The sequence below is a fragment of the Ammospiza nelsoni genome, chromosome 3, assembly GCF_027579445.1.
Source record: "Ammospiza nelsoni isolate bAmmNel1 chromosome 3, bAmmNel1.pri, whole genome shotgun sequence".
Taxonomy (NCBI): Eukaryota; Metazoa; Chordata; class Aves; order Passeriformes; family Passerellidae; genus Ammospiza; species Ammospiza nelsoni.
Window position 1 is genome coordinate 92,265,217 of NC_080635.1, and position 144,179 is coordinate 92,409,395.

The 144,179-nt window shown below is 39.4% G+C and overlaps 1 protein-coding gene across 2 annotated transcripts; it reads left to right on the plus strand.

Moving 5' to 3' along the window:
• The first annotated feature begins 205 nt into the window (after positions 1-205).
• On the plus strand, positions 206-76,603 carry UBE3D (ubiquitin protein ligase E3D). Of its 2 annotated transcripts, XM_059467797.1 has the most exons (10): positions 206-267; positions 594-796; positions 2,853-2,943; positions 7,191-7,422; positions 11,517-11,586; positions 14,010-14,079; positions 14,928-15,036; positions 20,099-20,268; positions 44,248-44,386; positions 75,678-76,603. In XM_059467797.1, the coding sequence occupies exons 1-10, from the start codon at positions 206-208 to the stop codon at positions 75,696-75,698; spliced, it is 1,167 nt and encodes a 388-aa protein (XP_059323780.1). In that variant the 3' UTR covers positions 75,699-76,603. The 2 variants fall into 2 exon arrangements, with proteins under 2 accessions (XP_059323780.1, XP_059323779.1); XM_059467796.1 differs by lacking the exons at positions 206-267; positions 594-796 and adding an exon at positions 1,000-1,060.
• Positions 76,604-144,179: the final 67,576 nt, after the last annotated feature.

The window sequence follows — 144,179 nt, forward strand, 5'->3', positions numbered from 1 at the left end:
CGAGGGCTGTCAAGGGCTGGAATGGATTTTCCAGCGCCGTGGTGGGGTCACCATCCCTGGAAGTGTTCAGGAGGCACCCGAATGCAGCGCTGGGTGATGTGGTTTAGGGGGGCTCGGCGATCCCACGCAGGCGGCGCTGTGACGGGCGGGCTGCGGTAGCGCGCCTGCGCCGGCGGGAGAGCGGCCGCTTCCTGCGCGAGCCGGCATGGCGGCAGCGTTCCTCATGGAGATCAGGCGGGCGACACAGAGCGCGCTGCTGGTTGTCCGGTAGTGCGGGGCGCTGCCGCCCGCCGCCGCTCGGGCCGTGCGGGGCAGCCGAGGGGCGCGGCGGGTCTGGCTTTCGGCGTCCTTAGCCTTCAGCGCGGGGACCGGCTTGCCTGCGGGCGCCTCCCCCTGCTTGTTCGGCTCGGCACTACTGTGCAAATAAATTTTTCCTGAGAACGGTGCATTGTTTCTCTCGGCTGCTCCTCGTTCACCACGTGGATCTCGGGGCGCGACTTGGGCTGCGGGGGAGCTGCGGGCTGGCCTGTGTAAAGCAGCAGCGCACCCCGACAGCTCCTTCCCGAGGCATACCCGTTGCTTTTCCTCCGCAGCGCGGCGGCGGAGATCCCCAGCGCGCCGGTGGAGGTGTCGGTGTGCGCGGATTCCCTGGAAGTGAGGAGCGGCGGGAGCTGCGATGCGGCGGCGCTGCCGGCAGGGGTCAGCCTGGCGCCGTCCTCGTGCCGCGGGCTCCGGCGCCTGCGCGGGGACGGGCTGCACCTGCGCGTGCGCCTGCGCGGCCCGCCGCCCGCCGCCGGTGAGGGCGGGCAGGGGCAGGGGCGGGGGCAGGGCCGGGACGGGGCGGGGGCAGGGCCGGGACGGGGCGGGGGCAGGGCCGGGACGGGGCGGGGGCAGGGCCGGGACGGGGCGGGCGATGCGAAACGGAGGGAGGGCGACCTGGGACATGGGAGGTTTAACTGAGAGAGGCTGGGAAGTGTGGATTCTGTAGGGCAAACACCTTCTGGAATTGTCAGCTTTAGAAATTGAAAGTGCAGAAATGACGCAATGAAAGGGAACCGCGGTGTGTTTGGGATCTGCTCACAGTTCTCCCCTCCTGTGCTTCCCCATAGTACTTCAAAGTGATTTTCTTTCTCTCCTATTCCGCATTTGGTAGCGGAAAATCGTAGAATCATAAAATGCTAAGGGGTTGGAACGGCATTTAAAAATCATCTAGTCGTAAGTCCCCGCTGCCATTGGCAGGGATACATTCCACTAGATCAGACTGCTCAAGGACTTTCCCAAGCAGGCTTTGAACACTGCCAGGGTTGGGGCATCCTCAGCCTCCCTGGGCAGCATGTGCCAGTGTCTCATCACTCTCACTGTAAAGAATTTCTTCCTAATATCTAACCTAAATTCTCTTTCTTTAAATTTGTACCCATTCCTCCCCATCCTGTCGGTAATGGAGTAATCTGATTCATCCAGGAAACCACTATGCTTGTCCATCGTTAACCACTTAATCATAAAGGGTTTGTGTTGGGACTCATTATTCTCACAGCTGGGGTTTCAGAGGTTAATGTCACAGGTAACATCTGCAAAGTTACCTTTACTTCCATGATGCTAATTCAGGTCTAGGATGTGTTTGCAATAAATAGAAGGCATGGTAGTACAGCTGTTGCTTTCTTTCATCCTGGCATCCAAGCTCAATATGTTTAGATTCATTTCATACGATGTGACACAGAAACATATATTAAATAACACAAAATTGCCATTCTGAGCTTTTAAAGTAGAAAAGGATGATAAAATACGTAATATACAGTAATGCAGCACCAGAAACACATTGGAATACTCTGTGAGTATGCTGAGATGGCATCTGTACATTTATCTGTAATGCCTGTGCTTTGACAACTCAGTTATACTAAAATCACTTAATGTGTCCTATTAACGCATGTTAATGTGTTAATGTTTCAAAAGACCAACGATGCACTTTTAAAAATCAATCTTGGAAAGTCATGATAGTGAAAAATAAATATGTGAACGAGGTGGTAATCAACATGTATATTGGATAGTCTTAGTTACCCTTTGATGTTTTATATTATTATGCAAAATAGTTGAAATTCTGGAACATTTTAAAGTACTTCTCTCTTTGATTGTATCCTAAATTTCAAGTACTGAATGTCAGTGCTGAGAGTAAACTTTGATTCTTAATTTTGAGAAAGTGGCTGATGCAAAGCATATTCATACCTAGAGCTGGGCTTAAAGTTTTACTTTTCTTCCACTTAATGTTGCCAGATAATTTAGGGAGACTTTTATAACTTCTTTTTTTTACTTTGGAGAAGTTGTTTGAGCTGCCTTTTGTGAGATTCTTTTTGCTTTCCTGGCCTGCAGAGGCCGTTGCTCACTATCTTTTCCTGGAGTGGCTCCACAGTGGTTGGTTTCTTACCTGCCTGCAAATGTAAAACTAGTGTCTGACCCTGCTCCCCATCCTGACTATTTGTGTAACATATCCCCTCATATTGCAGATACACTGATTGTCAGAAATATCCTTACAAAAGAGTGGCATTGAATTTTGATTTTTATAATCTCTGCAATTATATCAATATTTCAGTTTCCCTTCTAAAGAAGATTTGCACCTTGAAAATAATTATTCACATATACAGTTCCTACTTAGTAATATGGGGCATGAGGTGGAGATGACAAGTTTTTCCTAAATCTACATACTTGCTTTTAAAAAACTTAGGGTTGTGTTTAAAATGTCAGCCTTTGTCTGTTAGATTTATCCTTTTTTGTTTGAGGTATTTGGCAAGATTTTTTTGTACGAGTGACTGAAAATTTTACATTATTTTGAAGATTAATATATTTCCTTCCATCTATAGATGTGGTTTTTACTTTGAGGGAAAGCCTGAAACCCAACAAGAATTACATCTTTTACTGTCAGTCCTGTGGTGACATCGTAGTGAGCGACCGGTGAGTACTGCAGTGTCTTGTATTTATAGCAATAAATGCCACTGTGATTGGTATTCATGTTATTTTGTGTACTTTGAGACAGCTAAAAGTTATTTATTTTGAAACTGGTAGACAAGAACACATTTGAAGCACTGCAGATGACAAAAAGCAAAATTACCTGAAGCAGTTTTTAGCTGTTTATTCATTTGCTCCTTGATTTTTTTCTTTCTCTGTATTTCAGGTATCCTTTTCAGTTCTTTTCAGTCTCTTATGCATTTCCTTCAGTCATCATGCTGTAATTATAAAGTGGTTGCTCAGAATGGGGATATTGACCACAGCTTCCTATTATCTTTTAAGCAAAGCCTGCTTCCACATAGTTCAGGGATGCTAAATTTGGGAAACAGGAGCTGTGTCTTAGCTCTGTGACTCATCCTTATCTCTGTTCCTTAAAAAGTCTGCAGAGTGAATGAGAATTTTAATAAAAAGGTGCTGCATTGTCTAGCTCTTCTGATGAACAATTTTGAGGGCTTCAGCTGAATATATGAGAATTGTTAGAGGTGTATTTACAGCCTTTTATGATCTGTGTGGCTCCTAATACTCAAAACAGTAATACAAATATGTCCCATTCTCTAAATTGGTTACTTTCTTGTCATAGGTATAGATTTATGGCTAGCTGAATGTAACTGAATGATGATTTCTTAACTTTCTCTTCTGAAATGTCTCGTCAGAAAGTCTAGTAATAACTCTTATTTGGATACATTTGTAAAGTAGTGAAACTTCTAATTTGTATTCAGTAACATTTGCTTTCAAAACATGTTGCCCGTTTATATTTGCATCTCTGAGTGGGAATTTTCCTGAATTTCAGCACATCAAATTCATATCCATGTAGTTTAAGTCTTTTGGTTCTGCATCCTGTAATGTGACACAAGCAGAATTTTTGAGAAAGGAAGAAGAATGCATGTTCATGCCTTCTTACTTGGCGTTTCTCCTTAGAGGAAGCCTCTGAATCCCTTGAATGTTGCTACTAAAAAACCTAAGACACGAGTAGGAAAGTGGAGCTGCCAGTGTATCCAACACATTCTGTTCCAGCATTTCCAAAAGGAAGAGAGTAGCATAGTCAGAACTTCTAGCTGCAGAATTCATGTGTTCCTCTCTCCAGGAAGAATTAAGTGTGACAGTGGCCACAAAGGTGGAAGGATTGAAGGGAAATTGCAGAACTGTGTGAAAGAGAGCATATTAAAGTCTGAATTACTAGGCAGGGGTCTGTAATAAGAAACACGTGACATCTAGAAAATCATACCTTTAAGAAGAAATAAATGGGGTAGTGTAGATAAGGCTGTGGAGAAGACATAAGATTGTTCCAATATCTAGAAAGTTGCTGCAAAGAGGGTGGCGGTAATCTTCAGTTGAAGCACGAGGAATCTAGGTTAAAATGAAAGGAAAAAAAACAAACCAACAAACCACCCCAAACCTATTCTAAAGCTTTTTTTTTTTTTTGCTGTTAGAGACTGCATAGGAAGTCTTCCTTTTAAAGGTTAAATTAAGAAATGTACTAGGAATGGGTTAAATGTAAGTAATCCTTTCTTGGTGCACAAAAATTTACTCTGTGTATTTTCTGAAAACCTCTGCCTCAGTCTGTTTCCTTCCATAAATCTGATAGCTCTTCAGAGGGTTATGCTCTTTCATTCTTTTCCATTGCCCTCACATTACACACATTAGAGAAAATTATTAGATTTTTTTTCTTCCATCATGCAAGAGCCGCAAAGATTTAGGGATACTTTCTTTTTTCTTTCTCTCCTTCTAGTTGGGCTAAGTGTACCTCATATATAAAATAAGTCTTTAAGATTTTATTTCTGTCATGAAGAAATTCTAAAGGCTTGTGGTGTGTGGATGCCAGGTGCCCACCAAAGCTGCTCTATCCCTTCCCTCATCAGCTGGACAGGAGAGACTGAATGTAACAAATAATAATTGGTACTGCACAAATATTCCATGGAAAAACTCATGGCAGGGGGAATCTAATTTCACTTTTCCTACATAAATAGTGTTAAGCCTGACAGTTAACTGACAAGTTGGGCTGTCCCAAGATTTTTTAGTAGGTAAATAATGGAAACTGCAGTTGAAGAAATACAGTTGTTTTTCTTTTTCTCTGATAAAACTGAACAGTTATTATATGTTTAAAAGTCTAAAGTCCATTTTACTTCCAGTTTTCACTATTTTCAGTAGACAGAATGGTATTACTGGGTATTAGTTAATAATGGCATTTGGGTTTACTTTTCTTCATCCAGTCTTACAGGGGTCTCTATGGTCAAATACTTACCTTAGACTGGAAGATCATCTAAGAGTTATTTATGGCAGGGCTCTTATAGACTGGTTCTCAACTTCAAACTTTTTAAAAATAAGTTAATTAACTACTTTTCTCGTTGGAATCTGGGAACTGTCTACAGCAGGAGATTCAGCCTGGCTAGATTAGACACTTTCAGGAGAAAGCTACTCCTAAAGGTACCAATCTAAGAATTGTTTGTTACTCTCTGACTGTGAATGCAGCCTAGGTGGGTATTTTCAAGTACAAACTCAGGTGTTATTAGGAGCAAGTTTGGAGAGATAAGTCACCCTGTTTTCTAGGATTTATCATGTTTGTTAGTAGCCTCAAGTTGTTTTGTTTGTTTTTTTTTAGGAAGGCTCTGTTTTTATGAGTTTTACATTTTTCCAGTTCTGGTAACCCAGGATATGGCTTCCCACCCATGAGTGGCAAAAGCCTAAAATACAATGCAAATGGTTTATTTTCTGTGTAGCTCAGAGTTAGGAGGAGTTTGTTTAGGAAATTCCTACTGGTTGGAAAAACTGCTTTTGTTGGAAAAGAAGTGAAAATCTTTATGCTGTAGACTGTGAGAGTAAAGAAACATTGATTTAATGAAAGAGGAGAGCATGAGCCTGCAGCTTAAGGTAATGTCTTTTTTTTTCCCCTGTAAGAACATCACTGAGCTTTTTGTTACTTTTGTATAAAAAGCAATACAAAGACTTTTTTTTGCAGTGTGAGTCCAGGCACCGGAACTAATTGTAAAGGCTGATGAAGAATCAATTAGACCAACATCAGAACTAAACTGTCACTTTGGCAGGACTGAGTAGTCTCTCAAACAATATATAAGACCACAGAAAATGAAGACAAACATGGGCAGTGCTGAGAGGTGATCTTACTTAGTTTTGGTAAAGCTGCATCAGAGGATCAGTTATTCCAACTTTCATCTGCAGGTGGAGCAAGCAGAGTTTAAAATTTGTTGTGTATCTAGATAAAAAGGATTTTTTAAAATAAAACATTTTTCTTTCACCCACAGAACAATTTAAAAGGGCCAAGAAGCTACATTGGGAAGAAATGACATCTTCAGAAAATGTTAGTCTGGGAACTGCAGGAAAGGGAGGATGTCTAACTTTTGGCTTAGCAGCTGTGTTTTTATTTGAAAATTAGCACCATAAGCAAAGTTGTATTTGCAAGTTTTAAGTAAGGAGTAGAATCAAGAAACTCTGGTGAAGATTTTGAGCGACAGCTTAAGAAATAGGGTAACCATTCAAGGAGAGCAGAAAATGCAAATCCAATACAACTGATAATGAAATCAAAGTATTTTTCCAGAGACAGTATCCTTGGTCCTTACAGCTACCCAGTAGAAAGGGATTTGCCTTTTTTGTATATGACTTCTGAAAGTCAGATCTGACTATCTGAATCTAAATTAAGATTGAATTATCCTTTGTTTGTTGTTTGGTTTGTTTGGGTTTTTTTATTGAAGATGCACTGTGGTATTTTTTTCAGGTTTTAGCTTTTTCAAGTCTGGTATATGAGACAATATGCTGAATCTTGCTGTGACATGAGCCTTTTTCTATTGGTTTTATAGCAACATTTGATGCAAGGGAACTGTACAAGAAGTAATAATAAATCTAGTTGCAAATGCTCATTGTCATATTTTTCATGACTGGGTAGAACTGTTTTATTTTTGCATGTGATTCATTTCAAGAGAGGACTGTGTCAAATTCTGCCTTTAAATCATTGAAGATTCACCCTTGGGAAATGCTTCATCACAGATTTGGCAGGAAAATCAGCCTTTGCTTTCTCAGAATTCACCCAGAGAAAGTGCCTTTGTCTGGAAGGAGAGCCAAGCACTTCCTTTTGAGAAAATGCCATACTTCCCCCACTGTTTGTAGGAAGCCTAAACTCTCTTTAAGTGTCTTAGAAGTGAAATATAATATAACTGAAATATTTGTCTTCTCTTCCCTCTAAGGAAATTTCTCAGAGTTCTTCCTCTACCAAGTGAAAACTGGAGTGATTTAGTTGAAGATTGGTGTTGTCACCCTGACCCCTTTGCCAAAAGAACTTTGCACCCTCAACATGGTGACTGTTTTCTTGGAGACACTTTTCTTCTGTTGGATTCAAGAAATGAATCACATGTGCCTGAATCTCCCGTGTGCTGCTCAGATGCTGCACACTGTGTTTCACAGAGTGACTCCAACTTGGTAATGTGTTTTCTTCAAATAGTTCTTAGGTGAAGTTATTTGGACTTTTTCATTGTAAAGTACTTTTTTAAACTAGTTTATTTAATTTGTATGTATTACAGAACTGTTCTGAAGGTCATAGGGAGTTGTTGACATTCAACTCTACAGAAGCCAGAAAATGTTCCAGGCTATGTTTTACATTTTCTAAAGCTCACACCACAGTCTTGATACTGACCTCAGTATGCAAGTAGAACGTAGTACTAGTAACAGAAGCTACTTAATTATGTAGTTCTAAACCCAAATATTTTCCCCCAAAATTATCATCAGAATTCAGTAAATTAATAACTGTCATGGGTTAGGTGTTTGTTAAAGGGTAGTGGAGCAAAGAATGAGGTGGAAATTGAATTGGAATTGTTTTGTTTTTTTCTTACACTGTGAGTTGAGGCATAATCCTGACTATGATTAAAGAGAAGTGGTATTTTTTTTCTCTCTTTTTTTTTTAGTTTTAGAAAGAGTTGGAAATATCAGAATGTGTGCTTTGCATTTAGATGTGGCTGACTTAGGTTCTTAAAGGACAGTAAGGAAATTGAGTTTGTTTGCTCTGTCTAGTGAAAGGAACCTGCCATCCTATATTATAGCTCTTCATGTTGATGTTTCTGAGGTGTTCCAGGGTAAGATAGATTCATCAACCAAGTCTGTAGGAAGAAGGCTGTCATTTGGCTTAGAAACATCAAAATTTGATGTTGCCCATCACCATTTGTTGGTGTTTATGTTTCAGTGGTGGGATTAAACCCATGAAGAAAGACAGTTCAGTGCTTTACTTTTGGACATCTAGCACCTGTATGAAAGTTCAAGCAATGATCTTTTTTCTTCTGCCAGAAGAATGTCCAGAAACTCAGGTTCACCAAAACCTACATTTCCATAAAGCCTTTTCTGTTAATCTACTGCTTTTCTGCATTTGTCCTGACAAAGGTTGGGCCTACACATGCTGTATTTTCTCACAATTTGAAGTATTAAACTGTCTACACTGCTGCCTTGGCTATTTGTGTCTGTAAAAATTGATGGCTTATTCTGTAGAGATTTCCAGCATGAAACATTTAATCTCTTAAGAACCAGACTCCCTGATTTCTGCCTGCTGCTTATAGTGATATGTATTATCCCCAGAAAGAGTCACCAGGATTCTTGCAGTTCAGTGGCTGCTGTTGGGGTGCTCCAAGCAACCCCTCTACATGGGGAGCAGTTCTGTCCTGTGGTCCTATCTGCAAGGCTTGCAGCTTGCTCCCTTTGGTTTCTTGTTCCATTGTTCTTTGAAGAACAGAATATGCAGAGAGGAAAATAAGGACTGATATGCTGGAAAGGTATCAGCATGGCAGATGCAGATTCATTTGGCTCAACTCTGTGACAATGGAGTTATTTCTTCTAAGTTTCCTTAAGAAGGAGGTGGAGTAGATGATACCAAATTTCCAAGAGGACAACGCTTTCTGCCAGTGCTTGCCAAAATGAATTCTCACATTTCAGTAGTCTTAAAAGAAATCTTAGAACACCAGGAATAAATATGGGAAGAGGCAGTGCTCATGGAGTTCATATTGCATGCTTCTTGATCAAAGAGAATGTTTGTGAGTAAAGGATTGATTTGGAAGCAGAAACATAATAAAAGGATGTGGAACAAAGATTTTATTGAGATGTTGGTTGAACCAGGATAACAGCAGAACTTTTGAGTGAGGGAGGAGGCTGTTTTATGTCAGGGGCATACAGTAGCGGTTTAGTGTGATGAATTTTCATGTTTGCTTCCTTATACTTGCATCGAAGTTGAGAATTTGTTCCTTGTTTGTATCCAATCCCTTTTTCTACATCTTTCACACTTGCAATGAATTCTCATTTCTGTGTTTGCTTATTTCCAGCATCACTCAGTTGCCAAGCAAATGAGCACAACTGTTAGATCCAGCAGAAGCTAGACTAATAAGGAAAAAAACCCTCATACTGGAGCAGAAAATTCTTCCATATGAGTAATAGAAAGTTACAGGCAAGACAGATTGCTATTGGCATAAATGTTCTCATTTTAGAGAATATTGTTGCAGTCTGCTCCAGTATGAAAGTTCCTTTTTAATTGCATTGCAGTTCTTTGGAAAGTGTTTGCCTATGACCAAAATAGTAGCAGGAATGTACCAGAGATGCTTAAACAATCTTTTCCAGACTCCAGTGGGACCAAGACAGCATCCATCCATTGCAAACATATTTTTCACATCTATTAGTCTTCCAGTGTAACATAGTTCTTAAATGTCACATGGTTTTGCAGCATCTTAATAGTATCTCTGGGGGAAAATATCTTTCCTGACACCATATCAGGGATCCTTAGGAATAGGAACAGAAAATATTAGGCTTGTGATCCACCTGCATCTGCAGATTGCCAGCAGCTGCAAGTTGTCAAACAGATAAATTGTTTTAATTAGTTGAGCTAAAACTATCCCTTTTTCCATTGAAGCATGATACACGGAGTTAGTGATGTTTTTAGGCACAGTTCTCAGTCAGCACCTGTAACTACAGTCAGAAAAAAAATACTCAAATTGTAGCTTTCAAGGAAGTAGTGTGTATTCTGTGCTTGTACTGTGCAGTATTTGTACCAGTCTGAAACACTGGCTTACACAAAACCATGTCTGTTTGTCCTTGCTTTTCACACTGAGCAAATGATTTCACTGCATATGTTTGAGAGGACTAGCAAGGTAGGAATTGGGAAAGGGAATAACTGCATATATATGAGTCAGATTCTTTTCCTGATCTCCATAACAAGGAGACTGCACTTCCAACATAGTCAGCTCTCAGGTTGTTAGTTTGATTCTCTGTTTTTGACCATCATTAAGGTTATATATATGTGTACTGCTTTCAGATCAGAGCTCTAGTTGCTACACCCAGGTTAATAAGCCCACACAGAACCAGTTCTGAAGTTTAGACTTTGGATTAAAATAAGAATTGTGCTTGCTGGTTTGATGTATTGAATTTCAATATTAACACTGTAATTAGTAGGAGTCTAATAGGGTAGATTTCATCTGGAGATGAGATCTTCTCCACAGGGCAGTAATAGATGCATAAAGCTAAGGCAAATATTCAGTGATGTTCTGGAGAGTGTAGAGACTCCTAGATATTTTTATCCACATTTTTTGTTTTTATTAGACCCTTGATGACATTGCTTGCTCTGAATTTTGAAGACCTTTTGAACTTGTTTATACTTTTAATATGAAAAATGCTTTCCTATAGTGAGTACTAAACTGTATTATGCATCGTGTGACAAATGCCTTCCTGTTTTTTTGATACAAACAGGGTTGGAATTTCATAGCATGAGCTATGAGGGAATATATTTCATTTTTTTTCTGTTTAGCTTTTCCTAAACATTTTTGATTTTAGCTATCTCAATGGTACCCCTCAGTTTTCTGTCTTCCATATGTTTTCCTGCTACATGTATTTTCATGTTACATATGGAAACTGTTTTGCACTTCTGACAGTTATTCTTTGTCAATACCTTTTCTGTATTAGTTTGAATAGAGGGAGAAGGGTTGTTCAAGAACAGAATCCACTGCACCTTTCTGGCATATCCTGCTGTCTTGTGTATTTCTCCTGTTTCCTAGTAACTCAAAATAATCTGCAGACATTTTCTGCTCTCTGCTGAACATTGAACTGGTATTCAACTCCTATAAAACTGTCCACAGTGAACTGTTACTAGAACTTGTTACTGAGTAATGGTAGTCACATTGCAGCATACTATTTCATGTATATATTAGGGAGTACTTAATTTCTGGTGCATTATTTTACCCTTAGCACAATCAAATGTAGTTTATCGTTTTATCATCCAGTCACTCAATATTACAAGATTCTCCTGTTAGCCATTACAGATTGTGCTGTGTGGATATATTGCTAGATTTTAAAATTAGTATGAAACATGCAAGCAAGTCCAAGTGTAGAAAGCTGAAGTTGTTAAGGCAAATATGTGTGCATGTAAACATAAAGAGGACAGAAACGAGTAAAAAGTTTCCTGTCTGCTCTGTAAATTATGCTAAGCTACGCATTCCGTTTTCAGAATATCTGAGTGACATTTAAATGATTTTTTTTTTTTTGTCCTACAGAAGTCAAAAGAAGATACCAGAGTAATTTGTAAGCGCTGCAAGACAATGCTGGGAGAAACAGTTTCATCAGGTATGAGATATCCAAACAGAACTAGACTTGACTGCATCAACCATTGAGCACTGGAGGTTAAAAACACTGAAGGAAAATAGTTTATCAATAAGGTGCTGTGTTATTCCTGTGTGTTTGTCTCATTCCTTTCTGGAACAGATGAAGTTGTTGCTTCCAGTGTTAGACCTTGAACATTACTTTCAGCAGGAATTTTGGTTGTCTTTGTTTCTGTGGAATATTTGGCTAATTCCAAATCTTTGGAAGACTCAATGCATGATTCCAGTTTACTAGAAATCCCAGTAAAAGTGGAGATTTGAGAAACTACAGGTTGCTTGTTTTCCTGTCAGTTCTACAGAATGAGTGAAAGGTAATTCAGAACTTGATCAGCACAACTAGAAGCTGAAGATTGCTAACAGTCAGCCTGGTTTTGTGGGGAGGAAGCCTATTCAAAGAAACAGGTTATGCCTCATCCTTATCCGATGATGAGCTGATGAGATTATTGGTTTAAAAGATGTAATTATATTGGATCAGCAGGATTTACTTGAAGTGGTGTAAAGAAGAGGGTCTGGCTGTTTTTAAAATTCAGCTATTCTTGGCAGAGAAGCAATGATCAGACTGTTATTAGCAGGATTCATTCTTTCATCCTCCCTCTCTTCCACTGCATCAGTCAGTGTGAGCCTGCCTCAGTTCAGAGATCTGGTGGATATAAAAAAGTCTCAGAAAATGCAAAGCCTGTTTAAGAAATGCCATAAGGTGAGACAGGACAGAAGGTATTCTGTGTCTTCTGTTATAGAATGTTCTGATTGTCCTGTACAGGGATCTGAACAATACAGGCTTTAATGAAACCAAATTTAAGGTACAATGTTTGAAAGCCCTCAAAGCAAGATGTGACTTTGGGAAAGGAGTGCCGGGAAAAGAGCATGAATAACAAGGTCATGAGTAATAGATCAGTGGGAGTAGGGAAAGGCAAACATTATCAATGTGCAGGGATTTGGTATGCACTCTGCACATGGCTGAAGTTAGATAGGATTTCCATTGTTTTGGCCATGTTTCTTCAGTAGTACAGGAGATTTTGGTAGAGTTCAGAGCACAAAAGAGATGGATAATGTAAGTCTAGGCAGAACCATCTCTGCGAAAGGAGACTAGAGAGCAAACTTAGACTGGCATGCTTTGGTGCTTCCTCATGAGCAGGTATCAGTGTTTTGAAGATAAAGCAGGATTAGAGTGCTGTAGCTGTGGAGACCAGGTTCAGCCTTGAGATTCCCTCATGGGCTATTCCTTCCCCCAACTCTCCACATTTACTTGTATGATTTTTTCTTGGGAAATCACAGCTTCTATCCCTCTGCAAGCAAACATCTGAATTCCCAATCCCCTTGTAGCAGTAGCACCAATTCCTTACTCAGGGTAATGGCTGAGGAACTAGAGAGACTGAACTGTCTTTTCTTCCTGTCTCCAAGAACTCACACAGCATGGAGCAGACTTAATTGAATTTAGAGGTAAAATATAACTTCCTAACGCTGAAAATAATATAGAAAGTGTAGTATTTACCTGGAGAAGGGGTTACCAAGCCTTTGGAGGGTTTAAAACAGATGAAAGTGTCCTTCTGAAATATTTGCTTTCATCAAGTTTTAATGATATGTGTGGACAGAGATCAGATCCTTCCATCCTTAAAACTTGTGGACCAAATTAATCTTCCAGTTGTTCACATCTTGAGACTTAGTAGAATGAATTTATGACTCTTAACCTGTTTTGCTGGCCCTCTGGTTAGGCTGTATTTGCAGCACAGACCCAGATCTTCGATGTGATCGTCTTTGACCTGCCTTCATGGATGGAGGTTAAATTATCTCCTCAAACACTTCCATTTAGTGTGAAAAGCTGTCTTAGTGGAGCTTTTGGTGGACAGTTACATTGAAATTCAGAATGTATGCAGTGTTAACATTGAGTGAATGTGATTTTCGGAAAGAAGTTCCATTCTGCTCTTTGAGCAAAGAAGGAAATTATTCCCCTGTGTGAGCTGTTATTAAAACTGTCTCTAGTGATTCACTGCAGCATTACTAAGCAGCAGAGGGTACTAAAATACTTATGTAAGCTATGCTGATCTCAGTGCTTTAGGAAAGTTCTTTCAATTCATCTTTTGGGTTTGGCTTGAGCTCTTGCTTGCTTGGTTTCACGATGATTGTTCCCAGCATTAAACAAAGATCAATATGAATGAGAAATTGCTGATCTTGTAATTAGCTTGGAGCAGTTTTCTTCAGGCAATGTAGGTTTTTTTGTTATGGTTGCTTACATACTCCTACAAACTCAAGCAAAATATAATTGTCTGCTGCACCTCTTAATTGACTACTAAACAAATACTTGACTAGTGTAGTGATATGGTGACTTACAGTCTAATCTTACTAAGTTGGTTATTCTGTTATAGTTGAAAAATACTTTTTTCATTTTAGGTACCATTAAATATTATGTCACTGAGGTGGTTATTCAATCAGCTGAGGGAGGTTTCAGTCCAACACCAAGGTAACAAAATAATCACATAATTTGCTCAAGTATATGTTTTAAAAGGATTCCAGAAATGCTCTTATGTTGTTGTTTTTTGAATAATTGCATATAATAACAGAGTGCAATTTTATATAATCATCACAGAATTAAGTATTGTAAAGGCAAAGTAGCCTGGATTCACTCATGTGCAGTTTTGCTTGCTCATCTTCGAGTGTGATGCAGGAGATTGTGTGTAATTTGTCACAGTGTCTCACTATTGAGGTGATATGCCAAAATAAAATACTTTTTTATTTTGAACTCTTTAAGTTTGCACAATGTCTGGTGACTTATTATGGAAACAGAAGTCTATTTCATGTAAAGGTAAATTAAGTAAAGTTTGAAATGTTTTATTTGAAGTAAGACTTCTGAATTTTCAAGTAATTCAGTTTGAATTTAAGACTAAGATGAAACAGAACTTGATCTAGCTACCTGGTATCATGTACAATGGTTTAATCACAGTTCTTTCTTTTTGGGAATTTTATTTGAAACATATGCATAATTCTGAATTTGTGTTCATATGTGTAAAATGTAATGGGGAAAATCTTCAAATCTTCTATTCAACCTTTGACAGTTGGTGTCAGCCAAAATAAAGGGTGTAAAGCAATTTAGAATCCTGATCTATTAAAAAAATTTCCTGTTGTAGGAAATAAAAAGTTCTCTGGTTTTGAGTGAGAGGAAGATAAAAAAGCCCCATCTTTCAGTAAAATGTGATTGTAGGATGTAGTGGGATTGAAGTATGAGTTACTACTCATTTACCTGGAGTGCATAGGTATGAATGACTGTGGTTGCTATGAAAACATATAATAATGTGGTTAATTCTTAAACAGGTCTCAGTTTGTACAGAGCATTGTTGCTCAGTGTCTTTTGGAATTATCCTCTGCAAAAAGCACATTTAGATTCACCATAAAAGGAGATAATGGAAAAACCTATATTCTGGTAAGTTTTTAAATCTTCATCTTGGTAAAGAAGATTAACCTATGTATCCCAGTTCCTAAAATGTATTATTTATGGTGTTCATTATTGTATGTTTAAAAAATTACTAAATTCCAGTTCTTGAAGTGGTTCTGAGGTACATCTGTTCAAGTAAGAATATCCACAAGTTTTTTCTCTAATTAGATGTGCACATATAAATTTTATTGATACAGTAATGAAAGTACTACAGATGCACCATAAGTAACACAGAAATAATACTATTTTGTATCCAGAAAATATGGAAAGCTTGAGTTTTAATTTTTTAATCTATATTTCACCTTCTTGCTCCAGCACTTCTCTTTAATCACCAGAAGAGAATCAAATTGTATAGCATCTTTCACAAGCTTTGTCTCAAGTCAGCAGGGACCATTAGTGTAGTAGTACATTGCATTGCAAAGTGAAGTGAAGATAAAAATAAAATTGCCTATTATGCTTAATGTTCTAATGCTGTTAAACTTGGTTAAGCTTGATATTTAGATAGTGACAGCTAGATTCCTCAAACTTTTAAGATGGATAAGAGTTAACTTAATACTGTATACTTGTTATAACCAGAGATGTTTCCTTTTATGTCCAAACTAAATATGGGTATAGAATTTGTATTTTTGCAGTTTATAGAAATAATTCATAGACACAAAGAAATACATGATTAGAGATTCCTGCCCTGGATAAACTTAGAAATGCACTTTCTTGAGGCAATGTAATTATATAAACTGTTGTATATATGCATTGTCCAAGTTCTATGATTTTGGATCATCCAGATGCTGAGGCAAGTGTATATCTGTTGCCTTTAAATAAATTTTAATGCCAAGACAACATTTGTACAACCACTGAGAAATACCTGTTCTGTGATGATAAAATGAAGGTTTCATAAGCATACCTATAATTATATATATTCTAATTGAGGAGTCATCAAAAATCATTGGGATTTTTCCCTTGTAGCTTATCTATTGCCAAGTTGTGTAAAATTCTGGTGCTTAAGTCTAGTAGTTTATATACAGCAGACTGATTATTTTTTTACAGAAAAATCACTTTATTTAGTAGATTGCCATTACTTTTAGCTCTGAGCTGCATTTTTGCCAATGTATTGATTAGAGGAGTAGGCTGAATTAGATAGGGACTGGCTTCTGATTGGCATATTTTCCTTTATATTGGTGAGTTGTTAGTTTTTTGCAGGTGTTTTTAGTATTTAACATCAGAAAGTCCTTACTCCTGTCCACGGTGAGGTTCTCACTACTGTATACACACCAACAGCTGTTCTGGAGTCATGGGTTAAGTCTTAGGACTCAGAGGCCTTGTGGACACAAGTATAATGTAAGCTCTGTTTATATTAATGATTATCAATAGCTCAACAGTGAAACCTGGGTGCTTGGGGCTGTGAGCACACAGCCAAGTTACACAAGTAGTCTCATCACTGATGCATCATGAACCAGCTGTCCCACTTGTTTGTTTTGAGAATGAGCCAAAGATTCTAGTTCACAGTGTTTGTGCTTGCCTACATGAATACACACAGCTGAAACTGTGTATGTGGTAATTATGGTTAAGGTTTCTCACAAGTATTTTTAATTTTTTTAAACCACAAATAGTATGTATACTTATTTTCCTCATTTCCTCTGGATGTATCACTTAACACTACCAATTATGTTATTCACACATACCATAATATGGGTTTCCATTTTTTAAGTTAAACATATTCTGTTGTTTAAGCTATACACTACTTAGGATGTTGGGTTTTCTTTTTTTCATTTTTAAAGGATGTCAATTAAAGTTTCTTTGTTTCAGGGAAAAAAAGTGGTACATACAGGTATCCTTATTTGTCCTGTATCACTGCTCTCTTCACATTTGTGAATCACTTGTCTCCTCTTTTTGCTCTCCTGTTGAAGGGTTCCCTGCCTTGTAGTTGCATGATTTAGAAGCTGAGAATAAGAGGAAGACAGCAAGCAGATAGTGAGATAGGAGGACACAAGAAAAATGGGACATTATTGGTCAGCATAGCAGCATCTCAATAGATACCTATTTTTTCTCTATTGCAAAAAGTGTAGCTTTGAAAGCAGTAAATAACTAGTTTTATGGATAGATACAGGGAATTCATCTCATGGATGGGATCAACCTCATAAGACCGAAAAAGATTACATCTGGAAAAATCAAAAAGTGTGCAATGGTTTGGACTCTTTGAACACTAAGTCTAGTCTTTCAGGATGGAAGGAAAGGTGTTTTTTGGAGTGGGATTAGGCTATAAAGTCTTTTGAAAATAAGGCAGCTTGTATTTCAGGAGTGAGCTGAGAGGAATGGGAAGAAATCCCAAGAAAATTAGTATGTAACAAAATGGGAGAGACCTGTCAGTCTGATTATTGTCCCTGTCTTGAGGGGCATGAGCAGAACCAGTTTGCATTTGTTAAGACTGGAGGTGGGGTGAACATTGCAGTGGTCAAGGAGTGAGGTAATGAGAACCTTGCTGAGACTTGGCTGCCCAGCTCTCTCAGGGAGCTTTATTTTTGTGAAATACAAGGAAATGGCATCTTTACCTGAGCACTCTGAGTGTGACAATGAAATAGCTGTAATGAAAGATGTTTGCATTAGTGACCTGTGTGATGATGAAAGTCATGGTAATGTCTGCAATAACTAGGAAAGAACTAGCAAGGAAAAATAAAAGATTTAGCCATTTTTTTACCCATGTTAAATTCAAATTGATGCCTAATTGTCCACAATTTGATGCTGGAAACTCAGAATGAGATATAGGGAAAGTGATCACAGAGTCTAAATCATGGTATTTCAGCTGTTTGGTTCAAGTCCCATGAAGTATAACTGCGGTAGCTTTGTTGCCACTTGTCCCCAAAGAACATCTTTTTAAGTCTCTTGACAAAGTGATTTGAAACCAAAAGAAAACAATGAGAGGAAGATCAACAACAACCCCCCTCCCCCTACTTTTTTCTGATTCTGTCATTTCAGAAAAGGTACTCAATGGCATTGTGAATGAATTCTACACTTTATGTATATATATTTTCTGCAAAGTTTCTTTTCTTACTGGAGTTAATATGGAAGGAATTTTCTTGTGCCAGCTCTGCTGTACAAAGAAGTAGAAAGAAAGGAGAGATTGCACATTGTGAATAACATAGTTGAAAGCACAGCTCAAAATATGAAACTGTTAGCCAGAAATACATGTATAAAATTCTTAGAGTCAACACACTGAGTCTGGGTGAGCAATTGTTCACTCAGATCGAAAGCAAGATAAAAAAATAATTCATACATAAGGAAAAGAATGAAAATGCTGCCTAAAGAAGTAAGTGTAGTTCAGAAGTTGATTTTGCTCATGGCTGGGAATCCTTCCACCCCCAGAGATTCATTTACTTTCTCTATATTGTGTGCTAAGTTATTAATGCAGATCTGTTGTGTTGCTGGTGAAACAAAGACATACATACAAGTTCTAGAACATGATTGTGAGATGTGATACTTGTGTGGAAAGAGGTCCATTTCCAATGGACTGTGTTGCAAATGAAATGCTTTGGTTGCTTTCTCTGCAGCAGATTGCAGAAGGATTCTGAAAGGAGCAGACAGCTATTGCTACATTGTTCCCTTGTCTTGTTTGAAGGATATTCCCCTGCTGAAAAACATCCCAGGAAGCTCCTTCCACACAGATTTGTTAGAAATTTCAAAAGGAAGAAACTCTGTTCAGTTTGTGTTGGCAGTGGCTTGTGTTTCTCTGTTTCATTTTCTTCCAACACCTCTCCAGCACTTGGCTTTAAGCACCTTGTGTAATGGTCCTAGCTAATGAGGTATATTTTGCAGTTTAGGCTGTAAATGTGTACAGTGAGTTACTAGAGCAAAACTGATGAACAGCGTCTTCCAAAGCCAAATGTGCTTGCTTGTCATCATTCATGTGCATATGCTGAAGTGATTCTCCTCCTCCTATTCTCTCCCAAGGTATCTTTATCAATATATCTCCTTCCTTCTTTATGAAGCTTCCACTGTAATGTCCTGAGCCCTGGGCTCTGATAAATTGTGACTGTCGCATTCAATTGCAACATATACTATGTGTCCTGTTAATGACTGCTTTCTCCCTCCACAGGGGATATCATGTGTCTGCTACATAACATCATGTAACTTGTTTTACTTGAAGCTGATTAGATCATGAGAAGCAGAAGATTGCTCTCTAGTGAGCAACACTGTATAAATCCCATTTTCTATGATAAATATTTCATATATAAACATTTCATACAGGTGCCACATTTGTAAAAATTGATTTCCATTGTTAACTTGGATCACTTCACTACTGCAAGCTGTGAATTAAGGAAAAGCCTGACTTATTTGTATGGTGTTTAGCAGGAAAGCCCTGGATCCAAGTCAGAACACTGATACCAAATCAAACAAAGATTAAATAAGATCCATAATGGGATGCAAAAAGTTCAAATTTCTCAAAACTCTCCCCAGTAAATATCTTTTGAATTGCTGTGAGCAAATAGGGCTGAAGAGTGCTAGTCCCATTGTGAAACTTGATATTTATTTTCCAAGTGAAGGTCTGCTCCAGCTGTTTGTAAATTTCAACATGCCTTTTAGACCGTATTCATTGTTGTCTTTTTTCTTTCATGTATTAGGTCCATAGAGTCATAACCATCATGCATCTTCTAAAAATCCTCAGTTTTTGGCACTTCAGTGGGCAGTCTTTCAGTTTCCTGTCTTTAGCCCTCAATTGCTCAACACCCTATGCTTGACTAATGCCTAAAAATTATGAAATTGGAGAAATAATACATCTGGTACTAAAAGAGATGACTTGGGACTATTGCTTTTGTTCCTACCAAAGGGAATGTGCTAGAGCCACAAAAAGAGGCAGCTTCAATACTGATAAATCAGTATTGTATTACCCTTTTTTCTCCACTAGAAGCTGTGCAGACTCTCTAAATAATAAAATATCAATTTATGTCTGTTAATACTTTGTTGGAAACTTTGTAAAAATGTGGCTTTAGGGTCACAGTAAAGTAACAAATTGAAGTGTATCTAATGTACAGTAAACAAAATTATTTTTCATTTATAGATCTGGCTTTTAAATTCTGACACATTGCTGGTAGAGTCTTTAGGAAGTTCCTCCTCCCACAGTGATTTTACACTGTTTGGAGATATCCTTACACCTAGCTCTGGACCAGTGGGATCCTGGAATGCTCTCAAAGTCCTTTACCAGCCATGCATTCAATGCAGAAATAAGGAGTAAGTACAACCTTTTTTAAACTCAGATTCTGGTATTCATTTGCTTTGGGTTAGTATTTCTTTCACGTTTTTTGGACAGTCTGTTAATCTCAGATATAAACCTCTTTGAATTTGCATATTTCTTAAAATGTTTTTTTAAGCAAAATGCCAGGGGAGTAGTATTTGGTTTCTATTACAGAGAACAACCAGATTGTTGTTAGATTTTTGCTTTTTAATATTAAAATATAGACCAAAGAGTTTTGTTGTTTCTAAGGGCACATGTTGATATTTTTGCTTATGCTGTGTTTACATTCCTGTTCCATATAGAAAGATTTCAGTCTGATTGCACAGATTCAGGTGGTACTTGAGGCCAGCTGATAAATGAGTTAGTGGAAACAGGTTGAAGTGCTTTGGTTGACTTATTTAATGTGATGCATTTGCATTTAGAATCAAGTGTCATGTTGTCATACAAACATGATTTCTTGATTAGTGCAAGTTCCAAAATTTTCAGATGCCCACATTCTGATAAAAATTATAGCACCTAACCTTGCTGTCTTCTGCACATACACCTGCCTTTGGAGTAAAGGAAAGGTTTCAGAGCCCAGGACCTGCTTCCCATGAGAGAGGAATAAGCAAGAACACCTCCAGAATAGAAAGGGATGAACAGGAGGTCTGCATGTGACCTAGACCCCAGCAGACCCCAGTAGCTGCAAGGGATAAGTGTGCACTCTGGCATCCTGTTTTAGGTCAGAGGGCCTCTTCAGTTGCTGTGAGTCCCTGGGTACACTTGGGTTCTGTCCAGTTCTGGCAGGGCCAGAATCTGAGCTGTGTGATGGGAGGGGAAGCTCCTTTCTTACTTGTGGACACTGCAGAGTCTGTGCTGGCTTGCTGTACCATAGGTTAAAACAGATTAAGGTTAACTAGAAGTATTGTTTTTAATATCTAAATGTAGTAGCACAATCACATATTTGTAAAACATGGCTAAAGAAACAAAACAAAATCTGTACTTAGTTTATGTACACAAGCATAAATCTACTTATTGTGAGATAAATACACGGTTCCATTGTAGCAATTGACATCTTGGGCTTTATGAAATTCTTCCTTGGCAAATGCTGCTGCTAAAGAGAGTCTGACTGATATTGCCTAATAATTCACATTCAGGCACCCTTTCATTGGGATGCACTTGAATATTTTTCTTGAGGGGAATGTTGAGACTTTTGAATGTGATCTTTGTTTCAAGACTTCCAGGGTGTCAGAAGAAATGCATTGTCTCGCTCGAAAACTCATTTTATCCCTCCTTTATTCAGAGCTCGGTTTTGCAATTCTTTGTAATTAACTTAATGCTTAATGCTCTTCCTTGGATACAGAAGTGGTTTTCCCCTTAAATTAGGAATTATGTCCTGTGAACAACACTACAACAGAACTCTCTTTCCTCCGGTAAATCACTGGCATATCTATCACTGTACCTTACATTCACTATTGCTCTAAATGTTAAGAATGCAAAGGAAACAAACATTCAAGTAGGATAAATGTCTGTGGTTCATTACTGGCTGCTGACTGGTAATTACCCATTTGGAGTTGTTGCTGTTTAGGGTGGCTGATCCTGAAGCCTTTTCTAACAATGCTGTGGTCTGAGTTAGGCTGAACATTGCTGTGAAGTTAATTACCTGTTGTGTGGCATCAACAATACTCTGATTTCATGTCAAATTTGTTGATCTATGTTGACCATCAGCTCATTTCCAGGTGGATTGCAGTCTAATGAGCAGCATTCCTGGTTTTTTTTGTGCAGGTTTGTGCCTTTATCAAATGGCATCCTAATTTTGTTCAGAATTTTTTTCCTCCTTGGTCATGGCCATTTTTGTTCCCATCATGTGTCCTGCTGATGGCTCTTCCCAGCTCCGTGTTGTCTGTGGAAGGAAGAAGCATCTGTCTTCTTCCAGTCTCAGGGAGAGCAACTGATATATGGGATAGGAACAAACTGTGAACATGTCACATGGAGCCTCTCTCCATATACCTTTATTTTGGCAAGGAATCTTAACAGCTGTGCTCTGGATATTCTCTGTATATTAGGCTGCTTTGCTTGAGGACATTCAGTAACTTTCAAGACATTGTGAAGTTAAAATAGGGTTAAGTGTATGCACACATGCTACTTATAGTAGTTCTTGTCATTTCTCCTTAGAGCTGTATTCCTCTATCTTCCTGAGGGTAGCCTTTAAGTGTTGTAGTGAGTTGTATCTTACTCCTTCAGCAGTGAAGCAGGGCTAGAAACACTTAGGTGTGTGTTATGTGTGATAACACAAGTTCTGACTAAGTCTGTCTGTAGTTAGGCTTTTAGCCCCTGGGGGAGCTTTATGAAAATTCTTCTACAGCAAATTAATTGAAACAGCATGAAAAAAGTATCTTATAAATGTGTTTGAGTTCCATTAGAGAAGGACACCTCATGTATTTTCTGCTCTGTCCTTTATGGATCATGTGCATGTGATTATGTTGGTTCCCTCTGCTTTTCTCTCAACAAGGCTACTTTTCTCCACCTACAAATCTGCTGTGCAGACAGAAGAGGTCTTCCTTTCAAGTAGCAGGTTCTTGGCAAATAACACCTTATGTAAACAGCCTTAGCTGCTGGGAGTGATAATAGTAAATACTGTTGAAGTGAGAATGTTGTAAAAATGTATGAAGAAAATTGAAAATGTGGTTCCATGGCAATTTGACCATAACTTGATCTCACAAAATATATGTGAAGGTACAGTGAGAGGAGAATTGCACTTTTCCCTTTAGAGTAGACTGCTAGGCAAAGCTTTGTCAAAAGGTTGTTGATAGATTTTTGTATCCCATGTGCATCTCTGAATGGTTTACAGCTTTTGCAGAAACCTTTTCCTATATAAAAATTTGCTGCTTATAATTTGGGGGTTGAAAAATTACTTCCAGAAATTGTGCATTTTATTAGCTTTAGAGGGACAAGAATAAGCTGGAAAATTGAGTTTGTGGCTGAAAACCTGGAGGGTTTGAGTCCTAGTTTTTTATTAGTCCTAGCTTTTATTACAGTCCATATATAGTTAGCTGTTTATGAAGCTGTTATTGATGTATTCCAGAATGTTGTTTATTGCTCCCAAGAATGGCTTTCATTCTATATATGACCCTAGAGTAATTCACTTCTCATAAAAACATCAAACTGTGTCCTTTTTCACTGATTTTTGAATGTCTGAGATTTTCAGTTTTTCAGTGACTCTTGCCTGTAGAAAACACATGGGACCACATAGATCAATATTTGATTGACTGAGGAGTGACCAGTGTTTCTCTGGTTTGTGCTATCTGTAAGCTGATTTCTCTATCTGGAATGATTAAAAGAGTAGATGTGATTGTAAACAGAACATGAAAGGTCTGGTTTGTTTCAGATTTATTTTTTTTTCTGTTCCCTTCTTGAATTATTTCATGGTATCAAGTTAAGAGAACTGACACCGTGGGTGGAGTGAGTTACCTTAGAAGAGATGTCTGAACAGTCAGGCAGAAATTTTTAAAAGACAGAGTCTGATGCCAGTCAGGGTTTTGGGACAGGAAGGAAAAGAATACCTCTCAGAGTTTGATAGACATGTGGAAGCTATAAGCCTCATGAAATTTGAGACAGCAGACTGCTCTTCAGTAGCATCCTTCCTCACCTCTGAGAAAAAGTGTACACAACTTTTAAGTATAACTTTTGGTAGAAATATCCTGACTTTCCTGTTTATTGAAACTACACCTGCCAGGTGCAGCATCCCTTTGTGGTAGTTACTTAGGAACTTAGTTCTTGCTCTTAAACACAGACCTGATATATCTTTCTGCTCTTTGGAGCTGTTGTATTTTTGGTATCTAATCTTTGCTATTTAAAATTAGAAGTACTAATTGAAGTAGATAAAACTGTTGGAATAAACTTTTTGTCTACTGAACAAATTCTCCTATTTTTTCTCAAAAATTTGACTCATTTTATCATTCCTGCTGAGCTTTTTACTTAGGTTGGTTTTTTTTGTTCATCTTTTGAAATTTCACATTGAAGTCAGAGGATGAAGGATTCTTACTGCTTTTTAAAATGGGATTTGTAATCCCAAATTGCTTATCCATTTGTTGATTATCTGACTGGTAGCCTGCCTGTCTTCTTGTGTATTGTGAAAAATGCTGTTGTATTAGTAGTTGTCTAGCAGGGTACTGCTTTTGTTCTCTGCATTAAAAGTGTTAAATGCTATCTACAGAATAATTGGCAATATAAAAATATGAAATTGACTAAGGGCTATTGCTTAACTACTTCTTATGGTCTAATTTTTTTAAAGAAAAGACAGATAAATATTTCTTTATGATCTCTGATCACAAATATGCTTTTGAATCAGGATTTGTGATTCAGTAATGTGGTAAAACAAAAAATAAATTTTAGGCTTTTACCTTTTTCCCATATTCTTCATATTTATTTGTGAAATACTGCAATTCAGGTAAGCACAATTTTGGTACTTTTCGTGTGTCTTTGACTTATCTTGCTGTAGTTCAGCTCTTTGAGGAATATTAGGATTGGTAATAAGAGAAATGTCAAGTTGGGTGGCAAAAAATTGTAAATTAAAAGCAGCAAGACTACCTGAAACCAATTTAAAATGTGTGTCAGAAACAACTGCCTTGCCAGGTAGTTAACACCTATAGGATGATAGGAATGTAAGAAATACCATGCTGGGTCAGAACACTTTAGCATGTTCTGCTTAGTTCTGTATCATCCCTCCAACATCCAGAAATGTTCTTCAGAGTAGTGTGTGAGCACTTTCCTGTAGTGCTCAGCTCTGTGCTTGTGTTAAAGATGTCAGAGGATACAGCCCTGCCTATTTCCTTTATTGTCTGTTCATTCACCTTTTGGTCATGTGTTTGTATAAATACTTTTTCGCCTTCTGGTGCTGTCTGCCCCCACAATCAAGTGACAAGTTCCAGAAGTTCACTGCTGATGTGTAGTACTCTTTTAACCTCCCATGAAATTACATCCTGCTAGATTTTGGGTGGGGATTAGCAAACAATTCAGAATTCCCACCTGCTAAATGGACATGGGGATCCTAAACTACAGCATGTAGTGTTCTTGCTGATTACAATTAGGGGCTAGACTTATGTGCTGGAAGGAAATCAATGTCACATCTACTCAAATCTTACTATATATATGTATAGCTCTCATTTTGCTTTCCTTGTAACACTGCTTTTTTTAAAACCGGGTAGCCTAAATATGATAGTGCTGATCCGGTGAGGGTAATTTTATACCCATACATCAAACATAGCAGATTTCCACTTGAATGCTTGCAGTTTGTTTCTCATAGACTTATAAAGACTGTTGGGTTTGCTTGGGAGCTGTAAGTACTCAACTCCTGTAATGCCTTTAAAATGACGGGATCTATTTGAGCAGGCAGGAATCAAATAATGAGCCAAGAGTGAAAAAGCAAATCTTATAAAAGCTTATTGGACAGATGGTTGACATTAACTACTTAAACTTCAAACCTTGATTTATTTATTGGATTTTAGTATCTTGGCCTATTTTAAATTAATTAGCATTTGTTGTTTCTATTGTATTTCTCCATGACAGGCTGTGTAAACTAACAATACTTTACGATTTAAGCTGCCACTTTTACTTGAAATATTTTTGAATTGGTAAGGCTAAAGCAAATTGGGAGTGTATGACTTGAGACCATAGAAAAAAGGCTTATTTATAAAATTGGTCAGGATACTTCCATCTTTGTGTGTACAGCAGCAATAGGATATTACTGCTGGTTGCCTGTTTTGAATACTGTGGCATCAAAACATTGCAAGTAATTCTTTTGATGGCTCCTCTGCATACTGGCCTTAAGCTATAAATTAAATTATTTGTATAATTAATAAGCATAATAAGTGATACCTATCACAAAATCACAGAGTGGGTAAGGTTGGAAGTCACCGCTGTGGGGCCATCTGGTCCAACCACCCTGCTCTAGCAGGGTCATCCTAGAGCATATGGCATAGAATTGAATCCAGATGGTTCTTTAATATATCCAGTGAGGGAAACTCCACAACCTCTCTGGGCAATGTGTTCCAATACTCAGTCACCTGCACAGTAAAAAAAATTCTTCCTCATATGTGGGTGGAACTTCCTGTGCATCAGTTTCTACCCATTGCTTCTTGCCCTATTGCTCAGCACCACTGAGAAGGGCCTGGTTCCAACCTCTGACATCTCCCTTTCGATACTGATAGACATTCATGAGGTCGCCTCTCAGCTGTCTCTTCTCCAGACTGAACAGACCCAGCTCCCTCTGCCTTTCCTCATAAGAGACATGCTCCAGTCACCTCGTCAACTTTGCTGTCCTCCACTGGACCTGCTCCAGGAGCTCCGTGTCTCCTTGTAATAAGCCCAGAACTGGACTCCAGATGTGGCCTCACTAAAGCTGAGTAGAGGGGCGGGATCACCTCCCTTCACGTGCTGGCAATGCGCTTCCTAATGCACCCCAGGATACTATTGGCCTTCTTGGCCCCGTGCTGGCTCATGGACAGCTTGTTCCACTAGGACCCCCAGGTCCATCTCCCAGTAAGTCAGTCTCCAGCCTGTAGTAGAGCCAGGGCACTCTTCCCCAGGTGCAGGAAGAGTAACCCTTGGCAAGTACCCGAGGTACTTGCCTTTGTTGAATTTCAGAAAGTTCCTCTCTGCCCCTCTCTCCACTCTGTCGAGGCCCTTCTGAAGGGCTGCAGAGCCCTCTGGGGTAGCAGCCACTCCTCCAGCTTTGTGTCATCAGTGAACTTGCTGAGGAGGCCTCTGCCCCTCCATCTAAGACATGGAGGAATAGGTTAAGCAACACTGGGCCCACTACTGAACCTTGGGGGACATCACTCGTCCAGGCCTTCAACTAGACCCTGTGCCACAGATCAGGGCCTTCTGGGATCTGTCCTTCATTCAGTTCTCAATCCACTTCACCATCTGTGGGCATGAATGTTTGAGGAGAATGTGGAGGAGATCTGACTGGAAAGCTGGGAAGGATTGTTTCAGGGAATAAAATTGTGTGGAATTTTAGAGCTTCAGCCTAGTGATTTCCAAAAGACTGGACTATGAGATCTACTCAGAAGTGAGATGTTGGATTGACCGTGCCTGTTTTCCACTGTCTATGGCCATGAGAGTAACAGCTCAGTAGCTGTTCTTGCAGGGAGGTATTTTAGCTTTATATGTCTAGTTTAGTTTCTACCTCTGCCAAAAGACTTTCAAATGCACCTTCAACCTGATTCTTTTGCTCTCTGGAAGCAATTTGGGGTGACATCTGTAAGACCCCAAAAACATGCTTGAAAAGAGTCTTAAAAGGGCTTATGGTTTTTTATGTACTCTGCCTTAGATGCATGGGAAGAATACTAGTAAGATATTCTGAAGAGGTCAAGACAATAAAAAAAATTTACTGGCCACTTTGGAAAATCAGAGAATTTTGACGTAAGTTTAGAGCACCATTCAATCAACATAAAAGCATCTTCTCAAAGCATTGACTTAGCAAGCTCCAATCCCATCCATTTTTAAAGTACTCAAAACTGTAAGAAGAAGGAATGAGTAGAAGAAAGAGAAAGACAGGAGGGTACCGGAAAGAACAAGTTTAGCTACCACTCCTGGTTCCAGCACACTTCAGCTGATAGAAGTTCCAAGAAGAGATGGGGTCAAGATGTGCTCACTGCATGTCCTGGCTTAGATACCCTTTGGCTTTCCTGGGCCCCTCCCCTCATGGGACTTCTGGTCATCTGGTCACTCTGGGGCTAGAGTGGGGCTCCAGAGGTGGGTGTGGAGCATTGCCTGTGCTGTGCCAGGGATTGGCAGCCTCTGCAGGGCTGGGATACAGGCCTGGGGGTGTGTGGGGTGTGTGGGGCACATCGTTGCCTCATGGAAGCCAAGGCCCAACCTGCCCCTTCCCACATGCACCTGAAATGTTTTGAGCCAAAAATCCTTTTAGTCTGTGAACATCTTTGCATAGAGAGCCACACTGGTACTGTCTTGATTGGACTGTTATTCAACCATTTGTTAATTATCAAGTGTGGTTTTATTTCTTTACCTATGGTGTGTTCTCCTACATCTGAACTCCATTCTAATTAACTTAATATACATAAGGTTTGTAGCTGTCCTGTTTTCAGCTGTTGCATCTCCTGTTTGAACAAGGTCATATACTGAAAGACTTCTTATTGAGCTGGTATCTGTGACACAGTTTTTCCATGCCTACTTCACTTTCTTTTATCAAAAATCTGTTTTAGTCTGTCTGTAACATCAATTCTTGCATCAGCATTGGTTTAAACATAGATTTAAGTCTTCCATCTAAATCCCCTTTCTGTTCCTTTTTTCTTCTTTTGCTCTTGCTCATGTCCAGAACTCGGCAGCCAGGCTGCATGCCTCCTTTATCCTGATTCTTGTGTTTCTAAGCTGAGACTAACTTTCCCTTTTTCTTGACCCATAAAATTTTAAGAAAGCTCATAAAACTAAAGAGCCCAAATAATTTGCCTTCACTAATCTGACTGTGTCAAGGTGTATGTGTGGGCTGCAGCTCCCAGTGCTCTCACAAGATTGGTGTGTGGCTCTGTGTGATCCTTCCTGCTGTGCCTCGTGTCTGCAGCCAGACAGCAGGACTGGACAGCTCTGCCTGAGAGCTGCCAAGGGCTCCATCAGCATCAGCCAGGATTAAACAGGCACTGGTAAATCTCTGCTGTAGCAGAAAAGGGGAAGCTTCAGAATAGTTGAAAGGGAAAACTTGGGAAATAGCTCTGAGGAGAGGAAGTGTTAAAACTAGGGACAGTTTTGGGAAGGGTGGAGGGGTTATTTATGGAAGAGTATTTCCCTGCACAGAGGAAAACTGACAGACATGTGAGGACACATACTGGCAGAGGACATGGAAAAGGGGCAAGTGGAAAGTTGAGTCTTTCCAGATATGCAGTTAGTCTGCTGTGAATTTCCAAAGTGAGCTGTGGGATGTAGTAATAGATGTAAAAAAATCTATACTGGTTTAGCATTTTGACTTGAAGTTTACGTTTAGGAGAAGAAGCAGTGCTCTTGACTGCTGGTTTTATTTATTTAGGATTTAATTGCTTGTTAAATTTGACTTCTAGCAACATCTGATACTTCAGTTTTGTTCTACCTGCACAGAGTGAGCTTCTGTACAATTTTTGTAAGAGGTATAATTTTTTGTGGAGTGGGAAAATGATGATAAAAATAAACTCATCTATTAAAATTGTGGTTTCAGTGTGAAAGGGAAAATATGGCATATATGAAATTCTAACTTCAGTCATTAGGCTTTTGTTTGGCAATGGTTTAGATTGAATGACTAGAAAGAATAAATCTTGCTGTCAGCAAATTTGGGATCTACCACTTCTATTATTTGTGGTGTTTCTTTCTTTGCTGCAGGTAATTGCATCTTAAAATACTGAATTTCCTTCTCTTCTGAAGTCAGTACATCAGGAAAAAACTTCAAAGCATCAAGCTGAGAGATTTTTGTGAACAGTGATTACAGCATTTTTTCTGTACAGCAGGATAACTTCTCCCTTTGGATTCAGACATAATGTTCTGGAGTGCCTGGTATTTGTGAATATAACTATATGGAATATCAACAGTGCCGTGGAAGAGATTTAATTTTACCCAAAGGTTTAAAAATCAGAGGCCAGAAAACATTTTTGTCTTTATATTGTTCTGAAAATCCATTTCAACTTCAGAAATGGCCCCCTGCTTGGTATAATAGGACTTTAAAAGGGAATTAAAGTTTATGGAGCGTGTATAAATCTTCATGTGGCACAGCTGGTAGGAATAACCTCTGTAAGAACACCCAGCCAAGTGCTTTGTACTGTGGCTAGGCAACTTAGAGCTTTATGTAGAGGGTAACAGCAGTGCCATCTCATCATACAGACCTTTGGTTCATTCAACTTTGATTTAATTTGATTTTTTTCTTCATAGATAATTCTTCCCTGCTGCTTGCTTGGTTTGCTTTGCTGAGAAAACCAATGTTACTATTTGTGGCTATTCCACAGCCCTGAATGCACACCTGTTTCAATACTGTTAGGGCAGGGTGTCACAGACACCATCCCTCTGGTACCAGTGACAGTGTTGAGACTGCTGCCTGGTGTGACAGTGGCAGTGAGCTCATATTAGGGCGGTTTTCTACATAGTGCTTAATTCCCATGGTTTGTGGTTAGAGCCTTTCCTGGGGACAGTGGTGGGACCATTAGAAACAAGGCAAGGGGATAGATACACATTGCTAACTGGGTTTGCTGGTGCCTCTCTGCCACTCTCCCTGCACAGCCTAGATGGGAAACTCAGATTGTCTTGCAGAAGCCAACCCTGCTTTTCAGTCATGGTCTTAGGTGAGGTTACTGCACCTTGCCTTGCTTTTGCAGCACAGACATCGGAGCCACTTGACAGTCAAGTCCTCAAGTGCTGCAGTGTAGAGCATGTGGGTGAAAGTAAATTGTTGCCAATTTTGGATTGCTTAAAAACACTGCACATTGAACCATGGAAGTTTAGGAAATGAGTGATGAGCAGTTCAGGTGTCCAGGCAGGGTCAGCTGTTGAAACCAGTAGCTTCATCAGCCCTGCTCATCCATCAGGTCACTGAGTACCAAGACTGAGTGATGCAAATACCTCCCAGTGTGCTCACAGTGCACAGAAATTGCAGGTTACACCAGCTTTACAGCATTTATGCATTGGGTCTGAATGTCTTCTTTTTTTCACCTGTAACTACTAATTAAAAAAAAAATCTTACTTAATAAACCTATGCTTATTTATCATAATTGCATCTATCAATCCATTTCTAGTGGCTAGATGCAAGAATTTCAACAGTCCCTTCCCTAAGGCCATATTAGTCAGTATAAGCTCTGAATGAGACGTAGAACAATTTTTTTTTCCAAACTCATAAGGATGTGTAAAAATTTTATGATGTTGCTTTAACAAGGCCCACTGAGATTTGGGATTAGATATCTAAGGCCTTATTGAAGACAAAACCTTTCCTATGTTCAGCCATGCAGAGCAAAGCTACTCTTCAGACAGCACTTTAAAAATGAAGATAATTTGATAAACATAGAATTGAAATATTAGAGAAAGGTATGAGGGATCTTTTCTCTGAATTCCTTTACTGAAAAAGCCTCAGTTACTATTAACAAATATAAAATGTAAGCTGGAGTGGCAGCATTGAACTTTAAGGCTATTTCACTATACTAGGAACCAGCAGTGAAAATCTTTAGCATTGATAGAAGAAAAATACTTGCAATACTGAAGAAAAGCAAAGGCTGGAAGATAGACTTCATTCCCTAGCAGGAGATTTCATTCTCCTATACAGTTAATCAGATTTCTTAGTCTCACTCTTCAGCACCCAAATCTCTGTTCGTTCTCTAAGAGGTAATTTTTACTCAGGTATGCCACTGTTGGGGCCTCAGTTTAGCATCCCTCTACTTCCTACTCCTGGGAAACTCTAGAAGGAAAATTAAGTGGAATGTATTTCATGAGATATTTCATGTTCAACTCCCTCTTGTTTTCTTTGAGGAATTAAGAAATGAAACTGTTTCCACAGGCTTGGAAATTAAAAATCCAATTTAACATTAGGCCATTTAACTAAATTATAAAAATTGAACCTAATATTTTTAGGAAGGGTATTTTGCAGGAGGCCACAGTGTGGTTGCCAGAAAGTTTTAAGTTCCACATTTTCAAAGCACCAGACTTGCTTTATACATTTTCACTCCTTTGCTTAAACCTGAGCAATCTGTCTATCCAGAAACTTAAGTGCATTCTTTGTCTCTCTCAAGAAACCAGGTGTTCTCCTTTTGTGAGGGTTATAGATTGATAAATACGTACACTATTCCATTCAGCTTCCTTTGGGGAAATTTCTACTGTTTTAATTTTCAATGTTTGCTGTGAGAGTATTTAGATTCACTGAGAGTTCATACAGGGCAGTCTACAGGTAACTGAGCTGCATAGTCCCAGAAAACCTTGAAGAAAAAATGGAAGCCTGAATGTGGCTGGGGATGGTATTGCTGTGTTTTCAAGCAGTGACACTGACTCTTGAATGACTTAATGCAGACACATAGGTGTTCTAGATTAGTGATTAAGCTACAGGTACTGGTCTTTAAGCAGCATCTGCATGAATTTTTACACTGTGAATATCCAACAGGAATATGTAATCCCTCCTATGCCCCAATGATGTTTTGTTTTCATAAGTGATGGGAGCATTGTCTTGGAATGTCCTTTTTACCTACCTTGCTTAATGTAGAATGATTTAGTCTGGATACAAAGTTCTGCTTTTAAGGATGAAGAGTTAGTAAATCGTTAAATCTGATGAAACACCAAACAATTATTGTTCATCTCTGGAATTGTTTTGCTATTGTGGGGCCTTCTTTTGTTTTTTCTGCAGCATCTCTGAGATTTTAGATTTTGTTAATAATGATTATTGCAGTTGGGCACGCATGACATAGTTGCTGCTGCTCTGTAGATATTTCAATCAGAGTTACCAATTTGGAAATCAGCTGGTAGCTGTTTTGGGCAAGCAAACCAGGTATTTTTGGACTGACTTCAGTAATGTCTCACTGAATCAAGGAGGACTTCAAACAAATTAAACTGGAAAACAAATCAGTCACGGATGAAACTAGGAGCTTAATAACTCAAAATAATTCTTGACATTGCATTTGTGATGCTTAGAATTATTATAAGAGATCAAGAATAGTAGGTATTTTTTAAAAAAATCTTGCACATTTTATACTACTTTATTTTGAAATAGATATATCGGTAAAAGACCTTGCTATGGTACTGCAGCTTGGTTCACTGCCCTGTTTTCATTATGAGAACTTCTACTTCTCTTTGAAAACTAAATTATCTTTACAGCCTCCAGCTTTTTTTTTTATCCCCTTGCTCTTAGAATAATTTGCTCACCTGAGAAGTGATTGGGTGAACTGAAGTGAATTAAATGCCATTTCAAATTACATAGGTCTTCTCTTTCTTAAGCATCTGACCCTCAGTGGATCTGGACATACTGCTTATAAGGTTTTTGGAACCTTTTGTACTGAATTAGTACAAAAGAATAGAAAACTAGAATTCTTGTATTTGATCTGCCTTGCCACTGTTTAGAATGATGGTTTTGGATTTTTTGATTGCCTCTTTATCAACCTTTCACATTTTACATGGTGAAAAATAATTCTCAGACACTGGATGTAGCATTTGTACAGAGGAAAACTTTCTCTGAAGGGCCCTTGTATTGATAATAGGATACCTGACACCATATTTTTTATGTTCACTACTATAACACCTCATTTTGATGATTTTTAAATAAAGATTATAGTTTCATGGAGAGATGTAAAGGCACCTTCAGGAGAGTAGTGTTATTGATAACATCTGGGCATTCAAAAATTTAGACATGCCAATATTTTTGGAAATGACATTTATGTCTTCCTCCTGAGTCTCCTATTTTATGATTGGAGTTTCCAGCCTTGAGAGGGGAAAGCATGAGGAAAGAGCCTGTAAAATTATTCTTGTGTGAGAGTTTGGTGGAAGTGGAGCCCAGGAGACAGCAGAGATATTTTGAGTTTTTTCTGGTCCTTCTACCTAGTGTCAGCCCCTGGAGGGGCTGAGAGACAGCCTGTTGTCTCAGCCTTCAGGTGGGAAGCTCAGCTACATGCAGGAGATGCTGCCAACGTGCAGACAGTGAGGAGAAGGTGCTCCACATGTATGACCCATCTCTAGACTTCCTTGATAAGATTCTGTAAGTTCTTGAGTTTGGTTTACAGAAAAAATACACCAAGGCAAATAGCTTTTTTTTTTTTTTTTTTTCCTGGGATAATGGAGTGTTGGTGGCAGTACTTGGACTTGATAGTGTTAGGGTAACAGCTGTACTGTATGATCTTACAGGTCTATCCCAATCAAAGTGATTCTGTGATTTTATATTTTCTGTCTGTCTTGCCAGTTACCTCCATATTCCTTCTCCTGCCCTGACTTTTAAGCACATTTGCTTTATTTGCACAATTTTGGAGATAAACCTTTTGTGTTATACTTTTCCCACAATATCTGTAAAGCAAGTGTTCATCTAGAGGAATACATTGTTAATGATGAAAAAAAACCTATGGGTTGACAACAACAGTTGCAAGAAGAGTCTGCTGAGGAAAGCAGCCAGTCCAGCAGACATCACTAGTCCCACAAGCAGGCTTCCCTAAAATTAAATGAACCTTTTAAGGGTGAGCTGTCTGGAATTGCTTTACATTTACTAGAGTAACTATATTGATGTCAGCAGGTGCCCTGAAGGAGCTTTTACACAGTACTTTGTTTTTCTACAGCTCTACTATGCACTTGCACCCTTCAGGAAATAAGTGCTATTAGAAGAGGCATATTCACATTTGCTGGGGCAAGTGGCCTTTATATACCCTTAAATACATATCCAAAGTCTTAAGAGTTTAGAAAAAATCAAATAAAGAGATGTAACCTGAGAATTCAAGTATTTGGTTCAGACATACTGGGAAGAGAGGCTTTTTAGTTTGATGGTGTCGCTGCTCACATTGGGTATTCCTTGCAAGTAAGATGGCACCAGTCAGGCTGCTAGCACAAGTCAGTAGCCCACTGCTGTGTCCTCTGAATCCAGCCCAAGCACAGTAGTCTACAGTTATTGTCATACATTAGGGATATAATGAGCAATCTGTTCTAATTTAGAGCAAGATGTATCCAGGAAGGAATCAAGAGGTGCTTAAGGTGAAGAAAAGTATTTTAGAAAGCATTCAAATCTATCTGATCATTCTGAGTTGCACAGCTATATTCAAGAAAACTGCATTGTAGAGTCATAGTACTACTTTTGCTATTGCCATCCTCCACTATGGTGAATTCTCAGCAGTGATCTGGCTGCAGGAATCTGATCTTTATTGTTTTCAGAAAAGTTACTTTAATTCTTTCTACCTGGGATGCAGTAAGACATGAAAAAAAAAATGCAGCTTAAAGCCTTAACACAACCATGAAGGAGAAGAAGCTTATTCTAAAGCTTTGGCCATGCAGTTTTTATGAGAGTAATTTGCCTCTCCTTTTAGTGGGACCTCATTGCTTTGCTGCTGAGAAGTCAGCAATTGCATTGTACTTTGGAGCTGCACCAGCAATTCTGCATAGTGTGGATGTTAAAGAGCAGTCACAGCAGACTTTAGGCAGTGCTCAGCAAGAGCTAAACTCCAGTGCTTTTCTTGGTTTTGTAGGAAAATTAAATGAATGTGATTCTACTCTTGCACCCAGGTAGGCAAAAATTATGTAGGATTTTTTTAAAAGTAGTTTAAAAAATATATATTGTGACAGAATTCACTGTCTGCCATGTTTTCTTCCTGTTATATCTAGATGTTTGACATCACAAGCCCAGCAGGAGCTTTTTCTCTGTGAGCTTCTATTCCTCAGTTAGTTGCTCTAAAAAGACCTTCACTGTAACTGATGAACATTTGCAGCAGTTTTCTGCTTTTACAGGTTTAGTTTTTGCAACAGTAAGCTGTTGATCTTGTAGATGAATGAAGAAAGACTGTCTCTATCCATAGACAGTTGTTGCCATGGGTTGACTCTGTGGCTAGATCTGCTGCTGCTATGCCTTTATGAACTGTGGTTTTTCTGGTAGAGCATATTCTGGTAGAGCATATTCAGGTTTGGGATTTTTATATCCAAGACCAGTTCCCATGAAATTAAAATAACTTTTTTACTTCATTCTTTGATGAGCCTATTTCTGCTTACCTGGTGCTGAAACTAAACAAAGACTAAATATGTCTTGGTTGTACTCACAGACCATCTGTACAGTTTGAGTACAGTTGAGAATTTTAAATTTAGTACATTTGTGAGTGTTTGTGGTCCCACATATCTAGGTGTCCCATTGAACATGTCTGTTTTAGACATTGTTGCTTGATTTAGGTTTTCGTACATCCATTTTATATCCTATGAATCTTCAACCTACAGATTTCAGAATAGATGAACACCTGCTAATCCTTCTGTGATATTTAAGCTTTATTTCAGTGATTCTTGCAGCTGAAATTGTGTTTTGTCTTCCACAGAGACTGTACAGTTGGTGCTGTTTTGCAATGGAATGAAAATATTTTATGGGTGATAAGAGTTTGCAGCTTAAAATTAATGCTTTTGAAATTGCATAGCAGCCAGATGGAGGAGAGAAGGCAATGTAGAAAAGAAGTTGGTGAACACCCAAGAATATTTAGTCTGGAGAAGTATGCTGAGCATTACTTTGAAATTACATACTCCAAGGCAAAGTTACTCCTGGACAGAATTAAAATGTCAAGATTTATTGCCATGCAAGAAGTTGCAGTATGTTGAGATAGCTTTCTGTGCTTCAGAGGAATAATCTGATTGTAAACAACCTTGTCTGTCTTGGACCAGTATATTAACACAATTGTTTGGTTTTCTGCTTTTGACCTTTACCCTTTGAGAAAAAAAGAATTTAATTCTGTGGACTATGCAGAGGCTTTGTTCTGCAAATAGCATTTCCTAATAAATATCCCAAAACCAATGTAGTTACATTTAAGTTAATATAGGGCAGTTGAGTCTACTAAAAATGTTGGTTGGTGTGAAGTGATTTGGGCTTTGCTTTACAGTTTGAAATAGGCAGCTTTACTTCTCTTTCTGACTTCCCTTAAATAGCTTGCAATGATCAAAAAATGTCAAGAAGTTATAAAATAATTTCAAGTGCATTAATAAAATTAATGCCATTGAGATTAATATGTAGTTGTTTAATGCAAACAAAATTATTTAATCCACTGGCTTTTAATGTACCTTTTAGCATGAGTTATTTAATCTATGCTATATACTGGAGTTAGAAATGAGAAAACTGCATGTGGAGTATGTATTTTAAATCATAAAAGCATTCATCAGAGCAAATAGCATGATTTTAATTAAAAGGTGCTTTGAAATACTACAAGACCAGTTGATACCTCTTATGTCAGCCCATCTGAAAAATATTATGACACTAGTACTCTGGTGAGATTAAATCTGAATTTTCATTATAAGGCTTTCTTATTAGTATTAAATAACTCGCCCTTTTCAAATGGTGACACATTGAAAGTTCAAGAAGGGCTTACATTTTGCAGGACAGGGTATTTTAAACCTAGTGAATTGTTTTTGCAGTGGATTTCTAGCTAACTTCTTTTTTCCTAGACTCCAGATTTGCATATTTTGTCCAATCAAAGTATTCATTACTCAGGGAAAAAAAGCTAGAAGACTGTTAATAGTGAGCATGTCCTTCTGTAAGCACCTCTTATAGTAATTTATAGAAATATGTATCATGATATTTTAATAGGATTGTTGTATATATAACTAATATAATTAAATGTACTACATTAACGTATATGTACAATATGCTATATATATGATGCACTTTAGTGTAAGGATTATATATCAGTAATTTTATAATTAGATTGCTTTGCAACTGATAATATTTAAGGCCATGTGAAAATACAGAAATTCAGTTAAATGAAGTCTTGTCTCTGTAGTGCTACACTGAAAAAGAAAATTTTAAAACTTCAAGATGGAGCTTCTGTATTGACCACTGTAGTCCATTCCAAAAAATACAAAGGAATGCTCACTGCCTTCTTACTTCCCTAAATATTTTGCTCTTCTCTTGCTCATTTCCTTGCAGGGACACCAGTGGGTAAAATTTCTGTTCTTATGTTTTTGTTTCTTATGAGAGATTTAATACCTATTGGTTTGGGATACCATGCAACTGGTAAAGATCCCAGGGAAAATTTGCTCCAGACCCACACTTGACACTCCCAGCTGCTCAGGATAAATAATGAATGGTAGAACATGAGCACAGATGTTAGTTTCAGGACAGAAGCAGTGGTTCTACAAAGCAAGTTTTTTTTCCAAAGGAAAAAGTACTTTCACTGTAGGCTGTGAAATACTGCACTTCTGAGTCGTCCATATTATTTAAATTTTGGTAAGAGTTCAGTAGCTAATGAGCAGGCATTGATTTTTATGTTGTTTTTAGATCGCTGGAGGGATAATTAAAAGTATAAATAACTTAGCCTCCTGGTACATTAAGTATATAGACACATCATCAACCATAATTAAGAATTGTTTTTAGATTAAATCACTTTTACAAATAGTTATTTAATTTAACAGGTTTGTTCTTTGGTTCAGTAAAGTCATCTGTCATTTATCTCAGAGCTATAGCTTGTGGAAAGGGCAGCTTTAACAACATTCAGTGAGCTCTGAGATTCAGGGCTGAGCTTCTGTCAGCTTTTATATTGGATTCTTCAGCACAGGCTTGATTCATCAAAGCACTGAAGCTACAGTTAACATCTCCTTCAAGAGTCTCACAGCATTTGGAGCCCTAAATGCAGAGCACATTTACCTAGATCATAATTAATAAAATCTAGTTGCTACATTGCCTCAGCAACACTGAGTGAGAGCTTTTGCATTTTCCAGTTTTGACCTGTGTAGACTATCCTCAGTTAGTGTATTTATAGAAGTAGCTTGCTAAATTAGAGGTGATGATGGGGATGTTCTGGAAAGGAAAAAAGGGCTTATCTGTTCCTCTTCAAAGCCTTACTTTGTCTGTTGCTGAGACAGCTCAGTTGCATTTAAAAGTGAATCTCATGTACAATGAAGGATTATTATTGATAAATGACTTTAGCACTGATGGAAGAGGCTTCTTTTCAAATAAATGCAGTCTGGTCAGAAGCCTGGTCCCGTTTTAAAAAGTCTTGTGAGACTCTTCTTCAGTTTTTCTCAAGTTTGAGATACAAAGTTTTCTTTTGCTTCCCTGATTTGCCATGTATATTGCATTTTTCCATGAAGACTTAGGATGTTGTGGGTGGGTTCCATGACCTGATGGATAACTGTGTTAGCTTACTACTTATATCAAGAAATTATGAAATGAATGCAAGTCGTTATTTTGGTGTTTTAAAACTTGCTTTTAAGAACACAGTTTTGAAATGTTATTCTAACACATATAGACAATTCATTGGGATGAATTCCACAGGGAGCAGTAGACAAATATCATTCCCTGATGCATGGTGATTCAAATGTAAAACATTTTCTAAAACCATTGTGATCAATTGTTTCTGTTAGAGAAGTGACTGTCTTTCATATTATGTGAGTAATTTTCAAGTTTTACTCCTCTCTGCTTTCAGAATTAATTGCTTGAATTTCAGAGAGCATTTCTTGATTTCTTTTTATTTTTTAAAGAAATCAAAATTTTCCTGGATTTCACATTATTATCAACTAAACAACTTTGAAAATACCACTTCATTTTAAAAAACATTTTATACATATGACTATGGGAACTTTGCTTTTCTAGCTGTATTTCTTTGACTGGTTATGGGAATGTGAGAATCATATAAAAAGTTATAAATTTCTCCTTTAAATGACCAGTTCCTTAGAGAAAGTATTGAAAAGGACAAGGGGGAAGATAGTTTGTCAGCTTTATCTCTTACTTGTTTGGAGTGCTCTGTTCTGACAGTTTAGCACAAAGCACATTGTTGTTTCACATCAGCATCTAGCCAAGTATCGCCCTCCTTGAGCAGAGTTTTACTTCTTCATTTCTGTACTACTTCAGTTCAGTTCTGAATTGTGTGCCAGAAATATATGGAAGTTTTATTAGCATTCATTGTATGTGGTTCTGTTCTTTTCAGAATGAAAGTTACGTGAAGGTTCTAGTTGTATCTTTCAATCTAATGTCTGTTAATTGTGTTTTCATGGGTGAGACTAATAGATATCTCTTAAATTGAACAGAAGAAGTTCTGAGTTTGAGGTTTCACTATGATCTGCAGAGCTTGTACCTCAAGTTTGATTAACACTGGGGAAGCCTCTGACTGTTGTTCTTACTAGGGATCAATTCAATTATCACCAACTCTTCTTCCTGCCTCAAAATTTAAGATTTTTTTTTACAGTTCTCCTGAACCCACAACATAGAGTGCACTTAAGTAAAAGCACCAAGTCTCTCAGTTTGTTTCACTCATTAGGGAGTGTGGTGGGCTCTGAAGAACATGTTTACTTTGTTTATAATAGTTGATTTTGCTAGATAGAAATACCATATTAATAAATTCATGCTCATATTCTCCCTAGCAAACACCACTTGATTAGCTGGTATATATGTTGGTGTGTTCCATTAGCAGCTTTTCTCAGTGGAGCAACTGATGTGCATTTGTTCTCTGTACTCTCCTGAAAATCAGGAAAACGTGAAACTTCCCCAAATCTAATTTTTTTGAGATCTTTCTTAAGAAAATTTGGTTGAAATAAGCTAAAAGGATTAATACAACTTTTGGGGAAGAGTGGGATAAGGAAAAGAGAGAAAATGGAAAGAATGGAGTCACAGAAAAAAATGCTTAGAATTATTTGTGTTTTCCTGTTGGTGAGATCACTGACAGACAAAACTGCATGATAATGGTGATTTGCAGAGGTGGATTTAACATCCTGTGAAAAAAAATCACTCTGGCATGCTCTTTTCTTGATTCAGAGCATGGTCAGAGTTAGTAAAATTTTCCTGAGTATGTTTTCCTACATCTTAATATTTTAAAGCCTGGTATCTAAAACATTTCCCTCAAATACTGGCAAGGCCAATAGGTAGTGGTAAGATTTTACTTGTCACAAAATTGATTCAAAATAGGTGCAGTCTTGCACCCCTCAATGACTTAGGGAATTTGTTTAGAATTTATAAATTTTGTTTGATACTGAGAATCATATTTTCTTATGTCAGATTATGAAGTCCAGAATCTCAAGATTTCTTTGTGGTGTAGAAAAGTTGAATATTTGCTGAAGAAGTACAGCATAATTTCTATTGTCAGCCTCACTTTCTTCAAGCTTATGTCTTATCTCCCCCTTATTCCTTTCAGCCAGCGTAGAAGCTGTGCTGTGATGTCTGGGAGTGATCAGCTGAGCTGTCCTCTGTGGATGCTCACTCTCCTGAGGAGCATTATCTGCCCATCTACCTCTTCCAGTAAAAAGCAAAGTCTTCTGTACTGGAAGTGAGACAATTCCCTTTATATAGAGAGACTAAGGTGAAAAACAGTGGATTCTTTGTGGTTTGTGTTGCTTTTGTTTTAGGCATAGGTGCTTATCTTTCCTCTACAATAGAGATTATGCAAAAGTGCTTCTGACAGCAACAGGGATAAAGAAGAACAAAGAGAAATGATCTAATAAAGCAGTGACTTTTCCACAACCATTTGTGTTAAATGCTGTGAAAGGGCAAGTCAGAAGGACTAATTCCTAACATGTATGTTCCTGGAGCAGTAAATGCTGGGATATGTTTTGTTTGTAATAAGGGAATGCACTGGAATAATTTCAGGAAATATTAATAATTGAGCAATTAATAAACAAGAACTCCAATATAATTAGGCTAAATGTCTTTATGCAAATCTTCTTTCTCTCAGATAAACCAACAGCCACAAAAGAAAAATCCCCAGTTTGGTGTCAGGGCTGTAGTAGTTGGACTTTAAAATGAGGAGGCATCTCCAAAAAATCCTTGTATCAAAACACAAGAACAGAATCAGGGTACTGATGTAAGTTGTGATGTTTTGAATATTGCTTGGAGTTCTGAAAAGTTTCTTTGAAGAAAGGGTGTTGATCTGTGGAAACACCTTCCCAAGACCCAGAACCTTAGTATACCACCTCCAGTCTCCAAACTCTCTAGATGTGTTTGTAGGTGCCTGAACAGTGCTTTGTTTAGACTTGCTGATTTCTGAAAAAGAGAGCCCCTATTTTGCTAATTTCACCTAAATTTTCCTGCATCACCAGATTGTAGAACATGTAGAGAAAAGAATGAGTAAGGAGCATATAAAGGTAAATTTCTAATTACGTGGGGAAGTGAAATTACCAAGGGATAAGGAAATGTAAAACTCCATTCTGGATTACAGTTAACAAGACTCCTTGGTTACTGAGTACTTAGGGCTCATCATCTAGCTTTGTCTTTCTCCTGGAACATTTATAGAATCACAGAATGGTTTAGGTTGGAAGGGACCTTAAGGATCTTCTAGTTGTTATCCTCCTGCTGTGGGGAGGGATGCCTTCCAGTAGACCAGGTTGCTCAGAGAGAGCCCCATCCAGCCTGGAACTCTGAACTAGTCAGGGCTGCCTTTTCTGGGCTTGGCCACTTGTGTAGTCTGTAGTCTTATAAAAGAATCCGGTTTCCATTCAACACTGACCTAGTATTTGTGACTTAACTGGAGGTTTGTACCTTCCAATAATGAGAATACTCCAGAGTCTCTTCTAAACATCTTACCTTCCTGTCCTAGTGGTCAGTTGGGGTTTTTTGTAGTAGCTTTAACAACTTTTCCAGATCCATGTGTCACAATATAAATGTCCAATGAGATAGTACATATTATAAAACGTGTTAATGTGTGGGAGGTTTTGGCCTCTGCCCTTTGGTATGGTCTCAGATAAGTTGGAAATCTTAAATGATGCGCTGCCATTAGAAGAGCCAGGGGGTGCCTTCCTCTGTCTCCTTACCATGTAAAACTTAGATCTTCTTTTGTCAAGATGACTCATTCTGGTGAGGTTTGAGAAAAGAAATTATATATCTGGTAATCTAGATATGATATGATTCTCTTTGTCTTTTATTGTGGGGACAAAAAAAAAAAGAGAGAAAACACTTCTTTTAGGGAGATGAAAGCCCCTCTGGCATTCTTTGCATTATAGGTCTTGCTTCTGTGTATCAAAGCAGAGTTGGATTCTTATGTATGCATAGATAAATTAGGAAAGAGAATTAGGAAAGATGTAAATATTAGAAAAAAAAGCAAAGAGGTGAAATTTAAGTGGCCGATTTCAGACAAATGGAGGTAAGAAAGTGAAAGTACACCCACTCCGAAGAAAGATGTGTAAATTATGCTAAGTAGGACATCTTCTAGAAGAACTAAGAAGGTGCTGTGTATAAAAAGTGTATATGCAAGCCTATGTGTAAGAAGCAAGACTTTACAGTGAGTCATTTGGTTTGGGAGGCCTGGGAGAGTGAGAACCATCCAGGGTGACACAGATATTGTGAAGAGAGTATTTGCTCAGTTTTCACCATGCTGAATGCTGGGGCCCTAAGTGTCTAAAAAATGCAGCTATTTCTAGAAAGTACATTTAAATAAGCTGTTATGTTCACAGGCAGTGGTTCAGTCAGAAGAGCTGGAGGAATTCAAAAGTGAAAGCTGATGCTAAGATTGTTTAGTGAAATCTTGAAGTCTTGGACAGGGAATGGTAGCAAGCATTGTCTTCTGAAGCAGTGCACTCAGATGTGCTGAGAATAAATGGCATTCATCTTACTCAGGAGTATCTGATATTACCTACCCAAAGTTATTAAAGTAGCTGGATCACTGATCAGTCTGTCAGTTTGTGTATTATGGAAGAAATAATCCTGAACTATAGGAAGCAGAATGATCTTGTATTTTGAGTAAATCTTGTTGAACTAATCGTGTTCTTCAGCATGTGATAGTGGGAACAGTTTATAGGAATATGCTTCTGAAATGTTGTTTTTATGAGTGACTCTAGAAATAACTTTTACTACATCCAAATAAAAAATCTGTAGAAGATGAACTGGGATTGATTTTTGCTTTGTGTAGGCTGTTAGTAAGTTCCCAGTGAGCATAATGAACATCAGTTTTGAAAATCATGTCTGACCTCCTGTCTTCAAAATTGAAGGGAATCTTTCTAGAAACAAAATAAAAAGTGGAGGCATTATATAATTATATATTAATATATATATTAAAGTACTGCAAAGAATACGCTATGTGTAAAATCATTGTATAATGGGAAATTACAAGTGACAGATGAAATTTTGTTCACAAGTAATGAAACTGAATTAGAAACACGAGTGAATTTTTCTAAAATAGGGTAAGTTTTCCTTTCACATTATGTATATTTTTGAAAGATATTGGTGGTATGGGTAAGGCACTTTATCTAAATGCACAGTGTTTTTCTGGTAAAACACACTGATCTTTGACTTTTACAGGGAAAACATGAAGGGAATTTTTTATCACAGTAATATGACACATTTTAATACTTAATTGAAACTTATGGTTTAGATTTATTTTAAGAAAATGAAGAAGCTTTTTTTAACTCTATAGGCTTGCTGATGCATGGGAAGATGATATGGGAGTTCATCCTTTAAAGTTTCCATCAGAAACATGTTTGGAATTATTGTTGATACTGGGTCTGAGTACCACATCTCTGCCTCCTTCACTTCGATGCATGAACTCTTTTCAGGTAAGGAACAGCTTCTGTTTCATTAGAAACGTGTTACTTTTGGAAAAAGAGAGATACCTGGGGGCCATAAACCCTTTCAGAGGTCTTGTCTTCTGTAGTTGTATGACTGTCTGTTATACTAAAATGTAGACCAAGGTGGAAAATGCCATTGGATTTTTAATCAGTTCGTTAAAGTGAAATTTAAAGAAATTTCATCAAATTTAGGCTACAGTAGCTAGAATAATTACAAAAAGTCTTTCAGGCTTAAAAAAAATCCTCAGCAACAACATAAAGATTTCCAGTGGTGAAAACATTCTTCTGTATGTTACTTTGGAAGTTCTCAGCAATCCTAGAAATTTTCCAAAGCAAACATTGTTGCAGGCATGGTAAATTGTGATTTTTATTTCTTTTGTAATGTGGTTGGAGGGTATGATTTTTACAAATGCAACAGAGACAACTGAATTCATGATGATATGACATAACAGCTCAGCCTTTTTATGATGCTTCTGTCTTCTCCCCTGTAGTTACATAGTCTGTAGGTTGAGTATTGATGCAAATCCTAAATAACCAGCTGTTGAGGAGGAAGTGTGCTGAGTCTGTGTTTGTTCTGGCAGCTATGAAAGAATCATCATCTTAGTGGGACTGAATGTTCTTAACAGTTTGTAACATGAAACCAGGTAGCCTCTATTCGTCTGTATTTCCTGTTTGTACTTAAGGCACCTCTAATTAGTGTTCCTGAGCTATGTTTACTGAAAAGTAGTCTTTTGGTAGATTTTGAAGCAAAAAAGTGGTTGTAAAACAAAATCAAGTCATTGACTTTAAGAGAGTTACACTGATGTACAGCTGCTGAAAACTCCTGTTTTAGGAAATAGGTGCCTGCATTGTTTCTCACTTTGCATCTTGTGTGCTTGGAAATAGGGAATCTGTACATGGTGGTCACTTGGGTACAGCAGCAGCCACTGATTGCTTCAATGTTATTTTAATAGACAAAGTCAGAATTGTTACTGGGTTGTACATTCAGAGGCCATAAAATGGAAGAATCTCCTGGATGCCAATAAATTGCAATAATTATAAATTTCAAGGATTGGCCAGCAGTAGTAATCCATGCAGCTGAGTAGTTCATGTTTCCTATTAAGAAGTGAACATTTTTGTTGTCTAATCCAAGAGGATGTATTCCTTGTCTCTTACATTACCAGTAATCTGTGGTAAAGTCTTCCCTGCTTTACCCATGACAGGTTAAGTGGGAGTCTCTTCCTGTGTGCCAAGGCTGTGTGTCCTGTATTGTTTCTGTGCATGCTCAGTCCCATGTTGTGTATTTGGGATTCCCTTTGATTTGTGCATGGGGTAGAGCTAGGAAGTGATAGATGTCTGTCAGCTGGTGTTTTTACCTCAGAGTACACAAAACATCAGACTTTTCTTTTTTTCCTTGGCTGACTCTGGATGATTGTGCTCAGTTGCTCCTGGGTAATTTTAGCTTTGTGAGGCTACGTCTGTAAAGAAACCATTGCCCTTGAGGTGCACGGTACAGGTCCTGGAAGCATAGGGTTATGTCAGCCATGGGGTGGGACATCATCATCCCCTGGAGACCCTCTGACCATGGCCTTTCAACCCCAGATTTCTGTGCAACAGATGAAAGCAAACAGTACTGGGCTAAGCTCATTTACTGAGCACTGGCCTGCACAGATTGTGGTTTTCCTGCCTGTGTGCCAAAGTTGGCAATGTGACCATGTCCTGTCTTTCACAGCAACACACTTTGCAGTTTTTGAAAAGCCCAAGTTAGAAACCTGCTCTGCTAAGATAATGTTCTATTTTGCCAAGTGGGAGGAAAGGAAAATGGCTTTTTTGATAAAATTCTGTGACTCCAACTGTCACTCTCCTTGGCAGACAGTCAATATCACCAAGTGTTTGCCCTAGAGGCCAAACACTGTCCAGTAAAATATTGTTTTATTTATTTTTATCTTTATAAACCTTGTTTGGATCTCAGTTAGTGAATCCATGAAGCAGAAACAAAGCTTGCCCAGGCTTTTCCCTGATGCTTTATAATGGTTTGCCAGCCTTATAATTTTGGGGATTTTTTTCTGGCTTGCTTCTTCATGTTCAGCGAATACTAGAATTACAGATCCTAGTTTTTTGTATTTTTCTTGGAAAAAGCTGGCAAGATCTGAAGAGAGCTTGAATAATGATACTAAATTGTGCTGTTGCCTGGGCATAAGATCATGTTGCATCCAAAATAGTGAAGATTGTGAGCCAAAAAGGGAATAATAAAAGGACACTAATTGAAAACTGATATTTCATGTATCTTAATGGAGTAATGGCAAAATGAAAAAGCTAGCTGTGCTTTATTTTGTGGTAGACCTTAATCTGGCAGTTGTCTAGAAAAATTTAAAACATTTTAATTCCATATTACAATGAAACTTGTATTTTAACTGAAAATAATTGCAGAGTTCCCTGTTATCTACACAGTGGAACAGTGGCTGTCTTGTTCAACAGGGGCCAGGTTCCTGCAACTGAATGCTGGAGGAATTAGAAGGGAAAAGCAACCCCAGAAAGTGCCAGAGTTTTCTCCTTTCATTTATATGTGTTTCCACAGTTGGACACATGGTGAGGAGTTAAATGGACCACTGCTTTCCACTGGTGCTTTTCTTGATGTTTTCATACAGTATTTGGAAATGTATCTAACAGACAGCTCTAATGTAATGATCTAAAAGTTACAGTTTAACTCCCAATACCCTGTCACAGGAGCTTTTAAAAATCCAGGTTTTTTTATTAGGTAACCAAAAATGATCTAATTGACACCCATGCTTTTTGAGAATGTATTTACCCTCTCTCCCAATTATATTACAGTATTGCAGTGTTGACAAGCCAAAATTTTAGTTGGTATGCATCTGCATTGGGTGATGCTTAGGCTGTAAAAAGCACACAAAGGAAATCTGCTTAGTTGCTAATAATCTGTAATAAACTCTGTTCTGCCTTGTGCTCTGGAAGTACTCTCTGGGACTAGCTTAACAGACTCTGTATCAGTGCTGAGACATAAATTACATTTTATTTTCCATTGGTGTGCTACTGCTTAGTAACATAATATTTGAAATCACTTTTCAATTTGGTTTTGACCCCGTAAAGATCTTTCAGTGTGATTTATGTTGCTAGAGGAGCCTGGGAGAGAAGAGCAGCAGCAGACTGTGCTACATAGCTCTGCTGAGTTTGAGGTGCTCACTACAGCCAGCTCATAAGTTTCCCAGGGTGTTGAGCCTAGATACTAGGTTGTCTTTGGCTCATCTCTCATTTCACCTCAACAATTGCAGTGACATTTTTTTGGTGGGCTATAGAAAGTTAAATCTTAGGAAGCCTGAGCCTGTAAACTCTGAAGGACTCTGTTTCTTGCTGGTTGATGGCAGCTCCTGGGTTTACTGGAGAACACGGTTTTTCAGCCCTGACTTGTACCTTCCCAGGCCTTGTAATCCCTCACGCATACTAAGGATGTCTCAGCTCAAGGTAATAGGATTGACTGAGGCACTTGATACCCTGGAGCAATGAGAAAAGCAGTAAGAAGGGAGAGAGGAGTTTGCTACTAGAAAAGATTAATTTTTTTCGTTTGCTTTTGCTCTGAGCGCTGTTTTGCCGCTTTCTCTTCAGCTCCATGACTCTGCGCAGAAAGCTGAGTTACCTTGTTACACACTCAATCTATATGGCTGTCCACCCACCTGAGCTGTCAGCCCTTTGCTTTAGGAATGGCTGGGCTTTACTTTGTGTATTATTCTTAATACTTGCAAACACTTGTAGCTAGCACCCACTTGAGTTATCATGTACTTTATCACAGTGCTGCTTCTGAGCACAGTCTCAGAGGCTGTGTTGGTGTTTCAGAGCCTACAGCACAGAACAGTTAACACAGGCAGATGCTTTAAAGTGACAAGTAATCTCTGCTGTGTTTTTCTAACCTTATCTCGTCTTTCTCTGAATTCAAGCACAGTGAACAGAAAATGTCCTGGATATTGAATTCTTATGATGATATATGGAGCTGTTGAGCACATTTTCTCTCACTGCTGTTGTTGTGAGAAACCAGACATTTTACTTGCCCTATCAAGGCACTATTCATAAGGCCACAGACTGTAAACAACAGTTTTCAGAGTTAAACAGATCATGGTTTTGTTTTTACTTTTACAGTTGTGTGAAATTGAAGGAAGATTGTGATTAAGAACTGCTGAGCTGCTTCAAAATTTTGTTTCAAATAGCTCTTGATAGTTTTTGGAGGTGCATCCAGTGCCCCTGATAGCTTTCAGCACAGTGTCTGCTTTGGTTAAGAGAAGTGAAGCCACTGTTTAAGAAAAAACAAAAAACTGTTTATTCTACCATTGCAGTAAGAATCCCTGGTGGCATCTCTGAAGGAAAAACTCATTTGCAGTTACTTTGCTTTCAAAAAAGAAGGAAAACCCAGGGTTTCTCATAGAACAGCCTGTCAATTCTCTGTCATTTAGTCTCTTAATACAGTGCAGAAAACTTACTAAAGACAAGATGGTTTAGAAATACAGAATATCAGTTGCTCAGAAAATATAAGAATGAATAAATACAGTATTCATTATCGTTTAGTAGCTGTAGTGTATGAGTATCAAAAGGGTCATGGAAAACAAAATATAAAATTACTGCTGTCTCTCAGGTCTATGCTTGGTCCAAACTAAAGTGTCCCTTGATATTTGGTGGTTTTTAATATCAATACTTTTATGTTTTGTGTGTCACTATATATATGAAAAGCAATTTCAAAATCATTTCTTGCAAGAAGTTAGCTGAAGATAACAGATGCATCTGTGTCTTTTGACAATCCTTTTTGAAGCTAACAGCTGAGTAAAATTTACAAAAATCTGTTCAGCTTTTCCATTTGTTCTGGGCATTTGGAGCTAGGGAAGATGCACGTATTCTTTTAAGCTGGATTCCACTCCTTTGGAGCACTGTCAAACAGCAGCAAAGGAGGATAAAAATACAATAAAAGAAAATATTAGGAGTGAAGAAATATTGTGTCTTTTAAAGAAAATATTAGGAGTGAAGAAATATTCAAAATATTGTGTCTTTTATTAAACTTTGCCAGAAAGGAAAAATAAATAAGTGAATTTATGCAGTAAAATGGCTTATTATCCCTTTAAACATTTTTTTAAATCACAGGCTATTGCCTGCTTAGTGAAGATCTCCTACAAAATGAATTAGAGGCCTGAATATGTATATTCTATAGTATTTCACAGACAAATGATGAGTTCCTAGACACAGTACAAATTTTTTAAAAATTTTTCTCTCAAGTTTGCAACTGCCTATGTCTCTGAAATTTTTGCATTAACATTGACAATATTATGAAGCAACCACTGCAAATACATTGTAATCTGTTCAAATTCAGTCATGTTTGTTTTCCTTAGCAGACTGATTCTATATAATGTAAACTACAGTGAACAAACTCAGAATATTTAGTGCCAGCCTCTTTTGACTACTCAGATTTTACCCAAAATAATGATGTTTTGATTTTTGCAGGTTACAAAAAAGTACCTGCTATATGCTTTTTGTAGTTTTGATTAACTCGGATAGGTTTCCAGGAAGACACAGAATGGATTTTTTTTCTGTTTTATTTGTGATGATTATGTGTAAGTTTTAAAGTTTAATTTCAAATGATTTATTTTAAATGGGAAAGAAGTACCTAAACCTTATATTTGAAAGCAGATGTAGTTTTGTAAAACATGCATACAAACATTTCAGCAGCTTTTAAAGAAAAGAACTTATAGTGTATATATTTAGGAGTTTTTTCATGTTTTTGCATTTAATAAGAGCATAATAAATCTATTGAAACACTGCAGAGTAATTAAGAAAAAAATTCTAAAACTATATTAACAAATTAAAATATAAAATTATGAATAAATGCTGCCAAGAGCAAATGATATTAAGAGAGTTAGTGTTTCAATGACAAGTCTGAATACTGCTTTGCAGAATTATAGAAATTTCTATGTTCAATTAAGAAATTATTATTTTGTCTGCTGCTTTATTATTCCATATTGAGTTGATTTATATTATGTGAGTTGATTTATATTATGTCACTCAGGTTATCTTACTTGGTGTTCACTGTAAGCTAGCTTTTAAAAGTGTCTCTGGAGCATTCAGGTGTATATGTTGAGACTATCCTTTTTGTTTGTTGTTAACCTCAGTCTCAAAGGGAACAATTTTTTAGTTGAACTATAATTAGTATTTTTACCTTCTTGTTGAAACTGTACCAAAAATGTTTCATACTATTCTACATGCAGTTTATTAAAGCATAATGTCTCCTGACTGAGAACTGTTCAGTTCTGTATATGCAGGACCTTACTGAAAAATGTCCATGTGTCCTTGTGTGTCCCTATATGACTCTTCCATATCTGCAGCACAGGCTCACATTTCTAGGCTATGGTTTTGTGATATCTGTAGCTGCTTTGGTCATGCTAATGGGAAGGTATTATTTCCCTTATCTAATATGTGGCATGGCTACATCTCCTCTAATGGGAAGGACCTGCCTATCTATATTGGCCTGAAACAGAATGAAATCAATCATGTGCAAATCTAAACTGAAGCTATGAATAGGAAAAATGCATGCCAAGCTTACTTGTGGAAGCACAAGATTTTGTGATCCTTTCAGTGCTCAGTGGTGGAAAATCAGAACCTTGACAGCAGTGGCTCTAAACCAAGATTCAGAATTTGTCATCAGTTTCTCGGAAAGGGTAAATTGTTCTTTTCTTCCAAGGCAGTTCTCCAGTAAAGAGGAAATTAAGAGAGAGTGAACCTGCACTTATCATAAACAGAAGGAGATTAAATTACAAAAAACCCCATGTGCTCCAAGTAATAAGCAGTGAACATGTAGATGCAGGCAAGTGCCTGCTCTGGAAGTATGGTTTCCTGCTGCTTGAGAGGGAAGATCTTTTGAAAGAACAATTCATTTCTGCAATTCCCTTTGCCTAGAATATAGCAAAAACCACCTGCTGCATAAGCATGTAGTAACACAGTTCAAAGCAGTTTTCTTAGAAAAGATGCTCTTTTCTAAGGAAAGATATGTCATCGTGGGGGTTTGACCCTGGTTGCCCACCAAAGCTGCTTTATCACTCCCCTCCTTAGCTGGACAGGAAACTGCAATGAACAGCTCCTGGGTCAATGAAAGGATGGGAGGAAATCACTCACCAGCTACTGTCATGGCCAAAACAGATTTGACTTGGGGAAATTAACTGAATTTACTAACAATCTAATCAGAGTAGGATAAGTACAGAGAGATAAAACAAAATCTTGAAAATGTTTACCCCTGAGTCCCCCCTTTTCAGGTTGAATATATTCTCAGTTCTTTGACAGCTCCTCCTAGCAGTGCAAGGATGTGGAGAATGGGGGCCATGGTGAGTTCATCCCACATGGTCTTTGCTGCTCCTTCCTTCTCAGGCAGAGGACTCACACATTTCCCCTGCTCCAGTGTGGATCCCTTCCATGAGGTGACAAGCCCTGCCAGCAAAGCTGCTCCCGTGTGGGCTCCTCTATCCACAAGTCCTTCCAGGAGCCTGCTCCAGCACAGGCTTCCCACAGGGTCACTGCATCCTGAAAGCATCCACCTGCTCTGGCACAGGTTCCTCCACAGGCTGCAGGGGAACCTCTGCTCCAGTACCTGGAACACCTCCTCTCCTCCTCCTTCACTGACCTTGGTGTCTGCAGAGCTGTTCCTCCCACAGAGGCTCACTCCTCTTTCCCAGATTGTTGAACAGGGTTTTTTCCCCTTCTCAAGGCTGTTATCCCAGAGGCACCACCACCATCACTGATGGGCTCTGCCTTGACCAACTGTGGGTCCATCCTTGAGCCCCCTGGCATTGGCTGTGTCAGACATGGGGAAGTTCTGGCAGCTTCTCACAGAAGCCACCCCTGAAGCCTCCTGCTACCAAAACCTTGCTATGCAAAACCAATACAGGCATTTACCATTTAGATGTGAATGTACAATTAATTGCAGGGATCCTGCTTAGATGGCCTGGTATAGCCTGTGAATAAACTGCTTGAAAGGGGTGAAGACAGAACTAATTTTTCCAGTTTTCATCTATTGTGAACCTTCTGATTTTTCCAAGTCTGAAATCTAAAAGTGTCCTAATGATTGAGTAGTTATGTAGGTAATGCACAATTAAGCAGAAATTGAGAGTTTGTCTTTATCAATAGGCACCACACTGTGGAAAAGACATATACCCGTGTTTTATGTATCTGAATATATACATAAAGAAGTCTTATGGGAGGTCTGATATACTGCTAGACCATCCATTCCTATTTATTAATTGAGGCTGTTTGTGACTGAGAAACAAGCTCTGCTGAAAAGATATATTTAGACCTGTGCGCAACCAAATACTGCAATACATGTTCAGCGTGGTTTGTATAAGGCTGCTTCCCTCCAAAACCTTGGCATCTCTGAGAAAATCTTAGCTCTACCCAGATTCCAATTAATAGCTTGATTTATGTGAGGTGCAAGTGTCAATATTGTAGCTAAAAATGCACAGAAATCACATTATCAGCTACAAAGAGCTCTTTTGCTTTAAAAATGATCCTGAGTCATTGGATAACAATGGTTCTATAATGGAGATTTTTCTTAGGAGTTCATGTTGTTATGCTGTGTGTTTTGTAAATGTGTGTTGTTATGGAAAGCTACAACATTGTTCATTTCCATTAAGAGTCTGGATAGAAGCTTTGAAGCTTGAGGAGTCCAGAAAGCTCTGCAGAATAAAAGATGTATTTATAAGGATGATTCTTAGTAGTTTTAAAAGTGCTTTAAAAACAGATGGATACAACTCTCTTAGATTTCAGCTATAGGCTGGAGCAGATATGATGTTTTCACAAATTATAAGATTTTGAGGAATCCTGAGGGAGGTTGTCAATAAATCCTAGCGTTTTATTAACAGACAGGTCAGCTTGCCAAGGCACTTAGAGCAGCTCAGGAGTGTTACACGTTCAAGAGCTGGAAACAGTAATAATGTCTTCAAGGAGACAAATGGAGAAATAAACAGAAGGCTGTAAACCCAGAGCATAATAATTGAATCGATGACTTGACTATGATAAACTACATGGTGGACAAAAAGGAAGAGGGCTGTTAAGTTCTCCTCTTTTTATTGTCAGTTGAAAATGAGTCTGGAATGGATCTTTTGGTGAAGAAGTCAGTAATGCCTCCAGTGAGAAACATACAATTTGCCTTCCCTCAGAAGCAGAAGCCCATCATTCTGTTGCAATGTCAGTAGAGAGTAGTGTGCTCTAAATCTTTGTGCTTAAATCATAGGTCTGTTCCGGGTGTGGTGGCTGATGACAAATGGTCCTGCTTGAAAGCTTCTGCTTCTTAAAGAAGAAAACTCTGTTTGGATTTAGAAAAGCTAGAATGGACATGGCATGGGGAACAGGACAGAGCACTGTGTGTCCAGGGGTAGGGAGAAACCTGAAGTGTAAGAGATGAGATAGACCAACTACCCTTTTACTAGGCTGGTGATGTTCTCATTGACATACACCAACACAATTGTGACTGACCAAAAAAAGGACAAGATTATTTCCTTCTCTAAGTTGTTTGCTGCTTTGATCCATAGAAAAGATCAAAGTTTTGTGAATATTTCCTTGTAATAGCTCCACTGCTTTTGATACAAAGGAAGCTGGTTTACACATGGGAGTGTGTGGAGGTATCTCAGCCAATGCATTTTATAGAGCTGCTAAAATAAGATTTGGAATATTCCCGTGGGAGGAAAGAGAAGGGCAAAAGGGTGTGTAAGCATTAACACAACTTACTGAAATAAGGAGACTGTTTAGCATCCAATAGAAAGCTGTCATGCCTTGAGGTGAAATGTGGCAACCATTTAGCAATATGTAGAAAAACTTGCAGAAATCTGAAGATGCCGTAGCAGAGTGAGATCACAGGCAATGTTGGGTGGGCAGAATGTGATTGATGTTTGGACTTTTGCCAGGCATTTTTGGTTAAAGTTTCTTCATCTGTCTCCCAGAAGCCTGACAAGAAAAATAGGAAGTGATTCTGCCTTATGGAAGGAAAGAAAGAAAAAAATATTATTCCTAAAGAAAAAAACCTGTATTCCTATATAGCTAATGTAAACTATAAAAGCATGGTGTATAGAGAAAGAGACTATTTTAAAATACCAGTTCCCAGTCTCCATTATTTTTGTGAGCTATGGCACTGTAGATAAATGAAACCAGATCAGGGAGCTATATTTCTTCTGTTGCTTTTGGTGAGCTTGAATTTTATATGGAAAATAGAAGAAAAAAAAGTATTAAGCACCTTGCATGGAAAAGAATCTTGCCTGAAAATTTGTACAAATGAAGATGTTATTTTTAATTGTACTGACTGTTTTGGCTACTCAGTCCACTTCTAAGTTCTTCCAGAATGCATGGCATTTCTAAATATTTTCCTGAAAATGACTGAACGTTTTACTGTTCAGATGTTCTCACTTCCTGTGACTGGTACTGCTGACCCTTGTTCTGCTTCTTATCAATAACTGCATAATTCAGCTTTAAATAAAAGGTTTTCTTGCTGTTGATGCTCCAGTCTTTGTCATATTTCCTATTTTCATATGTCCCACCAAATTAAAAAAAGGCTATTATTGTGTAATGGGGGGTGACTAGCTAGCAGATTTCTATCTTTACTCACCAGAGAGCTTGCTGCTGACTTTATATTTCATGTTTTCATACAAAGTCTATTTCATTCATCATTTGCTAGATTTACAGAAGTTAAATTCTGTCTTGTTTCCCAGTTTGTTAACCATTTTGAGTTTTATGCGCTGATGAGTATTCATGTTACTTTCTCATTTTTATTAGATAGAAATTTGCTTTGTTTCCATGCCATTTATGAGCAGACAGCTCTTTAATTCTTGCACTTTTTCCCTGTTTAGACACTAACTTTTAATGCTTACCGTTACCTAATTGTATTTTCTTTTTTTCAGGTGTGGGAGGGGGGAACAACAGGGCTTTATATCCTTCTTTGTAGCAAAGTAGAATCAATTGTGCTTCTTTAACTTTAAAAAAAAGGTCTGCTGAACACACAGAAGCCTTCCTATCATATTTCAGTTTGCCTTCTCTGCTTGCACAGAAAGGAAATGCATTTTCAGCTGTATTTTTGTGGAGCAGTAGCTAATTACTAGTCAAATTAATCAGAAGTGTCTATTCTGCATGATTGTCCTGAGGATATATTCCTTTATGTGGCTGCTTTTCCTATTTTAAGGTAGGATGTATAATGTGACTAAATAATGTCTGTGAAACTTACTATATTCCGTTCTGTATGCTTCTATGTATCAGAGCTGTATTGCTCAATGCTAAGATTGATTTAGACCTACTGAGTCTTATTCTACATTTTTAGGCCACTCCGGTGTGAGGAGTTTGGGGAGAGACCGTTCTCCCATTTGCCTGATAATTACATTATCTTCTGAGGACTCTGCTCAACAAAGTTGTATCTACAACACTAGATTTAGATGAAGCAGAGCTCTGATTCCACCTGGAAATGACTGTGCTCCTGTAACTTAGTTAAAATGAGCTGTCAGAAGTGAGGCAGTGTTTATGTATTTTTTAGGTGTAGCTCAGAAGCTGGAGAAAACCCTGGTGACACTTCATAGCTAATCATTTTATGTAAGCCTTTCCTGCAAAGGCAGGGCATGCATTCCTAATACAAAACAATGAAGAAGTCAAGAGGGACTCTTTTACAACAATACTGATACTGGTTTAAGTACTAATACTTGCTAAAGTGCAGTGTCACTGTTGGATTATACTCCTTTCCCAGCCTACATTCTGATAATTTACAAAGCAACTGACTGCCTGATTAAATATTGCATATTTAATATGATTAAATATTCAATATGATTCCAGTATGATTCTCAAAACAACCCCATACTATTTTTTTACAACAAGGTAATCATCTTGAAGAAGATGCAAGCCACCAAAAAAGAATTTCATGTAAAGAAATTATCTTAATCTCACATCCTAATCTGTTTATGCAGAAGTGACTTGTCAGTCCAGTTTTCACAATTCCAATAAAAATTGCCAGGACTTTGGATTACCTAGAGTTCTCATTCAAATGAACAAATACTGAGTGGATTTAAAGTTAGGCAATCATTTGGGGTGTCCACTTGAAGACTTAGGAGCCTTTTCCTCATCTTGTAAGCTTAAAAATTCTAGTGGTGGTCCTTTAGTGGTGGCAGCTTTGCTTTAATTAGTTTGTGTGGTATTACAGAAATTCACCTGAAGCGTTTGTGGTGATAGCTCCACATTGTAGGCAAGGACCTGAACCTTTTGAAGTTAATATCAAAACTCTCTTTGGCTTCAGTGGTGCAGAACTGGCCTGCAAATGAATAAACCAGCCAGCTGGATATATTGTAGGGAAATAATTATTGCAGACTGTGAAAGTTCCTCATTAACACTATTGCATGTGAACTTTGCAAGGAAATGCTTGGAGCTAATCTCCAGTAGCTGTTTGTTAGACAACTGAATTAATAGCTGTGGCTGCTGGTTCATGCAGAGGGTTCTCTGTTGGGTTTTTTTGTCCTTTACTTGAAGACTTCAATCAGTATAAATGATTTAAAGGCCTCACTCCACTAGATGGGGAAAAGATGCTTGTAATGTAGTACTTGCTTACATTCTGCAGTTATTGATATGATATAATATTTTTACACTTGGGTAAGTATAGATTTTGAATAAAAGAATTTAATTAACACTGAATAAATGTTCCTCATAAGGGAAAAATTCTCTATTTCTATTTCATTAATGCTTCATGCTTCTAGCAGTTAACTAATTTAATTTTACTCCTGGTGTTCAAGGTCTGTGCTTTTCTTTCCTTCTTTTTTTTCAGTCTTTCTGTTTTTTAAACAGGCTTTATTTGTGCTTTATAGTTGGGAAAAAGAAGATCAGCCAGAGATAGAAGATAGGGAAAAGTGCAAAACATTTTTTCCTATGGCTGGACTTCGTGTAATGCACAGTGGACATGTATCTGTGACTGTGCATAAAAAATCTGTAATGTGAAAAAAATTACGTTTTTGGAAAGGTCTCTGAGATTTAAAGATTACAAGCCTCTATTTTAAAAAGCAAGCTAAGGGGCAGTTAATTCTTTTAAATCAGTAAAGGTAGGGAGGGTCAGTCACATTATATAAGTAACCCTTGCACATGGAAGCAACCATGCTCATTTAATTTGGCTTAGTAAGGCAATTTAAGGTTTTTGGATCAAAATCCCTTTTGAGAGTTGTTTTTAGTTGTATATGCAGCACAATAGAATTTTGTATAAGATGCCTAAATTCAGGATACAAAGTGAGTGAAATGAGGTGGCAGATGTTCAAAGTGAATAAAAAATATCTGTTCATGTTGTGTGTCAAGCAGCAAGGGGTTTAGTGAGAAGTCTAGGAGAATGATTGTTTTAGAAGTTTGAGGCAAGCAATTTTTCATTTTTATTTTTTCCACTCAGTACAGGTTTATTAAAGGTTTTCATGCAGAAATGTTAAGTGCCTGGTGTTGATCTTTGGTAGTTCTTAGTGTTTATCTTATAAAGCTGGTAAAATTTTTAAGAACTTCAGGTTATTTCTTTCAAACCTTAAGGTCATGCTGTGATCCTCAGCTTTGGAACATTTCTAACATGTTCTTGATAATCATCTTTCCACATTTCTACTAATTTATACTATTTTTCATTCACTGAACTTGGGGAAATGCTAAATTTTTTTTTATAATGCAGGCAATTGCAGTTCAACAGCATATTTTTTAGTGGCCTTGCCCTAAGGAAGATATTTTAAACAGTATTTTAGAAGTCTTAGAGCAGACCAATGTGCTGTAATAATTATACTTCAGTAATCCAAAGTGATGCCTCCAGGGAGATATCTCTCCAGTGTATACTTTGTTCATATATATTTATCCTTGATGTTAAAATTGAATTTAAAAAATAGGAAAAAGAATTGGAAGAAAGAATCTGAAAAATTGATTCTTCTTGAAGGTCATTAATGTTTTCTAAAAAAAAGTTCAAAATGAACATGAAAATGTCATTGTTAAAGAAATTGTTCTAGGTTTGTTTTGCATAATAAGATTTTTATCAGTACAAGAAACGGTCTCATAATAATAAAAGCTAATTGTTATTTTCCTCTGAAACTGGAAAGTATTCAGTGGCTGGGAAACAGACAAAGAAAAAGAGTGGGGGAGGAAAAGAAGCTTGAAGAGAATAATATGTACTATATGGAGCCATAAGCTGAAGGACAGATTCATACCATATTGTAGTATAAAGAGGTTGCAAAGGAGAAGGGGAGAAGAGAAGGCAACCAAAACTGCAAGATAAGGTTTAATTCAGAAGCATTTTCTGTCCATATTTGACTAAAGTATCTTTCAAATGAATGAAGGAGATTGATTTCTAAAAAGAAGCTTAGGCAGCAAAATTAAGAGGGAATGTGAAATTTGCAGTGTCTAAACCCCCCAAAAAGAGCAGAGTAGACAAAATCCAGTTTGTAAGTTTTACAAAACATTTGAACCATTTGTGTTCAAGGATGCCTTAGAACTACTGAACTTGGTTAGTTAGCTGGTTCACTTAAAAAATGCATGCAGCAGAAATACATTTAGAGTCACAGAGTCATTGAGGTTGGACATGACCTCTTGATATCTCCGTGTTAAAGCACAGACAACTAGAGCAGGTTACCCAGGACCACACTCAGTTGGGTTTTAAATACCTTCAAGGATGGAGATTCCACAGCCTCCCTGGGCAGCCTGTGCCAGTGTTGTACCCTCTTGCAGTCAAAGTGTTCAGAAGGAATTTCATGCTCTTTTATTTGTGCTTACTGCCTCTTGTCCTGTCAGTAGGCACTACTGGGAAGAGTCTGACTCTCTCATCTTCACTCTCTCCCATCAGGTATTTTTACACATTGATATGATCCCCCTGGACCTTCTCTTGTCCAGGCTGAACAGTCCCAGCTCTCAGCCTCTCCTCATAGGAAAGTCACTCCAATATCTTAGTCATCCTCATGGTCTCTTCTTAGCCTGTTCTTAGCCTTTTCCTCACTTCATTAAGTCCATATCTTTCTTGTACTGGGGAGCCCAGACCTGGACTCACCAGTCCGGATGTGACCTTACCAGTGCTGATTTGGGTGAGGGATGAGTTCCCTCAACTTGCTAGCAGCACTTTTCCTGATGCAGATGTGTGTCCACTATGTTCTGTTACCTGGTCCTTCTTCACGAAGGGCGAGTCTTCCCTGCTGGTCTCAGAGGCCTGGGATTCTTGCAGGCTGATGATCAGCAAAGATTGAGGCAAAAAGGACATTGAGTACCTCAGCCTTTTAGTGTCTTTTGTCAGCAGGGCCTCGGGCACCGTGCAGGCTGATGCTGAGCTACTCACTGCTTGTGTGTCTCTGAGAGCCTGCAAGGAGCTGCCTCCTGCCTCACTCGCTTCTCACCCTCTGCTGACATGGTTTGCTGTCCATGGTGGTGGCTGTTGTTGCAGTCAGCTGTTTAACTAGGAACCCAAAGAAGCCATTCAATTTCTGAGGTGTAGGGTTGATTGCACCTCTTAGATGTTGCTCTGGGTCTCTGCTGTGATGGATAGGTCAGGAGTGAATATTGGTTTGATGGTAGTCTCTAAATAACTGCATTATCCCAGCCCAATGAGACAAGCAGTCCCTACGTATCCCATACACTTGTGCAGTTAATGGCTTTGTCTGACACCAGTGTTTTAACAGATATTTCATTTTTGAAATGGGTTTTATTTCAGCCAGTTATCCAGGGTGCTGTCAAAGAAGCCCATGTGTGAGCTGTGCTTTGCAGTGATAAATGAGTACAACTTGTATCATAATCTGTTTTTTTTTTTGCTTGGATCCCTTTTCAGAATGTGATGGGTGGCCTACTTTTATGGGGATGAAATATTATTTTCCTGTTCTTTTGTGACATAATGGGTCTTGTAAACAGTTGCATAGTGTTTTGGAGTAGGTGGCATTATTAGGATGGTTATTAGTTATTTTGGGGATGCTGATACATCAACTCTTTATTTGTCTCTTGAATCTTCGTCATTTTTGCTAATTATAGTTGGTCTTGAGGGGAATCAGCTTCCTAAGAGTAACACACAGTGTTTCTGGAGTGTGTTCAGGTGACAACTGGTTTATGTCACCTAATTCCATGTTCACAACCCCCAGATTATTTCACAGTTCTCTGGTGGGCATATGCTAATGTTGCTACCTACACTCCTATTTGGGAGCAAGCTTCCAAATCCCTTTGCCCTGAAAGGAAGTAAGTTCCTTTCTCTTCTGTTTCCAGGCTTATTGAGCAAACTTGTTCTTTTCTTTCTGCTTTAAGAATTTTTGGTGTCTTTTTCCTGCTGATTGATGTATTTCCTCTGTTCTATCAATTGCATTTTTTTTAAAATCAAATATAAACTCTTCAGCAGATTCTGTGATTACTCATACATCAGTTATCTGGAACTGAGAAGATCTTGTGCAGATTTTTTTTCTGGTTGACTATTTTGCTTACCTGAGAAAGACTCCCTCCCATCTTTTTTTTCCTTTGTCTTCTCTTCTCCCTACCTGCTGGCTCCTGAAAATTGGAAACATGAGAGGCCTTGTCTGAGCATTGGATTAAGAGCCAGGAAATCCTTACTCTTTCCATGACTCATTGTGTGTGTCCTTGGGCAATCTGTTACTATTACAGCTAAAAGCTGTGCATAGCACTTGGCTGAAAAATTAAAAGCATGATCCAAGGAGATTATTTCAAATTTCAGTCAAAGTGGGGCAAATTTCAATCAAAAGTGACAAAAAAGGGAGGCTGAAGAAAGTGAGTATGGGGGGAAACAGTTTGTTTATGAGCTCCATAAAATGGTTATGAAGGGAGATAGGTAATGCTCACAGGAATTTCTATCTTGTTAATACTTTGCTTCTGTCACAGGGCAAGCATATGCTGTGGTAGTAGATGCATACACATTCCTCAGTTTCAGAGCTGATATGTTTTTATTAGAAATGAAATGGGTAAATAAGAGTGATGGAAGAGGAGAGGGTGCACTGTTCAATAGATGCACCTGCACTCTACTTTTTAAATCCAGCACTCTGAAGGTTTTCTTGGGAGATTGGTTTGGTGGTTGTGTTTAAATGTGTGCAAATGCCTGAGTTTTTCCTGTTTACTTAATTTTTGTCACATTTCACATCTTTAAGGATGTGAACTCTTCCTCACAATTCAGAAGTAACAGAGATCTGTGGGGAGTGGAAAGGTCTGGGGCTTCTAAGCAGGATCACCTGGAGGTCAGAGAAGACATATGGAATCATTTACCTGTATTTTCCATGATAAATCAGACATGAAAATAACTTCAGGAAGTAACAGAATATGATATGATGGTATGATATGATGTTATGGAAAGCTGCCTTCTGTATCCTGTTTCCTTATGTGACTTCTCTGTATAAAGCTGAATATGGTGAAAAGCTGCCTATGGAACCTGCTGCTTCCAGAGTGTGTTTGCAGATGTTTTAATACCATGTCCATTCAGTGTTCATTCACATGACTCTGCCTATACCTTTATTTTGACTGTTTTAATGATCTGAACATCAGCTCCCATTGCTTTGGTATTGAGGGTGGAATTTTCTATTCAGCAGCAACCTATCTAATCTAATCTAAGCCTTTCCATCTCCCCCAGCCTCTTGTGCATGTAACCTTGTCTCTTCCTTCTGCCTCTTTGGCATTATCCAGTGACTATGCAGATGTGCCAACACAGTGGGGAGGAAGTTTGCAAGAGCATTTGGTTATTGCTTAACCTTCCACCAAAGAAATGCATATGAAATACATTAATGAAGGCTGCTGGGGTCCATGTATAATCTTTGATATTGGTGAAAGTGAATGCTTTATATATTTTTTTCCTTCATCTTCTTGGTTTGTGCTTTTATTGCAGCCATATCCTCTTCCAAAAAATGCTGTGCTTGGGATAAGTGTTTGGCTTTGAATAATTAAATGCCTGTATGAGGGGTTTACTCCTGTTTTTGAATAGTCATGGTTAATTGAGAAGAACAGTATCAGGGCTCTGAGATTGAGAACTTCCAGTGATGCTGCAGTATGCAACAGGTCATTGTTGCAAAAGGTCAGTCCTGTCCCTGCAGTGGAAGTTGCTGTGCCGGTGAGGGGTCAGTCTGACCTCTGCTTTGGAGTGTTAACTTGCATTTCCCACTCTTGCTGCTCTTCTGACATGCTGGGATAGGAATCTGATGGAGAGACTGGTTCAGAAAGGGTTTTGGTCTGGATTCTGTGCTATCACATGTTTATCCTAGCTTCTGTGAGCAGTTTTTACTTCACAGACTCACAGTAATTGGTCTGGTTTATATCTGGGACCTCATGGAATTCTTGTATTTCATCAAATTTAGTCCTGTTGTTGCAGATAACATTATGGATCATCAATGGGTCAACCTCTGTCTTAAGATGCCCCTGGTTCCTTGTACAGCCCTTCCTTTTTTGAAAGCAAATTAACTTTCAATTGTCATTAATTGATGCATTCATCAAAATTTTCCAAATCTGTCCTGATAGAGAGTAAGTATTTAAAATTGTCTGGTGCCTATCAGAGGCAGGAATCCAAAAGCTATTTATGAGTCTAGGTTTGACTCCTATAAGCACTTCACCACATGAATTGCCTCCCCTGGACAATAGAGGTGTTCCAATGTGTGTACAGAATCAAAGATCCACTTTGATTCAAAGTTCAACTTTGGAATAACCATGTTATTGTTGAGGAAGTCATTAGAATCAAAAGGACGAGGAAGTTTGTCTCTGGCCAAAATTGTTTTCTCGGTATTTTTTTCAAAGAGAATTCTCTGTCATAACTTGTTTTAAAATCTTTCTTACTCTCTTGCTAATTTAATAAAATTCTCTCTCACGGGTGACTACTGACAAGAAATACTTAGAAAGGATGCAATTTAAATGTACTGAAGTCAAAGTTAATTGCATTAAACCTTCTTAAAATGCAAGAATCATATAATACCAGGAAAACAAACATCTAGCATGCAGAAATTACATTACTACATTCCTTCTCTCAGTTGTTCTACAGACACGCTTTTTCATAATGAAATACATAAGGGACTTGAATATAGTTTAGACAACCATTTTAATTTCTTACAATGTTCTCAGTCAAACTTTTGACATTTAAGGTTCAATCATGCTGAGAGTTGCCAGAGCTGAGGGCTCATGCTGCCCATGGAGAGCCTTCCTGGTATCTCCATAGTTAAATTTTATTTATTTTATACACCATGTCCTACTCTCACAAGAATGTGGCAATAAACATAGTAGTAACAAACCTCATACATCTTTCAACAGCTACTTCCCCACAGATCTTTGCTTTTAAAAATCTTCACTTTATTTACTTTTACTTTAGTATGAATTAATAGTAAACCTTGATGAAAAGAGGTTTAACTTGCAGGATTGATGTTTGAGCACAGTCTGCTTTCAAAAAAACAAACTACTTGAAAGCTTTTATCTTCAATTATCTTATTGCTACAGGAAAAATATTCTGAAAATGGTAAATACCGTATTTTCTTATGAAGCTTCAAGGTCAGTAATGGTTCTTTTTACCAAGAAAACATGTTTTCATGAGTTTGAACCTTAAAATGGGTGGTTTCAGCTCTTTTTCTAGTTGCAGCTGGCAAAAGAATGTGCTGAATCCCTAGAAATAAAAATCAGTTTGACCTAGTAACGGCTATAGGGATCTTAGAGACCAGAAATGCACACTGTAAAAATACCTGATATAATTTAGGAGCTCAAATCTCACTGAGAGTGGCCTTAAAATCCTACATCCTTTAGAGGCTTTGAAAATGTTTTATTACCCAGCCAGTATTAAGCAGTATTTACTGAATGCTTGGCCATTTAATAGGCATCATGAGATTTTACAGGAACAGGGTGACCTGGGACCAAAGGACAGCCCTGCTCAGACTCTGTTCCCCTGGGAATGAATCATAATAGGAGAAGATGTTTTCTGAAATATCCCTTCATTATTGTGGTTTTGTTTTCTTCTGTGTGTCTCTCTGTTTCACAGGATAGAAATGAATGCCTTATATATTTTTTTCCCTTCATCTTCTTGGTTTGTGCTTTTATTGTAGCCATATCATCTTCCAAACACCTGTTCCTGTTTTAACTCAGTCCTAATCTCTTGCCAAAAGCTGAACTCTGGTAGGAACGCAGTAGTCCCAATAAGGTGTTAAAAATAAAATAGTAGTTGATACTTAAATACCCATTTATATACACAAACAAATTAATCCTCATACCTCATGCAGGGAGGTATTTATTCTCACTCCAGTTTTAATTGCCAGGAAGCAAAGAGAGAATTTAAGCAGCTAATTTTCCTGAACTTGCTTTTTTTTCCATGAAGTTTTCAAAAGATAATCTAATGAAGAGATGTGTTCAACCTATCTAGTTTCAAAGTGTTACATAACCATGCCATATTCTCCTTTAATCTCCTATACTGTTTTCTTTAGAGTTATGGTTCAGATTGCATGTAAAAATAAAGATTGTGTGTAAATGTGAGCATATAACCAATCTCTCAATAAAAGATATAATTTATTTCTATTCTCTAATGCACCCATTTTTTGTCATGTTCCCTCTGCCCCACATCCTACTGGTATTTCAAATCATATGTTTGGTAACATTTGGGTTTGGTATGTTGAGAAATGGGTGTGCACACAAGAGATGGCCATGTCTGGCACTGTGGCAACACTGAGTATGTGACAAGATATCCCAGAAGTTTCAGCATGGCATCACAGTGTGCTCTGCTCCTGTAGCATTTGCTGAGGGAGACTCTTAGAAAGCCAGTTTACATCTATGTACTGGTTTCTATGACATAACTGACTATAAACATTGCAGGATATGAAGAGGGTAGACTATTTCTTGGCTTTCAGGGTTTGGTAGATTTTCTTTTTAGATAAGAAATGTAACAGTTTAGAGACAAAAGCAAAATAAAACTGCAATTATACCCTCCAGGCCATCAGCAAGTAGAGTATTAACCAAAGTAGTTGGCTTGTTTCCTTGTGGCCTCTCTGTTGTAAAGCACCTTACCACAGTAGTATTTAATAAATCTTTTCCTAACAATCTGTTTGAAGGCAGAGCATGAGACCTCTGGTGCTGCTCTATAATTTTCTGTGTCAGTTTTACCTGTCTATTGGGTTTTCTAAGGCATTTCAGTGTAAGAGATGAGAAGGTTGTCTTATGATTGGCCTCACACAGACTCTGAACAGGGACCTAAATTTGGACAAAAAGAGAAAGACCGATTTTCATTAAATTAAAGTTCAAAGATGCATTGACCTACAACATTAATATCTAATATCTCTGGCATCTTGCCATCATTAGAATCCAGGAGATAACTGTATTGCTTTTACACTGGGAGTTAAGGAGAGTGGGAGGGAAGCCCAAATAATTTCTTTAGTTGATGCCTGCATGATAGCCTTGGTAACGCACCCCAATTGTATCTCTTTTATTTAGTGCAAATGCTTGCCTACACTTCAGTTCGTAGCAAGATATACTGCTTTCTCCTCCTTTCTTCTTAGATTTCCTGTTCAGTTCCTCTTTATCTTTGCACCATGCTTCTTCTAGACCTGAAATAATCTTAGCCTGCTGTTTTACTCCTATAAAGGGCAAGGAAGTTGAGGAGAGAAAAAAGACAAGAAACATAAGCAAGGAAAGGTATCTCCAGCCAGGCCCTGAAGGGGATTCTGACTTCTAGATTTTACCTGCTGCTGCAGCTGGGAAACAAATAACTATTTTTGTAGTAATCTTTTCCTGGAGAAACTGTGAGCAAGACTTTATCTTCTACTGCAGTATATCTGACATTGTGCAGGTTGGAGGTAAATCCTGATGAAAGGTGTGTTGTGTGTGTTTAAAGGAGAAGGATTGATTAGGAGTAGTGGTTAAAAATAGGAGAAAGACAATTGGAGTTACTGTGAGGAATGATTCAATAAGAGGGAGTAATAGAGAAAATGTTAGTTTATGGCGAGGGGATCATTTGAGCTTGAAAATGAAGCTGGTAATAGAAAAATATTCATTTTTCTGGTTTGTATGATGCAGCCCTTGAAAGTCACCTTTATGTTTTAGAGTGTGCTACAGCATTTCATGTCTAAAAGGAGAGGAAAAGACACATTTTCCAGCTTTGAATCCAGCTGTGTTACAGTGTAATAAAGACAATAAAGACCTGAAACCACTTCTTCTCTTTCACATATGTTAGCACTTCCCTCTCTTTAAGACATAGTAGCATTGAAATAGAGTACAAGGGTATTTTGGTGAGATAGGGTGCTTCATAAATTTTGTTGCAGAGAATACCACCTAAGAGCATCTAATTGAGAGCAACACCCATGCAAATGACCAGAACATCCCACATCTGGGTAAGCCAGCATCTAATCAAAGATGTAAGTGCATTGTGTGCTGTGAAACACACCTGACATGCACCATACTTTATCAGCTTAATTTTGAGACAGGAGAATCACTGTTTAAGAGAGGTTATGTGGCCACTTAGCTCACCCTATTTATTCTCTCTGGATTAGGTACAATTCACTTGCTTCATGGTCAACAAAATAAATTCATATATTTCTCTTTTTAGCCCTTTGTTTTATAAGACAGCAGACTGTTCAGAGTGCCTTGTTCAGGGCTTTTTTCATCCTCATCTTCAATGCAGAAATACTATAAAAAGATGCAGCTGCTGGATGCCACAGCAGCATCAGTGTGTCAGTTCTTTCCCTTTCTGGGGAAGATACAGCAGGATATTATTGATTCTGATCAGTTGAAGCAGATTCCCAAGAGTACAGAGAAATCTAGTGGCATGAGAGCTGCAGAAACAGAGTTAAGGCTCAGAGTGACATGGCTTTCAGGGAATCATGCAGGAGCCAGTCCTGCCGTGACAGCAGCCTGTGAGTGTGGAATGGCCCACTGGAGAGCAGGGGAGACAGACCCACCCTCCTCCAATTCAGCCTCATGACACACCTTTCAGCAAGGCTGAGAAGTTTTTAGAAACTGCATCATATGTTTAAATTTGGACTGTCAGGCATTAATTTCTTCACGTCTCTAGCTTTAGGATGCAGCTAGCATGCAGTTAATTGACACAGCAGCTTGCAGTGCCTTGTTTGTTTTAGGTTAACCTGTGTTTCACAACTGCCGTGAATATATGTGCTTAAACAAATGTTTTTCTGCAGCAGTTTAAAACCACTTGATGCAGAAATGTGCTGCTCTGACTGCATGATTAGTTTTAAGTTTGGAGTCTGGTGACTACTACAGTAAAAACCAAACTTCTTCTGGTGTTGACTAAGAAAATCCCAAATTCTATGAGGTTTTTTAGCTCAGTTTGCTTTGTATCAGTAATTGCAATGTAACATTAGTACCCCAATTACACACTCTGTTATGGTTTACATTCAAGAAAGTGTGTGTAAGACTAGCAAAGGTAAATAATACTGCTATTTCTGTGCCCGTCTTAATGATGGGTACCTCAAGAAATAACATCTGCCATGGAAATAAAAATAGTACAAGCTAATGAGGAAGAGTTGGCAGGAAACAAAATAAAGCCATGAAGTTTTATGGCTCCTAGATGTAAAGAAACAAAAAGATTAATAGCCATCTCATCCTGAAATAAAACAAACTCAAAAAAACTTTTCCTTTTTTCCCACGAAGAACTATTTGATCTAAAATGTTAAAGAATTGCTTGTCTTCATATCAGCTAAAAACATGCAGAAATTTATTTTCTACTGTTTTTGCAACTGCCAGTGGTTTTCTCTCTAAAGCTTTGGCAAGTTTCATCATGCAACTGTTAACAATAGCAGAGTGATAGCTTGCAGCAGACATGTACAGCCTGGTACTCTTAAGAGGAATCTCTTGCTTTTTCTAATTTATCTCTGTCACATTTCAAATCTAGCTTCATTATTATAAGAAATGAATACTTTAGGAAGGATTAGGTTGAAAGAATGCATGCTGATTTATAGATGGGTTTATTTCTTAAATCCTGGAGGCACATTATCAGATTGAGAAATCATATTTAAAGATGGAAACCCTTGCTTTTGTTGAAATGAATTCCACTAGAAATTGAATGAAAGTAATCTAATTCTCTTTCTGCTTGGTTGTTTTGGGTGTATTTCACATTTTCTCCAGCTTGGACAGAAGTGATTTATCTGAGTGGTATTCTAATCAGTTTCTTCCTGCAATGAAGACTGGAAAGCCCAGAGATGTACAGTGCCTTTCACATTGTACAGTGGAGGACTTACCTTTCCCCAGCCTTCTGGGAGTTCTGGGGAATATCACTCTTCAGATGATAGGTCTGCTGAAGCCAGGCCCTTCCCAGCTTTCATTGCCACCTCTGTTCCTCTCCTTCTGTGGTAGCATTGCACTGACCAAAATTATGTTTCTTGTAAGACCTTAAAGCTGTTTGAAGCACATACTCAATGAGATGTGAAATTCCCTGCAGATGTCTGCTAAAGAATAACCTTGACATCCTGTGGAGTGAGTGAGGTAAAGAGTCCTTCACAGAATGCCCCCTCCTCCCTACCCAAACCTGAGCCCTGTAGGGGTTAGTGGGTCAGACTGCAAAGCCACCATTCCACATCCCTTTGTTCTTCAACCCAATTTGCAGGGTTTTAGTTTGCTGGGATAGCATGGTTCCACAATCTGTGCTTCCTTATTGCCTTCATGACATGGTCCTGCAGCGCAGTGCTGCTGTGTTTGTCTGAGAGGGTATGCCAGATGTACTTTAGTTTCTTTGAAACTTGAGCATGATAGTGATAGTCTTGAACACTTTTTAGATTGACCCTACACATTAGTTTTGTTATTTCATTAAATATTTTAAGCTTGGCTTGTACAACTGTATCTGTTTTGTCAATCTGTAGTATTGTTTTAGTGACCTTTTCAAGGGACTTGTATTCTTCTAGAGACTTTTTTTTCAAAAATTTTTGTTTCTATAGTAAAATACTTAAGACATACCAACCTAGTGATATGAAGTTATGGTGCTTTGAACACAGGCTGATGTTCCCTTGGTTTTCTTAGACCAAAAATGTAAAGGAAGGGTAATTAGATGAAACACTTTTTCGTGTTCTGGTGATTACTCAAAACCAGACTTCTCACTGCATGGCATTTAAAGCATGTTGGGAAACTTTCCCTGTGTGAGAGAACATAAAACAATTATTGTTGACGTGCTGTGTGAAGTGGCTGCCATTGATGGGCTGTGGAGGGGATATTAGAGCAGCCAAGCCTGCTTACATGACCTCCATGCCATAGGAGAAACAGGCACTGAGTGACCCAAGGTTCAGCTATTATCACAAGAGCCTGGAGTACAGAAGGAAAAGAACTAACCATCAGTGTAACAGAGACACCTTTGCTGCTGGAGCATAGCCAGTGAGTTTGCAGGCTACCAGGAGGCCCTGTGAGGCAAGTACATAGTGTGCTGTCAAGGTAGGATCATCTCAATGATTGATGGGTTCCATCTTCTTGGAGGTCTTTTCCAACCATAATGATTCTGTCTCTGGCTCTTCTTATTCTTCTAGTAGTGAACATGCTGCTTTACTCTCCAATTTCCTCTAAAAATGCCTTTGCTCTCCCCAAAAGCTACCCCAGAGATCTTGGGGTAATATGCAACAGCTTGGTAACATTCAAGGCTGGAAAAGACAGCTGCTTTTTTATGGGTCTCTGGATTCAGTGAGAGCAAGTGTAAATATAGCAGTTAATGTTCTCTCACGTCTCTGCTCATCTAATGCCATCTGCTTTGTGTCCATTCATTCACACTGGTGCCAAATGTATTTCTGGAACAGAGTATTTGTGCATCTGCAGGCTTGATCCCAGATTGTTAGGTGAGAACAAATATATAAACTGTATGGTGTGGGTAGGCAGGTGAACTCTTAAGATTTAATGTGGCTATTTATAATCAGCTATTGCCAGTAGTTGCTAATCCACAGGGTAATGGTAACAGTTATAAGTTGTCACTGCTTCTGGTGGTGGTGCAGGAATGGAAGGAGCAGTTTCCCCTCTGGGAAAGACCTTATCCCTTTGTCTGCTCTGTCCCTTTTCAGCACCTGTGGCCATGCCAAACTTCTCACAGAGTTTATCAGAAATCAAATATTTATAGAGCTGGGACCTAGGACCTAGGCATGGTGCAGATGCTTTAATCCTCCCACTCGTTGATCTGTCATTATTTTACAGGAGTGAGAAATGTGTCAGGCAGGGTTATGGCCTTCTCTGTCTGTTTATGCACATTGTCCCTGTAGTGGCATTAGTGCATTATTAAATATGGGGATAAGGGATATGTAGGTTCAGTTATACTCACACAAACATGTTTATATCACTTTCTCTGAGTCTTTTTCCAAGGTGTAAGTGTACTCTATGTACAGGGCATCTTGACTGCAATATAATTGCAACCACACAAGCAGTTGTACTTGCTGTAGTTGTTAAGGCTTAAGCCATAACACTTAGCACTAGCCGTAACATTTGTAGCAATACAAATCTGGATGAATTAGACTGGTCTGAGGCTTTGAGTATATGTTATCTTTCAAATCCAGCTGTACATGTGGAAAATACCACTATCCTCAGCTTTTCACTCTCATTTCCACCAGAGATTTGTCTGTCCCCTGTGATCTTCCAGCAGAATTTGTGCAAGCCCTCCCTTTCTTGTTTCTAGGATAAACCCATCCATTTAATACAGACCAGAGGGCAGAGTTTGGTGTAACAGTCTGATTTCACCAGACAGGAGGAAAAACTCTGAAGTGGTCTTTTGTGGGGATAGAGAAATAGTAACTTGCAGCAGAGAGATACCATGAGCCTGTGAGATTAGTATCATCCAGCACAGCTGGATCTAGGAGCAGAGGTCTGCCCACAGCTGTCCTTGTCTTTTTGGGAAGGTTATTCTCTTCCTGTGCACATGGATAGCATGGCATTGCTTGATTACCTGTCAGCCTTGAGTGGAAATAAATACAGCGTTTGATGTTGATTGTAGGCTGTAGCCTTGCTGGTGTGTAATCAGCGTTTCCTCTGCAGTCGTTTCATCACGCCTGATTTCACACTAGCACATGGGCAGGATTAAAGCATGGGTATCTGTCTATGTACAGACTGTCTCTTGCAGTAGAAATGATTTGAGATAGCCATGGAACTTGTGTTCTTCTAAAACACGATGTAGCATTATGAACTGGGCATAGTAGTGTTTAAAAATTGGCCTAATGTTCAAAGAAGACAACAGTAAAATGTCTTTTATACATTTAAACTTGAGGTTTGAGCTGGTGGTGGTTTTTTATTATTTGTTGTGCAGTGGAAAAAGCCACAGCAGTCATATTTTAGGAAGCATTCAGAGATTTAATTTTTTCTGCTGAAACTGAAGCATACATAACTACTTCCAACCCACTATTTTCCTTTATAATTATGCAGAAGTAAACTGAAGTACAATTCCCTCTCTAAAACTAAAGAGAAATTCTGTATCTTCTACATACTTTTATTTAGCTCTTAGGAGAGATATAGGTATTTAAAATCCTTCATTGTCAGCTTTGAGAGACATACATAGGGATTTTTATGCACCATTCACTTGGACTCCTTAAAAGAGAGCAACATAAGAACAGTTTCAAAACTTGTGTTACAACATGGGAATGCAGCTTTTGTCTTATTATTTCCTGTTTTGTGGAAGTAAGAATCTGGCTCCTTGGATGGTTCTTAGAGCTGATTCAAAGATTGAACTTCTTTTTCCTTGCTTAGATGATTTGCAGATTGCATTTCTTTAAAATATGTTGTTTAGCTGCTTCTCTCATGCTCCTGCTTCTCTTACAGCAGTCATCCACTCTGCCTGCTCACCTAGTGTTAGCACTTGGTAGAAGAGATTTCTTTTCACCAGCTTCAGCCGTCTGGAACCACCTTCTTTTATCTCTAAATTCGTTAGGTCTCCATAGTTTAAAAAATATTTTAAGAAGTTGCAACTGTTTTCTTTCACCTTTTACTCCTCGGTGTTTGGACATATTTCACTTGACCAGGTTGCTAATGGCAAGTGGAGTTTGAATTAGATAATCTTTATGGGTGTCTTCCACCCCAAACCATTCTATGATTTTTCTGAGAAAGCCAAGAGAGCACATCTTCTAAAACTGAGCATCAGTACCTGGATTTCTTAACTTGTCCTGACTCCGAGAGATTTTTAACAAAGCTGATGCTGCTTTATTGTTTACTGAAGGAGTAATCTGAGCACTTCAAGAAGGGGACAATATGCTGAGGTAAGGTCAGTAAAAAAACTGATTAGAACTGACTTTTATTCTGAATTTAGTAATAAGCCTTTGTGGATGAGATGACTGTTCAACACATTGTTTTTCTTTCAAAATCCTCTCATAGCAGTGAAATACTGGATGTGCAGACTGCTGAAAGCATTGCTACTAAAGCTGGAAGAAGCAAGTAGTTGTCTGTCTTGTAGAGAATGTATCCTAATAGATGGAAAACTGGGGAAAAACCACATAGTTCCATTTCTCCAACCTATAGTAATTCATTTGTTATGTAAAACACATAATTTACTGCTGTTTAGATATCCAACTGCATCTACAGTAACAGTATAATAAAGGAATATTTTATAAGGTTTATATTGAACTTTGGATGGATAAGGTGAAACTTCTTCAGTGGTTTTGTTTCAGTTGATTTTGTTTGGAAGTACTTTGGTGGGTTGCAGTTGGTTTTTAAACAGCTTGATTTGCATTTTTTTTTGCTGGTATGTCAGCTGTAGGAATGATCTAATATGCTCTTTTCATTCACATTGGTAGTAAATATAAACACAGACAGTAATAATTTATTGCTTTCGTTGCTTTTCAGTTTATTGGGCAGTAGGAGAGCCTAGCAGTCTAGGGAAGCATTATGTTGCAAATAACTCTCTCAAAGGAGAAGAAAAGTGTATTTCATGCATTATAAAATATAGCAAGCAGTCAAATTAAACAAATATATCCACTCTAATGGCACTTCAAAACTGTGTAGCAAAGGAGTCTGCAATCTCAGGTAGAAAAATCTGCTTAAAATTTTGAGTCTTGTGTATTGAGATGGTTATTGCTTTTCTTGATTCTTCTATTTTTTTTCCTTGCAATGCAAGGACAAATCTCTCGCACTGTTAATGTCACTGTGAGTTTTGTCTTTGATTTGACTGGTGCCAGGGTTTCATCTGTAGCCTGTATAACTTATGACTCTTCCACAGAGCTAAAATTTTACATTTGCTCATAATTATGTCTCTATTCATCTGAGCAACTAAGTCATGAGAAAGGTGACAAGCATATTGATTTTGCTTTCAATTTTTGTCTTTGAGGATGGGAATCTTTGGCATAGTGGATAAATTTCCCTATATGTTGAGTAGTCTCTAACTTTTGCAACACCCCTTGGTTGAGCTGACAGAAATTATTTTGATATAGCAGCTTACTGCTAGAAAATGCTGATGAAGCTGGAAAAAAACACTTTATGGGCATATGTCAGTGTGGTGAGATTCGCATGGGAAAGGCAGGCCAATTTCCACCCTTGGCCTGCCAGCTGATTGTTGGCATGGTTTTCCTATAGACACTTCTGAAAATTTATGTTCTTTAAATCATAGAATGGTTTGGGTTGGAAGGGACCTCAGAGATCATCTCATTCCAGCCTCCCACCACAGGCAGGTTCACCTCCCACTCAAATGGTTGCTCAAAGCCCCATCCAGCCTAGCCTAGAGTACTTCCAGGGATGGGGCATCCACAATTTCTCTGGGCAACCTGTTCCAATGCCTCACTATCCTTATAATAAAGAATCTCTTCCTTCTGTTTAATATAAGACATGAAATTTTTTGTTTCTGAATTTTAGTTCCAGTTCGGAAGAAGAAAAGAATGATTTGGAAATGTGGGAGATTTCAGGGATCTCAGTTGTGTTGCCTGTACAAACTCTTCCATGCAGTAACTGCAGTGTTCTACTGGGTTATTGCTGTTAGTTTTGGAGTAGCAAAAGAGTGTTCAGGAAGTGAGTTTGCATGGGGTTTTTTTTTCTATTCTTAACCAAGAATTGTTGTCATGTCCCATTTATGCCTTGTAGATGTGTTATTTAGACATGAATCCTTTGTGTCACTGATTCTCTGAGAACCATCTTAGATTTGTTAAAAATGTTTTGTTTTGTTTTGTTTTGTTTTTTTTTACATCCTTTATAGCAGACATATAACTCTCTTAAACATACTTTGGGCACAGTATCCAAAAGGAGTGTTTTAGCTCTGTTTTATCCTCTGTTCTGAATACTCAGTGATACTTTATGCTTGCATTTAATTCCTTCTGGTTGATCATGCTTCATGACTTCTTTTGTCACAGCATCAAGTAGAGTGGTGGTGGTTGAGGGTCATCTCTGAAAATCCAGACTTGTAATTGATGGTAATTTTAATCTTCACTTAAGTGACTGTTGAAAGCTCTTGCAGAGAACAAAGAGGAAGTGTCTGTCTCAGAAGTTCTTTTCTTGTATGTTTTTCATCAGACAGGAGGAATAGGTTGTATCTTTTCAGAAGACAGTTGTGTAACCTGGTGGTCATTTTTCTTTCTTCTTGCATTTTTGCGAAGGCATCTGTACATCTGTTTTTCTGTTTTTTGTGATCAACAAGAAATATGTGAAGCAATCTCCTTATCAGATATTAATCTGGATGTGTCATTTCCAGTCAGCTAACTTAACTTTCTGCATTAGTATACTGCATATCCTGAAGAAAGCTAAACAAAACCAAAACCATACAGGAGAAACTGCTGCATGCATGTGACCAAGAACAAATGAGTTTGGGACATCAGAGATCCTATAGATCACTTGTATTTGATAGATCACCTTCCCTCTAAATAGCTGTTAGGCAGTGCACTTAGGGCAGTAAAGAGAAGAGGTACATCATTTGCTATCTTCTGATCATATACAAGTATTTGTCTTCTCCCCTCTGGTAAGATTTTGGTTATTTCAAAATGTAAGACATTTTTCTTTATGACTTTGGACTTCTCATTGTGACTTTGGAATCAGGATTTGACTTAGAGTAACAGCACTATACACAGTTCAAATAAACTAATATTCAGACAAAACTGGGAATGTATCAAAGATTTAATCTAAGCAAGTTTCAAAATACTGTCAAATAGCCTTTGAAGTTAGATGAAATAGATACACATTCTTTGTTATTCTGGGGGAAGAAAACATTTTAGTTCTACAATGCAGGCAGTGCTTGAGCAAAAAAAGAAAGGTTGGGAATTTTTGGGGACATGTTAGGTAGAGAAGAGGTGGAGGCAGTACATCCTCTGTTTTCTGATTGCACTAGTGTGTCATTAAATAAAAAGATTATTATAATGTATCGTTTCTATTGATACAAAGAAGCATCTTTGTTTTACCTGCAGTGTTGAAATTAATCACAGTATTTTTTTGCTTCCTTTTATAGGTTGCCTTTTTGAAGATGTGAAGAACGAAGATACCTGTGTTGAAAACTGTTGTTAGTTTTATTTTCAGGAGAAAAGTGTACAGATAACTTCCAATAGTGGGACTTTTAGAAGAAAATCCCCAGGCAATACAAAAGAAAATGAGGTGGGGTGGGTGGGTGTATTTTTCATATCTGAATGTGTTTCAAAACCAAAGACTTGACTTTTGAATCCAGTGCATTCTTAGATGTCATTGGAAGAGTGACTTACCTGTCACTCCTGTGACATCCAGCTGGGGTGACTATTATCATGTCTTCACTGCTAAAAGGAAATTCCCTGTGTATCTTGTACTACCTTTACCAGTGTTTGATAGCAATGTATATATCCTTAGGAAAGTTCACAACTGGCAGTGAATGTTTTAAAATGTCATGGATACTAATGTGAGTTCTTCACCTTCTTTGTTCTGGTGAAGTTAGAGGTCCAACTTTAAAATATAAAATCTGTTTTTTGTAAAACTTACATGTTTATCATGTATATTGTTTCTGCATTAAGGTTTGCCTCTCTGCTTGAGACTGAAGGAAGACAGTTTCTGCATACATCATATGATGTATGTTTTGAAGAATCAAGGTTTTATGGTTATTTGGAATAATAATTATTATTATTTCAAGGAAAGTTAACATGCCCTTTACTCATTAAATGATCCTAACATAGGAAGTGATCCTACAAAGTGTTGGACACCTTGATTTTATACATCCAAAGACAAGGAGCTGAGGCCTCACAGCACCACTCTGGATATAATTTCTCTGTTATTATTTTCATTTTCAGTATTGAAGGAAGAACAAAATTATTCTGACTTTTGTATTCAGGGACTAAATTATCTAGCTCCAAGATATTTTGTCTATGCACCAATGTTGAGTCATTTTATGAATAAAATATTTTTTCTAAATTAGTTTGCCATTTGTTCTGCTTAATTTCTGTGACAGCTTCAGCTTCCCATGATGCCTTGAGAAGGCTGACCTAGAACAAAGGCTAGACAGAGTTAAAGAATAAAGTAGATATTTATTAAAAGGCTTTGATGGATACACCTTGGGCAGTACAAGAGCCTGGCCAGGGCTACACCCAGCATGAACCCAAAATGGTCACCGGTCCAAAAAAATGGATGACCTGTCACAAGGTCTCACACTTTCGTAAGTTTTTGTTCATTTGCATATTGGGGTTAATTGTCCGATTACACCTTCAGATTATGAAGTCCCATCCTTCTTGTTTGCTCTCTTCAGTCCACCGGTGTTTATGCTCTTGGGCCTGAAACTTGTATAGGTTGTCCTTGGTCTCAAGCTAGAAAAGGAATTGTTTTGTCCACCTACTCTGTGAAGAGAGCTTACTCACACTTAATATGAAGCTCAGAACTACACCCCTAGGCAGCACAGAGTCTGGAAAAAATGAATGCTAAAACTTAAGGCATCATTTCTCTTCTTCAGAGGCTTGACAAGGCCTTTACCTTGTCGAGTCTCTTTTTAAGTGTCTGCTAATAATAGGTACTTAGTAACAGATAAGTAACTATAGTAAACAACTAAAAATAACAAACATCTAAAAATAATTTATGTCTAACAACAGGTAAATACCTAAGTATCTAAGTATGACTGAGCGATTTGCAGAAGGAAATCATTCATACCACACCAAAATATTCCATCTTTAAAATATTTTTCAGCCTATGGTGCTGTGATTTGTGGCTCCAATGGTGGCTCCAACATCCACATTTTCACAATAGCTGAACTTTCTGTTATTTCACACTCTGCACTCACTTTCCCCAGTAAAGAGGGGCAAGAACTTAGCGGGGGGACACACAGCAGGGACAGCTGATCTGAATTGGCCAGGGGGATATCCTGTACCATACAGCATCAAACACAGCAGTGAAAGTGGTGGTAGAGGAAGAAAGGGGGCGAGGGGTGTCTTCCAAGTTTGTGGCTGCTCAGAGAATACGTGAGCATTGGTCTGTTTGTGGGAGGTGATGAGTTACTGCCTTTGCATTGCTTGGTTCCATTTCTGTTTGATTTTTTTTCCCTCTTCCTTTATTAAACTGTTTTTCAATTCTCAGATTTTCTTGCTTTTTTCTTCCTGTTCTCTTCCTGTTCCTGGGAAAGGAACGTGGGCATGAGTGATGTTGGCTTGCTTACCTGCTGGCCAGAGTTGACCCACCACAATTGCAAGTAAAGTTGTGAAATTCCCAAAATAAAAAGAATTAATCTCTCTGTTCAAGCTGGCCTCCCATTTGGGGACATTTTCCTTCTCAATGTTCTCAGTGATCACAGTTGCCTGTCTGTGTCGGGCAATTTGACACATTTAGTGTCATTTTTCCCTTTCTTTGATTTTAGCTCTGAGACCTCTACTGACGTTTAACTAGTGAAATTACTGGAAAATATCAGACCACATATGATAATATATAATTGTCTCTGATGTCTTTCCATTTGAAAATAGATTAATTTGGCCATGTTCAGAAAACAAATGCTCGTGTGCTCTCCAGGTACCCGGCAATACATTATTCAGAACTCCTGTTTCTGAAGACAACTTTATTGGACCTTTTTTCTCCCCTCCTATTTTTTATGTCACATTTCCTACTGAGCCAGTAGTGCATTTGAGGTTTGACAGGTTCATTTGTCACTTTCTTGAAATCTCTCTGCTTTATAAAAGCAAAACTTGGCCTTTATTATCTTTGCAGTGAACCATGGGCCCTTATAAAAAATGGACTTATATTCAGAAAGACTGTTGAGCTCCCCTCTCACTTCTTCTTTGACCCTTGCCTCTCCTGCTCTTGCCTCCATTTCTCCCTCTGTTAAATAGCAGAGTTTTTTTTTTTTTTTTTTTTTTTTTGTTTGCTTATTAACATCAGCATTTGGAGAAGTAGTGTAATTGCAAAGTACAATCAGTTACTGTGTTATTTGCTTTGCATCCAGAATTAGTGGTACATCATAGTCTAGCTTAAATACCATGTTGGGATACTACCATAACAGAAAGTTTGTTTAGTTTTGAAGTGTGCAGACAGTAGCTCCATGAAGATGGAGAAGCAAGAACCAAGATAGGGGCTAGCCTAGAAGCTGGGCCCTTACAAAACATTTGGTCCTTATTGCTTGCCCTCTCTCTCCAGCATTTTTATCTTCTTCGGTCTGCATTTCTCACTGCAGAAGCTATCTTAGTTTTTGCTTTCTGTAGTTCCACACATGATGTTAGTCTTGAAGTAATAATAACTAACCAATGATCACCACCTGCATTAACTGAGATGCGCTTCCTTTCCTAATGCAGGTACCAAATACTGTGGGGCACCAAGAAGATATTAAAAATGTTAGCTTTAATTCTTGTATGTTATTAGATTATAAAGCTGGCTATTGCTGTGGTGCAGAAAGCATGCCTGTCTGTCAGACCAGTACTGTACTTGCCATTAGCAACAGCAGACAGCAATATTGTTGCTGTCATTAATGGGTCATGAGGCAATTGCATTTGTGTAGGGCTTGCTATTACTTGTTAAAAAGAGTGGCCATTTAACTGGAATAGTAAATTGGCATACCAGATTGAGTCCCAGTGGGGCTCTTTTAATTCCAAAATTAGGGTGGCTTTCTTGCTTCATTTAAACCCCTGCTAGAGTAGGTTAGGATAAACTGAATAATAATAACAAATAATAATCAGAGAGCTGTACTGGCCTTACCCTGTGAGTTGGAGGGCAAGTTCTAGTTTGCCTCCATCTTACTTTTCTATGTAGAGAAACTTTTGTAAATAAGGAACAGCTTTAATTGAAATTTACAATAGATGATTCTGCTCTCAAACATACTGGGTTTAAATGCAAATGATTCCCAGTAATTTTCTTTTTGTTTTGCTGCCTTCATCTTCGTTCCTCTCAAACATCACTTTGTGGTTTCAATTTTAGACCTTATGTGCTATCATTCCTCTCCTAGCTGACTGCTCTCCATTATAAATGACAGATGACTTGTTTGAGGTACTGCTTTAGCTCATCAACCTCATTCCTTTTGGTTTTCCTCCATGGGATTTTGCTACCATTGAATCACTGTCAAAGAAGCACTACAAAATCTGCAGATGAGCAAATTATAGAGACATTAAGCAACTCTTGTCTTTTGAAACAACTTCAGTTTATTCATTCAGAGCAGGCTGAGTTGCCTCATAGCAGATGCCAGGGAGCATTTTGCAATGAATATCAGGAATTCTGCAGGTCCCCATGAAAATGGCTCAGTAGCAACATCTGTGCCTTCGAATACCTGAGTGGGACTATGGGTGTTGAATAGCATGACATTTTTGTTGCTGTGGATAGCAATGGTTGGGTCCAGGTCCCACAGTTCTGTGGTTCTGTGTGTTTGGCTGGTGTTCTCTAAACACGGCAGTAGTGCTATTGTCTCACTGCCACAGGCTTTATTCCCAGCTAGGTGACTTACACATGGATTGTGCAGGTCAGTTCTGTGTTCTTAGTGATAGATACTACTTCTACCCTCTTATATTCAGTGATAATATAAATATCTATCAATTTGCCCATGTAAATAGTAGAAAACTTTTTATTTCAAAATATTAAACATCTATAAGTCTATATTATGTGCTTTTAATCATTTCCTCAAGACTGCAAAGCATTTAATTATTCACGTTCTTTTGTGGTAAGTGGGTTTTCTGCAGCACAGGCAGGATGGCAGAGCTGCAGATGAGCTCTACCATGTCCCTGTGGCAGCACCACAGGGGCTTGCGAAACAGACTTTACACCTTCATTACTGACACTGGGTTATTACAACCCTAGTGGGCTGGGCATCTTGTCTTTTACTACGTGTGTGTCCTCACTTCTGAATCTCTGACTGTGTCATAAGACTCACGACTTTCCCATTAGCAACAAGGTCATTTTCTCAGCAGTGCAGCTGGGAAAAAAGTCCCTGTGTGGCCATCAGCTGAGTTGCACAGATCATCAGATGGCAGACCATCAAACAAAATAAAGCTGATGTAACTGTCCCGAATTTAGTGGAGTTGTTGCCAATTTATATCAGCCAACAATGTTCAGTGTAACAGGAGGGAGATGGAGTCTCTTGTCTTCCTCTGTCAGTCCTGTTTCAGAATATAAAATTGGGTTGGCACATAGATAGGAACAGGGCTGACTATATCTGAGAAAAGCATGAAAACACATCTGGACAGATGGAGTCAGTTCCATCACCGAACCATCATAATTAGAAGGCGCTGCACAGCTCACAAGTGTTGTTCCTGCAAGAAGGGGCATTGGCTGTAAAAAAAGCAGAGGAAAGAAATTCAGACAGTGCTCTATCAGCTCTGCATGATGGAGTCCTAGGTTAACAGGCTTATTGAGTACATCCATGATGCAATGGCTCTACTCTCAGCTTCTTTGTCAACCTCGTCAGAAGTTTCTAGTTTCTATCTGTGACTAATGGGAAGCATGACATGCAACAATCCAGTCATATATTTAGTGTAGGCTGTTTGCTCAGATTACTTGACTTGTCCTTTACTGGGCTTTGATTTATGTGGGCATAATATGAAAAGGGCAAGAACAATCCTTTGTCTGAGCTTTGAAAGAAAACTGAGGTATAGGACAATTTACAGCTTGTGCTTTGTTGCTGGAAGGAGGTTTTGTGAGTTTGTTGGAAGAAATATTCTCAAATACGTGAAGCAAGATGAAAAAGCACTAAATTAAAAGCACCTTTTAAATGTATGGCTATTGGGAAGAAGAGATGAGTTGCTATTTTAGTTGATTCACAGTAATTATTAAGATCATATTTTGTGGTTGAGATGCACAAAACCAGCTTGACTGTTGCAACCCCTTATCTCAGGAGCACAAAGAGCAGTGTCTGTTCCAATCCAGCAAGCACAGCTCTGGCACTCAGGCAGCTCTCTGTGCAGGTAAACAAGGCGTGAGCGAGCCCCACAGAGGAAGGACATCACGCAGCAGAGAGCTCTGAGATGCTGAGGAGGAAAATATATTAACAGCCTGCCTGAAAGAGACATTTATTATGTCCTTAAAAGTTCTCTTTAGATTGCAACAGGCATATGAAGAAACATCTCTGTAAACTGGGAGTTTTGGAATTGGCATTGTAATTTGTAAATAAAAACATATTTCCTAGGCTGTTTTTTTTCAATGATGTCATGAATGCAAAAGAACATCTTGTTGTACAGTAACACTGATTTATTTTGCAAATATTTCTAGTTACCTGTGGATTTATTAGTGAATGCATTACAATCTATACCTTCCTTGGCTTCTAGATTTTGACACTTGCTTAGCAGTAGTCATCATTTACACAAATGTATATTAGGTAGAAACTAATTGCAAGTTGTTATTACAGTTACCAGAAGACTAGTAAATTAAGAAGACCTCAAACAAGCTGTTTGTTTTTTAGTGCATACATTTTAAAGTGGATTTTTGTGTCCTACCTTACTAGGCAGATGTTACATTATTAGAATTAATAATTTTTATTTTCTCTGTAGAATATAATTTTAAAGCATTTTTGTAAGACTGGAATTAAGAACCTATGAGAGTTTTCCAACCCTTAAACCCAATCTCCTCTTATAGATGTCACTCTTCCATATGGCTCTCTCTCATATGACTACTTTCATATCCTGATCCACCCTAAAACTGATCAGTTAATTTGAATTTGGTATTTTTGTCCTGCTACCCTTACTGAAAACCTGGCCCAAAGTCTCATTCTTCTGAAAGGAATCTTCAGATTTCTGAGGTAAGTGTATCCCCAGCTGTAGTGCACCTGTTTGTTGTTGTGCCCACAGTGTCCTTTAATGTAGGCAGTTTCCTTCCTGGGTTCTTAAACCCTTTTCTGTACTTAGGGAACAATTCTGTCTCCTCAATGTTAATTTTATTAATGGTTTCATTCCCAAAGATAAACTTGGCATTCTACCAAATTCTGTGTTTGTACCTGCATGAATTAATCTCCATTGTGTGGGAGTGAGCAAGTTGTGCTTGAGGTGTGCATCTTAGCAAAGAGACATTGATACTTTCTTACTTCTTTTGGGAATACCTCACTTCATGTATTTGTGAGTGCTTCTCTTTTTTCTCAAATCTGCTGGAGGCTGGCTCACCCCAGCTCTTCTTCCCTTCCATTTCCAACTGTGGAGACCTAGAGAATGCCATTATTCTCTGGCAGAAGAATCCAATTACTTTGTAAGTGCATGATCTCATGCTTTGTGTGTTGATCCTTTCCTTAGTTTTTCTGATCCTCATCTTTATTTATGATGCTTCTGGCTGTCACATCAGCAAGTGTTCTTATAACATTTCTAGTGAACCATGTCACTCTGCTATGGTCACTAGTGAACATGTTTAATAAGAACAGCTTATAGGCAGAACTACAATTCCCTCAAGCCATTTACTTCTCTTTTGGGTTTCTGCTGAGGAATTGAGCCTTGGAAGTTCATTTCAGACCTCAGCAGGAGTCAGGATCTTGATGCTGTCCTCCTGAGCCCTGTGCCAGGACTGATCTCCTAAGCAGAATCAGCCCTTCAGCTGTTGTTGACACTCACTGGGCAGTACTTGTTCCTGACCATGCGTGAAAGACAAATGCTCTAGAATGGAGCCTCTGCTGTAGTAGAGAGGTGTTGGAGTATTATACACTTGAGCTGTTAGGTAAAAATTGTAGATTATCTCATTCTTATTTAGCACTGGGTTTCTGGTCAATTTGGAGTTGCTTTGTTTTATTTTGTTTTGTTCCAGAGGGGTTTGTTAATTTTGGTTTTTGGTACAAAAAGATTGAGACTTTAATAAGTAAATGCTCCTTAAAAAAATGCAGTGTTACACTCCATCCTTCTGCTGTGAGTACCAAGCACAGCCTGATGATAAACTGAGATCAAGTTATGAGAGTGGGAGCAAGACAAGGGTCATGTTCTGGTATTGTCAATGGAAAGTGTTGCTGGTCTGAGCTTGGATGCTGGATGTCACAACTTTGATGGCTGTGTCTATAGCATGGCTACAGGCAGGGCCTGGGTGATTCAGACTTTTCCTGCCTGAGTGTATAAACTCCCAAAGAGATGTTTGACAGGCCTTAGACAGATCTGTGCTTGGTTTCTCCATATGTAATGGTATTTACATAGTGGGCTAATAATACTGCACTATCTGCTGGGTAATCTTTATTTAAGTGCCAGCCCTCCGATCCGTCAGTGCGTGCTGCGGGTTTGTCAGCGCTGCCGTGTCGGAGCAGCTTCGTGCCTTCTGCAGCTCCAGCAGCACCTCACAAGTGTGACCCACACAGTCCCTGGCTCTCTGCAGAAAGGAGCTGCAAAGTGTCTGATTCTGTGATCTTGTGGGGCTGAGCATGGAGCTGTCGCTTGCTTGACTCAAGCCTACAGCTTTCTTGGTGGCTCTGTTAGAAGAGGTGAGTGACAGAAATGTGCCTAGGAGCGGAAGGGGTTTGGATTTGCCATGGTCCAGAGCTCCTGTGTGCGATCCCTCCATAAGTGAAGAGGCCACTGTGAAAAGTTTTTCTCTTGTGGGAAGTGCAATAGCTATCCTGAGCCCAGGTTTTCAGGTGTCTCAAAGAGAGGACTTTGAGATCATGGACTTGATTCAAAGCTCCATGAGAGAGCAGCACAGACAGCAGCTGTTAGGTCACTGGCAAGTTTTATTCAAGTCTAGTTGGAAGGAACTTTTTTAATCTACAAGCTGTGTTTTAAAACATCTAGTATACACCACACAATTTTTGCCCTGTCACTTAGTAGTGCTTCTCAAATGCAGACTACACTGATCAGCCAAGGGCTGGTTGCTCTGTCCTCTGGATGTTCTGCATTCCTCTGCCTCCATCCCCAGCTAGAAATGTTTTCTCTTGCTTAAGTCCATTTCAGGTGGCAACCCATGTCAAGTGAGCCTTGTTCAAACAAAAGCCTGCTAGGGCTAGTGGCATGGTTTTATGAGGGGAAGGAGAGATGGATGAGCAGAGTTCCTGAAGATTAGTAACATGTTTTATATATTATATCATGTTCTTTATTGCTCTAATACATACACAACAACTGCCATATGTACAGCTGCAGAAGATAAGCCAAGCTATTAAAAGTCATTAATTTAAAAATTATCCTCTAATCAAAGATGATACAGTGATGGACAAGGGGACACATGCACACTAACATTTGATATTTTCTGCCTTGAAGTTTTAGTCACAAAATCTCAGCATGGGTGTTGGTGTATATGAAAATGTTTTTGATTATTTAGAGGAAAGCAATAAGGAATTCTGAGATTGTCATGTGTTTAGACACAGCCTGTGAAACAACTTCAGAGACCAGTCTCTCTAGGTCACTAACTGCACCTTGTGCATCTGATTTCATGAAGAACTCAAGATCAAAGGTCACATTCAAGCAGTCTTAATACTGACATAATTTCTTGATAATAAAGCACAATTTTGGCTTCTTTTCCTTGTAATGAAATGATGTTGCACACATTGCAAAATTATGGTAATTTTATTTTCTTGTAATTCATAAAGAGAATAATAGGCAAGCAACAATACACTAGGGCATTTTATTAGGAAATTAAGGGTCATATTCTCTAGTTTTTCAGAATAGCTTTTCTTCTTCCTTCTGTGTTTTTGTTTTTCAGAATTGCATTGCTTTGGTACCATCTCACTTCTGCAAAAGGCAATTTTGTTAAATGTATCCCCAAATGCACTGATGAAGTTATAACTGTTTGGCAAGGGCTTGGAGACAAAGATACTGCTGTGAAAAATGAGTCTTGTCAAAAGAAAACTGATTTGTGAGCACAGAATGTGGACAACGTGGTCAATGTTATATTATCCACTTGTTTCCCACTTTCAGGGATATCCACAATTCTAAGGTATTTTTTTTTTATGTATCAAGAGCATCTATATGGACTCTGTCCACCCTTCTTCACTGTCAAATTATATCAGAATAGAGATTTTTTTCCATCTCTTCCCACTCTGGCTTTTGACCAGTGTAACTGGATATCCTGGGGCTTTGTGCCTGGCACTCTGGGATTTGGACACTTTGTTCCTCTTTGAGCATCTGCACCTGTCTATAGCTCTGTCTTTAATCTATGCCTACAAAATGTGAGAAAAGCACAGTCTAGCCTTGAAAGAGATATTCTGAGGAGAAACATGTTAAAAGACTGTGAGTTTTAGGCTAAGCAGTCAAGGATTTAGTAGATGAAATATGGATTTGCTACAGACTGTTTCTAAAAGAAGGCATATCTTGTTCCAGACTGAGAGTTGTGTGGCATTTTGGCACAAAAGTGGAAAGCTGTTGCTCCCAGTGTCTGCTAGGAGATCATATTATTTCCTTCTCTTAACTCCTAATGTGTTTACCCTGCCTTTGATTTATGTAGCCAAGAACAAGAAGTGAAGCCCTTACACAGGGGAGATAGGTAAATACTTGTATTAGTTCCTTGTGTGCCAGAGCTGTTAAAAGATAAATTTTCAGATCTTTAACTCATGGGATAGTGTTTCTAAAGAGGACACCTTAAACCTGTTTATATGTATTTATTAGTTTCACTAGTGTTTTATTCCTGTGCTGTTTAACAGCAGCTGATATCTTCCCAAGTTTTTCAAGATCCCAGGGTGTTTATTCTAGTTGCAGTTGTTCTTTCATAGAGATCAGAAGAGTACCTGGGCTTCTCCAGCAAACAGACTGCAGGTTTATGTTAGCCAATGAGCCAATAGCTCATGCAAGTCTAGGGAATTTTGCTTTTTGTTAAACTGCAGCAGCACAGTAATACTCTCACAGAGTTTTTAATAATGTAATATCCAGTCTTCTTAAAACATGCGCTGCTTGTTTTGTCCTAGTCCATCTGTTTGAAAAACAAACATTTAAAGGGTTACACAGTATGTGCATTGCTTTGATCACAGATTTGGAATTTCCTGCCTCATCTAAAGGAGCATGGATGAAGTGTAACTCCAGTCTAACCCCCAGATCTAACATTTGCATGCAAAAGTGGGGACAGTCCTGTCTGTGCAAGGTATTCTGGGAGACCCCTTTTCCAAAGTGGAAAATCTGTACTTCAGACACTCAGATAAGTTGTCAGAGGTGTGCCTTCTTTTACAGGCAGCTGCTAAGACCTAGGAGGGATGCTGCCTCCCCTTGCTGCCACCGACAGAAGCATAAAGAGGGGACTTCTCAAGTATGTGCTATTTTTGTATAATCTGAGTTTCATCATATTAGCTGGGCTGAGCATCCTACAGGTCATTAGGAAGGGTATGCAATATAGGAAGGTTTAACAGAGGTGCAGGCAGAGAAATGTCCTGTCCCTCCTAATAGGTGGTATCAGACAAAATTTCACTTATTTGCTGATGTTGCCTTCCTACTTGCTAGCCCACAAGAGAAATAGCACCTGAAGAATAAGGCAGGGTCCAACAGCAAATACTGCATGAAACAGGGTAGAAAGCCAAAAGTTGAACTCTTTCAGTGAGCCCTGATGACTGCCTGCATTCTCACTAAATCCCTGCTCTCCAGGCTTTTTCCTTTCATGCTGTTCATGCACCATGCAAATGCTCTGATGTCTGTGCAACCTGTATCTCTTTTGTCAGCAGGAATACAGCCCTCTGACCTCTGAAAGCGACACCAGCTTCTCTGGGCAATTACTTTGGCCATTTTGTGCTAGAAATGGTCCTTTGGTACTGTGCTAAATTTAAAAATAATATGTTTTTAAATTACTCCAAAGGAAACTTTAAATGTAACAAGCAAGAGGTGAAGGAGATGAAGGGAGAAGAATTAGAGCTAGATGTCAGGAGATGTTCTGCACATGACAGAGCCACAACAATCTAACACCGCTTTCTCTCTGGAACAGAAAAAGTCCTTCAGTCTGGCTCTGCTGTGTGACCAATGCAAAGGCAGTTTACATACAGCAGGAACAGACTCACTGACAAAGTTGGGAGGGGGTTCTAATTTCCAATATCCTTGTTCAACTCAGGCATCCAAAAGATGCACCAGCGGAAGTCCCTGCAGCCAAATCCTGCCCCACAGATTGTCACTTGAGTAGTCTCAGTGCTGAACACTTTCCCACCCCATGAAATGCAGGAGGGCTTTTGCTTTGCAAAGTTTTGAGTTGTTGCGCTCTACCTGAAATTCCCCTGCTCGAGGGTTCATGTGGTCAGGGGTGAAGCTGAGCTTCCAGGCCAGCACATAGAAGGTGTGGAAGGCACGTGCTCCTGGGATATTTTTCCTGTTCTTTCTGGCAGGAAGGTGGATGAGGAAGTTAATCAACATGGATCCTATCATGCCTTCTTAAAAACAGGAGTTTCAGTTAAAGAAACACATGCTTAGGACAGGTTAACAGACCCATGTGCTGCTTAAAAACTGAAACAAATATGAACACTTGCAAAACACTTTGTAAATGTTTATAAAATGCTTTGTAAGTCATAAAATGAAAAAGAAAATGGCATTGAAAACTTAATTAAAATATTGACAATTTCCTTACTAATGTAAGGAAATTCCAATTGGAAAACTATGCAGTGTCAGAGGGGCGGCGCTGAATGCTGTTGGATATCTGAGCTCCCAGCTGACAAGTGGTTTCTAATTTAGGGCCAAATTAAGCCCCCATTTGTAGGAAGCAGAGCAACACAGAGTCCCCAGGCAGGTGCAAAGGAGAGCAGCTTTATTGCAAAACCCAGGCCTTTTTATGCAGTGAGGCCTTTATCAGTTACACAGTTTTAAATCATAACATAGTTCAACCAATCAGCATACACCACGATGTGAACACATAATGGTTATATAACTTGTTTTTCTATCTCTAATTCAGCTGTGTCACTTTCCCATAGTCCTCTTCTACTTAGCCAAATATCAGGCCTGAGCAGGATTCTACAAGGGTAACAAGGCCCTTATTTAATAAAGCTTAGCTTATATGCAACACCCATTTATGCCAGCATGTGTCCCCAGGAACTCTTTTCACTTCATCAGTGCACTTGAGTCTTATCCCTAGGTAGCTGAGACCATAAATGAGCCCTTATGAAGCTTTTTGCTACTGAGAATTCTTTCAGAGCCTCATCATTATTTAAGTTCTTTCCTGAATAATGAACAGGCAAGACACAGTAGGCAGAAAAGACTGACAGGCATGGATGTGCTGTTATAAAACCATGAAATGTCCTAAAACTTGATGATTCTGACTCTATTACAGATAGCACTCTTAAAATTAGTCCTTACTGTTTACTTCCCACATTTAAGTCCCATAAACATTGAGAATCCAGAAACTTCACGTTATTAAGGCGCTGAATGGACCTGATGACAGTACATATCATTCTGTTACTCATGTGGAAGGTTTTCAAAATTATCTTTCAGTGATTTCTTTCCAAGCCTGAGCAGAACAGGTCTTTACAGCTGACATTTGTGTGGCTTAGGAGAGATGCTACCTGTGAGTGTGACCTGCAGGCAGTCCCTGTTATGGGCACGTCTCTCGTGGTTGCCATGATGTTATGCTGGCTAATTAAATCAATGCATCTCATTAATGCCTTGCAGCTTCTGAATTCCTTGTCACTCTCTAGTCCCATGGAACACTTTCCATATCTGCTCTTCTCAGGCTGACATGCAATTTTTTGGCACTTCTTTCTCTGCAGAGATACAGCAATTCCAGTACTCTCTATCTGAAAGTGAGTTTGAGAAGTGTCTTAAGTACATTCACTAAGAGAATAGTTGAAAGGGAACCGGTAGCACCTCCTGCTTCCCCATTAAATTTGTTTTCACCATTTCACAAATGCAGACCCTTCTGCATCTTTTGGACTTAAGTTATAAGCTAAACAATGGGAATAACATTTTTATTATTATTTAATGTATTGGGAATTGTGTTAATGCGGGGAGAGAGCAGCTGCTGAGAGATGTTACATGAAAGAATGTAAAGAATCCTACAGGGATTTTAACTCTCTTGCAGCACTGACAAGGATCTGAGTTAGGAATATGGCAGACAGTATTGTCCCCATGTCTATTGTGTGTCTGTGTCTATGCTTGCACTTAATAGGGAGCCTTTTTCTGATCCCTTCTTGACTTTTGCCATCTATTAAATACATAATTAAAAGAGGTTAAAAACCTTCACCCCAAAACCTCCCTGTTTTTCCACAAAACTAGTAGTCAAAGTGTCTATTGGAACATGTTAATTCTCTTCACAATTTTAATTTTCCTCCCCTTTTTTTCCCCATCCTAGTAAATCATGGCCATCATCACCTCAGGATGAAAACAAAAATAATTTGGTGTTTTGTTACTTTAAAAAAAATTTCCCCTGTTTCTTCAATCTTTATTTACAATTTTTTTCTTCACAGGCAAAAAAAAAAAAAAAAAAGGAAGATGAGTTAAGCATTTCTCTGGAAGAAATTGGATGAAGCACATTTGTACAACAGCTAACTGAGCAAGAAAAAACAAAAAAGAGCAACTGCCAATGTTTTAGCCAAACCTAGCCGCAACCCATGTCTGAACTGGTTGCTGTAATTCAAGTGCATGTTTTAACAGGGGTAAAGGCACATTGGTTTGAATGCACTGAATGTCAGTAATTCCCAAACAGAGGGCTTGGCTTCCTGGCTGTGGGCAAACACCAGCCTTGACTGGGACTCTGTGTAACTGCATTTGATCATCACACTCTAATGCCTTTATGAATGAGCTTGTCCCCATCCATGCCAGGGTGTAGGAACAGAGCCTGGCTCCTCCCTAGGGCTCCTGTGTTGTCCTGCTTGATTGGAAAGAGACAAAAGAAGGTTTCTGGAGTAGAACCTGGGACAAAATCTCTCCCTGCACCTTTAGAGCCACTAACTCCAGACTCAACAGTTGTGCTGCAAGAGGGAAGGGTGAGAAATAATCAACCTGACCTGCAGAGCAGACTGGAGGGTGACCAGAGAAAACACTGGGATGGCTACACCCACAGCATCTTGCTTTAAGGTTTGCCCAGGAAGCCTTTTTCAGGTCACTGAAATCTGCTTTCTCCTGACCCTGCAGCTCTTATGAAGGACTTGTCCTGCCTTTCTTGCACTGTCTATAGTAGGTATGTTAGTAAAGGCCCTGGATGTAAAAGAAGTCCTCACATTGTGTTGCTTCATCTACCACTAATCTGTCACATCATGGTTTGTCCTGCAAGAATCTGGGCTGCATTCTGAAATCCAGCTCATTATTCAGAGGTGATACAAGAGCTTTCACCTGTCCTGTTTCTGCAGCTAATAGAGCTGTCAGCTCCTCTCATTCCTTGTCATCCCATCCAGAAACACATAGAATGCCTTAAAGGAAACAGGTCATCCTGAGAGTGACTCTTGAAATAATTGACCCTTATTCAAGTGTACATACAAAACAGCTTGGACTTTCCCCTTCAATTGCAATTTGTATTTGCCTCTTGTTCCATAGAGAGTTAATGTGGATTGGAAATATGACATTTGTCAGGAAAATATCTGTTACAGGTGCCATAGGCTGTTCTTTTGTCTGTGCTTTGAGATATTTTCATGCCTGTTTGGAAGAAAGGCTTTCCTCTCTGTCTCCTTCATTTGCCTTAAGCCCAGCATTACCATCTCATTCAAGAGATGATAATGACTGTGTTCACTTGTTGCACTGGATGTTTGTGCCAAGGATATTTATGAATGTTCTAGCTCATTTTAAATTCAAACTTCAGTGCCTGGAGACACTTTTGTATGAAAAGCAATTGAGTCACCATAGCAGGGAAGGAAGGTACAGCAGGTAAAGTGGCACTCAGTCAAGAAGGTGCTTGTTGGCTAGTAAAGTACAGGGGATGACAGCTGCTCTGACAAAGTGACATTTGCATCTCCAGAGAAGTGAGACTTCTTAATTTAACTGGAGAAGTGTCAAGATCATCTGCTGAGTAAGTTAAAAGGAAGTAAGTTTCAGATAGAAAGACAGAAAGTTTCTAAAGGAAAAAATAAATCTGCTCAGAGCCCCTGGAAAGAAGATTAGTTAGAGATGGTGGTGTGGAGGAAAGGTTTTTCTCTAACAAGTGCAGCCTGTGACACATGGCATGCAGGGAGACAGTGTCCTTGACATGTCTGAAGACTACCGGCAGCAAATAAGAAGGAGATGGAGTAAAAAGGGCCTTTTATATTTTCTCTTGTAAGTAGGCTGATTATAGCCTTCTTTATTATGCCTTAAAACCCTTGCTGCTGCAGTGTCTATTTTGGATGCTGTAAATAAATGTTCCCACTTGGATTTTGCTTTAACTCAGATGGAGTTAAAGCATTTGGTTAAACAAGATGTTCCTTGCTGAAGGCTGCCACAGCCCTAATAGGCAACTGGGGAAGTGGTCACCTAGAGGTGAGGAGGTGACATCCCCTCTTCCCACAATGAGGGCTCTTAGCAGGACACTGATGAGCCTTCCTAAATCTTGGTGATCTTGTGGGAATTTGTCACCCGTGCACTTGAGTCATGCTGTGTTTTTAGTCCTCTTTGAAAGAGTGAACCCCCCTGATAAGAGTGAGCTTATCTTTCTCCATTTCTTTCTGCATTCATGAGCAGCTCCTGGTGTGCTGGGGGTACAAGCAGTTTACCAGCAATTATGTCAGAACATTTGCTAGCATCTTACTCTGACTTCTAAATCCTAAAGCAGCAAAGGGAATTCTTGCTGCCATCTCCAAAGCAAGACAACAAAGGCATAGATGTAATAACGCATGCACCTAAGTATTTACCCAGCTTTTTTCACATTCCTCTTTTTGTTTTCCCAAGCAAAAAGCAGCACTCCCTAGCAACCATTTTAAGGCTGAGGGCACACTGAAAGCAAGCTTGACAAATGAAAGTGAAATGCTGCGGCATGTGGGACTGGTGGAGCAGCCCTGTGGAATTACTGAGCCCAATTGTGCATAGCCCCACTGGGCTGCATCCTGGGGGTCCCAGGGATGGGAAAAATGCAAGCAGCCACCTAATCTGGTGAGCAGGAGGTGCTTCAGAGACAGGCTCCTGTGTCTTAGCAACTCGGAATCCTTTCCCAGAGTCAAGTGCTGCGCTTTCTTCTTCTTCTTCTTATTTTTTTTTTTTTTTTTAATAAGAAAGTTGTAGGAACATTAAGCTTACTTCTTAACAGGAATGAAGACCTGAAAGTCCCAGTTTTAAAAGCTGACCAGGTGGGCAGGGCACTTACCTGGGCTGCAGGAAGCATGGATTCAGATCCTACTTTTGCCTGAGGAGATCTGACCATCAGTATGTCAAGAATAGACTCATCACCAGGATGGGATATCTAACACAAGGCTGCCTAGTGGTGTCATCTCAAGACTCAGTGCCAGTTGTTTAGTTCTGCCCTCTTCTCCATGCCCCTGTGATGGCTTTCTGACCACACAGCACACTGCTACCATTCACAAAGCAGGAGACATTCACCTTGGTTTATTTGCTTTAGCTTCTCCTGGGAGAAAACTGGAGTACAAAGGTGCTGAAAAGCAGGACTTTGTTCCTTGAGTATCGATTGGACTGATCCAGTTGCACCTTTTGTGATCTCACCTGTCAAAGCTGCTCACTCGACATCTCACAGAACTGTAAAATGTACCCTGAACTTGATAAAGACTCTCTAGCTCTCTAAGTCTCTATTTGTCTATAGTTGAAATGTTTATCTATAAAAGGTGAGATATGGGCTTTCTTCTCTTGCCATGTGTTTCCCACTGTGTTGTTTTTTACCACTTGAAATCGTACTGAGCACATTTCAGTTGCATACCTGTCATGTACAGTAAAACTGAGATTCTGCAGCCTTAAATAACTGACCAGGGCTCTCAAGCAGAGAAATGTAGGACTGACTGTGTTTTGATCCCCCTGTGAAATCTTCAGTTAGTGGGGCAGCTCAGCACTCCCTTCCAAACTCAATAACATGTATAATTTTGAGGGACTTTGGCAAATGTCCTGGTTGCCTGCCCGTGGTGTGGCTTCCCACATCACTCATGAGTACTGAGCTTGATAACAGATAGCTAGAAGTCTTCCTATTCTCATCTGTCATTCTGTGCTCCAGTGGCTTCTCCTAGCAATAAATGTTATTGAAAATGTATCAGCCCTTGGAGGAGATGCATAGGAAAATAATAAGGTGAAGTAGGTGTCAAATGTCTAGCCAAGATGATATTAATACCAACCCCCACTAAATAAACTGTCAAACTAGTCAGTGTGACCATCAGGCAGGGAGGTTAAAAGGTTAAAAAGCAATCAGTGTAGCTAACTTCTAAGTATATCTTCCAGTTCTTATCAAAAATTGTTGTCATTATTCTTGGGGATCTTTATAGCTAAAAATTAAGGGGCTATATAAATACCAGATTTTTTTCTCCAGATTTTTTTAGTGCCAGTGAAAAATTCCAGTTATCCAGATGCATTAGTTTTGGTAGAGGCTGAGCATTAAAGAGCCACATTCTATCCCCCCCTCTATGCGCTATTTAGAAGTTTGAGTGTCTGGTGTCCGTGGCTGAGGCATATTAGACAGCCAATGGCTAAAATAATTTCAGTGTCCATGACAGGCATCCATAGCAGGATATTTGAATTCAACCCTAAGTATTTTTTATGATTTTGGAATACTTACAGGACACCCAATTTGTTACTATTTTTGGTTGGAAAAAATTTTGGAGTTTTATTTGAAGTAATATATGGTAGAACTATGAAGGACTAACTTGTCTAGTCACTGAGACTGGAAATATTAATATACACAAGGGTAATAAATCCTATTGGGTTACTTTACTTTGGAAATGGTAATTGAGCACATTAAAAGCTTAGTCCTCTTGATTTCTGCTACCTAGTTTCTTATACTTACTCAACTTAGTCTTACCAAACTTGCCCAAAATTACATGGTTACACTCAGCTACTCCACAACTGACTGTTCTCCATCAAGGCACAGTCCTGATTTGTTATTAAACCAATGCTTATTTTATTTCCTCAGTTTGTTCTGTTTTTTTAAAGGTTGTGCAGCTGAAATAATAATACTTCATTAGTCCTGGCATTAAAGGGAAATTGCCAGATTTTAAATAATCAGTTACTGAAGCAGTATAAACTCTGTTTCAGGACACATGTCTTGTATATAAGCAAATAAGTTGCACTATAGCAGCCAAATTAAGGAAGGATTTTAGGAACTTTCTTTTGAATGTTCTGACTTCTGTTGAAAACAAGACAGATGACAGCTCTCATACAGCATAGGAAAGCTTGCGTTCCTTAACAAAAGAGAGTGTACTCTCAAAAAACCCCATTATCCAAGGTAACTTAGGGACTCAAGGTATTTCTGCACTTGATTCCCTACAGCATATACATATTTTATATGCTATAAATCTTATCTTTGCCATATATACGTGTGCTATATAAGTTATATGTGCTACATGTTATATATGCTATCTTAGTATATATAAAACTATGCAAGAGTTAGTAGATTCCACTCAGATAGTGAAACACCAGGTAATAATATATGTATATTTAGGCTCAAAGGACTTGTCAGAAATAAAGATAGTCTGGAGCATAATATAGTCAAGTTCAATTTGTTCTTGGTAAGGTGACTCCAAATTATATTAGAGCCTGGGTGGCAGCTCCTGAGGCAGTCGCAATAACAATAGTTTTATCAGCACTCATTCACCATTTTCAAGAACAAAGGTTAATAAACAGGAGATAGAATATTTATTCTAATATAGGTCCCTGGGGTACTAAGTCATCTTTAATGAGAAATGAGGTAATTACCAGTTCTGTCACCTTTCGTCCCTCAAATACACTTGAAACTGTTTAATATGAGGCCCATGTTGTTCAGCACAAAATAAAGACTTAGGGATTATTGTAAAGTGTTTCAATATTAGTATATTAATCTAAAGACAGTGAAACTGGAATATCAAAGTAAATATGTCAAGGCAATTTGAATGCCTTTCTTAAATCAGAATGGAGTGAGATGTCAGGACAAAAAAACTCCAAAACCATCAGTTGTTCTGGTCTGTCATCACCACAATCATCACAGACTCAGCTCCTCAAATTAGAGGTATTTTGGGCTTAAAATGGAAAGCATAGGGAAAGAATTGGACTGTGACAAATTTTGGAAGGAAGCATTTCTAAATTTGCATCACCTGCCTTGTATGCAGAAAGCTTGTGGAAGATAAGATTGGCTAGGATGCAAATAAGTCACAAAATAATGTTTGAGAAGAAAGAACAAGGAACAACTACAGATAAAGGAAATACAGACTTCTGGAAGGCTGTAATAGTAATTTTCACTTGCTTTACGACATTTTCTGGATCAAAGGTTCTTGAAGTGGATTTAAGCGTCTTTTTGCAATGTCAGAGTAGTGGAAAGGAGATACAGATGTAGATTAGAACCACGTTCTGCAGAATTAGGTTATGGAAAGATAATTGCACAAACAGCCTTCATCCGTATGCTGTGCAGGGCAGGCAGGATTAAAATGACCCAAGTTACACAAGGCAAAATAAACAGTGGCTCTCAGGTCCCTGGTGGGGCAGGGACACGGCCTTCTGGAGCACAGTGTCCTCCATCCACCTCTGCGCTGGAGAGAGCCTGAGCAGCAGAGACATGGGGCTGCTGGAACCTGGCTGCTCCCCAGGGCAGAGCTGGGAGTGGGACTCTGGGCTGGACCCCAGCTTTGGCTTCCCCTCAGGTGGGTCAGGGGGATGAAGATGGCACAAAAATGGGTGCAGTGGGTGGTATGCCAGATGTTGGTGCCACCAACATTCACATTTGGAAGGAGCTGGACAGGCTGTGGAAATGGGCTGGAAGGAACAGCATGAGATTCAACACAGAGAAGGGAAATTCTTAGTTGGAGAGTCAAGGGTGCTGGTGGGATGGCCAAAGGACACAGAGGGCTGAAGAGAAGGGAGAAACAGGACATGCAACATCCAGCTGAGAAAGGGCACCTGGCTGAAGATCTGGGGAAACAGCATCTAGCAGGCTCCTGCCTTTGGAGGAGGAATAAACATGACTGTGAGAAGAAGATATGAAAATGTCTTGGTGGCAACAGCAAGAGAAGGGCCTGGATGGTGCCCTGCTGTAGCCTGTCAGTGGTCACCCCTGTATCTTTGCAAAGGCATTATGGGGGTCAGTGACTTTCCTAGCCCCATGCTCCAGCCCCTGGGAAGGAGAGTTGCAAAGGGAGCAGTGGGGACATAGAGCACCCTTTGAAAATTCAGATGTATATCCACAAATAAGTTTTGTAGTGTACTTTTTCCCCCACCCCCCCAACGACCCCTCTCCCTCCTTCTCTGTGCCCCCCACTTTTCTTCATGTAAACATTTATTTAGCTTTAAAAAGTTACTGGCAGATGGCTGATGAGGTTGTTCCCAGGTTATAGTTGCTAAGCCAGCTCCAGGCTTGGTTCATTACTGAGTAATTATGGCTTTGCATCTTCTTGTTTGCTATTCAATAATTGTCCTCTTCAGTGAAAGTGCCTATTGACCTGAATAAAATATAATTGTGTCTCCCATCGACTTTCAACTTTTTAAAAGCATTTCTCCACTGAATTGGCTTTCTCCAATAATGGTTGTGTTTGTTATGGATTTCCCTGACAACATAACAGTATGGAAATAAGCATTTGTACTAATCCTTTCTGCTTCAGTTCTAATATGCAATAGTCATTTTTACATCTACAGTCACAGTCCTGCATTCCCTTCAGTGTGGAGGTGAAACTGCTCCTCAGCATCACTAGTGCATCTCAGCTTTGTGTCTCACAGCTTCTCAGAACTCCCTGTCCCATAAGGGGAAGGTGCTGAGGCATCTGCAGTAGGTTGGCACCTGCTTTAGGCCTCCTCCATAAATAAAGCTTCCAGAAGTGCTAGCACAAGGAAATCCACTTAAAAACTGGGACTACAGGCTCTGATCAATCCACTTTCCTTTCTTATTTGAAAGTCTGGGAAGCTCCCAAACCATGAAAATCTTGGGAGTGTATTGTTCCTTCTCTCGTCGTGGTGCAGCAGCTTGGGAGCAATTGGGGAATTCACTTCTGGGGAAGTGGTACAGCAAACTCCCAGTTAACCTCTTGAATTAGTACCTTCTCCATACTGAAAAATCAGCAGGTTTGTTCAAAACTGCACTGTACAGTCCTGCACAACTAACTACTGCTGTCAGTGATCCCCTTTATACCTTAAGAAAACTGCACAGCACTTCTGAATGTCATTTGATGTGGTAGGCTTATTACACTAATACACAGGAGAAAACTTTCAAGAGTACTCCATGCAAGTTTAGCTGTTTTGTTACAATTAATGAATTAATTGATGTTCTTTCAGGCTCATGAGATTTTAGTGCAGCACAATCATTTACGTGTTGAGAAGTGGAGAACATAAAAATAAAAAGGAAATAATTTTTTTCCTCTAAACCTTATGATTTTAGTTTTTGTTTAAAAGACTAGAAATAGTTTCTGCTAAGAACAACAAGTTACTAAAAAACCCAACACAGTAGGTCAAAATATTTTTAAACTTTGCAGGATAGTCACTTGGTGCAGGGACTTAAATATTTAGTTTTAAATTCCAACATATGCTTGTTCCACTTGGAAGGCCTCTGTAAACAGTTCCAATTACTGCTAATTGATTTAAATCTCAGAACTCAGTAGGAAATCACAGATGTTAACTTCTAAGCAATGCACTAAAACTTCCTGAGTTTCTCACAAAAAGATTTTGGAGTAATTGCAAAATATCTTTCTGAGGTACAGGGATTATACGAATTTGTTCCGGTGAGAGCTGTTACATGGAAAGCATTGATGTTAATCTTGTAAGACTGTTAAGGAAAATAACTTTATATTTGTTTTGAGACCTTCACCCTCTAGAAGACTGAAAAAACCTCTAATGCTTTTGTACTGCAAAGAAGAGAGAAACTCATTCTTTTTTGGATGCCCATGAAAGATTTCAGGATCCTTTAAAAAGAAACGTGACCATTTTCTTGAAAAGCTGAAAAAAGATGTGGCAGAAAGACCTGAAAAAATCTAGTCAGCAGAAAATAAGTCTCCTGAACTGGCGTGCAATCCTGCAACTTAAGTTGTAGGACAGAGAACAGAGGGAAAATGTTCAAGAGGTATTTGATTAAAAAAACGAAAAGTTGTCTATGAACTTACACAATGGACATAAGTACATAAGCAGGATACAATAACCACTTAAATGTAAATGGAGACAAGCTTCAGCAACCAAATTGCTTCTAGACTTAAAATGACCCTGCTCCCTTCCTCGTCCTCAGATACGACCTACAGATGCTATCTGCTGGCTAATCCTCATTTTCATTTCCCTCCCTGTGGCAGTTATGATGAAGTTCTCTGTAGCAGAAGTGATTTTTCTGCAAGTAAAAGAAAAATTACAAACCTTTAGTGCTGGTCACATAAATTCTTTAATATCGTTAAGAATTTGGTAATATCCCAAGCTGACAGGGATATCATCTTGCAGCAAGATGAAGTGCTGCAGACCAATTACTGGCAGGTTGCCCAGCAGGTGAATCAGGAGTTCAGCTGATATGGCCTAAAGCTCTGGGACATCTCTGGGCTGCAGATTATTTTTTTGTTGGGGGTACAAGACCTTAAGGCTTGGTGGTTCTGGCACAGCGCAGACTAAAAGCAACAGCTTCCTGAAGATAGTGAGTTGGATAAAGCTGTAAATTAGAAATCAGGAGAACTGGGGACTTCTATGTGACTGCCATTTGCCCATGCCTTTGCATCCTGTTTGTAAAACAAAAGCACTGACTGTGCCCTGTGAAGATTTCTGTGTCCATTAGAATGTGCTGAATGTCACAAACTGACATGGTGGTGCTCACAGAGCCTCTGAGTGCTCCAGGCATGGCTCCCAACTCACAACTTGACAGATGGTGAATCCTTTTCCTCTGGTGTAACAATAGCATGAAGGGAATTACAGTGGCCTCCCTTCTGCAGATCAGGTCGGGATTGTGTCCATACAAGTCCGTCTGTCTGGCAGTGGTGTCTGTCCCCACGTGCACTGGCCAGAAATGAGCTGCCTAGTGGGCAGACCACCCTTTGAGAAACGTGCTCTGCCCTGCAGTTAAAAGGACACTGCCTGGCTCTGCTGGCAGGATCAGGGGATGCTCTCTCCCCACAACTGCCTGCCAGCCATTCCAAGGCACAGAGCTCACTCTGCCTCTCATCCCCCACCCATTCTCTCAGAAACCCAACAAGACAGTAACAAAGCATCAGTCAACAATCATCTTCCAAGACATACAGGGTCAGTTAGTTGTGGAGCACTTTGTGGGTCATCCAGATCCAAGAACCCACCTCAAGACTGGGCCAGCATCCCCTAGTTCCCTCAGCCTGGCAGGGACACAGCCTTTGTAAAGCAGGAACACAGATTAGGGCCATTAATAATGCCATCATACACTTCCAGCTTGCTCCTCAGCATTAGCTCCTCAGTTTTTCTCCTTCTTGGCAAGTCTGACAATCTTATGGGCAAGGCCCCAGTTTACTCTGCAGCCTGTTCCAAAGGTGTTGCCTGGACTGGAAGAATCCCTCAGGCTCCATCTGTACTGTGCTCCAGTACTGACATTTGTTTTATATTGTGACTTTCTTAGATTATAGTTTTAGTTTTGCAAGCTGAAAGGGATCCATTGTATATGTTGTCTTCCTATCCATGCTCTTAAAAACACAGATGAGAAAGCAAAGATGGACAATACTTACTCTTAGAAAATCAGCCTGAGAATCCAAAGTAACCTATTTGCTGTGTTGTTATGTGAACATGTCAGAAGGGTTATCCTGCTGTTCTTTTAATGAGATTGTACTGGGGAAAAAGGAGCGGGATGCAGGCATGGTGAATGTGTCTAGCAAATCTCTAAATGCCTGAGCAGTGATGATAATGTGAGCATGGGTTTATTGCTCTGCATTTTAGAAATACATTTTAAAAACTTCCAATTTTATGGCATCAATTTGCATACAGGCTCTTCTGCCTCAGCTTTCTTTAATTTTATTGCCACTGTAATAGAGATTTGGAAATCGAAAACTTCACTATTTTTCAAGGCTCTTCCTAAGCTACTGGGTTATATCCAATTTATGAAAAGAAGGCAATATTTGCCTTACCCTCTCTGTATCTGATGGAAAAAATACAGTAAATTGAGATTAATATATCCATTCCTTGTGCATGTGGATGGATATAAGGGAGATACAGGTTTCAGTCTCATAGAGGTTTTTACTCTTGCCTTATGTAAGGTTGAAGAATATTATTTGGTTTCTTTTGTCTTTACTCCTCCAGTCTCATGCTGGGTGCTGATAATGGGAAGGTAGGTTTATTTGCCATAGAGTCTTCCCTGAGATTGTTTCAATTGCACCTTAGTCCTTTGAACTTGTCTGTCATTCCTGACTTCAAATTAAAAAGAGCGTGGGAAGCGATGAGCTGGCCTCCCTTTCTCCACTAACTGGCTACTGTCATTATACAGCTTCCTTTCAGACTCCCTGACACTCCTAGCTTCTGTGTTTTTAGACAATTTCTTTCCAGCCAGTAAGTTTTCACTAATTGGAGGCATTATTCCTAGAAGCAACTCAGGTCTAATTATTTCTGTAAGTTATATGTCCATTTTAACTTGAAATTGGCACTTGAGGTCAAATCCTCTCCCTCACCACTTCCCCAGAAGCCTACTGTGGGAGGTATTGATGTGGTCTCTGTGGAAAAACCTTGGCATTCTGGGATTAAATTGGTGTATGAGAAGGGAAAGATTTTGCTTTCCATCCCAAACAGCCTCCTCTGGGAGCAGCAATACCTGGTGCTGAGCCACAGCCTACAAGAGGACTCTCTCCTCAATTTATTTTTGGTTACAGTACAATACTGGATATAATTTCATTACCCATTTGCCTTAAGTCAAACTCTGATTACCTGACTTGAAATGTTTTTGTGTGGCTTCTGAAAGAGTTATTTTTGAAATCATATTTAAGCATTGGAAAGAGAGCTGAACAAGCTGCAAAGAGAATATTATGTTGCTAAAAAGTTAAGAAGGGTGCTGATGGAAAATAATGTCTTATAGAAAACTGGATAGACTAAAAAATAACCCTGCTGCATCTGGATACTGCTTTTTTTTCATGGCATTAGACAGCTATTAGAGAACTCTGTGCTGTCTTTCCTGCTGGGAAACAAGAGCTAAAAGAAGCCAATTTTTTAGCTATTTTTGCATTTCATTAACAAATGGTCTTACTTGAAAATGCAGTTCTCTAGATCTTGGCAGAAGTGAGATGCTTGTAGGCAGGAGCATAAGTCTCCTCTGGAAGATCTGTGTGGATGGATATTAAACCCATGAAATTCCAAGCATACCTGGCCATGTAGTGCAGGATGAGGGTGCTGGTAATGATGCTGCTCTGTGAGAACCATACAATTCCAGGGCTGTGTAGCAAACTGCAGTCTCCCATTGACAGACTTGCAAACTCTCTTCCAGTTGAGCCCAGTACTGAAGAAAAAGCAATATCCAGCCTATTTTCAAACTCCTATAGCTCCTTAGGCCTTGCAACAATATTATTCTCAACTCTGAGAATAATTTTTATCTTCCCTTCAGATACCAGTGGCTGAAAATAATCATTTAGACATTATTCTACACCTTTCCTTCTTCCAATTACTTGCAGGGGATGCAGTTATTGCAATCAGGGAGTGGGCTAGGGTGTTCACATCCCCTGATGTGTGCCTGGGGTGGTCCAGGGTCACGTCCTGGCGCTGGTGCTGGGGGGACATGGCATGCCAGGAGCACACCCGTGGATCCTGCTCTTCTGCAGATGTTTCTAATATTAGATTTGTGTTATTGATCTCTGCTCTCCCTGGAGCCAGGAAAAAGCCTCCTGCAAGAAGGTAATGAGAAAAGTAAGGCAAAATCTAAAGAAGTGAGTTATGCTTGCTGTTAAAGAGCCCTGCAAAATGCTTGCTGTGCAGCTTGGATCATATGCAGGGGTGATAAAAATCACACTGGCATGGGTGTTATGTAACAGTTATGTCTTTGTTTTTCCTCTTAAAATGAACAAATTTGGATTATAGAGAAAAACAAGATTCTGAGGCACTGTGCTAACTGAATTTCTCCCTAGATATGTACAAGTTTAAGGAAATATATCCCTCAAGCAAACTTGCATCATCCAGGGATGAAAAGGTTTAAGGTCTACACTACTAATCTAAAAGCAGAAGTATATGAAAGGCCACTGAAAGCAAGAATGGTGTTCATCCACAACATTGTAATTAAATACTAAAGGTCATCTTCTAGTGGAGTCACACCACTTGAGTGACTCCAGCATGTTCCTTTTTTGCCACCAGTCCTGCAAAATGAGCACAGTGCCACATGTGCACAAGCAAGCATGCAAGGACACCACAGTGGAGACTTGCAAGATGTCAGCCTGAGCTGTGCAGTTCAGTGCTCCAGCCTGCAGTCACAGTGTGAGGATGCAGAGGACTTTTTGGCTTACATTTCTGTCCAGGCTATCGAGTCCTTGCTGTTGCTGCTGCAGCAGTACTCATACTGCATAGTGCACATCAGAAATCTTGGTTGCACATCAGAAAACTTAATTATTTTCAGTGCTAAAATATCAGGAACTTCTTTAACTTTTGACTAAGACTTGGTTGGTGTTAGTATAACTGTCCTGGTGTCAACAGAAAACACACTCTCTCTCTCTAAAGAGTTCAGGTGAATTCAGAAGTGAATTAACCTTTCTGGTACTGTGAAGAGACTTCCTTGGACCTTGGATCATGGCATGGTATGTCTGGCTCTGAGCTCCTAATACTGGACTCACAAAGATACAGTGGGTTGACATGATATGAAGTCACCCTGTGGGTTCAGATTTTGTTCCAGAAAAGTTGGATGGGCTAACTTCATACTGAGAAGCTTTACACAAGATCAGGTTTCAGCTGTCCTCTGCAGCCACTGCTCCTGATTCCATAAAACTGGAATAAATCCCTTGCTGTTTGTGGGGGTTATTCAACAGAAATGACCATCTGCTTGTGTCTGCTCTGGATCTTCTTTGTACTGCTGAGAAACCTGATAGCACATTGTAAGCACAACTGATCTCAGAGGTATGAGCCTGAGATTAAAAAAGTCTTGAAATAGTTAAATATTTCCCTTAGCACTGGCTTGACTCCTGTTGTTTCAGAAATCCACTTGAAAAGGGTGGGGGAGCATTAAAAAGCAAAGAGAAGAGTCAACGCAGCTTTCTTCTGTGTGATTATCTTGCATGTTTGTGAGAAAATGATGCTCTGTACCTTCCTTTTGTCTCCTTGATACATGAATGAATCATTAAGACTCTGCTAATAAAGGCCATCTAGGTTGTCTGCACAATTTCCTATGAATTTAACAAAGGAATAAATTCAATCAAGCATCTGTGGGTTTGCTGACCAACATCAACTGCAAGCCAAAGGCAGCAACAATGTTCTGCCCAAAAGCAACCATTGATTTTAGCCCACTGTTGAAAGTGCAGTATTTTACAGTGTTATTTTATCTGTCCTCTGCCAAAGCTGTCTCTAATAGACACATTCTACAGTCCTGCTGTCTGTTACCTACCTCTAATTCTTACAGAGCACTGAATTTAGAATGCTGCATTAAGCTTGATTCATTACCACTCTCCTTAGCTCACTCACAGCAGTCCTCTTTGTGTCAACAAAACTTCATGAGAAGCATTGCCTGTTACTCTGATGGCTCTGTTCCTTGTACCATGGCCCTGCTTTTCTAAATAAGATCTTATCTACAGCTATTTCAGCTTTCTCTTGACTCCTTTGTACTGATATAAGTTCAAAATTGTAATAAGAATTTTCCAGCAGCTTTTTCTTTTAGGGTTATTACTGGGACAAAGATAAAATATTCCTGGGTCTTTTTCTAATGAACATTCCAAGTTTGCATTTCATATGATGTGATTTACCTAATCCTAATGGGAGGAAAAGGATGCTGCAAAGCTGAGCCTAATTTAGCAGAGCAAGCAGGAGACCAGCTCTGAGAGAAGCAGCTTTTCACACACTCAGGCACGCCCATTACCTGAGCCCTGCCCCTCTCACCTGTTCCATGACTTTGTGATGCTCCTTCCAGCTGGTCACAGTGCTGACCACTGGGCACTGCCTTGCCTCCAGCCCGTGATGGGGCCAGCTCAGATGCTGCATGCTGTCAGACATCCACGTGACATCCAGCACTGCCCTGGTCACCAAGCCTGAGGGCCATTGTAGCCTTGGGCCAGCACTGGCCACCAGCCCCTCTGGCCATGCTGATATCCTGCTGTCCCTCTGTGGTTATTCCACATGCACTGTTCTGTCAGGCGTTGGTCCACAGCCCACTTAAGGCTCCTGCCAATGTCTGTCATCTGTAGGTCACCACGCTCAGCCTGTTTGTGTCAGCTCTTGGCCCATGTGAGAGCACAACACTTCAATGTCACCTAAAATTGTGGAGAGGAGCTTCCTGCAGTTAAGCTTTGCATCTTTTGGGACCCTGGGCATTAGTCTCTCCTTCTTGATTAAGTACAGAACTGATGAAACACACACACACACAAACACACAGGTATATCTACATGCATGTTAATTACTGGCAGTTGTATTTCAACAGAACAGACCAGAAGACTGACAAAAAAAACCCCAAAAACAAAGACAAGTGAACAGCTCCTTCTTACTCTCTCTGACTTTTTGCCATTTCGTTTAATTCTTGCTCACATTTCCCTCCTTGCAGTTGCAGGGACCCTTCTGCTTGACTGGATGAGTGCAAGGCTCTCTCACATTGTGGAGCAGGGACTCACTGCAGCTGCCATCCTTGGCACACTGTGACTCTGGTACAGACAGGGGCCAGGGCATGGGGGGCCACCCTGGTCCTCATGGGCATGTTCCTGGCATCCACTGAAAACCCTTCTAAAGTCAGAAACTTGTGGTGGCCAGTTAGGGAGTCTGTAAGACTGGCCTATCTGTTGGCCAAAAAGAGAAAGCACATGAAATGTGCTTGTGTAAAAAAATATAAGGGAGGAACGACTGAGAAAGAGCTTCAGAAACAAATCCCATTTCTCGAGTGTGTTTAAGGAGCAGCTGGTTGCAAATGATAATTATCCTCTTTTTAGGAACAATAAATTAAACCAGATGGAGATGAAGGCAAAGACTCAGCTGATAATTTATAAAGGCTTGTAATCACTGTAATTAAAGATATATTAGAATCCTATAACTAAAGTATGAAGCTAATTTGAAGTAACAGTTACTTTCTTTCTAATAATGACTGGTATTTTACAAAGTTCAATAAACAATATTTGTATTAAAGTGTACTCAGTGCATGCTTGCTGCATGAACTTGTCAGGTTGGGTAATGACATTCTTTGCAAAAATATTTGCAGATCTTAGAAGGACACTGGGACTTCTGAGCTGGGAGAATACTGAGCAAATTCAGATACCCCATTGTGAATATCTGTGGGTGCAGAACTGTCCACAGCAATAACAGATAAAAAAATACAGATTTTAGCTCTCCCTGTATGCCTGCAATGTTAAAGAGTTTCAGAACAAGGGTGAATGTGTTCACTTTAAGAGGTCACTGACTATCACAATGCCCATTCCCTTCAAAATGATAGGACATAGCAAAGCCTTTTCCGCCTTAGTGAGATTTGTAATTAACTGCAGAGCAGAGTATCAAACTAAAAGTTGCATTTTTTTAGAGCTAAAGGCCCCAAACTGGAGATCTGGGAACCCAGACCCCCTCTCCCCAGGAACAGCAGCAATCCCTGGAAGTGCAGCAGAAATATTTCTTACTCAAGAAAAGCAGTATTAGATCTTCCAACAAATGGTGCTGTTAGCAGCTGTTCAATGGTTAATTCTGTCTCACTGCAGATTTCTCCTGTTTCTCTGTGTGTGTGTGAGCGCCCACCTTCCTCCTCTCTTGGGAGACACCCAGAGAAGGTCTGCTAAACTATGCCTGAGCTGAAATACAGGCCAGTTCAGTACTCTGAGAAAGCAAGCTAAGTAAGAATAATGTGGCACACTTCTGGAGGCCTCCCAGGAACCGGCAGAAAGAGAACTGAACCAGTATTTCAGCTGTGAAAATGAAGAAGGTTTCGAATCATTAATGCCTAAATTCCACTCAAATGCTTTGCTTAGCTGTTGCATCTAAATGCATTGTTGAAATGTTGGAAGAGCCCAGGTAGGACTTGAGTCTTGTTTCCGAAGTTCTGGGCTTGATGGAAATTCTCTTAGGTCTGTGATTTAGAACACAAACATCCAAACAAAATCTTTTTGCTGAGGTTTAGCCAGGGCTAACAGCCAAGCTCCCAACCAGCTGCTCACTTCACTCCCTGCAGTGGGATGGGGACAGAAAATAGGACTTGACTAGGGGAAAATCACTTTTAATTTGTTGCCAATTAAATACATAAGAGTAGGGATAAACAACATTAAAAACATTAAACCAGCACCTTTTTCCTTCCCCATTTCCCTTGCTCAGCTTCATCGCTTCTCTGCTGATCTTTCACCCGGAGGAAGTGCAGGGAGCAGGGAACGGGGGTTTGCTCCTCTCTGCTACTCCTCCCTTTGCCTGGAAATGTCTGTGCTTGGCACAGGATAGCCCATGGCCATCTCTTACATCTTCCAGCCTCCCAATGTCCTGATACCTGCACCCAATGTGGTGTCTTTGCAGTGAAAGGGCAGTTTTGGCGCTTTAAGTCAGAAGTCACTGCTGGTTTTGGTCTCTTTTCTCATGCTGAATGGTCACCCAGAAAATGAATGGAAACCCTTGGAAAATGAAAGGCTCACTGTGTATGGTTAGATAAGATCAGAAGGGTCAGCAATGTTTTACTTCTTTGGTAGAGGAAAATAGTGAAACACATATGAAGAAGCCAGTGGATATGAAAGAAATGTAAACATGGATGTGAGCAAGGCAGCAAGGCAAGGGTGACTGCAGTGCAGTGAGCAAGTGGGAATTCCTGTAAGAACAGAGAGGAGCTTTTGTGGTTGCCTTATTTCAGCCAGCATGTGCTGGCATTTCTCAATAGCATCTTCCCAGATAGTTCCACAGTGCAAGTACTAAGGATATTTACCCGAATTACATAATTATGCACCATTATACAAGTCAAGTAACTGCATTAGAATTAACAAAATTCTATATATATGCTCTCATTTTAATGTAATTTCTATCAGAATAACCTAAACACCCACTGAAATACAGAAATAGGCACATTTGGGAATATTTCCCCCCATGTATCCATATGTTTCTATATTTAAATTGCATCTAATTATGTATATGTACGCAATTTCTTTATTGCTGTGAACAAACAGGAAGAGTTCTGTTAATTTTTCAGGGAAAAAAGAAATAAGCTTTCAGACTGAAGTGTTTGTTACATTTTCATAGAGATAAATAAAGAAAACATTAGTAAGCATCTGTCAAGATTTATATTTGATGTTTCTCATTTAAATTTGTAATTTAAGCATGAATAAAATATGAATAGTACAGTATGACCTAATGCCCTTTTCACTCTTTTCACCATTTTAGTGCAAATGTTGAATGTATTGAGGGCACAGATGACTCTGAAGACACACAGCCCTTCTCCCTCCTTTTTGGGGAGAAGCTTTAATAAAATCAGATAATAAAAGAGAACTGTTTTCCTTCTCTTTCCTAAGACTTGTTTGTGAAACGAATCTCTGCTCTTGCTCTTCAGGAAGAGGACAAAGACTATGTCGAAAGGGATCCATTCCTGTTCTGCACAATGCAGGTCTGAGCTGTGCTGAGTTTGCTACGGTCACTTCTCTTGACCTCAGTGGGCAGGGCTCTTCTGAAAATTGGAAGCAGAATCAAAGATGAGATTAGCTGGGGAGTCTGAGAACAAGTAGGATAGTCAGAGGTAATGTGAACACAGCAGAGGAGCTGGGCCATTTTCTCACTTCCATTTTCACCAGAAGATGAAAAAAAGTTGGGTTTTTTTGCCCAGTCTTTCTCCTTATGGAAAGGAGAACTGACTCACTGTTGGAGGTTAAAGATATCAAGAGAAGATACTTGTCAAACTGTTGAACACGACATACACTTTCTGTCCATTTCCTAAACTGTGCTAATCTGCTCTAAGAGTTTTTCTATCAGCTTGGTAAAGACTTTAATATTACATCCCAGAGGACTGGCAAATGCCAAACACTTATTCATAGAAAAAGAAAGCCCAAAAGAAAAATCCCTACAGTAATGGCCTTGGCAATTATGGACCAGTAATTCTTTCTTAAGAAATTATAGAAAACCACTTGAAACAATGAGAAAATTAATGGACTGCTCATATCTCACTCTTTAAACCAATATTTTCCTATATAAAATAGGAGAGTGACAGCTCTTAAAAAAGAAGTACTTTCATAAAGCTGGAGATGGAGACACATACCAAGCAGCCACATAAGAGCAGTGCGCAGACTTGCATACCTCTACCTGCCAAATTCCCTTTAAACACAGAATTAGTGGAATAATTTTCTGAGGAGTGCAATATAGAGGGGGTGACACTGCCCTGCCACCCTCTGTGTGTGCCAGGCCATACCCACGGGCCAGCCCTTTTCTCCTTTATGCATTGCAGCCAGAGAATGATAAAAGCAGACACCAGCAGTGCAAATTCATCAGCATTTCGGCATGGGGAGAGATGAAGGCATCTCTGAGGAGTCATCCAAAGAGACTGAACAAGTGCTGAGTCAGCACCTGGATCTGGATATTTTACTCTCTCCTTGATACTAGCTGCAGAAATGATCTGAGTTACCTTCAGTAAATGGGTCTGGAGGACTTTTCAAAGAACAGAAAAATATAATAGATGATATCTTGTCTCTTTCAAGAAAATACAGCTGGCTATCTTTGGTCTTATCTTTTGTTTTAAATGCTGTTTGTCCTAAATTTACTCTCACGGGTGTGATCAAAGTCGTGTAAATAATGACACTTTTAATAGTGGATCAAAGGAAGAATAGATTAACTAATTCACAACCTTTTATTATCTGCATAATTAAATCAAGGGTTGAACAGAGGTTTGTTGAAAAAAACTTTTTCGGATGTGAAGTTAGAAAGGAATGTAAAATTACCCCAAACCTAAGGAAAACTCTGTCTCATGTTTAGTAGATAGCTAATTAAATCTTGCTCTAAAATCTTGCTTTTTCCTCAGCCAGTGTGATGAGTAAGACTAAATGCATTTCAAGCTTTTAAAGGTTGTTGGGGAAGAAACCAATGGAAAATGAAAACTTAGGTTGTCTTTGCTAATGTCCAAAACATGAGTTGTTCTGTTTGCCACCGTCACCTCTGTACTCATGATCTAAACTCCTACTTATAAGTATCTACTATTGCAATAATGTGTGATGGAGGAAACCAGGTTCAATTGAACCATCTCTATTATAGAACATATACAAAATCCATCCAAAAAACCCCCCCAAAAACCCCAAGCAAACAAAAAAATGCCCAACCCACCCCCCAAAAAATACAGGCACACACACGCACACACACACACACACACACACACACACACACACACACACCCCAAACCAAAAACAAAGAAAAAAAGAGATAACCCTAGCAAAAAAAGAAAAAAAAAATACCATCTAGCAAATCTGATGGACTGCCCACATTTAAAACTATTCTACTTGAAGAATTGCATTTTAACAGCCAAATTTCAATTACCAGCACTTGTTCACTTTCTGTTTAGAGGAGTGGTTCATGTTGGTGCCTGCAATCAAGCCCTTGCCATGCTTTAATCCATTAGTGCATGTGAACCCTCACAGCTAAAGGATGCTTGCTTTAGTTTCTGTGCCATCAAGACATGGATCAAAAGGGAGAGAGACTTTCCTGATCTGCATGGGGAGCATCAGGATGCCTGGATGCAGCAGGTGGGGAGAAAAAACCCCAACCACACCAGCTTTTGCTTTGATCCAAAATCCGAGGAGGACATTGATTTTATTGGCTCTGGAGCAGCAACTCAGCCCTTGTTTCAGAAGGATTTCAAACGTGCCTTCCTGCATGCCTTGTTGAATTGATGAGCCAGAGCAGCTTTCTGAATGCATGTTTAAATTATTGTGGCAGGCAAGAAAGTGGAGGTGCTAAATGAGAGCAGCCTTGCCTTTGGTGCCTCACAGCTGCCATGCAGAACCTCTCTCCAGGAAAGCCAAGCAAAGGCAGCCCTGCTCCATGCAGGCTGTGGGTGGTTACCAGGGCACAAAGAGATGCTGACTCACAAGGATCTTTCCAGGCTGTCATGTAATGGGGATGGTAGCCAAGAGCTCATTTCAGTGTTTCATCTTGAAGAAAACTTCCCTTTTAGCACAAATGTAACAGAATATACATCTGTTATATTAGGTCTATTTCTCACATCTGTGTTGGGTTATGACTTCTGTCATTAGCATGATTACACTTGTTACATGTACAGAGATAAGCAGTGTTTGTTTTCTCATCTATCTAAAACATCAGAATGATGGTTATATGCTGCATCCTAAATATCAAGTTACTTAAACCTCAAGTTCTTACAGAAACTTATTACTTTCTTGGTCTAATAAATACCTAATATTTTTACAAGCTTGAAAAATCACAGTGCATAATGTTAGATTTACCAGCATGGGTAGATGATATTTAAAGCAGAAACATTTATAAAACAAGAACACATGGGAAACAGGAAGTAGCAGCTATTTCACTTGGTGGAGTTTCCTTATTTTGCAACACTTTCTAGTCCAGTCCCATTCCTGAGCAATCCCAAGGTCATCACCTCACAGCTTTGAGCAGCAAGTGATTCAACCTGCTTACAGCTATGAGAGGTGTAAAGTGATTTTTTTTAAAGTTTACTTTGAATTTATGTTTCTTTAACTTCCAGTTGTGTTCTCCTTATTCAGTCTTCTACACTAAAGCTAAAAAATGAAGCTTCTGTTATCTCAGTCATTTATGATTTTGGTCACTTCTATTAAAACTCCATTTATGAACATAGTTTGCTAACTTATTTTCATAACTTATATCTTTTTAGTCTTAGGATTGCTGCTGTCCATTTTGACTTTCTTTTCTCTTATAAAACACATGTAAGAAAGAAAAGGAAGCCATTGATTTGATCAAAAGTAATGCCCAGCACACTGTCCATTCATTTTTTTTTCTATTAACCAAGCAGAAATGTCTTAGGTGAGGAAATTTCTTTAGAACATGTCATTTAAACTATTATTTTTTTTTTATCAAGTAGCACTTGTGTTATAGTTGTCTCTTTTTAGGAAAGTCAGTAGCAACCCTATATTTAGGGTGTTATGTGCTATTATAGGAGCCCTTTTATAAGAAAGTCTAACAGCATTGCTTGTATCAGGCTTTTGAGATTTTCAGCTGAAGACAAGTGCTTGGGGTAGATAATGCTTTTTCCTCTCCACTCCTGCCCATGAAAATTCATTTATACTTAGCAGAGATACAGGCTGTTAAATTGCTGTCCCTTTCTTTCTCTGGTGCTCTGCTGGAAAGCCTTGGCATCACATCAGATTGATACAGGCAGTCCCAGAGTGCCTCTGCTGCCTCCAGCATCACCAGGAGGGGGGAGCCAAGAGGGGGCAGCCAAAAGCAAAGCCAGTGGCTTTGATTTCTGCCCGTCTGACCCGGGTCTTCCCCCAAGACACTCCCTCCTTGTGAAGGAGAGAGAAGCCAGCCTGATTTGCTGGGAGGAGCTTCCCAGAGCCTCTCTCACCCACGGTGAGGTTGCCTGGATGGCCAGCTGCTGCCTTACAAAGGAAAAGCCATGGGCTCCTGTGGTGGTGACAGATCAAAAGCCTTCGCTGAAATGAAGTAATTTGGATTGCCAAAGTGCCAGCTGTGTGCCTCCCAGCCAGCTCCATGGGGCAGCTGGTGCCCCTTTAATCTTCTCCTAATGTAGTGCCTGTGCTGGCCATGCCCACTGCCCTCTTCTCACCTCTGGGAGATAAAAGAGGTAAAACTCTGCTCATCTCTTCCAGCAAGGCTGAGTAAGGACAACATGAATCCACTGTTCCACTCCTGGACACTGGAAAAAGATCTCCTAGTTTAATGGATGTTATTTTCACTAAAGGAGCTCCAGTTTCCTGCTGTGGGAAATTTGCTTTTTTCCATCCCATTCCAACTTTTTGTCTCTTCTTCAGCCACTGTTAGTTGTAGGGTGTTTAGGTCTCACCCTCTAATATCCCTCAACCTTCAGTCTTCACACCCTTCACTTTTTCCTGCCAGGGGCTGTAGGAGAACCTGCCTAAAAATGAACCACTTTGTGCTGCATAGCCATGAAAAATTGCCAGCTTTTTAGTCCCGAGGAGGGACATATCATATGAATATTGTCAAGGAAATCAGCAAATAGCTTCACCTTTTTTTTCTCTTTCTCATGAGCACTGAGCTAAAAGGAGTATGAGTAGTATTTGAATTTATGTTCTTCAGCAACAGATGGCTTTTAAGGGCTTGGTTGTTTTAAATATATTTATTCTTAAATACATGCTTGATCTCATCTGCTTTTAAAGCGCTGCCAGGAAGGCTTCTTGACAGTGCCCTCTGGAGAGAGAGGGGAGAGGGAAGGAGGCTGTTGACAACATCTGTGGCATCTGGGTGGGCTCGATGTGCTAGGAGGAGTAAGGTGGGGCTGGCAGGCTGCAGCTCTTCACCCTGTGCTGAGACACTGCAAACCTGCCCTGTGTAGAGCAGCCCTCATGGTCCAGCTAACAGCCTTCATTCATCTTCCTTGCACACAATATTTCTAAGTGTTTATGGAGCTGATGTACAGCATAAACCTCATGTCTGGCTTAGACTTTGGCTCCCATGGAGCTGCTTTTGCCAGTGTCAGTTTGGCCTCAGGGTGGTGTTGAGCAGGGCATAAATCACACCCTAAGACAGTGAGACGCAAGTTTCTTCATTTGTCTTGTGGCTGGAGATAAGAAGTCTAAAACCAGAGTTTTTCCAGCCTGTGTGGTTCTGCAGGTTTGTTTCTTTTCCAAGAAACAAACTCTTTCAGAGGAGATGAATATTAGGATGATGGGCATAAGGCACTGTAAAAGGGGAAAATCCTAAAAGCTCATGTCCCATACTGGACCCCCCTCCCATAACCTTTTCCTATGCCATGGTTGTCTCACTGGGAAGGAGACCTCACCATACAACCAGTGTTGCTGATGAGAACATGACTCTGATTGACCAGGATGACCTTTCATTTCAGTTGGGTGCTCAGAATCTTGGTGCTTTGGGCAGGAATGGAGCTGCCTGAGATAAATGAACTGAAATAATTTTCTCACTATATGAAAAAAAAAGTCTTGATTTCTGAACTTTATTTATATTTATTCTTCAAACAGACATTTTTGTACAGCTTAGGCTATCTCCTTTTCTTCACCTTTTTTGCATTCAGACAGTAACATTTCCTTTAATAATATTTTCCTAAAACCTTTAGCTTTTCAAAGGAAGGTCTGCTTCATCAAGCCTGTTGCCAAGAAAAAATCCTTAAGAAGTCCCTTGTAATAAGCTCTATTCCCTTTCTTTTAACACATCAGTGGGTCTAGAGCATGAATTCTCCAGGGACCAGTGCTCTATAAATACCTTTGAAGGATAAATTACAAACTGCCACACACTAGAGCAGGTTTTACTTGTGTTGTGAAGTGAAGGGCAAGGGAGCTAACCAAAATAAGCACAGGGTTGCTGGTGGAATGGAATTTATCATGAGGACTAGGTTTGCCAACTGTTGTCACAGCTATTTTCTTTACCTAAGCACAGGGACAGAAATACAGTAATTACTGTTGGTAAATGCCATTTCACACTGCTGACTACTGCACTTTCCAAGGACTCTTGTTACTCCACAATCATCCCCAGTTTTGACAAATTACATCTGATTAATGAAAACAATATTTCTAAATCAACCATACCTCCTGAGAAGTCACCTCCTTGGTAGGGAAGAAGTATGAAGGGGAATTTCAGAGGGGTTTCTCAGAACTGTGGAGATCCCAGGAGTGCTGTTTGTGGTGTCAGCAGTCATCAAATATCCCAAAAAGGGGCATTGATTGAAATGAGCAGAATGGTGCAAGACAGATGTAGGAAAGGCTACTGTGAAGACAGGTCGTGAGATTCTGGAGCTTGACACCACTGGACATGAATGAGGACATGTCAGCAGGTTGAAAAAGGGATTAAACACATCTATGTCCAACAAGCACATAAAGAGAAGCTGGCAGGAATATGCAGTTAATCTAGTAAAAACAAAGTATGAGAAAGTGTTGAGGCTCCTGTGCTCCCATAGATAACCTCTTTACTGTCACCACTGAGATCAGTGTTGGGTGGGACTCTCTGTTGTCCAACCCAGCAACACATTATTGTCCTTAAAAACTGCAAAACACAAAACTGCTGCTTCTGCCACAGATGCCAGCACAGAAACTTTGGTGTGTTCCCCTGGAGTGGAGGATGGAGGGAATGGGACAACCAGGATTAGGGCTGACCTTAGTCAGAAAATGCACAAGGTAGAAAAAAATCCCTTCCAAAAATGTAGGGGATTACTCTGAAATTCAGCTTTTTGCCTGTATGCACTATTGTTACATGTAAGTTTCTACAGCTTAGAGTTATTTTATTAAATTTTTGCTGTTGCTGTTTTCATTTTGCTTATATCTTCGGATGTTTAGGGAATATGGCTGGTGAAGAAACCCAGTGAGGCAGTTTGAATTTAGGTGTCCAAATTTGCCTGGAATACTTTTCAGTTGCCTTCATCTATATCAGGATCTGTTTCTTTCTCTTCCCTTTCTTAGAAGTCTTTGGGGATTCAACAATGGCCAGAAGACACAAATATAATTGTAAGAAATCTTTTGTTTACAGCTCCCTTCACTCTGCTTAGGCCTGTTCTCAGTGGGAGGTTTAATCTAGTTAACACATTTTGCTGAGAAAAGCACATTTTTAGGTTTTTCTTTAATTTTAAAGTAAGTTTACATCCTCTTCTTGATGAATTGAAAGCACAGGCTTTGTTCCTTCCATGTCATTCATCACAGCCCTAACAGGGAGAGACTGAAGACAGGTTCCACTGGGAGACATCTGTGCAAACATTACTGCTGCCTTTCTATCCATCAGGTTTTAATCTGGACCACTGCATTTTTCATTTTTCCTTCATTCCTGTGCTTCTCAGAGCCTGTGCAACAAGCTCTGCTTTCCTCATTTATGCTCATTATAAACTTCCCAGAAGCCGCTGTCCTTGACTGAGACCCCACTGTGGGAGAGGAAGGAGACAGCTGCCGTCTCCAAAGCTGTTTTGGGGGGGGACTTGAAAGCATTTGTGCCTTCAAAACCCCAAGAATAAAACCAATGTGTCATATACAGCTGTCCAAGTCATAAAAAGCATTTCAGGGTAAGTTAAGGCTCGTCCCATAGAGTGGTTACTGAAGGGAAAATGCAGTAGTCCCTTGTTGTGGGAAAAGGGGTTAAGTCCAACTGTCTGACTTAAACTCCATTTATAAAGTGTTTTCAGTATTTTATTTATTCATCTATCGAACAGTTTAATACTAATAATAGAGCTTAGAGGCAGAAGTGAAGAGTAGGTCCTACTGTGTTAGTTTCTCTGTCAAAACCCAATAATCTGCAGAGACAGAGCTTTCCTCAGAAATATGCAGTTTTCTTGTGGCAGTGTCCAAGCACTGAATTTTATGGAATTCAAATTGGAAGCTCTATTCATGAGTTCTTGAATTATCAGAAATGTTGATGCTCTCAATTTGCATTAACTTCAAGAACTTCAACATCTTTCAAGAAAAAAAACCAAGAATGCTACTTAGATTTCTAACTTGTCATCTGAACTCATGCACCAAATTCTCAGAAACTCCCAAAATGACGCCTTCAGCACATAGAGCTGAGAACTTTTTCTCTCCTCTTGCTGACAGTGGTTTTACAATTCTGATTTATTCTGAGCTTTATTCTCTGTACTTTCTAGTCTTTAATAGAGTCACGTATTGTAATCACAGCTGAAATCTGCAGATTATGCTGTGACAATAAATTATTCAGATGGGCTACTTAGACTTCATTTTACCAAAATGGTTCCATCTCTATCAATGATTGACAGTTATTTCTGAGCATTATTTAGCCTTTCACATCACAAATCAGGACCCCTGCTTATTGCCAGCTCCAGCTTCTAGTGCCAGATTCCCATCTGGCATTGTAACAGGGAGTATTTGAGTAGGACATGCTGCCTTTTTTTAGTATCAAATCCATAAGGCTCACAATGAAAAAACAGCTTCTTTTATCTACTGAGCTCAAGCTTATGTATTCCATAAATCATTTTAACTTCTCAAATGTCAAGATGACTTTAATAGCCCTAATTGAATGGAAAACCGAGCTGAAACTCAGATGTTGAGTTGGAACTCTCAATGAGGTGAAAAGCATCTTTTTCAATAGCCCCTCTATTAAGAAAAGAAAGTTAAGCACTATGTTGTGTAGACATTTCCATCATGTTCCTCCTGCACAGTAATTAGCTCTGCTCCTGCTGTGCCACCCAGCTGGGGCTCTGGGGCATGACAGGGCTCTCTGACAAGGTGTGAGGACCCACACCAGCCCCCAGCACCTGTGATGCCCTTTTGGCAGATGCAGGCTCTTGTCACCTCCCAAACCTCTGATGAGGAGCACAGTGTCCTCCCTGCTCTTCCTCCCATGCAGGGAGCTCTCTGCTGTGCTGGCCAGGTGTTGGTCAGGGTTTTTCTGTGGTCTGACAGGGATGTCCCTCAATGAGACCCTCACGTGCCCTTGGCTGGTGGCTTGTTAGCAGCACGTGCACAGCCAGCTGCTGGCCAAGGCAGTGGCTCCTGGAGACATCAGCCTGTGTGAGCAGAGCTGTATGAGCATCTCCAGTCTCAGCTTCGTGTGCCAAGCCCCAGCTCCCCCAGCCTTTGTTGTTACCACATGTATGTAACAATAAGCAAAGAAAACAGGCAATCTCAAGAGGTATTAGAGGATCAGAAATTTCAAAGCTAACTTAGGAGTGATTGCCTAACAAATAAACAGACAAATCTCTAAGATGATTCCTCTGTGCCCTGTCTTTTATTAAACCAGATTTTATTTTTCATGATTGAGAGAAGTCACTAAATCTTATCAATGGCATTTTTTGGTCTGCTGTCACAAAATTATCTCCCAGAATACCTTCCTCTCTCCTGATGCTGAAGCATTTTACAAGCTTTTCTTCCTTTGAGGGATTTTTTTTTGTACTTATTTTCCTTAGGAAATACATGAATGCGTATGTATCATCTTCTGCTGTCAGAAATTCATCTGTCATGTTTCAAGAGTAAATGAAACATGACATGAGGCTTTTAAAATGCATTGTATTATTGTATCTCCTCTTTTTCTTTGGAATTGCCTCTAAAATTCAGTGTCACAAATTCTTCTCTGAGAAATCAAAGGAAGTAATTTCAGTGTTGCTGTCAAGACTTGTCTCTGCTCCTAATATTTAAATAAGATACAGGAAAAAAAGTATCGAAACCAGCTGATTTTTCAGACAAACTTTATGTGAGTTATCAGAAAATTTTAGTTTCCCTGTCTCCATTTCCCATTCTTTTTCCTACTCACACCAAAGAAAATACCTTTGTTTTAGAGCTAGCACCTTTCTCTCCATGTGTCTGTCTTACTGGAGGATTTCTCATTGCTTCACCCAGTTGGGTAGGGAGATCTGGATTTCTACCACCTTAGCTAAACTATTTAGTGCATAGTTGTTGTCCTGTGGCAGAGGCAGTCCCTGTCACACCCATTTCATGGCTTCTTACAAACTCAGTAGTTTGCATGATGAGCGACATGCTCTCTTTCAACAAGTGACTGATTTAATACATGTACAGGATTAAACTTGAACATGAAGTGTGTGGTATCATGATTACATGCATTTAATATGTCATGTATTTAGAAGTACTAGTAAGAGCCAGAAGTTGTGAATATTTGATATTAATGATACTGAGAGAACAATGGCCTTGAACATCATGAATTTCTTTGTATTTAGCAGTAGAAACAGCAATTGACAGAGAGATGGAATCCTAAGTATTGAGGCATTTAAATATATTTGTACACAAAGCACAGATCACATGCCTAAATAAGTGGGATAGAAGCAGATTTGACAGAAAGTTGGAATGATGAGCAAGGAGCAGGAGTGGAAGTACAGCTTCTATACAGAAAGGTGGCTTCCCAACTATTGCTGACTGCTGCATCCATGAAGTATAAATGTATACATGAGCATGCATGTACATATGTGTGTGAGTGCATAGTGCTACTACTGGCTATTCTTGGGCATTAAAAGGACATGAGTTAGCTCACTTGAAGAAATCCTGACTTGTTCTAAACAAATCAAAAGTCTAAAGTAATGCAATTTATTAAAATGACCTATACTGCCAACTCCACCATTGCAAGCTCTGCAGTAACTTCATTGTCTGGTTCTTGCCAAGTGAGAAAAGCATAGCTGTTTTGTCATACTGTATTCCATTCATTCTGCAACCTGACATAAACAAGCTCATGTTCAGCATTATCCCAAGCAGACCACAGATTTGCCCTTTGTTTGACCATCTGTTATGCTTGCAGTTCCTAGAGAACAAATTCTAATTATAGCATTTATGTCTTTGTGGATTGTGACAGTGTTCACAGGGGTTTTCAGGTGAGGCAAGAGACGAGAATGTTGACTCTGTGTTCAGAAGGCTTGATTTACTATTTTATGATATACATTACATTAAAACTATATTAAAAAGAATAAAAAGAAAATTTTCATCTCAGAAGGCTAGCTAAGCTAAGAATAGAATAGAAAGGAATGATAACAAAGGCAGCTGCCTCAGACTCTCTGTCCCAGTCAGCTCTGCTGTGGTTGACCATTAATTGCAAACAAGCAGATGAGACCAATCACAGATGCACCTGTTGCATTCCACAGCAGCAGATAATCATTGTTTACATTTTGTTCCTGAAGCCTCTCAGCTTCTCAGAAGGAAAAATCCTAAGAAAGGATTTTTAATGAAAAGATGTCTGTGACAGTGGATATAGCCTTAGATGGCTGGAATAGGAGGCCTTACTCTATTAAAAGAGGTTTTCAGTTTTCAGATTTAAAGCTGTATCAGGTCTCTGACCTAAAACTGTGTCATTATTAGAGTCACTGAATGACTAATTGCTGTGCCCCAGGGCTTTGATAAGTGGTATGTTTTACCCAGTTCTGAAGAGGGATATTAGGGGTGCTGAACAGAAAAAGGGCAAACAAAGGTCTGATTCTGGCTCATATTAGGCCCCATTAGTCTGTGGAGGAGCATATGGATAAAGAGAGCAGGAAATGTACATTATTTATACTATAAGGTTAGTATTAGTATTAGTATTAGTATTAGTATTAGTATTAGTATTAGTATTAGTATTAGTATTAGTATTAATATTAGTATTATTATATTAGAAGTTTCCAGATAAATAAGATGTGTCATGATGGACCCATTTTTTTCACAAGCAAAAGTTAAAATCTTCACCTATCATACAGCCTATTTCAGAGTTAAGGAAAAACAAGTTAACTGGGATGCTTTCCCTTACTATTTGACAGTGTAGCCTTATTGTCATCTCGAATTTTTACAAATTCACTGTGAAAATTTCAGTGGCCTTGTTCTGCTGATCAGATGTTGGCATTTAATTTCCTGAACTACCTGCAGTCTGCTTCTGGTTGTTGTGAGTAGGGTCCTTAGAGTGCAAACGAGTCCTTTCTAATGAAAGCTGCCCAGGGAGCACTGCCACAGGGATGATTTCCACATCTGGGAACAGCTTCAGAACCTGCACACACACAGCCAGCCAGCACTGCCCTGCCTTCTCCCTGTAGCTCCCATCTGGCACAGAAATGATTTGGGATCAGTTTAGCCAATAAATATTCTTAGGTGAGTGAGCTGAGTCAGCTGTGCAGGTGACTGTAAAGACCTCTTGTACCCTCACTTTCTTGGCTCTTGCTCGTTATTGGCAATATCAACGGGCCACCTTCCTCCCTCCTCATTTATTCCCTGGCAATAGGACTTAACGAGGACAAGGACTCCCTGAATCATTCCTAACCTGGGGAGACCATTTTAGAAATCAACTGGAGTGTGGGACTGTCCTTGCTGAGTGCTTTCCTGGGCAAAGGTTAGTACTAATAGGTATATTTCTACATGTTTTTAAAGCATCAATCAGGTTTAAGCATTTTCTGGCCACCAGGAGATGTGATGATGAATTTCTGCTGCCACAGTCAAGGCAGGCAATAGAAGTGTCAGACTCACTGCTCCTCATGTGACAGAGAAATTATACCAGAGGAAAGATGATGCCTTGAGAAAAGTAAACTTCTTATTTCAACAAATATTTGAAAAGTTTTAGAATATAACCAGTGTTTAATTTGCTCTTTGTTGGCACATTGCCCAAAAGTTGTGATTCCCCTATTCTATATTTGCTGGCAACTACAAGTGATACCAACTTCCCATGCTGCCACCCCCAAAAGTCTGGTCCTGGTGGTGACACCTGCTGCCTGCTTTGGCCAAGTGGAGCCCACCTTACTGCAAGGCTCACCTTGATTTTTCATAGGATTAAAAGGGGGACTGATGCCACTGATATATTAGGAATAAAATCCTGTGGAGGCTGATGGTGGCAGTATGGAAGTCAGCAGGTTCACTTTGGGGGAAAAGCAGCAAGAAAAGTGGTTTCAGTGAGTGCTGCTAAGCTGGGTTTGAGCTGCAAAGCACCTTTGGGGACTGGAGCTTTCCCAGAGTCTCATCATGGAGGAGATGGGTCATGGGGAGCCCAGGGGATTTGATTTTCAGAGTCCATCTTGACATCTGTCCCTTACACTCATGGCACTTTTCTGACCCATTGAAGAGTCATCTGGAGCTGCATGCTAGTCAGTAAAGGGCTGTCAGTTTGTATGATGCTTATGAGGTTGTTTTTATGCCTATATTATTATATTGTCACTCCTGCAAGCTAGAAGTGATTCTCTCTTGAGTTAAATGGCATCTGCTGATGGCTCTTGTAGAATGCCAAATATCTGAGAAGAAGAAGGTAATTTTTTTCTGGCAACTTACACCTTCTTTAACAGGTATACCCATCTTGTTTAGCAGATTTACAGGACTGAAGAAAGGAAAAGAGGTTACAAATCATAGCAACAGCTACATACCCTCAAATTTCAGTTTTATACACATCTGTCAGGCATCTTGTGTGCTGAAATGCCTCACTGGCACACATATATTTAGAAAGTTGGTAATATGTTGCTAAAGCTTTCTGATGCTGCTCAGATTTCAGAGCAGATTCCATCCCTCAAATAGATAAGAAAGGAAAAACAGGCAAGCTACAAAAAGATTTGAAAGCTGCTCAAGACCTTGGTGGAGAAAGACAAGAAAGGATGTAAAATTGTTCAATGCATTTATTACTGACCTTAATTTTTATAAGGCTAGTTATTCTGTTCTGATTTTTTTTCTGATATCAAGGGGTAGCATTAAAAATGTCACTCTTACGACACAAGAAACCAATTTTAAAAAAGGCCCCTCACATAAAATAATCTAAATACCACTGAAAAGCAAGAAAAGGTGATTTAATTAAATATTTTAAAACTAATTTGCCCTGATTTGCAATATGATCATGCAAACAGTTTTCTTTATTGGGTTGCTGGTGCAGTTGGAAATTTCTGTTCCAGCATTGTTCATTTTTTCATTGAGAAAAACCACACCTCAATTTTTTTGGTGATCCTTTATAGTCTCTTTTTTGTTTTCTTTTTGTAGTTTATTCTAACACAAAATAAATGGAAAATGTCACACCTTTCCAATAGAATCCTTTGTCATAACAGAACTCGTCTGAGAATTACTTTGGAAAGATGGGGACAGTAGTGAATTGATGATTTGGCAGCACGCCTGGTCTCACAAAATATATAATTTAGGTTAGAATCAGGGTTTCCAGAATATTTTATCATCCAATTCTATATTTTCCCATCAGAAACTTCCTCACAAACAGTAACCTGAAATAATGTCAGCATATATTGTGTTATTACTTTTTAGATTTTTCCCACCTGTCATTACACAATCACAGTAGAAGCTGTCTGAACAGGTGTGAAAACAAAATGTCTGTGCTGTTGAGGAGCATTATATTCCTTGAAACACATCTTGCCTCCTCTGTTGCGTGCTCCTCAGGTGTATCTAATAACATTAACAACCTCATATGTCATAAAGCTGCAGTCTGACTAAATATGGCCACTGACTGGTGATCTCAACTGGCCTCAGCGCTGGTCACAGCGGATTAATAATTCGCTGTGTAGTATTGAAAAAGACATGTGCAATAAATTACATTTTTTCTGTCACTGGAGCATCCACACAAATATGTTCAGGTCGTTCCTTAATGAAAAACAGACTCCCTAGTCTCTTGTTTTGATGCAAAGAACAAACAGTAGGGAGATGGACCAAGAGCAGTGGCAGAAGCACCACAAAATGCTGGTGAGTACACGGGAAAAAACATCCTTCTTGAGCACATCTGTGTTGTGGATCTGAGTCTCCATTATCCAGGCCTGGGGCTTTCTGCTTTCTAAACTGTGTAAGGGCATTGTATCATGTTTGTTGGAAATGAAAGATGAAGCACAACTATTTTTTCACCGACAAATATTAAGGTTCTGCCTCATTATACCTAGTGTTTCCAAATAACAGATGATGTAGAGAGGATTGGAACACGGTGTTTTGTTTGTCCTGGTGTTAATGAGCATTTGAAATGTTGATGTGGAGGCAAATCTATTTGTTTTAATATTTTGCATATATATTACTATATAATGCCTTGTGGGGGGAATAGGAATTTAACATCTAAATATATTAATATTCAACAAATAGCGGTGTGTACAAAATAGAAGAAGAAATTATTTTTCCCCTTAAAACATAGCAGCCAATGCTAATTTGGCTTCATGCAAACTATTACAATGGTTGTACTAATTCGTCCCTCTAATTTAGGGATGATAGATATTAATTTTTTCTTCAGGAAATACACAGCTCTTTGCTTGTTTTCATTTAGGTCACCTCATCATAGTCTGAAATGATGTACACTGGCAGAAAGGGGTTTGGTATCCCTTTCAGTTTGCCAGTGGAAGATTTCACAAGTGCCTTGAGCTGAATCAGAGTAAACCCCAAATGGAAATAAGATGCTTTCTTTTAACATGTTGTAGGCAACCAGAGGTACGTGGTGTCCTTAGCTGCTCTGGATTGCCACGGCCTGAAGTCTCTGGTCAAGTCTCAAGAAAACAGGTGCTGGCATCACTTCATGACATTGATAATGGTGACCCAGCAGTAACTGGATTACATTCCACATCCGCATTATGAAAACCAGAATACATGCTCCTGGAGGTTCCTTCAGCTCTCAAAATACATAAATCAATTAATTTACCAGTATACTTAATGTGATTTAAATAAATTATGGAGATATTTCTATATGAAAAGAGTGGGAGGGAAGCAGAGAGATTTATGGTCAAGTGAGAATCACTAATTTGTAGGCTGGGGCTATGCTGGTTCCTTTTGCACTTGACTGGTAGTGGTGTGAATATGTCATGTTTTTTTGTTGGACTTTGTCATCCACTCAAGTTAACTGAAAGAGTTTCACTGAGTCTGGAGGGCACTCCTGTCATGGTGAGCAGTCACAGAAGGCTTTCATGAGCACAACAGTATTCAGTAGAAGTTTTGCTGGCACGAGTTTAGACTGTGTAATTCTGTGTACCCAATTACAAATAAGTAATACAAGATGCTGCCACCATATGCCATTGATATATAAAAGTGCCAAAAAGAAAGGCTTTCATCTATCTCATTGGCAAAGAGCAGTGAATACATGAATAGATCTCCTTCACATAAATTATATGGGTGAGTGTGTTTCACAGGTTACAAAATACTTTTATAGCATACAAGGTATATTCTTAGCTTGTTTAAAACATATCACACCAAGCTTCTCCTGGTTTTATTCGCTTTGCTTCTTCTTCATTTTCTCTTTTATTAGAGTAACAACTTATCATGCAGTCTGCTTATCTTCCTCATTAATGAGATTTCAGTTTAACTCATTATGCTCCCACCATCATTTTTTCCCTTATAATACTTCTTGATTCATGTAATCCCTTCCTAAAAAGATGAAATGCTGGGATTTGTAATTGGAATAACCTTTACTTATGAGATTGTAATGGTTTCTTTCCTCTAAATTGATTTAAATCAACACAATTAAATAATTTCTTGCTTGTGCCTCTGTCAGTTGTACTAAACCAATATTCTAATATTGCAGTAGGGTCTATAATGTTGTTTATATAATGCTGTTTCCTGTCTTGGCACAGGGGTTACTGGACTTTTACCCTGTGCAAGATGTACCTCCCTTCTGGTACAAATGCCAGTCTGCTTCAGCTACTTATCCTCATGCCCTGGATTTGTACTTGGGCTTTTTTCCTGTTCTGCTACATGCAAATATAGTAGTAGTCTCACTTCACTATTTGTAGACACCTACACTTCTCATTTGGAGTATTTTGGTAAACTGGCAACTGCTTTGATATCTACTTTAGCAGGTGGTTGGAATACAAGATTGTTCATTTAGAAGTAGACTCTCTTTTAAAATCTAACAATTTAAGTTGAGTGTGAAGTCAAGCAAACCTTGAGATATGTGAAATACAAGAGCTCCAATATAGAGGTTTGGTGACTGTACACAGACACTTTTTTTTTTTTCAGTAATGGATGCTTTTGTGACTCTTTTGTGCCCTCTGGAACTTCCTTTTACAAAACCCCTAATTAAAATGAACAATTCAAGGATGACTTCAGAATATTTATACTTTTTCTGCTTATGCCGTCTACTGGAATATAGTAGTTCTTGTTCCTCTAGAGCAATGGAAGATTATTGAAAGAGGAAAGCAACTTTTCAAATAACATTAGATTGGTTTTTATTGTTTAAGTTTTTTCCAGGTGATACTTTTTACCAGATCTTTTGAAATCAATATTATCTTAACTTTTCTTCACCTCAGCCTACACAATTTCCATCTGCATGCACATTTTTTTACTGAGTGCAATAAAATTAATTAGATTCAGAGGGACTTTTCTCTTTCTTATTCTATTTTTAACTTCTTACCTTTTCAAGATTTCTTCCATTTCAAAAATTCTCACAGGAAGAAGGAGAAAAATAAAAAATGTGATTAATTGCTATTTTAACACCCTTGAAACTGACACTAAAGCCTGAGAAAGTTTTCAGAAGATCAGAGAAACTGGGGAAAAAAAGAATGAAATCAGAAAATGACAGGTATTTGGTAATAGAGAGAGAAAAGGGAAAGAATAAAGAGAAAACACATCTCCTCAAACTTCATTTTGGATTTTCAACATCTAATATCGAATGAAAATAAAACTGTAGAGTTAAACAAAATGGAAATATTTGTTTAGTTTTAAATACTATTAAAATTAACACTTAAAGAATATCAAAATGAAGCTAAAGGCACCGAAACTGCCCCCAGTTTGGGAGTTTGCTTGGAATTCACGCGCTACTTACAGACGTGATTATGGCAAGATCCTTCCTGCCCTTTGCAAAAGGCCTAAGCAGCTGAAGCACTTACCCTCTAGGGAGGACTGAGCCTATGTCTTCATCCAGATGCTCCCTGTGTGTCCTGAGAGAGGCACCTTTCTATCCTCTGCTGGCACTCACAGCATCACACATCTGGAAATGCAGTAGGTGAGGGCAGGTTTGGAGTAGCAGATGTGTGCAATCATAACCTAGCCCTTGCTTAGGGCGGGCACACAGCTATAGCTAAAATGTACATTACATTAGACCATAATTAAAAGCCAGGAAATAGTTCTGGGGCCTCAGACAAAACTCATCTGACTTAAATATGAGTCTTTTCCTTTTTTTATTCCCCTTTAAATTTGACATCACAGTGGTGGCAATGAATCTGCCTGCCCAGCGTGATTGAGAAACCAGGCTTAACCAATCTCCTGGCAAAGAACTCACTCCAAAGTCTGATAAACCTGCACTTGGCTGTCTGCACAAAAAGGGAGCAGTACCCATTGGCAAAGTGCTGCTGGCTGAAGAAGAGCCACAGCAGAGGAGGCAAGAGCGCAATCTGGAAGTTATCCAGCACAGTGCAACTTGGCTCCTCATTCCCTGGAAAGATTTCTCACGAAAAAAACCCTAAGATTCCAAACAAAGCCATTGAATAGGTAGAAACCATATATAGACAACTTCAGGGACTCAAAGTGAGATGCAGGAATTCAGTTAAATGGTGAAATGCCCTTGAGCATACAATGGATTTCATCCCAATCCAAGTCTTTAAAGTCAGACTACACTCTGTGGAGAGAAGCACTCTGTGTGTGCTAGACATCAGCCAAGAGCTCCAGATGGAATTCACTGTGTCATGTGATCACAAAATGGCAGATCTGAGCACTGATACTGATGTTTTGGTTAACAAGGAGAAAAATTGCAGTTAATAAGAACTTAATTTTACTGCTCTGGCTTTGAGTTCTTTGCCAAATACTCACTTTAGGTGATTGGCCAGATGACATTCAGGGCAGTGGCTCATTCTTAGACTTGTTATAGATAAATTGTTCCCCCCATGGTTTCTTCACAGTGGTATGATATGGAGAAGAACAGAGACATAGGAGTGTTGCTGATATTCTGAGGAAAATTAGATACAAAGGAGTTGCTGTAAGCCTCATGAGATCCTCCATATCCCATGTATATTATTGTTGTCATCTTATTGCAGAAGTTCCATACCATTGTCTCCTTATTGCAAAAGTTCCATACCTTCTTGGTGTTTCTTGTAGGCTGCTCCTCAGAGCACCAACTCCCTATTCTTCACAAAGCAAGCAACTGACTGATGCTCCCACCTCACCCAGCCACCCCACTCTTTTATAGCATCTTCTTCCCATTGGTTACAGCTGTGACCTGGTAAAGTCAGGCCTGTTCCTCATCTTTGATAATTGGCCCAGCTGCAACTCCTTAGGGGTAAGATTACTTTCTCCACTCTCTTTATTTTCTTATATTCTATCCCCCTACATACATATTATCAAAACAACTCCACGGAAGATGTAAAATTTGGGATATAACAAGGAGTACTACTGGACCATTAAGACAGAGTGGAGATCAGCACAAAGAAACTTATAAGCTATTTGTTTTGTGATGGACACTGGGAGGTGATGACAAAATCTGCCATCACTGGAAACATTTGGAACACCAAGAGTAAACTTTATTGGTTTCATGCATTTTTTCCTATACTTGCTAAAGAGAAAACAAAAATATCCAGGTGCTTGGATCAGTCTTCATGTTTATTTGAATAAATTCCTAGCCAAGTGCAAAGTATTTCTGAGAAATGAGAAAAGGACAGAATGGCAATTCTGAAAGCAAAATTGCAAGAATAGGTAATATAAAAGTAATGTACAATTTGGTAATAGTGTGCTAAGTAAGTTATTAGATTGCAGAGTTGGGGAGAAACTAGATGTATTCTCACGCTTGTTCAGTTAAAAAGAAACATAAAGGTTCTGTAAAGAGTGTTAATGTGTTGCATATATTATCTTCTACCTGAAATGGGAATGCTAACGAGTTGCAAAGAAAGTTATTGTGACACTAATTTATTTAAAAGAGCTCTTTGAAGCTTGTGCTGTTGGCTGATGTGGGGCTTGATTTAGGATGAGCAACCAGGACAATTGCCTCCAAAGAGGAGCTTTGCAAGGTTAAAATGGGGAATAGAGGAAGAGAACATGTGCCTGGCCAAAGTCTGATGTCAGGGGTAAGCAAAATCATGACATTCCTTCTGCTCTATGGCAAAATACTCTGAGGGATTATTTTTATTTGTGGTTTTTTTTTTTGTTTGTTTTTCTATTGCTGCTTTTGTTTTTTTTTTTTTTGTTTTTTTTTTTTTTTTTTTTTTCTTTCAATTCTAAAATAACAGTTCTTAAAAATAAGGAACAATTCACAAATAGCAGAACTTCCATCAAGAAAGACAGACCGTGGAAATCCTGGAGCTGGTACATATCAAATACAGAATCAACATGTAAAACTGAGCTGAGGATAGTAATATAAAATTAATCATATGGTGTTAGTTTACATAATAAAACCTTTGCTACAGAGATGTCTAGACAAGTTGACCCAGGAGACCCAGTGGGAGGGCAGTGGAGGAATTGTCACCAAGATTTTTAGATAAAGGGTTAAAATAAAGGTCTAGGTGTTCTGCTGGAGCAAAACATGGTGTCTGAATCCTTAGAGCTCTTGTAAACAACCATGTGCCATGGTGGCAGCAGCTGGGGTAGGTAAAATGCCTCCACTGTCAGTCTTCACCTTGAGAGTTTTTTCTTTGTTCAGGTAGGCACCAAAGTCAGGCTATTGAGAAATTTTCATTTGCCTAATTTCTGATCTTCCAGACGTGGCTCACAGCTCATAAATTGATGGTATTTCAGCCCTGCAGTCATCCTTGTGCCTGTGACAGATACACCAGATGGGAGCTCTTGCCAGCAATCCCATGCCAGAACCTGATCAAGCATACTTTTCTGGGTTGCTGTACTCCATGTTCACACATAAGGCTCTGCCTTGTAGTGCCTTGCTTCTTACATTCATGTTCTTTATAAATAAAAGATATTTTTCTCATTCATTGGAATAAAAATGCAGTTTGTTTATATAAATATTTACTAAATCCTTCTCTGCATTCCTTTAAGCCATAATATTAGACATTATAATTGCTTTCTTTGTAACCACGCCGACAAGCTGAAGAGATTTATGACATTAGGTAGCCTAGGCAGAAGGCCCAAATAAATTTATCTTCATTGATGAAAACAAAAATCCTTGAGACTACTTCACGGATTTTAGGTTTAGCTTTTTTTTTTTTTTTTTTCAGTCTTCAGTTTTCTGGCCATTTCCTGCACATTACAAACCCTCTATGACTCAGAATCCTTGGACCAACATAAGGAGGTCACTTTGGTGGATCTCAGTTGAAGATTTTAATGTATTCCTTCCTGCCAGGTGTGATGAAAATGAGGGTCCAGGTTTCCCTGCCTGGCAGATGATGTGGTGCCCTGTGCTGGCAGGAGGGTGACGGCTGAGGGAGGAGGTGGGTGGGACCCTGCTCTGAGAGAGGGCTCAGGTGAGACCTGGTGGGGAAGGGCTGGGTGGCCACCTCCACATCTGCCAACCGAGCAGCGCCAAGGCACAACGTGCCACACAGCTCTCTGTGCCTGTGCAGTTCAGAGGTACCTTTACTTTATTACAACACAAAATTTCTTGACCAGCTTGACATTTCTTCCCTACTACCCTGGCTCCCTTCCCTCTCACAGCCAGATTCTCTTGGAAATCTGCTGTTCACAAAAAGCAGCTGAGGCTTTGAAAGCAGCTGACAGAAACCCAGGGAAAGGCCACTGTATATTTTGGTGATATGGTAGCTTTACACTTTCTAAAGGTATTTACCAATGACTGCAATGCTATTGGTAACTTTCTAAATCTTCTGCAGCTGATGCAGTCAAAGAAAATGGAATGAAAACCTAGGGAGAGATGCTGCACACCAAAGTAACTTCAGAGCCCCTGAGACAGTATGTCTTGAAAAGAGAACTGAGCTCTGCTTACTTCTGATATAATCATCCATGCTGAGGTATTAAGTTACACTGATGGGTACAAGTAAAATGGAAGCTTGCAAAATGAGAATTCAAATATATAAACAGGTTTCTATTGATGGCAACCTAATAAAGGAGGTAATTCTCTAAACATATTGTTCCCATTTTGTTTCTAATTACAGTGAACTACAAGGTTAGCTCGGCTCTTTAAGTGCACTTTAATTACTCTCTCAATGTTGACTTTCTGCATTATGATTCCTGTAGTACACCATAGGAAATAGACGTTTAATTAACCAGATGTCACTCAATAAATCTTAACTTCTACTCTGAATCAGAAAAGCCAATGTTAATTGGCATAAAAGCACCAGGATTTTAGAAATAATTTACTTTTTATGTTCCTTTAGCTCTTTGTTATACTTAGGAAAATGTCTGTAACGAAGGAAAATTAAACTGATGCTTGTAAGCATTTAATTTAATGAAAAACAGGCCCACAAAGTAAAAATATGATTCTAACATTATGTAAGTGTTGACATTTCATAACATGTAGGAAAGGCAACTGATAGCAATGAAGTTAACAGCGTGCTATGACTGCAGCCAGACATGTTGCCTCACTGTCCTACTTCACCTCATCTTGTTTATACCTATATATGAATTTATGGAGCTCCATGCAAACCCCATATTTTACTCATACATTATTTGCTCTTTACTGTGGGTGTGGTGAGGCACTGGAACAGGTTCCCCAGAGAAGCTGTGGATGCCCCATCCCTGGAGGTGTTCAAGGCCAGGCTGGATGGGGCTCTGAGGAGCCTGGTCTAGTGATAGGTTTTTAAGGTCCCTTCCAGCCCAAACCATTTTATGAGTCTATGAACATTTTTGGCTTTTTGGGACTGGTTTTTGTATGTAGCTCTACAAGCTCACAGTCCCTGGTGATGTCATCATGGTAGTCCAGAAATATTAGCTATAATAGTAATACTCAGGACATGTAGCAAGGCAGAGTGACACAGATTCCCAATGTGTCAGCTGAGACCATTTCCTAGCTTTGGAAGAGGAGGGCAGAATTTTCCCCTAGACTCTGCTGACCATCCCAGCAGACCTGTATATAGAACTGGTTTGTTTCACTCAGCATCTGTCATGATAATGGTGCACCCATTAATCCTCCACTTGGAGGTTTTTAAATATTTCTGGCAGCCTTAAGCCCAACACAGCCAGGTTTTCAGGTTAGTGACATCCTGAAACATTTAGGTGTTTTAATAGCTGGATTATCTCTTCAGAAGTATTTGTCTGCTGTTTCTAGAAAAGTAAATGGGGCTCTCCACAGTAACTTGCAGCAGTACAATCCCTTTGCCTGACCTCCTCTTCTTAGGGTGTCTTGTCAGACACCTCAACCCTAGCTCTATTTCCCAAGTAATCTTGGTTTATATTATAGGAACCTCTCTACTTCAGCTGCTCCATTTCTTTTCCCCCTTTTCCATTCCCCCTATGTCAACAGTACTCCAGCCTTCCTTTGCAGTGTCACTGAACATGGCCTGAGTGCCATAAAAGAATACAACGGGCCACGTTCTGCTATTAATAATTGCAGTGCAAAGCTCCTATTAAAATTAATGGGCACTCCATGTGCATTGGAGTGTAAAAATAACCCCCCTATTCTCATATGCTATTTCAGTCTCTTCATTCTTTCTAACCTATGTTTCCACTTCCATTACACCTAATGAATGCAGTGGGAATGCAGTTCCTTCTCCCTGAGGTTAGTGGCATCAAAGCTGTCCCTCAGGCTCAGATTCATAGTGTGGCTGCTCTGGGTCTCTTCTTCAAAATGGAACCAGGCACATGCTCTGTAGCTCTTGTGAGACCACGTTTTAACATTTTCCAGGAGTGATAATGTATGATAAAAATACTGACTGTTTTTAGAAACTCACCCAAATGCAAAGGTAGTGACATCAATGGTAGTGACAGGAAATATGATATTCCTGAAAGGTATCTGTCAAGTATTAATTGCTTTTCCAGTCTTGGTATTTGTCTCTTTTGTAATGTCCAGCCTCGTTTTATGGCAGAACAAGGACAGCTTTTAAAAGCTGGCCTCTCAGCTGCAAAGTGCCTTCCTGCTAATCTGGTAAACCAACTGCTAATTCTCTACTTGCACCTCCAGAGCAAGTTTTTCCATAAGTCCTCTATGGCCTGCTTGCAAATAGCAGCAGTCAGTACATTTTAGAATTGGTATGATTCCATCCAACGAACATAAACAAAGAAAATTTGGAAAAGAAAATGAATTTTGTACGGGAATCCTCAAAGCTAGTAAGTTTGATAAAGCTTCCAAAAACTAGTAAGAAAATATTGCATCAATATTTCTTTCAAAATGTGATGAAAATATTTCAGATGTGCATCAACAGCCTTAACACAGCCCATTTAAAAGACAGAACCCCATTATTCAAAACACCTTTAAAGAAAGATTTTTCTTTATTGAAGAGGACACATCACCAGAACCATGCCTCTGCATTTGTTAGCAAGGAAGACATGAAAATTCTTGTATAATCTCTCCTGCTCTGAGTTGTCCAAAGGCACCAGTGCCTGGATTGAGGGCTCAGAGAGGGCTGCTCCCAGGAGAGCTGACAAACCCATGCTGCAGCACGGGCAGGCTGTGGCTGCTGGTGCAAGGAGAGTTAATGCAGCATGACTCTGCCTTTGCTCTTTGCTGGCTGCTGGTGAGATGTCACAGCACTGAAAAGGGGGAAAGGAATCCCAGGAGCAGTGTCAGGGCTTTTTCTGGCCTCGTGTGGGAAGATGCCTGTCCTGTGGCTGAAACCACAGCAGAGCTGTGGGCATGCACAGGGGAGCCTGGCACGACTCCTGTGTGCTCCTGGCCTCTTGTCTGTGCAGGGGAGGCCGTGGGCTGGCACAGGGCAATGCACCAGCATGAGGCAGGTTGTGTCTGAGCTCCTGATTCTCTTCATGACAGCACAACCTGGTAGTGGGCAGGAGTTTTCCTGGTGGGACTTTCAGACAATCCTGAACACCTTACTGCAGCTCCCTGCATGCCTAGACCCATGGGTAGTCAGGTGCCCAAACGTGCTCTGCTGGATGGGCATTGCCTCTGAAGTTTACACGAAACTTTTTCATTTTTCTTGTATTAAAACATTATTCCAAACTGATAAAAACTCCCTGTTAAACTCCAGATCTACAATATCATTTCTGGGCTGAAATTTCCTACCCAAACCATGTTTCTTACTTCCACCTGTGCCTTAATTCTCCTAAAGGAAATCAGTCTTCGGTTGCTTAATTGAGCTCTGAGTTTAGGAAGGCATTACCATTCAAAAAGTCTCCAGTGAGTTCTCATTTGTGTTAAATTGACCAGGTGACTCATCACCACCTTTTTAAGATAAAAATTCCCACAACCACAGTAATAGCTTCAACCTATAAAAATGAATAGTATCAAGTAAAATAGCCACTCAGTGGTGAAATGGCATTTCTCAAAAGACAATTTTTGGGACCATACAGTACCCTCTTTGTATGCATGTCTGTCTTACGACTATGCCTTTACTTGCCTCTTGAAAGCTGGACTTTTCATAGGGGTTCCCATGTGGCTGATTACGCTGTTGTATAACTTAATAATATACTTCACATGTGCCATTTCAGAATATGTGAGGTGCCTTTTAATTACTCTATAATGATTTACTCTCTATACTGAAGTCTAGTGAGCCTATCTGCAAAATAAGACTCTTAAAGTAGCTGAGCTTTTGTAGCATTCCTTTTACCCAGTAAATTTCCTATCTCCCAAGGGACCTCTACTTTTCAGGAGTACTTTGTGAGGTGCCAGAGGAGATGTAGAAAAGTAGATGGCTGCTCCTAAGGAACAAACAAAAGCCATTGATCCTGGAACAAACTGAAAAAAATGAGATTTTGTCTTGTCTCTTTGGTGAGAAGGCAGGATTCTCAGTAACATTTGCTTCTTTGTGAACATTCAGTTTGGGTCATTGGCTGGATGGGGACCTGCACTTATCTAACTTGTTTAAAGCCACTCTGCTTATGTCATGAAATGTATATAACACATTTCCGTAAAAGTTAAGTAAATAAAAATGAATTAATTCAAAGAGAAAAAACACCTTTACTGAGCTTGGAAACTGTGCTAAAGTTATGGCTGATAAAAAGGAATGTGAAGCCAGAAATTAATAAATGAAGTGCTATATCAGGATTGTGTGGTAAGGGTTTGGCAACAAGGAGGACACAGGGGTGGCTTCTGTGAGAAGCTGCCAGAGGCTTCCCCCAGATCTGACAGAGTCAGCTGGTTCTGACACTGGTCAGGGCAGAGCCCACCTGGGACAGTGGTGGAGCCTCTGTGGTGACATATTTAAAAAGTAGAGGGGGAGGGAACTGCCCAAAAGCCAGCAGCTGGAGAGAGTAATGAGGATATGTGGGAGGAACAGCCCAGCAGACACCAAGGGCAGTGAAGGAGGAGGGGAGAACCTGCTCCAGGTGCCAGAGCAGATTCCCTTGCAGGCTGTGGTACAGACCAGGGTGAGGCAGCTGTGCCCCTGCAGCCCATGGATGACCATGGGCTGGAGCAGAGATCCACCTGCAGCCCCTGGAGGAACCCACAGCAGAGCAGGTGGAGGCCTGAAGGAGCCTGTGATGACCCTGTGGGAAGCCTGTGCTGGAGCAGGCTCCTGGCAGGACCTGTGGCCCTGTGGAGAGAGGAACCCAGATGCCAGGGCTAGTGACCCGATGGGAGAGCTCCCTCCTGAAAGCCTGTTTAAGAGATGTTTAAGATCTGAGCAAGGTATGGTTCTAGGTGTCAGCTGGGGATGAAAGCTTCAAGACAGTTTATCATATTCCTTTGGTGTTCCAGACTCCAGATCTCTGCTTTGGGTTGCTGTTTCAAAAGGTGCCTTTGACCAGCTTGGTATCTTGCAACACTGCAGTGAACCTTACAGCTAGGACAGGCCCTAAAAACAAAGCCTTCTTACATGATCTGGAGCTGACATGAGCTTGCCTGGACTCAAGAAGGATGACAGGTTCAGACCTGGGCTTGTCTTCCTCCAGGAGTACATCTTCCTCTGATAACAAAAACTGTCTGACATGGAGATGAATTAAAAGAATTTTCTCTTTATTGTTGATTTTTCTGGTAGTCTTTTTTGTTGTTTTGCTTTTGTTTTGTTTTTTGGGGTTTTTTTGTTTGGTTTTTGTTTCATCTTTTGATTTTTGTTTCGCTCTGTCTTCAAAGAAACAGAGCCTCTCAAAAATGACACAAATAACGGAAGTTTCTGTGCATCTCAGCTGTTTCCCTTTATCCCCAAAGGAACCTTCTGTCCATCTTTGATAACATTTAAAATGACAGTTTGGGACTTTAAGTCTTCTTTCATTTGGTTAGGTTTTTTTTTCCTAAAAAAATCCACCTGAGCATATGGCAGATTTCATGGATGATGATGGGATTTTACGTGAGATACATACGATATGTTGATTACTGCCTAGTACTTACTCATCAATCAGTTCTTCTCCAGTGGCCTCTCCTAATCATATCACTGAGACTGAGCTTGAAGAGCACTCCTTTGCTCCAATAGGCAACAAACTAGAAGATTTGCCCATATGTAATATCTTTAAAACTCAGCAAGAAAATAACATTATCTTGGGCTGTGCTTCTTTTTTTAGAAAAGAGGACAGTGCTGTTGCATATTTGAAATAGTTTCCTGAGCCATCCAAGCAGGTGCAGGGGATGGGGAATGTGCCAAGAATCATTCACCTCTCTCACCAAGGCTGTCATGAATGACCACAGCAGTTGTGGTCACATTCAGATAATTATCAGTTGCCCTTTCAATCATGCTGACTAGGAAGCTGCAGCTGTAATCAGTGGCAAATTTTTAATTAAGAAGTTAAGTACTTCTTATCAACAGCTGTTTGAGAAATAAGCCAAGATTATTTAATGGGTCCCTTGGATGTCTGAAATATTACACTTATGTTCTCTGTCTTATAGTGAATTCTGCCATCACATCTATGGGCCCATCTACAACTCAACATCTCTGTAAAATATGTAAGGTTTTTTATATATATGTGGGCATTTAGAGTAGGATCTATAAGTGTTTGATTTATACAAATCATCCCATAGATAATGTAATTTCTGAACTTCTATTAGTATAAAACCTAAGGAGCAGATTGGCTTAAAAGAGATTTATGATGATGAAAACCTGTGGGGAAAATAAATAAAGGAGTTGGGTGGTATTTTATACTAGAAATATGTCATTTGTCACTGAGGAAATAATTTAGTTTAAATTTCTTGGTGATAATTATATTTATTCTATCTAAAAAATCACAAAAGTATTTTGATACAGATGATTCTTTGATTATATTTTTCTCTTACAAAAAACATAGAATGTCACATTGCATGGTCCAATGATCCTTCCCAAAAGAAAGTTTAGATGAATGCTCCTGGGTCAGAGGTGACAGCATAGATATAGGCTGCACTGTGCCAGAGGGCACCAGGAATTGGAAAATGGCATGTTGCATTTGGTACAAAAATATGTCTTTACTTTCCAAATCTATGTTGTAGATTATTTTCATTATTAGTCTTACTTTGAAAGTTTTCCAAATATATATCAACATTTTTATTTACTTGAAAAACAACTGGCAAACACTTTACTATTCCCAGAATCTATTTTTCAATTTCTAATGGAAGTCTGAGAACTTAAAGTTACTTTAAAGCATGGCTTACCTATCTCTCTTCAAGAAAATCTGATGAGCAATTACAGTATACATTGTCCCTTTAACACTGAGATATTTAATATCTCAGATTCAGGGCAATGTCCCCTTTGCTCATCCAAGCACTGCCTTCTCCTTTATTTGAAGATGTGCATTTGTTTCCAATGGAAAGCAAGCAGCCACTTCTGGAATGCCCTGTCTTGTCAGTGGAGAGAAAACAAAGGCTTGATGGGACATCATCTTGTCTCTGAAGTTACTCATGACACTCAGAAGGGAAAATTGTGTCTGTGGTCTGCTGTGGCTGTTGGTGCCACTTAAAATACAACATTAAGAGGGACAGTGGTCACTGGGTGGGCCAAAGTCCCCCTGCTCTGGTATCATTACATGTGATGGAAGATTTTTGCATCCAGGGGTTGAAGTGGGACCTGAAAATGGTCTGAGCATTTCTGAGTATTGATATGTGGGAGATAGAACCTGGTATGCCATTCTTCCAGCCTGTGTTTTAGTGTCCAGAAATGCTCATTGGCATCTTTGCAGAGTTAATATAGGGTAGTTAATGCACTAATTGTGGCCACCCTTTCTCTCTGAGAATGGTGACTAGACAGGTGACAAGATGAGCAAAACTGATAAAAAAGGAACAACTGCTGTCCTTTCAGATGGCCTTGAATTGGTAAGATCCCCTTGAGTCCTGTGTTCACCAGGAACCCTGTCCAGAAGATCTGACCTTTCAGACAGTCTTGTGCTTCTTCGGTCTTCCCAGCCTCCTCTTCTTCTTCTCCCTCTGAAAGTCTCCAATCTTCTCACATCCATGCAGTTAGGAATGTAAAACACCCTGTTACCTCTCTGAAAGCACCATACTCCTTCCTAGTGATGGTATGGCCCTAACAACACCAAGACAGCTTGCTAGTAGATAATATACATTATTTTTGTATCTGTGCCTAGGGGGCATTCTTTGTCTTGAGCAGGACATTTTTTTGATGATCTGGGTAGGAGTTATTCTAACTGTGAACAAGTCTAGAAGAGTGCCATTCTCTCAATTCAGTACATCAGATCAGCCTGTAGGCAGTCATCTACTCTAGGGCAATATTTTTTGCATCTCCTTTTCATGCACAAACATCCCATTGTTTGACATATTAATAATTGCAGAACCTGGAAAATACTATAGGGCCAATAGTGTTCAACAGGTCATGCTTGTCTGTGTTCATCAGAATCACAATTAAGGGAGAGCAGCTGTTTCCAACTGAAATAAAAATAGAGTGAAAACCTTGCTCTCCTCTCATTTGAAGCCTGTCTAGAGTTTCAGAAAGATTCAGTCAACTTTTTCTCATCCATTTTACAGTTTTGTTTTTCTGCATGCCTTCATAACAGGCAGGAAATGCAAGTAAAAACATAAAAACACTCTTCAGGTGATATAAGGAAAGCCTTTGTAGGCTGGACATAAAAATATGAAAAAATGGGAAAAGGCAGCTAGTTCCTTGAATAAATAAACTGGGTTTTAGACTGATGGACAGCAGAAACCCATCTTCTATTCAGTGGATACCACTTCAGGTTTTGTCTCTTTTTAGATAATTTTCATAGAATCTTTAAAAAGTTTCTGCCTCTGTTGCTTTTCCCAGGGCTTCATTGTGCTTGCAAATACAATTCCAGCACAGAGTTTCCCACCTGGACAGATTGTGTGCAGAGGCCCAGCCCACCCCAAGCTGTGTGCCAGTGTGCACAGCCCCAGCTTGCACCAGTCCCTCCCTGCTTTATCTCACTGCTATTTTAGCTCTCTGGATGGTCTTATAATTTTCCATCTTCCTTGCTTTACAGCAACCCAATTTTTTTTTTCTAGGATAGATTTCATTTGCTTAATATTTATGCTCTTTATATTATCCTCATTATATTATCATATATATGATCCTCATTATATTATCATTTCAGAGCTGCATGGTTTTGCTATCTCCATCTCAGCACTGCCTGTACACGGAATGCGTTTTCTGGATCATCAGCAAAAATTGTTTACAAGACATTGGCAATATTTGTAGGAAATTAAAATGACTTCTGATTTGTTTTAGACTCCTAAATTTTCTTTCTCAAAGCCAGCTCTCTTCCTATTGGATTTGAAATGGAATTATTATGCCCACAGATACAAAAGTGTCTCCTGGAATTTTCTTTGGTTTTGCTCCATAAAGAGGATCAAAACCTAGATTTTTAATGCTGTCCTGAAATATTGTCAAAAGGTACAGTATTTTTTCTGTATCTCATCACACAGCTAGTGACATTTTATCATGAAAATTATTTGTTATCCCTTGTTACAGCTTTTTAATCTCTTTGGAACCATTTGTTCATCTTCTAGCCAGTCCTGATGTAATCACTTCATAGATTTCATGCCACTTTCTCACATGCTTTGAAAAATCAAAATAACCCATCAACCCTATTCCTATTTCCCATTTATTGTAATAATTTCCTCAAGCACAACAGTCAGATTTCTGGTGTGATTTACTCCTTATGAACTCGCTCAATTTTTTATCACAGATTACATTATCTTCAAAATAACTACCTGTGTATTAAACTTGCAATGCAGATCTTGATCATAACTTCTGAATTTCTATGGCTTATAACCTAGCGAATAAATAAAAAGTTTTCAGATTGGAAAAATCAGCACTTTGCATGCATGTATGCACCAGACACTATTATTTTGGCAATAATATTTTGAGCCTGAAAAAATGATGATGTTTTTCACGTTTTATGATTTTGGAGGTTTTACACAATGCTTTTCAAAAGCTGCAGAAACAAAAAAAAAAAAAAAAAAAAAAGGCAAGTGAAGACAGTGAAGATATTCCAAGCAGGAAAACCAAATGAAAGTTTAACTTCCACAGGACGGGAACCTGCGCTCCCTTCACTGTATAATGCTGCTCTACTGGGTCAGAGGATCTAAGAAGGTAGGGACTCATAAGAAATGGATAACTAGTACAGGATATTCCAACCTGGGGAGGGAGATGAAAGGGAATTATAGACTTTGGGTCTGCATCTGGAGCCTGCCTTCCCTTTCCCTTGAAAAAGAGCAGCCACATTTAACAAGGGAAAGATGGGAGACAAAGCTTGAAGTGGACAGTTTGTAATGGCATATCCTACAGGGTTCTTTTATTCCCTCATCCCTTTTTCTCGATGTTCTGGTTTTTCTTTAGTAATTCTTTTTAATATTCAACTTAAATGCCTACCATTTCTCCCACAGCAGAATAAACGCTTTATTTTGCATCTTTAATAATAATCTTCAAATAAAGTGCTGTGTGTTTAACATGAGAAGTACATTTCTCAAATGTCCACTGATCAGTCAGTGCCAAGTGGGGAACTCCTGGAGCAGTCTTTGGTGTAGGATGCAGCAGTTGTCTGGAGCAGAGCACATCTTTTTGTCAAAGGCAGGGTTCTAAAACCCAGTTAGAGGGCTTTAACTAGTACTGCTTTGGCAAAAAGGATAATGGGTGAGAAATTTCACAAAACTCAGTTACAGGACTCATGTCTCAAGATTTTTCAGGGGGTTTGCACAAGTGATTAATAAATTTGGAGCTTTTAATAAGAAGTGTGCAATTATATAGATTTGAGAAACAAATCCCTATGAGACAGGCATTCACTTGATCTGCAGTAAGGAAGAGAGGGCAAACATTTACATTGGTTCAGTTCGGTCTTAGCACAACAGAAACCATGAATTATGTTTTCCAGGTCACTTTCTAAATATACACACTCCTCCTCTTATTCTTATGTGCATTCCCTGGAGGTTGTCTGCAAGCTACCCCCTCTAACACTTTATCCCTCTAGACTCCTAACCCAGATCCCATATTGTACTTCTCTGCTGCAGTGATTCCATGCCTCTAATTCCCCACCTCAGCCTCCTAGATGCAGCTGGGTGCTTGCTTTTATAAAGCTTCTGCAGATCTTCTGAGTTGCTGGTCATGCACAGGCACATTAAATGTGGCTTGGTACACAAAATCATTTAGAAGAAATTCCTCAGTTTGAAGTCAATTGTATTTATCAGTGCTTCTGGCATGACAGACATAGCACCTTTAGAATTTTATATAATTTATATTTGCCCAATCTTTTTTCTTACCTGTGGAGCTAAGCACTTCTGACCCCTTTTTGACCCTCAGCATCAACCTGACTCTGGTTTTACTCTAGGCTTGAAGCACATCTGGGAATATTCTTGGTTTCTGCATTGCTCCTGTTCAAGTGCTTGGGCCAAAGAGAGAAATGTTGAGCTCTCTCTTACTATATTAAACTATGTTTGCAAATGAAAGCTGCAGTAGAGAATCTTCAGTATGAGATCCTGTTTTGCTCCAGTTTTTTGAGTTTGGCTTCATACCTATCCCCTGATTTTGGGATGAAGGGCAAAATGTTGTGACTGTTGTTAGATAAAGCTGATAGATGTGCTGGCATTAGAGTGCTTGGCTTGGGTGGCGATATCAACCAGGTGGCTGAGCTGTGAGAGGCAGCTGTGGACACCCTGTCCCACTCCTCACAAGGGCAAACATTGCATCCTGTGCTGCGGCTGGGCTGCTGCAATACTGGGGGTGCCCAGCACAGCTCTCTGCACCCCTGTTATGTTACAGGTGTGGACTGGATGGGCTCTGAGAACACTGGAACCAGGTGATGGGACATCTATTTCAGCATGGGAGGGAGTGAATTTGTGTGCAGGGTGAGGATAGGCTCTGGATAAAATGTGCTAGTCCCGGGTAAAGCAGATAGTGTTATCAATAAAAATTGCCAGGGCTGTGAGGAGCCAAAAGGCTCTGCAAAGTCAGAAGTCCAAGCCTTCAGTATCAGTAAAACATGACTCTGGCATAAAAAAAATGGGACAAATGGCCTCCCTATTTAGTATCACCAGCAAAAATTCCACACAAAACCTGTGGCTACATGATTTCTGTGACTGAAAAGGTAAATGTTAAAACCCTGTCTTGTCCAAACAAAACAGTATCTCTCATTAAAACTTGCCCACATATTTCACTGTGCTTGAAAATTCAATAAAATTTAAAATTCAGCATAAATTATATCTTTGGGTTATTTTTTTTCTGGAAACATTTTCTACGGTATTTCCATTTTGCACGGATATCTTTAAACTTTTTTTGTGCTTATATGCCAGGCTATACAACTGGATTTTGGGAGAGCAGTTCACAGCTGTGGTTTGGAGTTGGAGATTTCTTTTCTTCAGTTGACTTTGAAGGATCACAGAACCTAGACCTGGGAGACCTCAGCTTTTCTCCATGTGCATCAGTGGATGCAGATGAATCACTACAGCAAGAGCAGTGAGGGCTGCAAGCAGCAAGGGGGAGAGGGGAGCTGCTCAGACCTCCTGTTTTACAGCTCTTCTCTCTGTGAAAGGCTGTGAAAGGCTCCCTACAAAAACCTGACGGTCTTGTCCACACAGCATCTACAGGAATGAGTGCCTGGTTAGGGGAGGCAAGCACTTGGAGGGGCAGCAGCCAGTACATATGCTTCTTTGTATTTTAAGAACAGGGAAAAAGGCAGTGTTTGTGGGCCTCACCATCCCTGGTATCTGCTTGATGCTCCAAACTGCTGGGTTGGGAATCAGAATAAATGATGACAATTGCATAAGCAGAACAAGGAAACTATTAGTGTACAAACCAAAAGTTCTTCTTCTGAATGTTCAGACATTTTTAGTTTCACTGTCCCAGAAATGTCAGTGAATTAAAGGAATGACTTCAGCCATAGCTCAGCTCCATTGTCATTTACATGTCAGGTTCTCACACTTTGCTAACTGAAGGCGACGGAGGTGGGAGTGAAACAGATCCTTGGAAAAAGCTTTCAGAAAATGGGTGTCTGTAAAAAGTTAGACCCCCCCAACTCTGTGGAAACTGCTGGATGTTCAAAACCTGGAAAAATCCAGTCATTAATTCACATCCCATTGTAGGCATGAGGGACCTTTCAAAGAGAAATAATCTTGTTCTCCGAGGCCAATACATCCAGTACCACTTTTAGGTACACTACAGTTGGTGGTGCCCCGTTCTGCTGATTCTTCAAAAGCAAAGGCAGAGATTGCTCAGTAGCTCAGTGGCTGAATTTTTATCCAAAGAGCAGAATGCTTTACCTTGGCTCAAGAGCTAGTAAGAACCAACACTACCTTTTTTGCCAGCTGATTGGTCCATCTGCACTAAGGTAGCACCAGTTATCTTAGAAGAGAGAACAACATTTAGGAAAGCCAGAAAATTGAGTTACTTCTGTCTGAGGCATTGTTTCTTCAAGTCAGATCAAAGACATGTTGAGAGGAGTCAATAAATAGATCTTGCAGAGCTAAAGCCAGCATTTAATTACTTCTGAGCTTTGTTCCAGGTTCTTTCAGTTCAACACTTTTTGTGAGAATTATATTAATTTTAAAATAAAATTACAAATATGGGACTTGAAAAGTGAGCAGAAGCTTATGCTCATTTCTGAGTTGATTGCCTCACCAAGGGTTGTTTCTGCAAGCACAGAAGTTGCATTGCTCCTGATTTGTTTGGCTGAAATGGAAAGTTTCTCTGCAATTTTAATGGCTTGCAAAACTTGAGATTAAGATTTAATGGATGGTTAGCAAAACATATTTTTTGCATTGTAACATGATTTCATGCTATGATGACTACATTGACTAGTGAGTTACAAACCTGCTCCAATTATCCTCTACCAATAGGTTTCTAATTTATGCAGGTACGGTTGAAACATTGAAAATCTCCTCCTTTATCAAAGAGATGCGGGACCTTTAATTATTCTTCCTGTTTTTTCCCTTCCCCTTACACCCCCCACCTTCCCCCCCTGCATTTCCAGAGAGGGATTTTGTGCTCAGTCTCTCTGCAGCCTGCAAACCTCCCTCCAGTTCCTGAGCATTGCACTCACCCTGTATGTGGGTGATTTATTGGAGTGCTGAGTCCACAGAATTGCTCACGCAGAGCACTAAAGCAATCATTCATTTTTTATTTAAAATGCTTTACAGGCTGTTTGTGGCAGGTTGACAACCAGGCACTGCTGCTTACAAGAGCTCAGGGATCAGCTTGATCCAGCTCCCACTGTGACTGACAAATCACAGTGGTATTGGGGTGGGAGCCCCTTTGCTTCCCAGGGGCCAGTGTGGATTTGGGCTTATGGATGAGAGGAGCTCAGAGTGCCAGACCCTGGAGTAAAGGAGAGAGGTAGCTTTGCACTGACAGAGAGGGATGCTTAATTTCTCTGTGGCCCCGAATAGAAAAACTGCTTCAGGCAGCCCTGAGCAGTGGGACTGAAGTGCTCTATGAAGATTTGAACATTGACACCATGACAAGTTTCCAGAAAACAGCTGTAAAATCTTTTTGTCATGGTGCGTTCTGATCAGGGGATGAAGGAATGGCTTTGTGAAGTGGTGAATTGGATGCTTCATGGACTCCATTTGTCCTGTGAACTCTTAGGCTGCTGAGGTGGGGAAATGCTATTTATAGGGCAGTAGCATGACCTGAGCCTCAGAGTGCCCTGAGAGACAGGGAGACTGAATCCTTGTCCCAGCCACATTACTAAAGGGCTGGCAGCATTTGCGATGGAAAAAGAAGCACTGAAGCTTCAAATAGAAATGTACAGTGCTTTGTGTTCTGTGATAAAGGGAAAACAACTGGGGGAGAATCACAGCATAGAGGGCTTCAAAACATCCTAAATCCCAGCGAG

What these genes read in the sequence shown, in the direction of transcription:
- UBE3D (XM_059467797.1), top strand. Translation starts at nt 206, where the DNA reads ATGGCGGCAGCGTTCCTCATGGAGATCAGGCGGGCGACACAGAGCGCG. An exon ending in GGGAGAAACAGTTTCATCAG is followed by an intron (nt 11,587 to 14,009) that starts GTATGAGATATC and finishes TTTTCATTTTAG; the next exon opens with GTACCATTAAATATTATGTC. An exon ending in ATGGAAAAACCTATATTCTG is followed by an intron (nt 15,037 to 20,098) that starts GTAAGTTTTTAA and finishes TTTCATTTATAG; the next exon opens with ATCTGGCTTTTAAATTCTGA.